Here is a 144,179-nt window from a genome sequence, read left to right as displayed (position 1 = left end):
CCTTATTGGTCAATAACGTCTAGCCAAAGGTTGACTGAACAGGGGTAGGAAAGCATCTGGAAAATCACTTTCAGAGTTGCTATTAGATACAGAAAAAGACCAGTGTCACACAAACCATGGACTTATTTATGGTATCATCATATCATACATTTTAATGTGGGCGAATCTGCGAATATCTAAATCTGTGGATTGGGCCCACAATTACAGAAAGGAGATATTTCTCCAAATTGGACACCCCCAGCTTTGCAGAAAAATCTGAAAAATCTAAAAAATTCATTGTGGGGGTTTAAATCCCCCCAAAACAAAAGTGTTGTATGTGCATGTACAGACAGTGCACCTACCTCCTCCTCTGTTGGTGGACCTGGTGGCACAGGCCAGGAGCAGCAACAACAGCAATGGTAGAGGGGGCAGGGAACCTTGGCTGGCTTGGCCAGCACAGTTGGTGCCCTCTGCTGCCAGTCCCAGCTCTGCTTCTGGCTTCCACTGCCAGGCACTGAGCATGGCTCCAGGCCTCAGCCACTGGGCCCGCCTTACTCTCCAGATTTGCTGTGATGGTTAAGCTGGTGTGGGTGAGATGGGGAGGCCTATGCTGTCACCACTGCTGGTGAGGCTGTGAAGCTAGGGTGGGGGTGGGATGAGGGGCGCAGCTGCCCTGGGGAAGCAGCTGGCAAGTGGGGGATCTTCGGCCACCCTGGTGAAGAGTTGGGCGAATGGGGATGGCACTACTGAGGCAGCAAACCAACAAATGGGTTGCTGGACAAACAGATGTGGGAGTCTCTGATGCTGCCATCAGAATGGGCAGTTGTGTAAGCAGCTAGGTTGGCAGGGGAGCTGCCACTGAAGTGAGTAGATTGGCAAGAATTGGGGGAAGGAAGGCAGAGCAGAGAGGGTGGGGGAGCGAAATGCGAAATGTGGGGCATTAGGTAGGCAGAGCTCCAAGAGTGGGGTGGGGAGCAGAATTCCAAAGATGAGGGATAGGTAGGCAGAGCAGCAAGGGGCAATGAATGGAGTTGGGGATGTTGGGGTAGGCAGATCAACAAAGGTGGTGTGGTATGTAAAGATGCCAAAGATGGGGGTAGGTAGCCAAAGCTGTGGGGAGGGATGAGTGGATTGCCAAGGATGGGGGTAGGTAGGTAGAGTAGTGTGTGTGTGGGTAAACAGGCAGAACAGTGAGGCATGGTAAGTAGAGTGCCAAGTATGGGCGATAGGTAAGAGCAGTGGGCAGGTGAATAGAGTGCCAAGGATGGGGGTAGAAGAAGAAGAAGAGTTGGTTTTTATATGCCAACTTTCTCTGCCACTTCAGGAAGAATCAAACTGGCTTACAATCACCTCCCCTTCCCCTCCAAAAACAGACACCCTGTGAAGTAGGTAGGGCTGAGAAAATGTGACTTGCCCAAGGTCACCCAGCTGGCTTCATGTGTAGGAGTGGGGAAACCAACCTGGTTCACAAGATTAGCGTCCGCCACTCATGTGGAGGAGTGGGGAATCAAACCCGGTTCTCCAGATCAGAGTGCACTGCTCCAAACCACTGCTCTTAACCACTACACCATGCTGGTAGGTAGGCAGAGCAGCAAAGGTATGGGGGGGTGGGATGGCAGAGCTCCGAGGATGGGGGGATAGGTAGGCAGAGCAGCAAGAGCTGGGACTCACAATGACTTGCAAGGAGAATTTCCTTCTGCCCCACTATTTCCTCTTTCCCATCCTTGAAGGCCTCCTTTCCGGCTTCTCCTCTCCTTCCTATCCACCAGCCAACTGAGATCCCCTCCTGCAAGTCTTTGTGGGTCTCCTGCTTGTTCAATTGAAAACTGGCATTGGCTGGGATTGTCCATGAGTGTAATGGTGTTTCTCTGACTCTATGGTGCATTTGCATTGGGAAAAGAGTAGAAATCAGTTTAGTTTTACACCCAAAGTAACCATGACAACTATGTTAGGACTGTACCTCCTTGGTGCCAATCAGCCAATTAGAGTGCCTAGGGCTGAGTTACTGTAACCTGGCAACTGATAAGCATTTTCTGGCTAATGCTCTGAGGTGGGTCTGAAACCTAGGCGACAACAGAACAGATGGTGAGAGCTCTATGAGCTCCCGCCTTTTCTTTCTGTGCACTCTGAACATGCTGAAACACACTCTGTACCCTGATTTTTTATTTCTCAAAACTCCTTCCGGCTAGATGGGAAAGGCTTTTTGTACATGCTCAGATGCACCCATCCCAAGGGGACAGAAAACAACAAGAGTTGCTGACCCTGAGATCACCTCTTGCATAGTCAAAAAGGAGAAAAATCTGTAATGGATATTGACTTTTTCATGTGAAATGGGTGGCAGTATACTGATGGGGCCCTGACCGGGATAGCCCAGGCTAGCCTGACCTTGCTAAGCAGGGTCGACCCTGTCAAGTATCTGGATGGGAGACCTCCAAGGAATACCAGGGTCATGATGCAGAGACAGGGAATGGCAAACCATCTCTGAATGTCTCTTGCCTTGAAAACCCCACCGGGGTTCCCGTAAATCAGATGTGACTTGGCAACAAAAAAATAAATAAATACTGATAGGAGGCCATGGCTGCAGAGAATCTCTCCTTGCTTTGAGTTTGGTTTTAGTGCAAACTAGCAGCACAGGAACCATCATGCTAAAAACATTGCATGGGGATAGATCTTTTCCTTGTGTGTGACATCTGTGTGGATCACCCAGGGCTGATGTCAAGGCTCAACACAGTGGGATACCTGCTGAGGCCCATGGCCTGGTAGAGGGTCCCCTGCCAATAGGAAACACTTGGTTCCTAGAAGGAACAGATTTTTCCCAAGAGGCCCATTTCAATCTGGGAAAGATGTGCATAGGAAGTGGAGCACTATACTTTCATACTCCTTTTAGCCCTGCATAGCTGAAAGGACTGTAAAAATGTCATGCTCTGCTCCCTCCTCCAGGAAGGGTATATATGTGTACGCATGCATGAACATGTGCACATGCATGGAGCAGGATGCTTTGTGGTGGGGAAACTGTATGATCCCCCTCCCCCACAAAAAACTGGAGTCATTACTGCAGGTCCCTATTTGTCAAGAACTATATGGCACTGACACTTATGGGCAACTGCACTGAATCAGCAACACATCAGAGTCCCGACACAACCTTTATCCAACACCCGTTCTGGCACTCATCGCCTCTGAACTGATTAAAGGTGGCAGGCCGATTGTCTCTGGGCAAAGTGTACCATTTCCTTCCTCCTTGCACAAATAGGCGCTTTCACACCTCATTGAATTAGTGGCTGTTGCTTGATGGCAGAGCTCCGGAGCCTGAAGAGCCCTTGATGGATTAGATATTGCCAGAGACAATGCTGACAATCAGGTTCTGGGCTTTACTTTATTTCTTATCTCCCCTCGTTTTTTATTTCTTTGCCTTAATGACTAATGTGGCCCTTAACGGTTTCTAAATTCCAGATTGCGCAAGGTGTGTTAAACTGCCCAGGCTTCTATTATTACTGCTTATTATTCACAGCAGAACAAGAACCCAGACAGCAAATTGCTTTGTTGATCCTGTGAAGAGAATCGATTCTCATATTCTTAGTATACCCCGACATATTTGTCACTGGATTGGAGTAATGGGAAGGATCAGACTGGCTGTTAGTAAGATAGGATATTAACCGGTATGGAGGAATCCTTTGGGTTGTCACGCCTCTGCTTAGTGAGCCTGATACAGACTCAAATGAGGAGTCGTCCAGTCCAACCCTTGATACAGGACCAGATGTTACTGAAGAAGTAGCAGCTATGGATTGTCCATATAGCCTGGTTGAACCAGCAACCCCCATCCAGTGAAGAACAGATTGGAGGCAAGCATAGGGTTGCCAACCTCCAGGTACTAGCTGGAGATCTCTTGCTATTACAACAGATCTCCAGCCGAGAGATCAGTTCACCTGGAGAAAATGGCTGCTTTGGCAATTGGAGTCTATGGCATTGAAGTCCCTCCCCTTTCCAAATCCCACCCTCCTCAGGCTCCACCCAAAAACCTCCCACCGGTATTGAAGAGGGATCTGGCAACCCTATCTCTATCACCTGGAGATCAATTGTAATAGCAGGAGAGCTCCAGCTATAACCTGGAAGTTTCAAAGCTTGAAGAGGAACCAAGAACTTCCCTGTGATGATTGAAAATGACCTAAGGACTATACCTATACATTGAATCTTCAGTCTGGTTTGTTCCAGCCTGATTGTTGTAATATACATTGTATGTAGTAGGACAGATTGTTTAGGTTGTTAGTTTCAGTAAGTGAATAGTTGTGATTTTATGTTATATGTTGTAGTGATTTATATAAATATTTGCACTTTGTAATATTCTTTTGCTCCTGTGCTGATTTCCAAACCCTCCAGGTACATGCACAGTGGTATCTTTTTTCTTTCCATTACCTGGAAGTTGGCAACCCTACTGGCAGCTGAACATGTTGTGTTCAACAGCAATGGTCACTAGTCACTCATGAGCTGAGCCTCAGAATCACTGGCCATTTATTCATGGAAGGTTTTGCGTTGGATTTGTCATTCTATAGCTGCACATTTCCCCCATCTGAATTCTCAAAACTCTGCATGGTGGCTTATTGTTGAGTTTTGAGAATATGAATGGGGAAAAAGTGCATCTAAAGAGTGGCAAATCCAATGCAAAACCTTCCATGAGGTTGGCCTCGAGCAGCTGTTGAACAGCTTTGAGCTGCAGCTGTAGTATTTCAGTTTCATTTCCTCCTGACTTACAAACTGCTTTTGCATGTACACAGTAGATGAAATAAATGATCCCCCAGGGTCACTGAGTAATGGTGGGGTTAGGTAATCAAATGATGTGATGGGGGGAATGACGACTTCCATGAAAACATGCATGAGCAAAATAATCTTGCAAGCATGGGTTTAAATGAACACCAAATGGTAAGATTTATTTTTAAAAATACCATATTTATAATCACAGGCAGACTAATTTGCTCACTGTTTATTTATGCAATAGATTGTTGATTAGTGACTGGCAATAATAGTTCTGAGGGGAAAGGAAGAAAGGAGGAACCCCATTGGGCTGTGTGACAATCTGCAAGCCTGAAATCCTGCTGCTTGCACTGTCCTGTATTGTTGTAATATGCAGAAAGTAACTTGGGTTAAGCTGCTCATGAACAGCTAAACGGCTCAGCAAAAAAAACAGTTCTCTGCTTGTGTCCAGTAAGCAGAGTATAAGCCAAATTGGGGTGTTTTCGAACTTCCCTATAAGGCTCAAAATGTGAGCATTCTAAGAAACACTCTTTGCCCTAGGAGGGCAATCCCCAGGAGCTTCTTGGGGTGGGGCTGTGCATTGCATGGTGTCACACGGTGTACAGCCCATTCCTAGGGTTGCCAGGTCCCTCTTCACCACCAACGGTAGATTTTTGTGGTGGAGCCTGAGGAGGGCGGGGTTTGGGGAGGGGAGGGACTTCAATGCCATAGAGTCCAATTGCCAAAGTGGCAATTTTTTCCAGGTGAACTGATCCCTGTCGGCTGGAGATCAGTTGTAATAGCAGGAGATCTCCAGCTAGTACCTGGAGGTTGACAACCCTACCCATTCCTGAAGAGGGTGGGTAGATAGGCAGCGGCCAGGAACGACACAGCTGTGATGGCAGGAATGCTGCAGTCCAAACTAAAACTGACAAAGTTCCGTGCACATTTCCCTTTAAAACGGTGGTGCTTTTCAGTTAATACCACTGGTTAATATGTTTGGAGCAATGCATTTTATAGCAGTTGGAGCTTTTTGAGCTGTTATGCAGGATGGCAAGAGAAAGAACTATGAAATAAAAATAAAATTCAGACCTGTGAGAAGACAGAATATTCCAGCCCAGCTTTTTAAATTATGGTTTTTTAATTATGGCTGATTTTAATGCAAGAGATTTATTTCCATCTCCAGATCTGCTGTAACCAATTTCGCGAATCATGCTTATAGTCTGAACAGCATGCTTTGCACTGTAGAGACAAATGTGTGCCAGACTCCACCGAGTAGATTACAGTGCCATCTTAAACAGAGTTACACCCTTCTATGCCCATTGATTTTAATGGATTTAGAGGGAGTAACCTGTTTAGGACTACTATCTCTATCAGAAGTACATGGTAATAGATTATTAAAGTGGCAACTGAGGAACATGCGACGAGGTAAGCACAGTGACTTGGATGTGAAACATCCATGTATTTGTATTTGCAGAGGGGTTATTCTGTTGTAGTAAAATAATCAAAAGTCCTGTGGCACCATAAATACTAATACCGTTTATTTCAATATGAGTTTGTGTGAGCCAGAGCTTACTTCTCCAGATACGTGAAGAGAAACCCATTTTGGGAACTCTTTTAGGGAAAATTATGGAAGGGAGATGGAAGAGTTGAGGCAGAGAATTACGCCAAACCTTTCTCTGCCTCAAACCCCCTCACTTCTGGAATTTTCCCTAAAAGAATTCCCCAAATCATTTTCTCTTCACATATCTGGAGAAGTAAACTCTGATTAACATGAAAGCTCATACTGAAATAAACTTTAGTCTAGTTGTTATTCTTTAAGGTGCCGGTGGACTCTTGTTTCATGCATTTGTGTACCATAGACATCTGTGTGACATAAGGAACAATACAAAGCAAGTCTGCTTGGAAGTAAGTCCCATATTACTCAGTGGGTCTTACTCCCAGGAAACCATCCTTAGGATTACAGCCATAGTTTCTTCCAAGCCATCTCCCAGGGTTTGGACTTTGTACAGCAGTGGCATTAGCATTTTGAGAGCCAGTACGGTGTAGTCATTAGGAGCAGTGGACTCTAATCTGGAGAACTGGGTTTGGTTCCCTGCTCCTCCACATGAGTGGTGGACTCTAACCTGGTGAACCAGTTTGGTTTTCCCACCCCTACACATGAAGCCACCTGAGTGACCTTGGGCTAGTCACAGTTCTCTCAGAACTCTCTCAGCCTCACCTACCTCACAGGGTGTCTGTTGTGGGGAAAAGAAGGGAATGAGATTGTAAACTAGTTTGAGTCTCCTTAAAAGGTAGAAAAAATTGGCATATAAAAATCAACTCTTCTTCTTCATGCCAGCAACACAGAAAACAGTCATTCCAAGTGACAAAGAACAGGAAAATAAGGAAGCATTTCAGGTTAGCTGCCAGTCTTCTGTTTAAAGGTTCAGACAAGGACAATATTTTATTAAGCAGAAAAGGATGTTCAGACACCTTACTCTTGTCTCCCTGGTTCCTGTCATTGCTGTGCCACAAGAGAGTTCAAAGCACCTTGAGAGCTAGAGAAAATGAGAGAGAAGAAACAGAAAAGGGAAACTGGCCTGGAAAGCAGAAAAGGAGGCGATTATTTGTTAATGGACCAGACTGTGTGCTGGGAACACGGCCGTCCCAACACTACAATTCAGTCAGTGTAACCCACCCACTGGGAACTTCAGCTACAAACTCTTAATGAAACATTACAGAGAATAACAGATCATAAAGCTGTAGTGCGCACACCGATCATTAATGCATAAAGACAGCTGATGCATACGCAAGGAGACGGGCAACAAACACAGCGTGAGGATAGCTTCACTTGTTTAGGCAAGGTGTCACTCTCTCTCCCCATAGTTATCACTAGTGGTAATAATAGGTGTCAAACACTAATCAATTGTGCATAACCAACAGAAGCTACATTTTACTAATTGATCTTTTAATATGCATTCATGTTATTTTTGAACCCATACACACAGATGGCACAAAGACATCTGTCGCAGATCTCTGGTCGCATGCCACATAATATAGTACTTAGCATCACTTTCAGACTTCTAAGTGCTTCACATGCTTTATTTTGTAATCCCTTACAACAGCCCTATAAAGTAGGCCAATATTATTATCCCTCATGTTGAGGATAGGCAGAAGATGAGATAAAGTGACTTTAATAAATTTGTGGCAGAGGAGAGATTTGAACTAGGGATCTCCGGCATCACAGCTCATTAACTTAGCCGCTGAACTACATCAGCTCATACATTTAGATGTCAAATGATGATTGCTCCAGCAATGCAGTCGATTGATAGCCCTTCCGTCGCCCAGTACTGAAAAAGGAGTGGCTGTGATCATTAGGATGGCCGCACACTTCAACAGGATTTGCCCTCCATTACACATATTGCCTTAGCCTATGAGCGAACTTGACAATATGCAGTCTGCCTTTCAATAGACCCCTCTCTGGTATGTGAAGGCTGGACAAAATCCCTGCTGTAATGAACATATTGCCCATGAAGAGGTAGTGAATATAACTAGGCAAGCATCTAAGAAGGGGTGAAGGACAGGAGACTGAGGAATAAAGCTAGTGAGGAGGGAGGCTTTAGCCGGGGAGTGTGCACTAAAATGAAGCCCCAGGTACATAGTCTTGTTGTTTATTTCTGAAGCAAATAAATTAACTAGGCTCTGTAGATAAATCAAAATGAGACAGCAGCCCTGCCCTCAGGCTTACAATCTAAAATACAACAAAGAAATGGAAGGAGAGAGCAGGGAAAAGGTAGAGAGCAATCAGAACACAAGGTGGATTGTTAACAGGCATTAATATCTAGTTGGGGCCAGATTGATCTTCCTACTGGGATGCGAAGGGAGCTATTACCCAGTTGCCCTTACTCTTCTGGCCAATACCAGCGGTGATCAGAGTGCCCTTCTGTAGTTGCAGGGCAATTGACCGTTGGAGCAGAGTTCTTTCTGGCTGGGAGAGGGGAAGCAATCTACCTGCAGCTTCTCCTAAAGTATATTTACCGTAAGCCTTCCCCAGACTCAACGTTAAGAATTATTCTCTGGCTGGAAACTAACTCTTTTTCAAAGGTCGTTTATGCATGGGTACTTTCATTTAAGTTCACCCCCCATCTGACTCAGTTGTTCCTTGGAGTTATGCATGAGTTTTCCATCCATTAGAGATGACCTCGTGACCAGCCCTCACAAATCCCAGGACTTCCTGTCCCTCTATTAATCCGATTCCTCAATCTCCCCTGAGATCAGCCCAGGTGAAATCTCCATGCATACGCCAAAGAATGGGCCAAGGGAGTAGGGGAGGTGTAAATGCCTGCTCTGGTAGTGAGGATGAGTTAGTCTAAATGCTAGGGTTGCCATCCTCCAGATGGTGGCTGGAAATCTCTTGCTATTACAACTAATCTCCAGGTGATAGAGATCAGTTCCCCTGGAGAAAATGGCCACTTTGGCAATTGGACTCTATGGCACTGAAGTCCCTCCCCTTTCCAAAACCCACTCTCCTCAGACTTCACCCACAAAATCTCCAGGTATTTCCCAACCCAGAGCTGGCAACCCTAATAAATGCCCCCACTAAACTACACACACTAAACTACATACACACACACAGTCCATCAAGATCAGTACCATCTACTCTGACTGGCAGCTGGTCTCCAGGGTCTCAGGGAGAGGTCTTTCACATCTCCTATTGCTTGGTTCTTTTAACAGGAAATGCTGGGGACTGAACCTGGGACCTTCTGTATACAAAGCAGAGGCTATTCCATAGAGCCAGAGCCCATATTCAATTGGCTGGGTTTCACAAAGATTAACAGGCAAACAAGAGCCTTGCGCTTCACTTGAAAATGGGACAGGCACCATGACATCTCCTCCCTGGAAAGTGGGGAGAGACCATGTTCGTGATAGGTATGAAAATACCTATAACTGGATCACCAAACATCCCTAGTCTGAGTACTAACCACTGGGCAACACTCCCATCGGTTCCACATACACAGGACTAGAGTGTCATGAGTTTACTGTATCATGTCATTTCCTTTCTTGCTGATTACAGCAATTAATTGTGTGCCCACTGATGTCAGTGTTGGCTCCACTGGAATGTGTGTGTGTGTGTGTGTGTGTGTCACTCATTACAAGACAGTTTCAAAGAATGTTGCTTGGTGGCTGAGCCTGGGAAAGCTTCAAATCCATTATACAAGATTTTTTATTTTATTTTGCTTTATTTCACCCAATACCTTGGGGGTTTAGAGGTTCATCTGTGTGTTACTTCTCCAAATGGAAAAAAACAGAATAAATGCATATTTGAAGTAATAAAAGCCCTTTCGTACCCAAACCGAGTACAAATTAACAATTACTAGTGCTGTCTAATGCCTTTCTGCCCGAACATTTTCATTTAATAGCCGCACTTTTATCTTCAATGCTCCAGTTATTTTTCCCCTCCAAGATATTTATTGTTAGGCTGCTGCTGTTGTTGTTTTCTTTTTCTTTTTTTCCCCCATTTAGCAGCAGGAGGAAAAGATTTCATCCTGTTTGCTGTGCGGGCAGGCAGAGAGCGCAAGAGAGAAAGAGAAAAAACAATTTTACCCTGATGCAGAGGCTGTGTTGCACTGCATCTCTAGCCAAGAACAGGCTCTGGACCCAGTTTGCTTGTAGGTACCCCCAGAGATTGCTTTGTTCTGATGAACAGGGCCTTTGGGCTAAATTGCCATGAAGGTTACCAATGGAGCTAGCAGGTAGAGTCCAGCAGATTCTGGGAGTTCAGCCTGCAGGAGCTTTGCATGCATGATAGTAATTTGAATTGCCTCTGTTTCCTGGTCTTCAGCTACTTTTTTAAAAAGCCATGTAATACACTTTCAGAAGTATCAACCGAAATAACATTAAGCAGTGATCAAAGCTTTTGTGTTCTCCAGAACTCTTCTAAGGGGGGAGGGGTATTTAAGGCTCTGATTTTGACACCTCTTGTCTGAGTCCTTTATAGAATGCCAGATGGATTTGACCAGATAAAGTGGTGATAGTTGGAGCTGATAATCAGGTTGTGTCTTAGGTAGGGTTGCCAACCTCCAGGTGGCGGCTGGAGATCTCCTGCTATTACAACAGATCTCCAGCTGATAGAGATCAGTTCACCTGGAAAAAATGGCTGCTTTGGCAATTGGACTCTATGGAATTGAAGTCCCTCCCCTCTCCAAACCCTTCCCTCTTCAGGCTCTGCCCACAAAATATCCAGGTATTTCCCAACCCGGACCTGGCATCCCTAGCCTTGGGCCTCCTAGGAATAGGGAGGGGCACGACAATGGCAGCTTCCAATTGAAAATATAAAAAACAATAGTTGAGCAAATGTCTCTTTGGCTGCAATCTTAAGAAAACATTTTAGTGTGTATGTGCTGTTGAATAAAACAGGACTTAATTCTGAGTAGACTTGCTTTGGATTGCTCCCTATAATATAGGGTTGCCAACCTCCATGTACTAGCTGGAGATCTCCTGCTATTGTAACTGATCTCCAGCTGATAGGGATAAGTTCACCTGGAGAAAATGGCCACTTTGGCAATTGGACTCTATGGCATTGAAATCCCTCCCCTCCTCAAACCCCACCCTCCTCAGGCTTCGCCCCAAAAACCTCCCACCAGTGGCAAAGAAGGACCTGGCAACTCTACTTTAATACCAAATGGAACACACAGGCTGCTTAAAAGGATGAGAAAGGCTCAACAGAACCACACCCATTCGGGCTGGTTTCTTAGCACCTATGAAAGCAAAACGATGCACATTAGAAGCAGGTCCCATATCCTGATGCCCTCGTATCTGTGTGAATAAAGTATGCAGGCTCTATAGCTAAAAATGCTGCTGGCCTTTAAATGTACACAAATCTAGCTTTTACTCAAAGCATTCTGGCAACCAGCCACAATGCCTGGGCTTTGACATGAAAAATTCTGGCAACCAATCCAAATAATCAGCAGGGCTGGTGGTAACCCAGGTTGACACCAGAATCTTCTGGAATGACAGTGCAATGCACTTCAGGCTCAGTCCTGTGGCTCACACTGCTGGCAAAGACGGCCATAAGATTAGGCACAACATCAGCTGCCCAACGCTGAGTTAAAAAGACTTTGCACCAACTGACATCAGTGGGCTTAAGCATGCCTAACCCTGACTTGGACGGTGGCCAAAAATGACTGTACTTGGGAGCACTGTGTTGATGCTGCCTGCCAAGCCAGGGTATCTGACCTAATTTGACAGCACTGCTGCGCTACCAATGACATGCCAAGGGATGTGATGGAGTGTCCGTGCACAAAGGTTGTACGTTGGTAGAATATGAATGAAGGGAGGGCAGGGGGCGAATTCAGGATTGCTTACTTAATGTACCATCTTATAAACTTTAGGGGTTTCTCACGGCCAGTTATGGTGGCTCTGTTATAATATCTGGAGATCTCTGTTATAATATCTGCTCAATTCCACAGGGGTGAAGCATCCAAATCTGTGCCTTATTGTTTGAATACTGGGCATTATTTGGATTGCCAGTAAGGGGAGAAGGGGCTGCACTTGGCAAATCTGAAATTTATTTATTTATAGTTATTTGTTTATGTGTTTTTATGTCACTTTTCTCCCCAGAGGGACCTAAAGTAGCTTACAAAAAAAACTCCAAATTCCAAACAAACCCAAAACAAATGTACTTCTTAAAAAATTAGATAACATATACAAATGACCACATCACAGGCACTGGTATGTGCATTAGAGCATGATTCCTCAATGAATCACCAGCTCATGGATCTCTGTCAGACTATGAAGGTAAACTGTGGGCATCTGCAGCAGTCCCAATTTGGATCAGTTCATTTTTTTTTTAAATTAAAATTAACTATTAATTTGATCAGGGTCATGAGGGAAGGGGCGGGGAGACTAACTGAAGGCAAGGATGCTAACTGACATTGGGTTCCCTACATCTTTTATTAGAAGTTTCAAGGAGGAAATAAGGTAGACTTTTCAAGGACGTGTCTTTTCCCTTTAAAATGCTAATAACAGAGTGAGGAGCTGAGTTTGATTAGCAATACCTAGCAGGAGTTGAAGGGTTAATTTCCCTTCTCACGAAGTCCCAGTTTAATTTATCACTATGTAGGAGAGACCTTTGTGAGCACTTAGAGCTTCCCAGAGATCTAAGTCTACATACAAGGGGCTGGAACACAGACCTATCAATCATCCGCTTTCAAAAACAGCAGGAGGGGAGAAACAACCGAGATGCCTCAGACACTTCCCAAAGCATGAAACCATGATATATGAAAAAATAAGGTGTGAAGCGCTCCTTAAGTTGGCGCCTTTGAGAACCATGCTACTGTTGTCTTCTCATCAACATTTCCCCCCTTTGCCACTAGGTGGCAAAATGAAGTAAGACACTAATGAAAGTCCCTTGGTGTAGCCAGCGCTGTATTACAGGTGGAACGATTTGGGGGAAATTCTGTTCACCTTTTATATGTCTTAAAAGCCATGGGGAAAATACATTTCATAAACATGAACAGAGAGAGACAGGATAGTCTCAAGATTTCTTGATGTCCGCTAGGGAAAGCTGAGAAACATGGCCTATCCGAAGTCACTGACACAGGGGTTTTTTATGGTCCTCGCTATCATATTCTTTCCCCCCACCCCAAGAGCCCATTTACAGAGTATGGCCATCACGTGATGACTGCTAGAATTGCTCCATATGGTGGCTCTGATCATGCACACATGAACACTTATGAAGCTGCCTGATACTGAATCAGACCACTGATCCATCAGGGTCAATACTGTCTGTTCAGACTGGCAGTGGCTCTCCAGGGTCTCAGGCAGCAGTCTCCCTCATCCACCTATTACCTGATTCTTATTTAACTGGAGATGCCAGGGATTGAACTTGGGGCCTTCTACATGCCAAGCAGATGCTGTTCCACTGAGCCATGGCTTCTCCCCATGTGATAAGAACATAAACATAAGAAAGGCCCTGCTGGATCAGACCAAGGCCCATCAAGTCCAGCAGTCTGTTCACACCGTGGCCAACCAGGTGCCTCTAGGAAGCCCCCAAACAAGACAACTGCAGCAGCACCATCCTGCCTGCACCCAAAATAATAGGCATGCTCCTCTGATACTAGAGAGAATAGGTATGCAGCATGACTAGTATCCATTCTAACTAACAACCATGAATACCCCTTTCCTCCATGAATAGATCCACTCCCCTCATAAAGCCCTCCAAGATATGCAGCGGCTCTGGCTCATTATATAGTGGAGCTGGTATACTGATGCTAACACAAGCCTTCCACTTTGAATGTTTCTGGTGGTCGAACAATACCAGCCTGCATATATTACGAATGGATTACCACATAACAACCTTCAGCACCTGACTGAATCCGATTAGCATCAGAATCCTTTCCAGCAGCGTGTTAACAAGAGATGTAACAACACGGGTACAGTACAGTGGTTAAGAGATGGGCAGCAAACGGTGACACTAAGCTGATCTGAGGCTCAGCTCGTGACTGATTGTAGCTATGAAAATGGCACATTTGCCTGCCGAACATGAGTGCTATGAAGTGCTCAGCATGCAAGTTTACAATGCTGTCCTAGTATGTTCTACCTTTTGTTTATTCAGAGAGCCAGTGTGGTGTAGTGGTTAAGAGTGGTGGTTTGGAGTGGTGGACTCTGATCTGGAGAACCGGGTTTGATTCCCCACCCCTCCACATGAGCGGCGGAGGCTAATCTGGTGAACTGGACTTGTTTCCCCACTCCTACACACGAAGCCAGCTAGGTGACCTTGGGCAAGTTACAGCTCTGTTAGAGCTCTCTCAGCCCCACCTACCTCACAGGGTGTCTGTTGTGGAGAGGGGAAGGTGATTGTAAGCCGGTTTGAGTCTCCCTTAAGTGGTAGAGAAAGTTGGCATATAAAAACCAATTCTTCTTCTTATACTGCATGGAAACTTGTGCTGTGTACAGGATAGGGTACCTTGGTAATATGTTCTTGTGTAAGAGTATTCTGACATAGTCGCATGCATTCGATCCTGGCTCAATCCTGGCTGAAACAGGGAATAAAGGAGGCTAAAGCGACCATGCGTTTTTGCCCAATCTCCATAAAGAAAAGTTGGGCAAGTGATTTCCTTGGACTGTCCTGAGAAGTAGGCCTGGGCTTCTAACCACTCTTCTGATTTTAGCCCCTCGAAGGCCCAGTGTAATCATGATACTGGACATGCACAAGAAGCTTACCCATATGGGGGTTACATGTTGCTGTTGTCATGTTTACACTGGATCACTAGTTCCTGCACATGTGACATTAACAAGAAAGTGCAATGAATACCAGAGCCAAGGATTCATGACATGCTAACGCTGCATATATAGGAACCAGCAGCCTGATTTAAATGTCACAGCAACCACACCTAACTCCCTACGGGTAAGTTTCTTTGACATGTCTAGAGTTTAAATCAGGCCCAAGGGATCAATAGTTTGGCCTTACTAGAACCTCTCCTTGTAGCTGTCACCTAGCTGTGCTAGTGAAGAATTACATACCTCGTTTGTGACTTTGAGGACAATACCACAAAGGCAGGAAACATGAGTGAATTCAAAAAAAGAAATATGCTTTTAAAAACCCCTGCTGGGGCTAATATATTGCTCTCACAGAAGGGCAGATCTGAGAGTTCTAATGGTTAAATCTGTGCTATACAGAGACCCCTTACTGACAATCTAGAAAAGCTATTCAGCTTTCCTGACGGGGATGGTATTGAAACCGTGCATGAATAGCTATTGCTGCTCCTCCGACAACTGACATCTCTGAATCAAACATCAACAGCAAGCGGTTGTGTGAGTGTCTTCTAACTGAGCATTCACTCCCATCACAAATAGCAAACACTTGCTGAGCTGCAAATCCATTTCTGATCTTTCAGTGAAAGAAAGCTATTCTTGGGAGAGGATGAAGGGGGTTGGGGGAGAAAGGAAAGGCAATATTTGTCTTTCTTTTATGAAAAAAATCTTCCTATGCAAATGTCAGGCACATGCTTCAACCTGCCAAAGTCTTCGCCAACAACGGCCTTTGCAGCTTGGGAGCAGATCCAAGATACCTGCCTGAAAGGCAGGGGAACCCGGAGATTATGCGGCAGCTATTTTCCTAGTAGTTGTGTAGTGATGGTTTTGTAAGGATGACTGGAGATAAGGGGTAAAAAAAATGAAGGATAGAAGAGTTGTAAGCATAAGACAAGAATGAATTAGCAAGAGCAAAATGTAATGGATTGGGAGACCTCAAGTTGGCTTTTGATGGATGCAATTGTCATGGATGTAATTGTCCATGATTAAAAACCTCCTAATGAGGGGATACATTCGAAGAACAGCATTTAAGACTAGACATGATACGAAGCCTCCTAGGTTTCATAATCTATGTCATACTGAGGGAGCTTTCTTGCAGAATTCATGATAGGAATGGATATGAAACTAATCTGTTCCCAGTGAACTGCACTTTGGGGTTGCCAGCCCTACAGAACCAAAAGGGAATTAAAAGCCTTGTAGATGTCTTGAACTGTGACCTGAACATGAACTCAAAGGATGTTGTGCCAGAGAGCTAGGAAGTGGGGGATGGACTTGAAGCACCATCTGCAGAGGAACCAGGTGTGGATAGTGAAAAATAAACTTAACCAGTTGATTTCCAGAAACCCATGAGCCAGAGTCCAGTGAACCCAGAATCAGCCCAAGGATCTTAGTGGCCTAGGCAAAGAACTTTGCTACCCCTCCACACTGTGGGGAAGGCACTACCTGTACCACAGGAGATGCACCCCCATTTGTGAAACTGTCACTGAGGCTGAGGTTAGGGTTGGACTTGGCAACCCTAGCTGAGGTTGTGGTAGGGTTGCCAGCTCTGGGTTGGGAAATACCTGGAGATTTTGGGGGTGGAGCCTGAGGAAGGCAGGGTTTGTGGAGGAGAGGGATTTCAATGGAGTATAATGCCATAGAGTCCACCTTCTAAAGTGGCCATTTTTTCCAGGTAAACGGATCAGTTGTAATAGCAGGAGATCTCCAGCCACTACCTGGAGACTGGAAACCCTCAGTTGTGGATCTGACTTGCTATGGTGTCATGCATCCAAACAAGGTCAGTCCAGGAAGTAAAAATGGTCCTGGTATAGGGCCCCCAACCGCTGGACTGCCCATACCCACACCCCCTGGCAGATGGGGAGAAGAAAGAGGGCCTGTTGGGGATGGGGATATAAATTTCTGTTTGGTTTTGGAACTTGCAACTTGTCTGATCACTAGGTGCTGTTAGGGTTGCCAGCCTCCAAGTACTATCTGGAGATCTCCTGCTATTACAACTGATCTCCAGCCGATAGAGGTCAGTTCACCTGGAGAAAGTGGATGCTTTGGCAATTGGACTCTATGGCATTGAAGTCCCTCCCCTCCCAAACCATGCCCTCCTCAGGCTCTGCCTCAAAAATTTCCCACCAGTTGCAAAGAGGAACCTGGCAACCTTAGGTGCTGTGGGTCATGGTTGCGCCATTGCCTTTCTGTCTGTTGACTTTGATGGACCAAGGGTCTGATTCAGTATAAGGCAGCTTCATGTGTTCATGTGAAACTTCTTACAGTGAGGGATGGTGACAATGTGACATAGTGGTCATAAGAAGAGGCTTTTGGATTCAGGATGTGATGACAGTGTTCTTAAACACTATTTATGGGGTAACTGAGTAGAATCAAATGCCATGCATTTACAGCTGCTTTAGGAGATACCTACTTGAGCTCATTGGTGTATACCTCTTGTACTATCAGCTAGGGCTGTTGAATTAAAAAAAAATTCGGTATAGTTCGGATTCGGCTGAATTCGGCCCGTTTAGATTCGGGATATGCCGAAGTCCGAACTCCCCCGCTTCGGGTCCATGCAATTCGGCGGGAATTCAAAGTTCGGGGAAAAAATTCGGCCGAATAAAGCAATTAAAAACACAACCAGGCCTTTCCGCGGCTCTGGGGGGGCATTTTTGGGGGTAGAGGTCCCAAACTTTCAGAGGAGCTTCAAAGGACCCTTCTTGCCAGACCCCCCAAGTTTTGTAAAGATTGGGTCAGGGGGGGCTGAGATATGGGCCCCGAAAGGGGTCCCCCCACCCTTAATGTGGATCTCTGGGCAGAGCTTGCCTCCCACACAAAGCTCCCAGCCCCGACAAACAGCTGATGAGAGCAAGGGCAGGGCAGGTGCTAAGAACTTTGCAAAGCAATACAACTGCAAAGCAACACCTTTGCAAACATGCAAAGGGCGGGGCAGGTGTGAAGAATTTTGCAAAACATTACAACTGCAAAGCAACACAAGCACGCAATGCAACAGTGCAAAGCAACACAATACAACTGCAAAGCAACACAAGCACGCAATGCAACAGTGCAAAGCAACACAAGCACCTTTGCAACAGTGCAAAGCAACACCTGACACCTGGGAGTTTGCAAACCATGGAAAGGGACAGAGGCAGCTAGCTATGCATAATGAGCAGGAGGGGGTGGAATTTCTCCTTTTGCATTGGACTTGGGACCAGGCAGATGCATTCTTTAAGTCACCATTTGAAAACCAGTTTTGAGCAAGCATCAAAATAACCTAACTGATCTTATGAATGAGGGAAAACCTGAAGACATAAAAATGAAGCCCCCCCTCAAACCAGGGAGAGAGAGACTGGAGGTGGAACACACACCCCAGGCAGAACCGGCAAAAGCCCCCTTTGGCTTCCCCCCCCCCACCCACAGAAACTGCTCCCTCCCCACACACACACAGACTCTGCTTTCCCCCCCCCACACACACAGAGAGAAAAGAAAAATTACAGATTAAAGCCCCCAAAGGGGTCTTACTGTGGCTGTCTTCTGTTCCATCAGGAGCGGCTGGGAGACTGGGTAATCCAATATGATTCCATTTGTATCCAATATGAGATCCATATGTATGCATCTCTCGAGGGTGATCCATTCATCCCAATAGGGAAAAGGGGAAAGCCTATATCTTGGGGGGCCCTGACCCAATGTTTACAAAACTTGGGTGGTCTCTTATGAAGCCTTGTCTGAAGCTCCGCTGAAAGTTTGGGATCGGCACACCCAAAAATGCGCCCCCTGCAGCCACGGAAAGAGAAAAGGGGGGGAGCCAATATTTCTGCCCCCACTGAACCCATCTTTACAAAACTTGGGTGGTCTCTTAAGAAGGATTGTCTGAAGCTATGATAAAAGTTTGGGGTTTGTACCCCAAAAAAGCGCCCCCTGCAGCCATGGAAATGGAAAAGGGGGAGAGGAAAAAGGGGTGGAGCCCATATCTCGGGACCCCCTGACCCAATGTTTACAAAACTTGGGGGGTCTCTTAAGAAGCCTTGTCTGATGCTCCGCTGAAAGTTTGGGGTCGGCACACCCAAAAATGCGCCCCCTGCAGCCGTGGAAAGAAAAAGGGGGGAGCCCATATCTCGGGACCCCCTGACCCAATGTTTACAAAACTTGGGTGGTCTCTTAAGAAGGCTTGTCTGAATATCCCCTGAAAGTTTGGGGTTTGTACCCCAAAAAATGCGCCCCCTGCAGCCACGGAAAGGAGCGAATGTGCACAAGCACCCCCGCACACACAGAGGAAGATTTCCCTCTCTCTCTCTCTCTCTCTTACCGGCTGGGCCGCACATCAGCTGATTCCTCCAGTACTCAATCCTGACTGATTGGCTAGAAGAAGACCCAGCTTGGCCACCGATTGGCTGGGGGAGGAGAATGCTGCTTACTGAAGGTTATGCTGCTTACTGACGGCCGAATTTGCCGGATTTATTCATGAACTCCCGAACTCGCTGAATTCGGCCCCCCCCCCGGTTGCCCGCCATTTTTGAGTTCGGTTCGTCCCAAACTAAAAACCACTGAATCAAGGGAAATTCGGCTGATTTTCAGTTCGGGCCGAACCGAATCAACAGCCCTACTATCAGCAACTATTATCAGGAAAAAATGAGATGCTTGAATAAATGAAAGTTTTCCAATAGTGTAGTTCTTGACTGTGTTCTGGTGATCAGTCGAGACAACTGATGACTGATACAAATGTGGTCCCCATTCTGGGAACCATGAATAATATATAATGAAAGAACAGTCACTATTCAGTTCCCCTCTTTTGCCTTATCTTATTTGTCAGTGTTTTTTTTTCTAGCATCCAACTGGGTAACTACTGTAAACATTAGCTTTGCTCAGTTGCCTTTTGTAACAACCCATTGAAATTCCTCGGGATATAACAATGGCAAGTAGGATTAGACAAAGAGGATTAGACAAAATAAAGGTTTATTAGTGGCTATTTAGGAGCCCCGTGGCACAGAATGGTAAGCTGCAGTACTGCAGTCCAAGGTCTGCTCACGACCTGAGTTCGATCCCAATGGAAGTTGGTTTCAGGTAGCCAGCTCAAGGTTGACTCAGCCTTCTATCCGAGGTCAGTAAAATGAGTACCCAGCTTGCTGGGGGTAAAGTGTAGATGACGGGGGAAGGCGCTGGCAAACCACCCCGTAAACAAAGTCTGCCTAATAAAAGTTGGGATGTGACGTCACCCCATGGGTCAGGAATGCACAGGGGATCTTTACCTTTAGTGGCTATTTACCATGATGGCAAAATGGGAACCTCTATGTACAAGAGCACCATACCTCTGAATGTCAGTTGCTGGGGGTGGGGGCAGCAACATGGAGACGCTTGGGCCCTCATGCCCCACTTGTGGGCTTTTCAGTGTCCTCTCGTTGGCCACTGTGGGAAATAGGATGATGGAACAGCATTATTCTGATAGAGCTTCACCTGATTCCTAGTATGAGAGTCAGAGTGAGGTAGTGGTTAAAGTGTTGTGATCTGGGAACCCCAGCTTTGAATTCTCACTCTGCCATGGATGCTTGCTGGGTGACCTTGGGCCAGTCACACACTCTCCGCCTAACCTACCTCACAGGGTTGTTGTGAGGATAAAACAGAAGAGAGGAGAATGATGTCAGCCACGTTGGGTCCCGATTGGGGAGAATGGTGGGATATAAATAAAGCAAATAAATACATTTTTATGTTCTTTCTATTGCATACAGATGTTCCCTACTCTAAACCCCCATGCAATGAAGATGGGACATTACAGAGCTATAACTAGCAGATCCCATCTTTAGCACATAGTTTTTCATAGAAGGGAGGAGATAGTGGCTCAGTTTCACCTTGCCTGCCTGACTTCTTGAGCATGAGATGCTGTCCATCCTTACTGATGGCATACTATTGAACAACTACATGAATGTGAGTCACGTATCCTCTAGAATTAACTTGCAGCTATCAAAAAAAAAATCTAAATGTCTGTAAAGCCTGGGGAGAGACGGGCGTGAAATAAGCCTTCAAATACAAAGAAAAGAAAGCACCCAATTTGCATTTTTGCATTAGTTAGCCGGAGTCACTCAGTGTGTGTGCTTTTCCTCTCCCAGCAGGAACACAATCCAGATTCTCTTTGATCAGATCCCTTAGATTGTCAATACAGCCCAGCATCAAGGTATCAGTGCCGAGGGAATTGTGGCACAGAGGAACACCTGTGCTTGAATAAATATTGCTTCACAGACCCCCCGCAAGGTCTCATATTCCCTCACAGTCAAGTTGGTGCAAAAATCTGTTATGCCTCCTGTTGTGTCCTGGCACCTGTCACAAACTGCAGATTTCGCCTCTGGCATTAAAGATTGTGGGTTGGATCCAGAGGGATTTTTTTCACTCAGCTTCACCCAAATTCGCCTTATTATCTCCTATCACACATGACTTTTGTACATGCAGGACTCATTGTCCCCAGGATAGCCTGTTTGGTGGTTAAAGGGAACCTCATCCTCTTTTTTGCCAATAGATCTAACCCAGTGGTTGGATCTAACCCAGTGATTGCAAGCATGTGACGTCCCTAAAGATGCTACCCTGGAATCTCCCATCCTGCCATCAACAGGGGATGATAAGCCAGTTTTGTATCTAGTGAGAAAAGGGTTCTTAATGGGGTGAAGAGCAAGCCAACTGCCACATCTAAAGGAAATGGCAGCAGGCTGCACTTCAAATTGCTTCCTGAAGAATTTATGATGCAAGAATAACAAATATGCATACTATTTATGGTATTCAGGTTTCAAAATCTCTAGCATTGTTTTCTGATACAGTTACGAAGTAAAGCAAGCAGCAGACTGATTCACACATACATGTAATGCCTTTGATATCTCTTCCCGAGATATAATGTCCTCTCCCTCAAGAAAAGGAGGAATAGTGCACGTTGGGTCACTGCACTAACCTCCATGTTACACTTTATTTTAGGTACATGGGGCTGGAAGTGTTCCTGGCTAGTTCCCCAACACAAAAGTTGATGGTGCTCAGAAAAGTGTGTGAACCAAGCCACTGTATTCAGCAGAAGGATTTTACTCTTGTGGAGGGTCTTGATAATTATCTTTGTTCAGATCAGGGAAAAGTTTTCTTCCTGGTCAAAGTGGTTAATTAGCCAGAAGATTCTGCCCTCCTTTCTGATTACTAGTTTGTGACTTTGTCAGGCTCCACTCCCAAAATCTCCAGGTATTTCCTAAACCAGAGCTGGCAACCCTAGTGTGTAGGGTCAGTTTTGATCACCAAAAACACACGTGTAGAGACAGGCTAAACATTCTCCTTCCTTGCCCCATGATCCTGGTCTGATTTGGGATCCCATACAAGGAAGGTGGACTCTATGACATTAGTCCCTGCTGAGGTTCCTCCGCTCCTTAAACTCCGCCATTGTCAGGCTCCACTCCCAAAATCTCCAGGTATTTCCTAACCCGAAGCTGGCAACCCTAGTGTGTAGGGTCAGTTTGATCACCAAAAACACATGTGTAGAGACAGGCTAAACATTCTCCCTTCCTGCCCCATGATCCTGATCTGATTTGGGATCCCATACAGCTTCTACTGCCCTTAAAAACACCGCGGAGATCCTTTCCTGGGCCTCCCAGAGACAGAGTCCTTGGCTGAAGAGAGTAATTGGCTGTGAATCCAGCCTGCAAAAGGCAAATGTCCTTGAGGCATGATTTGTTCTTGGAACAGCGGGCTCGTGTTTCATCCAGGGGTGGGGTAAGCCTTGCCACTACATAAATGGTTCTTCTTGACCTGCCACCTTGAACTGTTAATTGTGAGTGGGAAACAGAGTGAAATTCCAGCTTAAGATCTGCATGAACCACCAAGTAATATTAATGTAATGGTACTGTGGGAAGGATCCGCCCCCTAGACTTGTCCCTGGGGTACATCAAATGCCTGCAGCCATGGCTAGGCACAGGTGAAAAGTGATGAAGTGCAATCAGCATCTAGGCTGGAAGCAAATGGACTCTGTCGAGAAAGCAGAGATGTTGTCTCAGTTAATAAGATAACAATTTAATATGTTTCCTTCCCCCTCCCCCTTCTCCTTACTCCTCGTTTTAAAAAGACTAGCAAATGTTCAGAGTTGCCTTTAAGTAATTTAGTGGAAAGGGTGCTATGATTTCAAATTCCCATCTGCCCTGCTTCCCATCCAGCGATGTTTCTTGTCACCAGCTAACAGCATTTAAAATATTTACAGCCCTGCCTTTGCCCTGGGGAAGGATCCGAATAAATCATCTTTGCCAACGATAAATCAAAAATTAATCTCCCGAAAGCGCGATGCCTGTCCGATCTCTCAAATAACAAGCAGCAGAATTTATCAAGTAAATTGGTGCCGGTGTCTCTCTGGTGCCACTGTGGGGTGTAATGGATTGGGCAGAGGGGCAGGCGGCACAGCCAAACCAAGGTGCTTAGTCGGTAAGAGAAAAATGGCCAGGCATGGAAATTAGCATCATTAAAACGCCACCTTACATCTCTGCCAACGTAACCTTCATTCATCTCCCTCATTTCACACAGTCGTTTTTCACCATTCTCCATTCCCATTCCCAATACCTCCTTTATGAAATATTCGTCTTTGCTTTGGTTTAAAGGGCAGCTGCTTAGCAAACAAAATCCTTCTCTCCCACACATTCTGGCAATTTTCAATATGAATGAGGGATAAGAGGGATTATTCCAGTTGAACTGAATTTGTTTTGAAATTCTTTCAGTCAGGCCACCTCAATGTACTGTGGGACATGTAGTTCCAGTGTCATTTCCCCTTTCAAAGTCTTAAGACCTGGCAAACTAATACTGCCATTATGTACTATGGAAACTCAGCAGTGTGTCTAAAATGAAAAAAAAAAAAGTAACTTGGCAAAAGAAAAACATGCACAACTCCCACTTAAAAAGCACTTTACTCCATAGAAAATGTTGTATTTACAATAACTAACATTTTTCCTATTGGATAGGCATTTTGAAAGATTATTCGAACTAGTTTTATTTAAAAGGTAAACAGGTATAATTTAATATTTTAGTTGATGTAAACATTGGTGGCCCTGCTGAGTTTGAGATTTTTTTTTCCATAGAGCCTAGGCTGCTGTAAAATAGAGAAAAGATGCATATAATCATGGGAATAAGGTATTAAGAACTGTAATACAGTTGTAAATAGGGTTGCCAACTGCCAGGTAGTAGCAGGAGATCTGCTAATTCAACTGATCTCCAGCCGATAGAGATCAGATCACCTGGAGAAAAATGGCTGCTTTGGCAATTGAACTCTATGGCATTGAAGCCTCTCCCCTCCCCGAACCCTGCCCTCTTCAGGCTCCGCCCCCAAATCTTCCGACGGTTGCGAAGAGGGACCTGGCAACCCTAGTTGTAAAGGCTATTTAGGTGTGGATTTTTTAAAACTAACTTCTATGCTGCACTCTCGCCAGAGGCTTTCAGAGCAGCTTACCAAAATAATCAAAACAATATCAAAACAATTAAATATGCCACAATTTATTTTTTATTCATTTATACCTTGCCTTTCTCCCCAATGGAGACCCAAAGTAGCATACATTGTTCTCAGTTTTATCCTCACACCAACCCTGTGAGGTAGCATAGGCTAAGAGTATATGACTGGCCCAAGGTCACCCAGCAAGCTTTCATGGAAGAGTGGGAAAAAACTGGGTTTTCCTAGTCCGACACTCTAACCACTACACCTGGCTTGACTTGCAGTGCAATCCTATTCACAGTTAGATTAATCCCACTGAAGTCAATGGGTTTAGACTGGAGCAATTCTACATCAAATTGCACTGTTAATGTAAATGTTCACAAGGAGGCAAATGCAGGTATTTGGAATGTACATATGCAGCTTAATGACTCCTGTTTATCCCACTAGATTTCCTGTTGATGAAATACAAAGAACACTTTCAAGCCTTGCTTTTATTTATTAAAACTTAATTATATATCACTTCATTTCTTTATTTATGCTTACAGACCAATTGGTCTTAAGCAAATGTAGGAGAAAACAACACATATAATTATAAATGATATAGTTACATTAAGAGACCATTTTATATCAAATGAAACAGAATGCCTCTTATTTCTACTTTTACAGAAGGAAAACTGAAACTTGAGGCCACAGCAGGTGTGGTTAGAGATGCCAGGTTCCCACGAGGGGAGGGTGAACTCCCACCACCAGCTCCTGTTGCTCACCCCTACTCCAGTGGCTGGCAGGAGGGGAAAAAATTAGAATCACATGTGGTGTTTCAGCGTGATGTCACTTCCAGGGGAAAAATGTGGTGTCACTCCAGTTTAGAAATCACCTGAAACTCTTTGGTTTTCCCTGGAAGTGACATAACACAGTTGTGCCAATGTTGCCCCCCATGTGCCCACTCCTCCAGACTCCCTCCAGTTGCCAGCTGGTGGCAGACAACTCTAGATGTGATAGAGATCACAGGACTCCAGCACTCTTTTCTGAATATTGGAAATTGAGGTCTTCCTTTGCAGTTAGGGTTGCCAGCCTCTAGATACTGCAAGTAATAAACAAAACAGCAACTCTTTATGCTGCAATAAACACATAAGAAAACAACCAGTATCTGGTAAAGTGATGGACAATGCCAAAACTTCTTAATTGGCCACAAGAAAAAGTCCCAGAAAGTAGCTAGGAATGTTTTCTTTCTCTTCCAAGAGGTAAGGCGATGGAATAGTCCAACAGAAGCCCGGTTCTCTTTCTGTTTCGGCTTGAAACATAGCCTTCCTCAGGGGCCACTACATGAATAAATTAAACATAATGCAGTACATCGGCATGAAGAATAATCACAAAGAATTAAAGAAAAAGACAATGTTACAAATACTCACATGCTAGCTGTAAATTACAATGCTTCCGCGTTGGCAAAGTTGCCTTGTTACCGCCCCACTTAAGTATACAAAAGTCACATGAAAAGGTGTGACTCAGCTAGAATGATTTAAAGTGACAACGCACCAATATGTTAGAGCAATCATACATTGATGCAAAGGTACATTGATAGAGAATATACAAAGAAACAACAATGCATGTCAACAGATAATGACAAATGATTACAAATAACAAGATAAGTCTAGCGCAGTATTTAGACCTTTAGGAGATAGAGTGTCAAAAAATTGGATGTATTTAGATTCTTGTCGTTTTAAGACAAGATCAAGATCAGTTCTGTCATAGTTGTGTGCGCTCACAAAGCGCCATAAAACAAAAAAAGAAAGATCTTCATCAGAATGGTTATGTTCCATAAAATGTGATGTCAGGGGTGCCTCAACCACGTGATTTCTTAATCTAGATCTGTGCTCGCTAATGCGGTATTTAATAGGTCTCAATGTTTTTCCAATGTACCAAAGTTGGCACGTACAAACCACGCAATAGATCAGACAGCGGGAGTCACAATTGTTAAAGCTATGTATGGAAAAGACTTTCCCTGTGGTTGGATTGGTGATCTCTTTCACCGTTAGCATATATTTGCAGCTTAAACAAGAGCCGCATTTGTAGTTGCCTGCTGGTAAATTTGAGCTGGCACTGCTTGATTGTGAGGTGTGTACTAACATATCTCTAAGCAATCTAGTTCGTTTATATGCCATTCGAGGTGGTAAAGAGCATCCTGGCAAATGCTGTACTAAATGCCAATGTTTGTGAATAATTCGGCGAATCAGAGGGGACATAGATGTGTATTGCAATACACAGGTGAGCCGCGATTCCTTTTGTGTGCAGGAGTCTGTAAGTAATTCTGTTCTAGATTTCTGGTGAGCTCTAATCTTTGCACGTTCTATCACGTGATTTGGGTAACCCCGATGTTGAAGAGCCTGTGTGAACGCACTCATAGAGACCTTGTAATCTGCCCCATCAGATGAATTTATTTTAAGCCTGAGAAGCTGGCTGTAAGGAAGGTTATCCTTTAGATGAAGGGGATGGAAGGAGTCATAGTGTAACAACGAGTTACATGCCATGGGTTTGGAGTAAGGGCGAACGCCCAAAGTGCCGTCTGGTCTCTTAAATACACTGACATCCAAAAAAGGGATGGCTGTATCATCATGTGCACCACTAAGAGTAACATTAGGGTCCTGTGAATTAATCCGTTGCTGAAAAGCATGGAAATTATTTACATCAGACATGATACAAAATAAATCATCTATATACCTAACGTAAAAAATCATGTTATTGTTGAATGGATTGTTGTTTAGAATGTGCGCATGCTCAAATGCTATCATGTATATGTTAGCAATAGATGGCGCGCATGCACTGCCCATGGCGACTCCGTGAGTCTGCATGTAAAACGTATTGTCATGTACGAAATAATTCTTTTCAGTCACTATATCTAACAAATTTAGTAAGAATTGAGTAGGAGGTTGTAGAGATGGACGGGTGTCAAGGAGTGTCGCAACAATGGTGCGAACCTCGTCCGTTGGAACATTTGTGTAAAGAGCATTGACATCTAGGGTGCATAATACAGAATTTAAAGGGACCTGCACCTGTTCAATTTTTGTAATAAAATGTCTGGTGTCTTTAATATAGGAGCTCGTATTGATGCTGAAAGCATGCAGAAAGGACTCTAAGTATTGGGCTAGTGGTTCCAAAACAGAAGCCACGCCTGCTACTATAGGTCTCCCAGGTGGTGGACGCGTGGGTTTGTGGATTTTAGGAAGGACACAGAATCTTGGAATTTTAGGAAACTCATTGTATAGGAAGTCTGCTGTTGATTTAGATATTTGGTCACATGCCAAAGCTTCATTAATAACTGTCCGGATGATGAATTGAATTTCATCCGTAGGGTCATGAGATAGTTTCTTGTAGAAGTGTGTATTGTCAAGCTGTCTGCGGAATTGCGGCTCACCTGTGTATTGCAATACACATCTATGTCCCCTCTGATTCGCCGAATAATTCACAAACATTGGCATTTAGTACAGCATTTGCCAGGATGCTCTTTACCACCTCGAATGGCATATAAACGAACTAGATTGCTTAGAGATATGTTAGTACACACCTCACAATCAAGCAGTGCCAGCTCAAATTTACCAACAGGCAACTACAAATGCGGCTCTTGTTTAAGCTGCAAATATATGCTAACGGTGAAAGAGATCACCAATCCAACCACAGGGAAAGTCTTTTCCATACGTAGCTTTAACAATTGTGACTCCCGCTGTCTGATCTATTGCGTGGTTTGTACGTGCCAACTTTGGTACATTGGAAAAACATTGAGACCTATTAAATACCGCATTAGCGAGCACAGATCTAGATTAAGAAATCACGTGGTTGAGGCACCCCTGACATCACATTTTATGGAACATAACCATTCTGATGAAGATCTTTCTTTTTTTGTTTTATGGCGCTTTGTGAGCGCACACAACTATGACAGAACTGATCTTGATCTTGTCTTAAAACGACAAGAATCTAAATACATCCAATTTTTTGACACTCTATCTCCTAAAGGTCTAAATACTGCGCTAGACTTATCTTGTTATTTGTAATCATTTGTCATTATCTGTTGACATGCATTGTTGTTTCTTTGTATATTCTCTATCAATGTATCTTTGCATCAATGTATGCTTGCTCTAACATATTGGTGCATTGTCACTTTAAATCATTCTAGCTGAGTCACACCTTTTCATGTGACTTTTGTATACTTAAGTGGAGCGGTAACAAGGCAACTTTGCCAACGCGGAAGCATTGTAATTTACAGCTAGCGTGTGAGTATTTGTAACATTGTCTTTTTCTTTAATTCTTTGTGATTATTCTTCATGCCGATGTACTGCATTATGTTCAATTTATTCATGTAGTGGCCCCTGAGGAAGGCTATGTTTCAAGCCGAAACAGAAAGAGAACCGGGCTTCTGTTGGACTATTCCATCACCTTACCTCTTGGAAGAGAAAGAAAACATTCCTAGCTACTTTCTGGGACTTTTTCTTGTGGCCAATTAAGAAGTTTTGGCATTGTCCATCACTTTACCAGATACTGGTTGTTTTCTTATGTGTTTATTGCAGCATAAAGAGTTGCTGTTTTGTTTATTTCTTGCAGTTGTTGCTGTTCTTTAGTTTGCTAACCACCCACAGCACGCTAATTTTGGTTTACCTAAACCTCTAGATACTAGCTGGAAATCTCCCGCTATTGCAACTGATCTCCAGCAGATAGAGATCATTTCCCCTGGAGAAAATGGCTGCTTTGGCAATTGGACTCTATGGCACTGAAGTCCCTTCCCTCCTCAAGCCCCACCCTCCTCAAGCTCCGCCCCAAAAACCTCCTGCCAGTTGCAAAGAAGGACCTGGCAACCCTATTTGCAGTATGTGTTCTTTATCATGTATATTTCTAAATCTCCCATGGTGGGCTAGGAGAGAGCCTGGAGCACTAGTAAATACTTGATAAATGGTTCGTGCAAGTTAAAGGCCAACAGGAACCATTATGATCAACACATTTACCTTTCATTAGCAGTACATCTGCCAATTTCTGCATCAAACTCTGCATTAGATGGACCCTAATCAAAACCTGCATCCAATCACTCTCAAGCTACCATAGGAATCTGGGTCCATCAGCTCACAGTGATGGGTGGGGGCAGCTCTTGTCTAGTATTTGCCTTAACAATCATCCCTGCCTTGAACCAGGGCTATTTGTCTTTCAACTGATTCACTCACACCGAGCAACCCTTGATTGCCTGACCCTGCTGTGTCAGTCAGAGTAGGCCAGTTTATAAGCCTTGTAACCTCAAATGTGTCTCTTTTAGCTGATCAAGCCATTTGATTGAGCCAGCCTTTCTCAGTGTTGTCTGGGATACTATTAGTAAAAGAATGAGTATATTCCAGATTTATAGGCAAAAATGGGTTGTTTGCCAAGGGTCTCCTAGGCCTACATATCTCCAGGCAAGGGGCCCACTGTCCCAAAGTATTTGTCCATTTCTGGCTCAAATGACTGGCTTAAGAAATGGCAGTCAGTGAACTCTTAAAACAAGTCATTAGTCTGTTCAGAGAATTGGAACATTCCTTCCAATTTTACTACTTGCACCTTTCCCTGCTCTTTTTTGTAATATTGATTCTTGCTTGACATTCAGTATTTGCAGCAGGTCATCCTTAACCATTCTAATTTATCTTGCAATCAGTGAGCACTTCCATGCTCGCAACTCTATAGAATCCAATTGTTGAGCTGAATGAACTACAACAATATTAGACAAACTCATTGTCATAACTCCTCAATATGCAGATGTAAATTATGCACCTATTGCTATTAGCTATAACTGTCATACACCCACCCTGGGTCTATGTGTGTTTGAAAGCATGTAGCTTGTTTCTGTGCATGTAAAGTATGTTCCTCTTCTTTGTGCCACTGCCCAAAATTAAAATCCAGCCTCCCGTGTTACCAGTGACCTGGGGAACAGTAGTAAAGGCTGCTCCTGAGCAAGTACAAAGGTCAGAGTTTTCCAGTTCCTTCAGCTCTTTTCTTGTATGTGCATATTTAGCATAAGTGAGTAGCTAAAGTCACTCAGGAATGGGTTTGAAATAGGATTACCAACTAGGGTTGCCAGGTCACTTGGATTGGATTCCCTTAGGAGCGGGAATCACACGCGCACCATGATTACATCACTTCCGGGTGCACTGGAAGTGATGTAATCATGGCACACACAGCTGTGCGCACGTGCAATCCCCACCCCAACTCTGCCACAGAACTCTCTCACCAAAGGAGAGGGGGGACCTGGCAACCCTATTGCCAACCTCCAGATGGTGGCTGGATATCTCCTAGGATTACAACTGACCTCCAGTTGACAGAGATCAGTTCACCTGGAGAAAATGGCTGTGTTGGAAGGTGGACTGTATGGCATTATACCCCACTGATGTCCCTCCTCTCCCCAAACCTCACCTTCCTCAGGCTTTCCCCCCCTCCAAATCTCCAGGTATTTCCTAACCCAGACCTGGAAACCCTAGTTTGAAACACAATTTATCTCTTAAACAGGAATCTTTATTGCTATAGGTTAAGCTAGAGCACAAGGCAGGGAAAATGACCACCATACCTATCTGTTTACAGATCTAAGGAAAGCATAACACTAAGCTAAACTGAACAATACAGAAGATTTACCTCTGGCATCCTCCATTGGATGTCCATGGAGCAAATGCAAATTCAGACCCCCAGTTTTTCATGCAGGGGAATCCAACTTCTGTAGATGAACAATGTTACCTGATGTTTCCAACCTTAGCCCTTCCTGCCTTAGCTGGTGGGAAGCCGTCTCTGAGCCAATCTAGATTTAGGGAACTCGCTTCCGTGTGGGAGGGTGAACCCTGATCTCCCAATGAACCCAGGGTGCACATCCCATACATCTCAATATCCATATCATGTTTTACAACAGCTATCCATCTTGCCCTTCCTGGAAGGTAGAGCAAATGGTTATCTCTTTGCAGAAGCGCACTTCTGCTCTTGCTGACTTCTTGGTGCATTTTAAGACTCTCTTCCCTGGGAACGCAAATGGATGTCAGGATCCTAAGGAACCTCCTGATGAGCTTCAAAGCACCTTATATCTCTGAATCATGACAATAGCAAGCTGTTATTCAGAGCTTCTGTTAACTTCCAGCATGGCCTGCTCATGAACAGTCAATGTTAATCAAGGCAAAAGATCACATCTCCTTTGGATGTCAACTCACATCCACCTGAAGGGGAGTCATGCAATTCATTTCCATAGTGAGTATGGGGGTATATGCAAAGAAACAGTGTGATCCTAAACAGAGTTAGGTCAGTTGTATATGTCTGAGGGTGTTTTGCCATTTAATTGAGGTTGTTGGGCCCTATTCAGCCATTGTAGTTTTGGGAGTGGCTGCAGAGGACAGCATCCAGTTTGGTGCTGGGTTCTGAAACAATAAACTGAGTGGTGTTGAGTGGTGAGACAAGTTGAAACTAAACTCTTATCCCTCCCAGATCTAGCAAAATCTTCCTATGTGCATTGAAATCAGTGGGCTCAGATGGTTATAACTTTGCATAGGACAGCACACTGTATAAAAAAGGAAACCACTCAGCCAAACTAGGTGGGCAGCATGTCAACTAACATTTATACATGGTAGGATTCCAAAGTTCACAGGTTTGGTTTCCTAAAAGTGGGCCTGTGTGGCAGCACTAAAACACCTGAAGGCTAGCATTTGATAGTTAGCAATCAGGATTACTTTTAGCATGAGGCAGACTGGGTGGCTGCCTGAAAAGTCAGATCGTCCCATTAAAGGATGGCAAAAGGTGATTTTTAAAACAGTGATATTTTGTTTATTCAGGAGAGGCATTACTTGGCATTTCTTCCCCAGATGACAAAATGTCTTGGGCCTGCCTGCCTGAGATGCACAGAGTATAGCAAGTATGGACCCTAACCTCGCCATGAAACTGTGCCAGGGTTGGAGTCCTTGGGGAGTACTGTGAAGTTCAGCAATCTCCTGTCTAAATAGGAGAATTGACTGAGCTGGGACAGATTCAGAGATAAGGTAGCGGTATGCCATTATGTGATAGCACTGGGAACATGGCAAAAAATGGCATGCTTCAAAAGAATCTGCCAGGTTTGATTGTTAAAGTTGAATGGAGCTGTTAAGCTTATTTATTTTATACAATTTGCTAAATAAGTATATGTGGGAGTATGTGTTGATGCGGATTTTTTCCCTCGTCACTCTGTAAGTGAAGAGTTTTTCTTTACTACCCCAATCCTTCCCTCCTCTATAATATTTTTATGGCCTATCTATTTATTAGTCCAGCCATAAGCTCGCTTTCTCTCTCGCTCTCGCTCTCTTTACCCATAATGCCTGCAGCCTCCCTTTGACACAAACTGAAATTCACATAACTAAATCAGTTGTAATTCATATCCTTAATTTGGCTGACGCTGGGTTGTGTGTGAACACACTTATTGCAGATTAAGAGCATCCTGTTTTGATTTAGTTTAATAGTCTGAAGGAATTGCTTGTAATTAACTTAAAAGGGATTCTTCACTGAAGCTGCTGGGTTTCGGCAGTCTTTGTGGTTTTCTCTGGCAGTATAGCCCTGAAAATGTTAAGATGCTGTTTAATACCCTGACAAAGAACCTTCTCTTCCCTATGTGCAGGCTAATGAATGTGGGTTTGTTTGGATATGGATACCCATGAAATACAGGCCTATAATGCCTATATATATATATATATCCAGAAAATCTTAAAGCTTTATTCAGAATAGTGTTGGCAAGAAGGCATCAATATTCTGATTTGTTGAAGTATGCTGTTAGCATTGGTTAAAAGTTTATTTAAGCATTTATTTATAGAGTTGCCAACCTCCAGGTACTAGCTGGAGATCTGCTGTTACAACTGATCTCCAGCTGACAGAGATCAGTTCACCTGGAGAAAATGGCTGAGTGGCAATTGGACTCTATGGCATTGAAGTCCCTTCCCTCCCCAAGCCCTGCCCTCCTCAGGCTCCGTCCCAAAGACTTCCCGCTGGTGGCAAAGAGGGGCCTGGCAACCCTGTTTATTTAAAAGAGGAACAAGGCACCATTAGCAGTTATTTTATTATTTTGTTATTATGTTTATAACCCAACTTTCTTGCCAAGACTTGGCAGATTACACAGTGTAGGGCCATCAATCAATAGGGTGAGACATCTAATAACCAACTGAATAGGAATATGGAAATCTGGAAATCTGAAAGAAGCACAGAATGTTTGACATGATTCAGCACTGGGATACAATGCAAGACCATTCTTTTTAACTTTTTAACGGGTTCCTTCCTTCCTGCCATTCTTTTGACTGTAGGTTGGGTCTTGTGTGGCCAAACAGCTGCTTCTTGGATTTTGGACTTGGAGTTCTTTCTGGTCCCTGTACCTTCAGTCTGACCAGATAACATCTGGGTCATAGGACTAAAGCCTGAATAAGTGTGCTAGGATAGTTATTAGGGTTTTTTCCCCCAATTTTTCTTTCCTGTTTTACACTGCTTCTAAATTTGCATACTTTTGCACATTTCTTTTTATAAACCATATTAATTAATCATATTCCTATGGTGTTATTTGGGTTTTGGGGCTTCAATCCAAACCCAGTACCTTGGCCTATTTTGGCTACAGCTACCAGAAACTGTGGAATGCAAATGTCCTTGCTTGCAGGGTTGACTTCTTAAGTAACACCCGGTAGGGCTGGATACTTGGTACCTCAGTGTCTCAGCTGAGGGTTAGCTTAGAAGGGCTGGTAGTGGCTCATTACCCTGGGAGTTAGGATTCACTCCCCAATATTATGCGTTTTGATCTTGACCTTCACCCAAATCCTTCTTGTGGGACAAGCAGGCTTTGACACCTATCATAAGGACCTACACACTTACACCAAAAAGAACATTATGAAACCCCTTGGTGCAGTTTAAGGAGAAGGCTCGTGGTGGTGGTAACAAATCAAATCTATAACATGCTACTCAAGATTTTTTTAGTTTTTATATAGCTCCCACCCAAGTCTTCACAGCCTAGGGTTGCCAGGTCCCTCTTTGCCACTGGTGGGAGGTTTTTGGGGTGGAGTCTGAGGAGGGCAGGGTTTGGCAAGGGGAGGGACTTCAATGCCATAGAGTCCAATTGCCAAAGCGGCCATTTTCTCCAGGTGAACTGATCTCTATTGGCTGGGGATCAATTGTAATAGCAGGAGATCTCCAGCTAGTACCTGGAGGTTGAACAAATGAATGAATAAATTTATTTACGGCAAAAGCCAGAATAAAACAACCTGGAGGTTGGCAACCCTAATACTGCCTCCTACTTTAATCTGGGGATTACCAGGTATTGGATGTTTAAGAAATACTGGGATAAAGATTAATCCAAGGCAGAACACAGTCTGTACAGCTCAATACCTTACTCTCGGGTTCAGACCTTGACATCTGTAGCTGAAGGTAGGGGCAATAGTAGGTAGATTCTCTTCCCCTGAGATTCTGGTTCAACATAAACTGTCAGTCAGAGCTGACAGTGCTGGGGCTGAGTATTGCAAGATTGGTTTTTATTCATCGGGCTGCTCACAGGTAGAAGAAGGGTCAGTAATAAATAATGGATGCGTTCAATTAAGCATGTCGTGCTGGGCTCGGGTAGCAGAAGTTGTAGGCACATTGTTAGTAGACCTGCTTTCACTTAATTATAATTAGGAGGGTTCATCTCCACTTTGCTCTAGCCAGGCTTGGCTTAAGTGAGGTAGTTGTTGTCAGTCAGTACAGTTTTTTAGGACTGTCTGCCAGGCTCGGTCTCCAAGATATTGCCTGTAACAAGCTGTATTTCTGAGAAATGGGGAAGGGGGTGGTGTCACAGAGAACAGAGCTTGGTTCAGGAGGGACTGATGGTGGGGCAAGTATATTTTTGACATGCCTATATTGTAAAAAAAAATCAAATCAACAGTGATAATTCTAGAAATTTGGTTGTCGGGCACTGATGGAGGGGAAATGGGTTTAACTATTTTCCCTGCACCATTTTCATGATCTCTGTTGCCCTCCCTATTTTCTGTCTAAGGGGAAATAGTCCATGGTGTGCCTCTTTATTTTTTCTGAGTAGCCCCAAAGAGATGATTAAGGTTGCAAAATGACGTAGGGGAAAGTGTTAGATCCTTGTCCCCCTTGGCTTGCAGAGTCAATTCATATCTTCTGCCAGCTGCTACTTGCGGGTTTAACCTCCCCAACCCCCCCAAAAAACCCCGAACAAACAACCAAGGGATTTATTCACAGATCTCCCATTGTTATGTCTAGTTAAGCCCTAAGATTTTCAGGATAATGTTTAAGCCTTCAATCCATTGCTAGAAAACAAAATCTTGCAGTACATCAATGGTCCTCTCCTGTTTCCAGTCCCTTTCACTATAATGCCTTCATTAAGAGAAAATACTGTGCTTCCTTCTGATAATCAGGGCCAAATCATACATTAAATGGGAGATAAGATATTTCAATCCTTTCTTTAATTTTTAAAAGCAGCTAGTGTATAATTTGTATTAGGGCCATGGTGCTGGCAATGGAGAAGGTAGGCATTTGATCTTTCCTCCTCATTCTGATTTCTCAATAGAAATCATTCCCTTAGATCTGCCCTAGTGAATGTGTGTTTGTGGTGGTGGTGGGTGGGGGGAGACTGGATCCTATACTGTAATGAAAGGCATCTAATCATAGTGTTAGAGTGTGACAGCATACAAGGACTTTTCTAGAAATTATACTTTTTTAAAATAAAATTTTATTTTAAAACTAAAACAATCAAACATATAAACATTTAAACATAAACAATCATAATATTACAGTATTTGTGGAGCTTACTATTTAAAGTTGCATTTCAATAATTAACTTCTTTGAACTACATTACTCTTTGTTCTCAATGTATTTTCATATCTAATAACATATTTATTATTAAACATATTGTGAGTGTGTGTTAAGTGCCATCAAGTCGCTTCCGACTCATGGCGATTTAATTCTAGTCTTAATTTTTATTTATGTAGTTAAAATCATTCCATTTTTCCTGAAATTCTGACATTGATCTATTATGTATAAGAGATGTTAGTTCTGCCATAGCTGTATAGTCTGTTAGCTTATTCATCCATTCAATCAAATCTGGGTATTTCTCTGCTTTCCACTTTGCTGCAAATATCACTCTTGCTGCCTTCACCATGAACTTTGCAAACTTTAATTTTAATATCTTTTGCATTTCATCATGTATCATTATCCAATATTTTCTTGCTCTCTTGCCACCATATATGATAAAATGTTGCATCTGTGTTATGATATTTCCAACATTTCCCATTAAAGTCTGTTGGTATTTGCTATATCCTTAGGTGTGATTTACCATCTGAAAATAATTTTATTCCAGTTCTCTTTTAATATTTGACATTGTGTAAACTTGATTTCTTTACAGCCCATTCCTGAGGGAAAGGGCTGAGCCAGTGGCTGGAGGCAGTGCGACTGCACCGCCTCCAAAGGAGGATTCAGCCCCCTCCCCTGAAGCAAAAATGCTGTCCTCACCCTTGAGCCCCGTGGAACTGCTCCATAGGGTTCCATGGGGATACGCTACCTAAATAGGTGGTGTACATCGAGGTGAGGGCAAAGGGGGCCTGCAAGGGCTTAGGAGGTCGCCCCAGGACCACCCCAGGACTGCCCCTTGGGAAGACAGTGCACCAAAGTACACTGTCAGGATGTTGGCAGGAGGCTGAGCTGGCAACCCATGGCAGCATGAGGAAGGCAGTATGAGAAGCTCGACGCTGGCATCCGTGCCAGTTTTGCTGGTGCAAGGGGCACAGGCACAAGGGGCACAGAGCCAGTGCGGGCCCCTGCGCTCCTCTTAAGGACTTTCAGTTCTCAAGGTCAGGAATGGGCTGTTAGTCCAAAGATTCTCTCTCTGACTCATTTTTATGTTTTCTTCAAAATTTCGCACCCATTTCGTCATACAGTCTTTGATATGCTCTGTTTTAATATCATATTATAATAACAATTTGTACATTTCCCCTAATAAATGTCTTAAGTCTGCAGTAATTAGTTGTTCAAAAGAAATCTTCTTTCGTAAGTGCTCACCTTCTTTTGTTATTTGCTCTCTCAGTATTGAAGCCATTTGATGATATAATACGGGATATTCTTTTCTTCATCTTTAACTGTTTGCCAGGGGAATCACTAAGGCTTAATTCAACCCCTGCTTAAAAGTATTCCTTTGCTGTTGCAGTGATGCAAGGCTACTTTTAGGGCTTCCTACATAGAACTAGGCAAAGAGTGTGGAACTTATGAATACATATATTTGCTTGTATGTGGTGTACATCATTCACACATATATGAAAGCATAAATGTCTGCATGGCTCATTTAAACTCACTACTATTTGATTTGAAGAAATTCAGGGGATAAAATGAGTGCCCCAGCCCCCTGAATACCCATTCACTACTCAGAATGAGGGAAGATATTAGGACAAAATGTAAAACCTGGCAATGCTTCTTATACTGGATACCTCAACAACCAGATCTCAAAGCTATAAAATTAGCATAGGGAGAGATTTTACTTCAGAGGGCTTCCTTATTTTGTTAAGATGTCCTTCACTGAACCTCTTCTTTATGAGAAATTTTTTTTTTCTGAGTATAAAATGTGTGCACAGCTAGGCCCTTTCCATAGCATTCACAGAGTCTCGTCAGCATGAAGGTGTATGAGACAATGCTAATTATTCCAGATGGGCCCATCTCTTTGATGAGGTTAGTTACCGTGTGGATTGAGAAACCGTTTTCGCAATGTGGTAGCCATCTCTAAGCTCACTGCAGCAACTACGTGGATTGCTAGACATATGTGGCATATAGTTTTATTGTGCCCTCACTACCATCCATTCCCATTTGATTGTGAGGGCATAGTAAATTACTTATTAATACTTCCACAACCATTGCTTTCCCTCAGACTAATGACTCTGATACCTATTTTTAAGCAGGCTGAACAGGCCTTTTTGCAATGAAACCGAGATAACTTTTCCTTAGGACCACAAGGGAGGTATCTGAGCACTATACCACTCTATGGACTGAAATGGTGACACAAAGTTGGGCACTCTGGATAAAGCAAGAGGTGAAGTTGCATGGAAATGAAACATATGATGAACAGCTTAATGCAATGACAAGATTTTAGGATGCTTCAGATCCTCATCCTGGATACCTTTTATGTAGATCCTAATAACATTCAAACCAGCGTTCTGTGGCCAGTGCCATCCTTATGGATTACTGTATATACTCGCATATAAGCCGAGTTTTTCAGCCCAAAAAAAGGGCTGAAAAAGCCGAACTCGGCTTATACGCGGGTCAATACGGTAGAGGGGGGAGGGGAGAGGAGGGAGGAGGGAGGAGGGAGGGGGGAACTTACCTCCATCACCGCTGCCGCCGGGCCCAGGCGCCTTCCTTCGGCCGGCAGGGGCCTCCTGCCAGCCCAGGAAGGCCGCGCCGCCGCCGCCGCCACCTATTCGCCACCTCTCCAGGTAAGTAGGGGGTTCAGGGGCTTTTCCCCCTCCCCCCCTTGGATGGCACTGGGGTCAGGGTGGGTTGGGGTGGGTTGGGAGGGCCCAGAGGCCGGCGGGAGGGCGACCTGGGGCAGGGCCCTGCGCTCTAAAATGGCGGCCGCCATTTTAGAGCGCAGCATTGCCGGTAAAGGGAATTTCTTATTGACCCTTGGCTTATACGCGGGTCAATAAGAAATTCCCTTTTCTGGCCTCAAATTTGGGGGGTCGACTTATACTCGGGTCGGCTTATACCCGAGTATATACGGTATGTTGTTTAGGGAACTGATCTCCCAAAGAAAGAGTGACTAGAAGAAGGAGTAATAAATAAAAGGAAAAGAAAGTAGGATGAAATAGACTTACAAGTTCCTGAGCTTGTCAGAAAGCAAGGAGCTGAAATTGGTGTCTACCTTATGTGCAGCAAGGATCCTGAGGCTGCAGCACAATTACTCTTCAGAATACACTGATGTTTACCCTGTAGCAATTTTCTATAATTACTCTGACAGTACCTGACAGCCCCGTATCATCAGCAGAAGGAGCACAGTCAGAGCTGCCTGATGTGTTGCTGTTTCTGTGCCTTGCTTGTTACTTTATTTCCCTTCCGAAAAGGTCTTTCCCCAAATTTCCAATTGCTTTCATGCTTTTTGTCTGAGCGGAGATTTTGATTTTTATGAGTTTCTTTTAGTATGTGGATTTAGGATTAGGCTCCAATTTTCTGAAGATTTCAGCATCCCCTAAAGGGGCTGGATTTTCCAGCTCTCATTGCTCATATGGTATGGAATGTAATTATCACACAGATGCGGGAGACATCTTACTCCAGCCCTTCTCAAAACCATTTAGCAAGACAGTCAGTCAAGTATCTAGTCTCCAGTAATTATTTATGTGGAGTGTGCAAGAAGCAGAAAAGGTATGAGCAGTTCCATTCATCCCTATGTCATCCACTTGCATTTTCCAGCATAGGTTTAAGTACTTTGATGCATATGGAGCTGACACAGAAGACCCGGGTAACGCAGATGATATTGGACAGACTGAAAAGCTTTGGTTCAAATCCTCACTGGGCCACAAAGTTCGCTATTGAAAACCCATGTGGTTAAGTGCTTAGACTGTAGAACTGGGATCTGGAACAGCCAAGTTTGAATCACCACCACTCTGCCATGGAAACTTGCTGGGTGACCTTGGGCCAATCACAAGGTAGCCTCAGTGAGGTAGCCTCAGTACCTCACAGGGTGGTTGTGAAGAAAAAATGGAGGAGAAAGGAATGATGTGAGACACTTTGGGTCCCCACTGGAGAGAAAGGCGGGGTATAAATACTGCAAATATATAGATAATAAATAAGATGTCTCCCTGATTTTATGCATAGATCCCTCATGTGTACTTTTTGTATGTGCATATATTTTTTTCATGAGATGTGTTCAATATGCATAGGGGCAGGAAAAGAACTAGCAGACATCACCCTACTTCCCCTTCTGTGCATGTTGATTTTACATCAATGGAATGTATATACAGTCTCTCAGCTTAACCCAGCTCACAGGGTTACTGTGAAGATAAAATGGGAGAGTCCCAAGTATACCATTTGAGCTCCTTGGAGAAAGGGAAGAATACAAAGTACCTTTTAAAAAAGGCAGACAGCTACTGATGTATTTTTCTTCTATGAATTAGTGCTCACATTATCATATGGCAGTGAATTGCAAAGGTTCCTTTGAATTATGCATTAAACGTTTGTTACTATAGTGAGAGACTTGAACATGCAAAATATACAGAGTTATGCCTTTCTAATCCTTTGACTTCAATGAATTTGGATGGGTATAATTCTGCTTAGGATGGCATTATTAGGATATGACTTTCTAGTCATAAAGGAGGGGCTGTCTGTGGCTCAGTGGCAGAACATCTGCTTGGCATGCAGATGATTCCAGGTTCAGTCCCCAGCATCTCCCGCTAAAAGGATCAGGTGATGTGAAAGGCCTCTACCTGAGACCCTGGAGAGCCACTATCAGTTAGAGTAGACAATAATGACCTTGATAGTTCAATAGTCTCACTCAGTATAAAGCAGGCTCGTGTGTTAGTCTCAAGGACATTGTCTAGCTTTTTGAATCCAGGTCCCAGATTGATTTCTGAACAGTCATGGCTACTCTGATGAAGTCCACTGTCAGAGCTGGTCTCAGTCAGCTTAGCTCTACTGGTGTTCATAGGTCTAGGTCAGTAGAGAGCAGCTAAACATCTGCCCCTGTTTCCCACTCCATTCCCAATTTTAAATGCATTGAATCTGAGCATGTGCACTTCACTGCACAATGACATGCCTATTTGTTATGCCCGTGAAATGTCATCTACAGTAGTTTTAGAAGAATGCATTCTATATTCAGTAGCACTAATGCCTCTGCTAAAAGGAAACTTAAGTGGGCTGGGTAATTAGAGCTTCATGCAGTGCAGGTAGGCCGCCTAAATGAGGGGTGGGCAGAGACAGCCCCTGGAATGCAGCTGTCTTCATTAGGCTCACCTTCATTTCCACATCTTTCTCCCACATGGGAACTGAAGTGCAAATGCATTGCCTGACCTAGCCTCAGCCTCTATCTCCAAAGTGGTTGAGAGATGACATTTTAACTTTTCTCCTTTTTTCTCCAGAACTACTTTGCCCTGATCTGTGAATGAGGTTTCTCTTCCGTACATTCCCTTCTTCTATTACTCATCAGCCATCATCTCTGCCCTTTCCCAAATAACATGGTGTTGTTTCCACAGGATCAACTGGATGTTCTATTACTTTGGACAACTCTCTGGGTGTTGGTGTGAATTTTGACAGTCTTATCATCTTTGTGAGCTCAGTTAACTGGTTTGGGAATCTGTGGTCTTCCCCCCACCAGTCATATAACAACTTTTAAACTATAGTGATACTTAAAATGGAGAGTCAGTATAGTGGTATTTTAAAAAGAATGGTGGGTTTTCACATAGATGCCGGGGTGGGAGGGGGAGAGTGACAGGTTTGAACCTCATCCACTTGCTTGGTAACCTTCAGCCAGTCATTATCAGCCCCAGCCTTCCTTGGTTCTGAATATATAGGGAAAACCTCATGTACTGAGCATTTGGGAGGAATTATATGGTAGTAACAAAATAAATTGTTTAAAATTGGTTCTTGTAGGTTATCCGGGCTGTGTGACCGTGGTCTTGGTATTTTCTTTCCTGACGTTTCGCCAGCAGCTGTGGCAGGCATCTTCAGAGGAGTAACACTGTCCTTCAGTGTTACTCCTCTGAAGATGCCTGCCACAGCTGCTGGTGAAACATCAGGAAAGAAAATACCAAGACCACAGTCACACAGCCCGGATAACCTACAAGAACCGATGAACTCTGACCATGAAAGCCTTCGACAATGTTTAAAATTGCTTTATTTTTTTTTAAAAAAAATTGACCAATTTTTTCTTTTGATGGTTGGGTTTAGGAAGGAAGGAAGGAAGGAAGGAAGGAAGGAAGGAAGGAAGGAAGGAAGGAAGGAAGGAAGGAAGGAAGGAAGGAAGGAAGGAAGGAAGGAAGGAAGGGTTGTTAGTTGCAGCAGAGGACTCAAAATCTCTCCACAGCACAACACAGCTTTTGCCCATGTACTGTTAGGGTTGCCAGCTCTGGGTTGGGAAATAATTGGAGATATTGGGAGTGGAGTCTGGGAAGGGTGGGGTTTGAGGAGGGGAGGGACCTCAGCAGGGTATAATGCTATAGTGTCCACCCTCCAAAGCAGGCATTTTCTCCAAGGGAACTGATCTTTGTCGTCTGAAGATCAGTTGTATTAACAGGAGATCTCCAGACACCACCTGGAGACCGGCAACCCTATTTATTGTGGATAAGCAATATGTCTTTCTCAGAACCCAGACACACCTCAAAATACTGTTGCTTTGAAAATGCACCTCCCCAATCATTACTTGCATTGCACAGTTTATTTCCCTCTGTGTCCATGTCATTTTTCCTGCCTTGTAAAGTTTTTCATTTCACTTTCTTCCCCCTTGATATTTACAGTCTGACTACATCTGAGCAACATTCATCTGTGCACACAAATAGCATGAGATGCTCAACAGTGCTTGTCATTTCATGTGTGGAAAGTAAACAACCTCAGTTTTGCATCTGGTATGCCCTGTGGGAGTGGAGAAAGACTTGTATGCATAGAAAGATGATCTATGTTACGGTAATTAAATACAATGCAGAAAACTCTGTGGACACATGCAGGTGAAACTTGTTTCACTTGAGAGAGGGGGTTTCTGACTATACCAGAAAATAATAATAATCATACAAAATATCAAGCACAAGTAGAACCAGCTCCTCCTATCAAAGCAGTATTCCTACAATTTCAGCTCTTTGTTTCTTTTAACAGCATCTTCCTTTTCCATCTCTATTCCATCCTGTAGGCTTAGATTGGAGAGAGAGGCTTAGTTGGTAGGGATATGCACCAAAGAAACATTTGAATACAGTGCAGAAGAGCATCTTGAACAGCAGGAAGAATCCACTTTGAATACATCACAACACATGGGGAGCACAGTGCACCCCCTTTTCTCCTTATTAGCCGTTCAACCTTACTGAGGAGCTCTTGCAAGTTTCCAGGGATTCTGGAGCATATTATGTTGAAGTCATGTGTCACTTTGGCCACATGGGTCAGACTTCAACATCGTGTTGTGTGAACTGACAGTGCATTCCAGAACACTCACAACATTCCCTGTAACTGTGCAGTGCACAGTAGTGGTGGTCAAGCTGTCCCTTAAGGGAAGTTTGATCATCTTTTCCATTAGAAACCTCCAATAAGCTTTCAAAGAATGCCAAGACTCTGCAGATCAGAGTCTAAAAATCATGGGACTGCATGAAACTGTGTCACAGTGATCTGTCCTTTTAAACTGGTAGTACACAAGCCCTTCTTAATTTTTCCAACAATAACAAAGAAAATCTCCTCATTCACAGCTTTAATTCTGGATATCCCCACAAACAGCATTTCATCTCTTTTGTGCTCAAAGAATTTATTAGTGAATAATTTTAGGGGCTGGGGGACTCACTGATACCTAAATGAATTCAAATTAAATGAAAATGTTAATTTAAAACTGAAGTAAACACAAATGTGGGGACTTCTTGTTGGTCTTATTGGGAGGAGTGCTAAGTGTGAACCACAAAGACACATATGATTTCACTTGCATATGTGCCAATTAGCTTAAATTAATAAGCTAAATAAATTAGTAATACATTTAATACATAGCATCTCTCCCAGGAGACATATTCATTCTCTCAGGACATGTTGGACACTTGCCTTATGTCATGTGTGTTTACTTTCCACACATAACATATCAAGAACTTTGTGCCATGTGTGTGAACATATAAATGCTGTCAATACAGACTAAAGAACAGAAGAAAGTCATTTGAAAACTGAATGTATATTCTAACCAATATAGGTCTGGCTGCATTTATTTATACACCTCTTCAGAGTCCTGCTCAAGGCAGTTTACATTTTTTAAAAGTCACAGTATAAAAACAATCCATTAAAAAAGCCATTGTTCATAACTGGCATTAAAACTATCCATAAAGCAGAAGCAGGCATTAAAAAGCTGGTAAAATAAACCCCCTAATTAAAAACCTGGGTTAAAAGATGTGTTTTGGCCTGGCACCTAAAAGAAAGTAAAGCAGGTGCCAGGCAAGTCTCCAGTCACCACTAGGGGTGTGCATTTGGATATACCTGAGCTGAAAATATACTGCAAAATACCTTATTGGTATGTTTCAGGTATATTCTGATCCAAAATATATCCGGGAATTTTTTGGGATACTGAAAATATGGTCCCAATGTATCCCAGAAATATTTGGGATTAACCAGGAAGATCAAGAACTAGCATTTGCAGGCTTCCAGGACTTTTTCCTCTCCCCCCTCCCCTTTTCTTTGTTTGTCTTGTCTCTCCTGGGGTTTCTACAGCTTGCCAGGCTGCTTCTGTCTGTTTGTCAGTTTCAAGAGGTTTTTTTCCCCCTTTGCCAGAGTTGTTTGGGTCCCCCCTCCCCTTGCTTGGATTTGTTCTGCTGTGATTCTCCAGTATGACATCACTTCTGTTAGGCTTGAACAACTGCCACAGTGGCACTGGGATCTGCTGGGCATCTGTACACTATCATTGGATCTGTTAAGCTTGCACCCCCCTCACCTTCAATTTCCATTGTGAGATTCTCTGGTTTGACTTTGACCCGATTGTACTTGCACTGCCACAGTGGCGCTGGGCTTCTGCATGCTGCCATTGGTTCTGCTGGGCATGCAAAAGGGCCACTCCACCTTCAGTTTCCACTGCAGGGATTCTCTGGTTTGGCATGATGGCTGTTGGGCTTGCACTGCCAGAGTGGCACTGGGTTCTGCTGGGCGTCTGCACATTGCCCTTGGTTCTACTGGGCTTGCTGAAGTGGCCCCCTCTGTGCTTAAGATGGTTCTTCTGGGCTTTTGTGGATTGCCTTTGGTTTTGCCGGGCTTGCAAAATTGCCTCCATGCTTAATACTGTTGTGCTGGACTTTTGTGGATCGCCCTTGGTTCTTTAAAAAAATAGCAGGGATCCTCTTGTTTGGCATTGGTTCTCTTGGGATTGCACTGCCACTTTGGACCAGGGTTCTGCTGGGCTTCTCTGTTATACATGTGTTCTGTTGGCATTTCAAAAGTGCCCCCTCTTGATTTTGTTCTGCTAGGATTCTCTGGTTTGACATTGGTTCTGTTGGGCTTGCCACATTGGCTTGTGGTTCTGCTGGGACTCCTGGGTTCTGGCTTGGATCTTTTGAGCTTGTGTTGGTTCATGACATGGGAGACATTGACCAGTGGTTGCTGCAGGCATGCCTCTTTGTTTTGCCCTGGAGGAAAAAAAGGCTGCCCCCCCATTGGAAACCATGGAGGATGGATGGAGGCACCTTCTTTGGGGACCTGTAGAATTGGACCCCCAATCCAATATTCTTCAAACTTCTGTGGTCAGGCACCATCAGCTCTGCGGCACATTTGGTGCCTCTATCTTACATAACAGTCCCCCATATCCATGGATAACTTCCCCATAGGCTATAACGGAGCTGAATAATTTTGAATTGAATAAAACCTGAATCCAAATGCCATACTGGTATTGGAATTTGGGGATATCAGGAATACCAAAAATGTTTTTCTTAAATATACCTGAATCTGAAAAAACCCCACATTTTTTAATGCACACCCCTAATCATCACCTCCTTCACCTCTGAAGACAAGGGCATAGAGAGCAGGACTTAGCAGATAGGTCTTAACTGGCAGGCTGGACCGCATGGGAGGAAATGGTCATTCAGGTACATTTATTTACATTATAAAGGGAATAGCAAAAAGTTCTTCTAATATCAAGGGTGAAAGGCAGCCTGCAGCATAAATATTTTGTGCTTGTGATGTTCAGGGACATGTTCAAGCATCATAACCACAAAGCCATGAAACTAATATTCAGAAAGGATTGGTGCTTATTTTCTGTTCATTCAGAATATCTAAAGGAAGAGCATAAAATTAAAAGTTATGCAGACAACGTTGTACTAATTTGTCAAAACCCTGAACAAACTCTTCCACAGGTATATCATCATATAACGGAATTCACAAAGTATTCTGGTTACAAATTGAACAAAACAAAGACAAAAATCTTGACCTTTAATACTACAACTAACGAAGACAATCATATTAAATGAATCACCGGATGCCAAATAACAAAGGATTCAATTAAATACTTGGGAGTTAGAATATCTTCACGGAACAAGACACTTTTAAAGCTGAATTATTTGAAAACTTGGGGAGAAATAGAGAAAGACATGAATTTATGGTCTAAGATGAATATTTCATGGTTAGGAAGGATTTCGGTGGTGAAGATGAACGTACTTCCGAGATTAAATTTTTTATTTCAATTTCTTCCGATTGAAATACCGGACAAAACAATAGAAAATTGGCAAAAGCAAATTAACCGGTTTGTGTGGAATGCGAAAAAGCCGAGAATCAGATTCAAAGTTTTACAAGATGAAAAGAAGAGAGGAGAGCTGGCATTACCCAATCTCAAATTATACTACCATGCTGCTTGCTTAACTTGGATTGCAGAATGGATAAAATATCCAAGAAATAGACATCTTATTTTAGAACGAACGGATTTAGGACAAGGATTCCACAAAGTTTTGTGGGACCCTACAACGATAATCAAAAAGGATAAAATATCAGAAGACTGCGATATTAAGCAAGCGATATTGAAAGTATGGAAAAAGTGCAAAAAAAGGATAAGTCCTTTCGCACCATTTATAATGTCTCTGATTGAAGCCTACCACGACAATGTTAGATTGAAACCGGGTGTCCACTTTACCTACAAAGATATGATAGAACCCACAGGAGAAATTAAAAGTCAAGTTAAACTTCAAGAAAATTTTCAAAAATTGAACTGGCTGACCTACTCTCAACTGACATCTAATTTACAAAAAGATTGTATCCTCAGCCATTTCGAGAACTGACAGAATTCGAACAGATCATATGATTCTCATTTATTAGGAAAAATCTACAAACTCCTTTTGAAATATGATACAGAAGAAGAACAAGTCAAAATTAACATGATAAAGTGGATGCAAAACTTTGGTGAAATGATTAATATGGAATCCTGGGAAAAACTATGTACCTCTGAACTTAAATATACTGTGTCTCAAGAAGTAAAAGAAAATTGGTATAAAACATTTTATAGATGGTACTTGACTCTAAATATGATTTCTCAGATGTCCTCTACCGGGAAAAAAGGTGTCTGCTGGAAATGTCAAGATACAGATGGTTCTTATTTTCATGTCTGGTGGACTTGCCCCAAACTGCAGACGTATTGGAAAAAGATCCACCGGGAACTTCAGATGATAATGAAAACGAAGATAACATTTGACCCCAAATACTATCTTCTTAGTATGGTACCACAAAACATCCCTTTGAAATTTCATGATGTTTTCAAGTACGCTACAACAGCTGCCAGAACGGTTCTAGCAAGAACTTGGAAACAAATGCACACACCAGAAATAGAGGAATGGAAAGAAAAAATGTTGGACTATGCTACCATGGCTAAAATGACTTTTGTTTTAAACCCAAAGTCTAACGAATCTATAGAACAATTTGATGAAAAATGGGAGTCATTTTACACTTACATGAATTCCAGTTACATAAACTAAGAAGATCAGCATGACCGTTTACTAAAAAATTACAAAGGTTTTATATGTTATATTATATATTACATACTACGTTATCTTTTTAAAGGGAAACTGAATGTCAAGTAAACGATCTTAACATTGTAAAATGTATATTCTTGTTTTGACATAGTGCTTTACAAATGATTAATATTTTGAACACAATGAGTTAATTTTTAATGGAAATTGTTATATTATATTGTTGTTTCCTTTTTTTTTTAACTTAATGTCTTACCCTTTCCCTATTTTTTCCTTCTGTATCCCCCAATTATATATATATAAAAAAATTAAAAAAAAAAAAAGAATATCTAAAGGAAAAGTCCTCACTGCACTGAATGCATGCAGGTCTTGGAAAGAGGTTTCTAGGGCCAATTCACAAACTACATGTCAGCAAAACTGGATTTGCTACTTTGAAAGGAAGCTACTGCCAATCTGACCTTTTCGATGAGTGTGTCTGTATGCTACATGAGTTTGTGACTTTTCCATTTTAAATTGTATGAAAATCCCTGCAGGGGTACAGGTCAGAAGAATGTTGTATTATTTATTGTTCTTTTTTAAATCTCAGTTCCATATGCTAGATACTGGACATAGTAGCTTTATTAAAAATAATAATCTGATGTTATATTTATTTGATTGCTGATTTTACTAGCTGGGTTGTAAAATTATACAAATTGTTGTTTAATTTTTTTTCTGTAAGCTACCTTGAAAGTATCTCTGAAAGATTTTTAAAAATAAATAGATACAATAAATACTTTTGATAGAAAGATAACCTTGCTCCATTATCCATCCATCTACCAATGAATCATTGCTTATTGAGAAATATAAATTCAATGTAGTTGCTTCAGCTCAGTCTCCACATCATACAGATGATGAATTGAGGACTATTCCAAGATCACCTCAGTGGTTCATGGAACAGTAGAAATTGGGCTCATACTGCTGGATCACCCTGCTTCTCAAGGCCACTTTCACAGTACCAAATGTCTTCAGAGCCAGCATACTGGTGGATGAAAAATCATGAAAGCCACACAAGATTGTCAAGAGTGACAACCACATATACACTGTTTAGCTGTGTGTACACAGGGAGGGAAGCCATGACCTTAGACTAGGAATGAAGACTTTGGCCCCCAAGGATCGTGGTTTCCTGTGACAGACACTTATTTGACAGGTGCAGCTTCTCCCAGATTGGAAATACGATGCCATGGTGGCATCTGTTGAATTTTGCCTAACATACATAGCAAGAGACAAAAAGCAAAATAATTGCATCTTGGCAAGTAAGTTGGTGAGGGGATGGTCATGAACAAGATTCCTGAATGCATGTAAACCCTCTAAAGGCATTACATTCTGTTCTGTTCTCACACACTAGGAGCCCAGAAAATGTACCGGCATGGAAAATCCACATGTTGCCCAATTTACATGAGATGTCATCTGTACATATCTGATTCCACTACATGTGGCTGGTAGATTCCTAGTTCACGGGAATGGAATTAAAAGGAATGTCTGCGGAAGGCTAGAGGCGCTAAACACTTTTTCAAATGTAGGTCAGGGGAGCAGCTCTTCCCCATATGTGTTCATTCTCCCACCAGAGAAGTCTGGAAAAGGCTGTTATCTTTGGGGAATTTGGCACCCTGACTTTAGTGATTTATTTGCACTCTATTTATCTCTGCTGAAGTACATTTAAAAGAACTACATATGCTATTAATAAATTTTATTTATTAATTTTTCTCTCTGAATACCTATGCCTAATGAAGAGTTTGCAGTTACAAATGGCTCAATAAGACATAGAATCTTACTCTATTTTCTTAGTGTTCAAGAGGAAAGTGGGATTAAGGAGCTCAGGGACTTTGAGTTCCTTGTATTCAGATACAAAGGAATAGAGAGATCTTGATAGCTACTCTCTCTGGCAAGTTGGTCACATGGTGTAGCGAGATACAAAGCAATCAGATGCACAAGATGTGATGGGGCGTTCACCAGCTAAAGTTACCCGGAGGCTTTTCCCCATCAACTTGTTCCAAATTTGGGTGTAGCTTGTTTGCCGCAGAAATGGGAGAAACAAATGCAAACCGAAGGGGCTTCATGTCTGACATTGTTAACACAAGCACAGAAAGTTTACAACTGAACTCAGGCCTAGAGATCAAACTGGCAACTAGCTTAAGGCTATTCCATTCATTCCCTTTGATGTACAACATATTACTCAAGCTAAGTAGGGCCCCGGCTTCATCACTGCTAGTCAATGAAACCTAAAGTGACATAGCAAGGAACTGTCGGGTGAACTGCAGGCTAAACTGTTTCGGCTGGGATGGGCCAGACCCCCACAGCTGCTCCCAGAAACAAAATATGTAGGGAGTGAAGGGGAACTTTGGAGAAAACAAGTTAATTGCAGCTATTAAAACTTATTGTGATCTACTTACTAAACCCTGGAGCATGTGATGTCACATGCCTGAAGACATCTAATTGCTTCATTAGATCATGGGTTTATCTGAGTGGAAGTACCACTTTCATCCAGCTCAGTATTTGCAGAATCAAATGTTTGATTTGGTGAAAGGCTTCTCTCTACCCACTTTTCGTGCAGTCTGGTTACTGTTTTGTATGTGTGTTAAGCTTTCGACTTATGGCAATCCTATGAATGAATGTCCTCCAAAATGTCCCATCATTAGCTGTCCTGCTCTGGTCTTGCAAACTGAGGGCAGTGGCTTCCTTAACAGAGTCAATCCATCATATTGGGCCTTCCTCTTTTCCTGCTGCCTTCATCTTTTCCTAACATGATTGTCTTTTCCATTGACTCTTGTCTTCTGAGAATGTAACCAAAGTACGATAGACTCAGTTTAGTCATTTTAGCTTGTAGGGAGAGTTCAGGTTTGATTTGATCTGGAACCCACTTATTTGGCTTGTTGGTGGTCCATAGTACCTGTAAAACTCTCCTCCAACACCACATTTCAAATGAACCAACTTTCTTCTTGTCTAGCTCCTTCATGGCTGCCCTTAGTCTCAACCTTCTTCTGATTTCTTGGGTGAAGTCTCCCTTTTGGTTAATAATGGGGCCAAGGAACAGAAAATCTTGAACCATTTCAATTTCTTCATTGTCAACCTTACAATCATAGTATCATAGAATTGGAAGGGACCACCAGGATCATCTAGTCCAACCCCTTGCACAGCACAGGAAATTCACAACTACCTCACCCACAAACACCCAGTGACCCTTACTCCATGGCCAGAAGATGGTCAAGATGCCCTCCCTCTCATGAACTGCCTAAGGTCATAGAATCAGCATTGCTGACAGATGGCTATCTAACCTCTGCTTAAAACCTCCAGGGAAGGAGCACTTACCACCTCCCGAGGAAGCCTGTTCCACTGAGGAACTGCTCTAACTGTTAGAAAATTCTTCCTAATGTCTAGACGGAAACTCTTTTGATTTAATTTCAACCCGTTGGTTCTGGTCCGACCTTCTGGGGCAACAGAAAACAACTCGGCACCCTCCTCTATATGACAGCCCTTCAAGTACTTGAAGATGATTATCATATCCCCTCTCAGTCCTCTCCTCTTCAGGCGAAACATACCCAGCTCCTCCAACCTTTCCTCATAGGACTTGGTCTCCAGACCCCTCACCATCTTTGTTGCCCTCCTCTGGACACGTTCTACCTTGTCTACATCCTTCTTAAATTGTGTTGCCCAAAACTGAACCTAGTACTCTAGGTGAGGTCTAACCAGAGCAAAGTGATACCATCACTTCACGTGATCTGGACACTATACTTCTGCTGATGCAGCCCAAGATTGCATTTGCCTTTTTAGCTACCACATCACACTGCTGACTCATGTTCAGTGTTTGGTCTACTAAGACCCCAAGATTCTTTTCGCACACACTACTGCTAAGACAAGTCTCCCCCATCCTATAATTATGCATTTGATATTTCCTACCTAAATGCAGAACTTTACATTTATCTCTGTTGAAATGCATTTTATTGGTATTAGCCCAATTCTCCAGCCTGTCAAGATCATCCTGTATCCTGGCTCTGTCTTCTGCCGTATTTGCTACCCCTCCCAATTTAGTATCATCTGCAAATTTAATAAGCATCCCCTCTATTCCTTCATCCAAATCATTTCTAAAGATATTGAACAACACAGGGCCCAGCACAGATCCCTGAGGAACTCCACTAGCCACTTCTCTCTAAGTGGATGAGGAACCATTAACAAGCACTCTTCTGGTGCGATCTGTCAACCAGTTACAGATCCACCTAACAGTAATAGGATCTAAATCACATATTCCAAATTTGTCAACAATAATACCGTATTATGTAACCTTATCTAAAGCCTTACTGAAATCTAGATAAACTATGTCTACAGCATTCCCCTGATCCAGCAAGGTAGTAACTTTCTCAAAAAAGGAGATAAGATTAGTCTGACATGACTTGTTCTTAAGAAACCCATGCTGGCTCTTAGTAATCAGATCCATCCTTTCTAAATGCTCAAGAACTGACTGTTTGATGATTTGTTCAAAAACGTTTCCTGGTATAGAAGTCAAGTTGATGGGTCCGTAGTTACCCGGATCCTCCTTTTCCCCCTTCTTGAAGATGGGGGCAACATTTGCTTGTTTCCAGTCTTCTGGCACCTCATCTGTTCTCCAAGAATTCTCAAAAATAATGGACAGAGGCTCAGAAATTACATCTGCAAGTTCTTTAAGTATCCTTGGATGCAGTTCATCTGGCCCTGAGGACCTCATTTCATTTAAAGAAACTAGGTGTTTGTGCACTACCCCAATGCCAATCCTATGCTAAAATCTCTTAACAGTCATTCCAAGATTCTCATGTACAGCAGAAGGCTAAACATGATAATTTATACTACCTGCCCATTACATAGTTATTGTCACAGGGTTAGGTAAGGAACTATAAACATTACAACTAAGCAGGAGTTGGCTTCATTACATTACAGCCTGTGGTTGGAGAACTGATGGAGGTGCCATGTCAATGGTATCTCTGTAGTGAGTGTAACATATCCAGTTCTTAGATTTCATGCTCATTTTTTATAGTAATCAGAAATGGGTGGTTGTGCTTAATTCAATTCTCCATCCCCCTTAAAGTCATAATTACACAATGCCAGCCTTCCCAACACAGGGTAATGTTTCCTGAAAAGTAAAAGAAGCTTAGAAACCCCTTCCTCTGCCCCAGCAAGCAAAAAAAAAAAACAGTTGGAGAAATACTGTTTAGAGCTAGAATATACAATGAACTTACTATAGGGATGCCTCCCAAAATGGAATCCCTGTGATGAGTTCTTTACACATTCACTCACAGCAGTGATATACGTAATGGCGTACTGCATAGTAATTTCCTAGCAACCCAGGAATGAGAGCCTAGAGACTTGAAATTTGATGGCAGACATCCATGCTGTAAATGTTACAGTTGGAAGTTGGAGATGCCATTTTCAGTGTAACATGCTCCAGTTCTTAGACTTTCTGACTGTTGGATAACAGTCACAAATGGATGCATTTCCGTAACCTACTCCCCCATTCCACAAAAATCACATTTATAGAATATCAACAGCCCTCACAACACAGCGGTAATGTGTTCTACAGGTTAATTAATCCTTGGAGAAAAATTATTTCGATCCCATCTGCCTCTAATCATGTGTATCGAGGAAACCTGGCTATGTCTGTGTAGAATTATGATTTATCTTCTACACTACATGCAAAATTGCCACCACTCAGTGCAATCCAGTCGTCTGTCAGCAGAAGGCAGTGAACATTAGGATCTCCCTACACACACTTTTGCCTCCCACAAGTGGTCTCTTCTGATCCTGGGAGAGTTGATTCCCAGCATTATGGGACTTGGGTGGACAAGGAAGAGGGAGAAGTTGCCCTTCTTGCCTCTTCTGGCAGTTGCAGCTGCACTGAAGGAAAAGGAGATTATTTTGCTTCCTTTCATTCCTCACTGCAGCCCATTACTCCATGTGAGTCCTGACTCCTGTGACCCCAGGAATCAACTGCCCCAGGGTCAGAAAGGACTGTTGTGGGAGAGGAAATCAAAGAAGGTCAGCAGTCCTTGCAGATGGCTAGACCCAGCTCTGCCCAAGTTCAGTTGCCCAAGTTGCAGGCCTTGGTGCCAGAGTCCATGTTCCTGTTACGGTAAGTAGTTTATCATCATGGGTGAGAAGTTGTTTTAGGTTAGCCGGCTGTCTGTAAGCAAGAAAGGGACGCCCCCCTTGCAACAAACCAAGGTGCCAACTTTGCCCTCATATAGATTCTAGGAACATCATCTCTGGACCCACCAATGTCAGCCATACTATCTCAGGTTCATACTCCTGCTCATCTTCTAATGTGATTTATGCCATCACATGCCAGCAATGCCTTTCCACAATCTACATTGGACAAACAGGTCAGTCTCTTAGACAAAGATTAAATGGACATAAGTCTGACATCAGAAACCACAATATTCAAAAACCAGTGGGAGAACATTTCAACCTTCCAGGACATTCTGTTGCAGATTTAAGAGTAGCAGTTCTCTTACAAAGGAATTTCAAAGGGAGATTGGAAAGAGAAACTGCTGAATTACAGTTGATATTCAAACTAAAGACAATGCATTTACCTGGGCTGAATAAAGACCTTGCATTCATGGCTCATTACCAATGCTGATTTCTCCACACCCATCTCTCCCCTGGACATCACAGACTCTTCTGCATACCACACCTAATCCCATCACGCCTGCTATTCACATTTACATACTGTTAACATTTACATACTAATGCTTATCTGAATTCACTCTCCTCTACTTAAAGACAGATGGATTCACATTCTAGCTGTATCTGAAGAAGTGAGCTGTGGCTCACGAAAGCTCATACCCTGCCAGAAAATATTTTTGTTAGTCTTTAAGGTGCTACGGGACTCTTGCTCTTTTCTACAACAATAGTATAATTAGCATAAATTATTGCATATTGTAAAAAGAAAACAATGAGATACAGCTCTCACTCTCTCTGCCTCTTTCTCCTCATGAAGGTGTCACTGGTTTAAAATACTTGCACTCTTATTTAAGGGTGATTTGCTGAAAGAGCAAAGGGAGATGAGCAGCTCATTCCATGGCAGCGCAGCCCGGGGACGCCAGCACAGCCCCGTGCCAGTGTCCTGGCAACGCACTTCTATGTGCTGTTCTCCCAGGGGGTGTTCCTGGGGCATTCTTGGTCCGGTCCAGGGGAGGAGCCGCCTTTAGGAAGCCCCCTAAGCTCTTTCAGGCCAGGAACGCCCCCTTTGCCCTTACCTCGAGATACACCACCCAATGGAGCAGTTCCATGGGGTCAAAGGTAAGGGCAGGATTTTGGCTCCATTGGGGGGTGGCTCCAGCCAATTTGTAACCTCACAGATTGGGTGGGCCATATGTCCAATTACAAACAGAACAACTTTACAAAATTTGAAAAGATCAAATCCTTTTCCTTCCAAAGAAATACAAATATAACCTCATTAGAATGAGTAATTCCAGCACTTTGGATTTCCCCAGCACTCCATTTACTGTGTTGTTGACATCAGTGGAGGGATCTGTTCTTACTGGATTGTATCCTACCACTATGCTCTGCAAAGTCTGAAGCCCTAAGCAACCTGCCTCCAACTTGTGTGCCTTTGGTGCGGGAGGATGAGCCAGTGAGGAAGGCTTCAGATCTTGCTGGATGCAGAAGTAGGGTATAAGCCACCATCCTGTTTGGCTTGCACATTTAATCAGGATTTAATCAAAAGGGCCTGATTATTCTTGTAAGCCACCTGAGTATAGGATACAAATGCTTTAAAGGAGGGAGGGAGGCTGGTGGCAGTGGACTATCCCAGGATTAATGAAAAGTCAGAGTTTCCCATTTCTACTCTCTTGGAAATAACTCATGGTCTAGAATATCTAGAATTGCTACAGATACTACATTTGCTTGGGGATTCCTTCAAATGGGAACTCATAGAGACTCATCTAGATACTACATTTTCCATGGGGTCTCATTCCTATGACCTCCATTGGTGTGAGCTGGTGGAGGGAAACACACTATGTGATGGCTTCAATACTATGGTGAACATCCATCTAGACCCACTTTGAGGGAAGGAGAAACAACACTAGTAGAGCAGCCTCGTTCCATCATAACACATATAAATTTTTTGTTTAATTTAGACAGACCAAATGTTGACTTCCTTCATGATGTGGAGTCTGGGTAGTGGAGTCTGGGTAGGGATGTCCTATGTGCTTGGTCTACCTATGTGCTTGGTTGAAAGCAGCATCGCTGGGGGAAAATAGATTCTACCAAAAAAAGGAATGCTAATGGTTCTTAAGGACTATAAATATTCCTCAATGGGCTTTAATTATTAGGAATGCCCAAGCACCCACTGCAGTGAAAATCAGACCTATGTGAAGTGGATAACAATACCAACAATACAGCTATATTCTAGTCCAGTCGCACCTTAGAGACAAAATATTTTGGGGGTTCCAAGGTGTTTCCAAAGGTTGTACTTACATGGGATGCTTCCCTATGGAGGAGAGAGTGTTGGAGAATTAAAAAGGTAAAGGTCCCCTGTGCAAGCACTGGGTCATTCCTGACCCATGGGGTGATGTCACATCCTGACGTTTACTAGGCAGACTTTGTTTGCGGGGTGGTTTGCCAGTGCCTTCCCCAGTCATCTTCCCTTTACCCCCAGCAAGCCGGGTCCTCATTTTACCAACCTTGGAAGGATGGAAGGCTGTGAGTCAACCTTGAGCCGGCTACCTGAAACCAACTTCCGTTGGGATCGAACTCAGGTCGTGAGCAGAGCTTGGACTGCAGTACTGCAGCCTACCACTCTGCGCCACGGGGCTCCTGTTGGAGACTTAGTAGTTTTGTGGAGGGTTTTCTTTCTGTTATTTGCAAATATACAAGTAAGTTACAGGCAAAGAAGCACTCCTGCAAGGCAGCAGGTCCACTATCCCGCTTCAGTTTCCTAGCACAAGCAAAAGAGATCTAGCAACACAACATACTTCCGCCTGCTCACAAGCAGAATCTTCATTCTCTGTCTCTTCCAGCATTTACATTACTATTTCTTCACACAGAGACACACATCTGTCCCCTACCCTCAGCTGGGAGAAGGGCCACCCTTTTCAAATTGTGATGGGTGCTGGATAGAGCCACTTCTTAACCATTAAGACCTGCTGTGGTAATATCTACAATCCTTAAGAGACATTTTCATTCCTTTTGCCATGGGCTCTGATTTCCCCCAGGCATGCCACTTTAGAACAAGCCCACAGGATAGACCAATTCACAGCACCCCATCCTCCAGAGCTTCCAACATCCAGTGCTCTAATCCAGGAAGCAGGGAAAGAGAACAATAACCCAGCAAATATCATAGTCATTTTCTTCTACCAGCATCACTATAGCATTATACATTTTACTACTGGCTGGGAGAGCTGAGAGAACAACTTGGGTTTTTATGCAATGTTGCGTTGCCAACCAGTTTGCATAATTAAGCTCTCTGACAGGCAACCCCATAGTTTAGTAAGTGGAATAGTTATTTCACAGCACCACTCCTGGAGCTGGTGTGCATATTTCAACTGAGAAAAACATTGTGGAAAAAAATGTAGCTGTAGTTGCAGGAAGTGATCTTGCCGCAGGCATTGCAACATCGTGGGCTGATAAGGCTGGCCATAAGAAACTGTCAAGCCAGTGGAAACGTGCATAAGTAGCAGCATTGCCTATTACACACAACACCGCTAAAACAAGAACACTCAATTTGTAGTTCCCTGTTTTGTAGTTTTTTAGCTTTGAAAAATAATTTCTGAAGGCTAGAATTTTAAAAACAAAACAATGATTGTCTGGATAGTTATATATTCCAAAGGTACCCCCAGGGCAGCTTCTAGTGATTTTATGTGGACAATTGGGCACATATCCAGGAATGTGCATTGTGTCCTGGGTGAAAGTCAAGTATTTTTTTTCCTCCCAGGAGTCTCGCTGAGACTCAAGGCGGATTACAAAATATTTTTTAAAAATCAGACAGCATAAGACATCTAATAAACAATGAAATAGAACTAGAAGTACATAATCAGAAAACAATGCCTCTAGACAGAGAACTGTCTAAGGCATGACATACCATAAGCAATGCAGAATGTGGATTACAAAGAGTAGAAGACAGTGCAGTAAAAGCAAGACGACAGAATAAACATCATGATAGACTACAATCCTACTTCCTTATAAAAACACCCTCCTGGACTGTATACTACAATTCTCATTCTGTTCCTGTTGCATGAATGGGCATTTGACAATCTTACCCTGTTTACAAGGTGGCACCCTCAGAAGGCTTTGGACAAAGGAGCAAAGATGTCGTGGCAGAGAATCACGAGAGAGGTGGCTTTGTAAGTATGTGGGTCCAAAGGGATTTGTAGGTGTTAACCAATACCTTGAATTGATCCTGGTCACTGATCAGTAACTCAAGGAATAAGAATGATACCCTCTGACTCTCCTAATTGTGGGAAGCCAGGCTTCATGATGAATACCCAGTTGGTAGTCATCTCTATCAGAGATGACTTTCTATCAGAGCAACATCATGTGAACTGATGAAACTGATTGGACCAAAAAGTCACTTTTAATCCATGAAATTCAAGCCCTAGGAACTGCTTCACACATGCATATGCTTCTCTTGATGACTGCACCATAAAGGGATAGTTTATCTGTGTGAATGAGTGGTCCCAGATATGACAGATGGAGCATATATTCTTAAAAGCAATTGTTTTTAGTGGAGTCAATTCAGATATTCAACCGTCATTCATCAATTGATGTAAACACAAGCGTGAGCAGTCCCAAGAAAGGATTCTTTCTCTCACCTTCCATTTCAGTCTCTTCATATAGAGTCAGAGTGAGGGAATTAAACATGGTGTGGGACAGTTTCCAGGTGCAATAGACAGTCCATGTGAAAGTGAAGGATGCCTTATTACATATCAGACTTAGCAAATGAAGATGAACCTTTATCACCTCAGGGGAAATAAATATATTTATGTCAAACTATAAGGCTAATGAAGCCTATCCAGGACTGTTAATGTTATGGTTTGGTCCCCCCCTCCCCCAACATCTTCTGAATACAAGGAACACATTTAAAAAAAAATACTTTGAAGGAAAAGCTGTTCCTGCAGTTTCTGCCTAAGGACGTGACTATTTGTGCATCATTACAAAAACCAGACAAGCGCTTGCATTTAATTTTTAATTGACAGTCGAAAGACAATGCCAAATGATTAGTTACTGTTAATTAAGGAATTAAAAGGCTTTGTTTTTAAGTGTAGATAGGCACATATTTGTTGCATTTGGCTTGAGTAGCAGGAACATGGGAGAAAATGAAGCTATATAAAGCTATATAAAGCAAACCATAAGGATCTCCTTTCTCAGGTCAGAACTGCGATTTCAGCAGAGATCCAAGTCTCCACTGAACAGATGTGAAATGCTATAGGTGAAGCTGGGGATACTTAACCCTTCCCTACTTTTCAGTGCCTTTTCCACTGCCAAAGATTAAGCTGTCTCCTCCCACTCCCCAATTCTCCTTCAGATTTCATCTTTCCCCATGCCAGTTTGCAGCTATTGGGCAGAAAGTCAGGTTCTCAAGCCTTGGTGTTTCTAAATCATGTTGTTCCAACTTCCACCCTCACGCAGGGTATAATTGGGTCCGGGATTTTGTTGAGATAGTATGTGATTAAAATGAAGTATTTAACCACATCCAATTAGAGAACATAATTCTATCTAAATCAGAAGACCCTTGGGAAATGAACAACAGAAAGGCTATTCTGAGAAGAATATGTTCCTGAGAAGGAATATGTCTCATTCTTCTGGGCCACAGTCAATCTACAGTTTAGAGATTTTAATGCAATTTCCACAAGGCAGATTATCCCTCTTTTCCATAATGCAATGATCATGTCAGTTTCTGGATAAAGCAGCGCTGCGTCATCCATTTTGATCTCATCTAGTCACTCCTATGTCCTGTATTGACTCGTGCTGAATGCATAACTGAAAAATCTATTTTGCAGACCACAAAAGAAAATTCAGCACCACACCATTGTGATTAAAGGAGGATGGTGGCTTCTTCTTTTGAAATCGATGGGTTGTATCCTTGCCTACTGGCAACCCGACTTGAGGCCCCAGGCAAGGACTTGGCCTGAACTTCCTTCTAGTTCATCTATCATTTTTTCAGTTCTGAGAAGTGTTGTCCACAGTTTTGATAGATCCAAGTCTCCTTATTCTGGAAGATAATCTGAAGCCACACAATGTCTCTGAAGAAATGACAGTTACTCATAATTAGTATTCACAAAGGACAAGCTGTTATATTCCCATGTCAATGGCTGAGACACTGATTTGAGTCATGTACATAATAACCAAGTGCTTATTATTTCTTAACAACCCACTTTATTCTATCCTCAATCATGTATGCAAAATGACTTCAGAAGCAGTTTTTCACTAGGGAAAAATAATGGGAAATTCTGTGATGAAGAACTAGGGTGCTATGTCCAGATTCCAGTTTTCCTCACAGAAAGTTTGTGTTAGAATCAATATACTTTCAACATCCCCACCAGAATTAACCAGATTGGATCCTGTATTCTTTTGTAAACAACACAGACACACATTTAAGGTTGCCAACCTCCAAGTGGAGCCTGGAAATCTCTCAGAATTACTAGACATCTCTGGATTAGAAGATTGGTTCCACTAGAGAAAATGGCTGTTTTGGAGGGTGGGTTTTATGGCATTCTATGCTGCTGATGTCCTGCCCCAAACTCTGCCCTCCTCGGGTTCCACCCCCAAATCTCCAGGAATTTTGCAACCTGTAGTACATAAATTTGCAAACTGAATCCATGTCAGTCCCATGTAGAAGTGGCATCTGTACACATTTCATGTGTAAATGAATATGCAGATTGATTGCAAGCAGCCAGTCACTCATAAAGAATAATGGCTCCATTGGGAATACTCATCCTCATCCACATTCAATGAGTTCAATGGGGTCTGGATGAGTATTGAAATGCAGAGGGATGTGCAAAAATTGTGCACGTTAGAGTTGCCAGTTGGCCTAGAGAAAAATGTCCTGTCCCTTTAATAGAGGCTTGGTGGGATGTTATTTGCCTCAATGTTATTTGCCTCAATGCCATGAGATGCTTCAACTGCCCAATGCCACACATTAAATCTCTGTTAAAGGGACCAGGACATTTTTCTATGGGCCAGTTAGCAATCCTCGTGTGCACAGATTCCTGTAGAAAAAGGTAATTAGATATCAGAGGTTCGGGGATGCAATGTCCCTGTTTATTATCATTTAGCAGTTTGGTAAAGGGGCTCTGTCCTCCTTTGTAGCTGGTCACCTCAGCATAAGGTTGCCAACCTCCCAGTGGGGCCTGGAGATCTCCTGGAATTACAGTTGATCTCTAGACTACAGAGATCAGTTCCCCTGGACAAAATGGCAGCTTTGGAGGGTCTGTCTATTCCCATACCCCACCCTCCTCAGGCCCCACTGTTAAAATCTCCAGGAATTTCCCAGCCCAGAGTTGGCAACTCTATCTCAGTGGTATGTGACTCATGACTTTTTAACATGCAGGCCAGTCTTATTCATTGTAACATTCCTTAACTGTACTCTTTTGCAGATTAGTGTGGTCCCTTATCCCATACAGCACTGTATATTTCCTTCTCATAGAACAGCAAAACACTAGAGAAAGGGGCAGGCTCTGGGAGATGGGAAGGATGAGCACATTCCATAGCAGATCAGGTACCTATACCTTTAAGACATTGTATGGAAGAGGGAATGCTAGTTTTGTAGCTGCAGCTTCTCTTATGGTGGCCAGGTCCCTCTTTGCCACCGGTGGGAAGTTTTTGGGGCGGAGCCTTAGGAGGGAGGGGTTTGGGGAGCGGAGGGACTTCAATGCCATAGAGTCCAATTGCCAAAGTGGCCATTTTCTCCAGGTGAACTGATCTCTATCAGCTGGAGATCATTTGTAATAGCAGGAGATCTCCAGCAACCACTTGGAGGTTGGCAACCCTACTTCCCATGCAAAAGTCAGAAAAGTTGCTCATGTTCAAATCTCCTTTTTACCCAATTATTGAAGGTACAGGAGGCTGGTCTACTATTGACCATCCTTCCTATTCACCAGATCCTGTCCCCTTCTCCAGTGTTTTGTGATTCTTGGAGATGGAAAGAAACTAGGCTAGATGGACCAGGGGACTGCTTTTCTGTTCCTAGATGCCATTTCACACACGCAGCCCTTAAGCCTCCCTCTCCCCAGTGAAGGTGTCAGTGTCCATTAATAAAACTCTGAGCTCCCACTGCACTCCATATATATTGTTGGTGAGCACAAGCTTGAGCTAATTAGCAAAGTTAATTAGTGCTGTGCTGCAAAGCACAGAATAGGAGGGAAAGGACATGCATCTGAGAAAGAATGAGAGAGGGGAAGACTGGAAGATAAAAGGCCTTTAAAAATAGGAGCTGGCTTGTTCTCCCTTATTTATGTGCGACACAGAATTGAATATCAGCAGCCAGAGACAGGCTCCCTACCTGGGGATCTGACGCAGACCTTCGGGGGAAACATCTATTACACAGACAAATCCTTTTGCACTCTCCCGTCTCCGTCAAAGAAATGAGCATTCCTGCTGGGAAACCAGAATACTTCATTCCTCTCCATATTAACCAGCATGCACACTCAGGATGCTCTTTTCTGGGATAATTGCTAAAATTATAAGCAACAGGGCATAAAGCTTGCTGGAAAAGATACTCCTTGGAAGCTTCTTCCTAATTGGGGCAGGAGGATGGAGGAGCTGTTGTGCTCGCTTGTTAGTATGTTAAAGGCACTCTGCATTTCTCAGAGGGAAGATCTTTCTTATTGCTGCACAAATTCCTAGATTGAGTTCTGGCACTGAAATAAGGAGCTAGAGACTCACCAGGGACTCTCTTGTCAGGGAACCCCTACCCTTTGCTCCTTTTTTATTTCCTACTATGTTAGCACCACATGTGTAAAGCAAAGAAGTTGGCAGGGGAACCAGTACAAATTAGCAGGCACACAAGTTAAAATACCTGCAGGTTAAAATCTATGTGTGATGGATATTGACAATTCATTCTACCCAATTCACAGGACCTTCCAAATCATATCCACTGCTCCTGGTTCAGTTATGTTGGCATGTGATCAGTGCTTTATGTAACAGGTAACCCACCCCAAAATAAGTATTAGCAAGAATGTGAGGCACTTTAAAGAGATATTGTCGAAGGCTTTCACGGTCAGAGTTCATTGGTTCTTGTGGGTTATCCGGGCTGTGTAACCGTGGTCTTGGTATTTTCTTTCCTGATTAGCACATTACCTTGGATATTTTTTGCAGGACAATGATTCAGCTCAACCCAACCCCTTTCTGACTATATATTACTCTTCCTACACACTTGACACTGAGAGACACTGTCCTTCAGTGTTACTCTGAAGATGCCTGCCACAGCTGCTGGCGAAACGTCAGGAAAGAAAATACCAAGACCACGGTTACACAGCCCGGATAACCTACAAGAACCACTTTAAAGAGGTTTATGCCACAAACACACACAGACACCCTGTTTAGGTAGAAGAAGCACTACTTTCCTCCTTGAAATCTTTAACTGGTGCAAGATGGAGCAGAGAAAACCTTTTCCTGTACAAAGGTGCCGTGAAGAGGGAAAGCTCTATTAACTAAATATGTGCCTGTGTCATGCAACTGCTGAAGTCTCAGCAATCTTATCAGAAAGAAGGTAGCTAGCAGTCCTGTTTATCAACTCCTAACCCAGAGAAGATACCTGTGCTTTTATACTGTGAACAAATAGATCTTTGACAGACTCAGATTCTGCAGTTGCAAGAGAAGCTATATCTCCTGGCTGTTAATCGAGTCCCTGTGACAAAGTGAAGGGGGTGAAGTGTTTCTTTGGTAGCTTGTGTTTCTGTGGTAACACATCAGTGGTCCATTGGGCTCCAAGATGGAGAGTGGGCTGTTCACTCGAGGGTCTTTGTGGAGGCACTGAATCCAAAATACCCCTGATAGATTAACATGTAGTTAGCACTCAGGGAGGCTTCCTTCTCAGAGCTGAGAGTAGCTCAAACGATGTCTGGTTGCTACCTAGAGGAGCTGAAAGTACCCATTTTGATGCTGAGGTAAGTACACGAGGCTTTCTTGTGTAGGTTTCAGTGAGCAGGAGGGTCATATGGGATGCAGAGCTGCTTCATCTAAAATTGCTCACACTCCCTTATTCATAAATATAAAAACAGAGAACATTTTATTTTCAAACACTAAAAGCATGAGATGCTGAGGGATAGTTAACCCATACAAGAGCCCATTGGTGTGGTGGTTAGAATAGACTAGAAAGATCTGAGTTCAAATCCTTGCTCAGCCATAAAGCCCACTGGATGACCTGTGGACCAGTTATGCTCTCAGCTTTACCTACCCTACTTCACAGGGATGTTGTAAAGACAGAGTGGGAAGCCATGTATGCTGTCTTGTGGGTTTTGTCAGGGAAAGGCTGGGTAATAGGTGCAAAGCCAGTTTATTTGCTTCTCATTATTGTAGAAGTAGAATCAAAACTGCAAGAAAAATTGTTAATGTGAATCAGAGCCAGCACGGTGTAGTGGTTAAGAGTGGTGGATGCTAATCTGGCCAACTGGATTTGTTTCCCCACTCCTACATATGAAGCCAGCTGGGTGACTTTGGGCTAGTCACAACCCTCTCAGCCCCACCTGCCTCACAGGGTGTCTGTTGTGGGGAAGGGAAGGTGATTGTAAGCCGGTTTGATTCTTCCTTAAGTGGTAGAGAAAGTCGGCATATAAAAACCAACTCTTCTGATATGGAGAAAGCCAGAAAATGAGAAAAGGCTCAGAGAAAGACACAACAAAACATAGCATCAAACTAGAAAAGGTGTAATGAATACGGTAGCTTGATTCTGGCAAGCAATCATTGATCATAAATATGTCTCATACATGAAACAATTATTGGCAGAGGTTAGGCACAAGAAATAAAGTTAAGATCCTAGAAAATAAATTCCGTGATATAAAAAGAATAAAAGGAGATGCTCCATTTCACTGCCTAGTTTCTTTTCTAATTGCAAACCCTTTGGGCACTTGCAAGCAACTTAAAGTGGTGCTGCTTCCATGACTCATTTTAAAGACTTATTCATTAGATGAGTGCAGCATTTGCTGTGGCAGAATAGCCCCTGCAGGCATCTCCACTCTACCAAAGGTAAGTGAAGTTTACAGCTGGCGCAGGTAGCAAGTTTCTAGCCCTTAGTGAAGAGTTCACCACTCCAGCCTTATTCTACCTCCCCCAAAAAGAACCAGAGTCCTGTTAATACTTCCTTCAAGAGAGGCTTATAAGGATATCCCAAAATACAGCAAAGACCTAAACACAGTTATACTATCCTAAATGCATTGGAATAAATGGATTTAGATGAGTATAACTCTGATTAGGATCAAAGAGTCTGTTAGTCCGTCAGGAACCTAAACCGTGTTTTTTTTTTTAAATTATGGATATTTTCAGTCTCCTTAAAGACTCTTCCTCATATTAAGTTCTCCATACCTTCCTTGATCTTAGAGAAGTATGGACTAAGTTTAAGTTTTTACATGGGAGCAGAATAACCACAATAACACCAAATTTGTAAAAAAAGAAAAATGTAATTAGACTTGTAATTAAAGTCATTTATTACAGAAAAAGAGAATAAATTGTGAGCAAAAGAAAAATAAAATGAGTAATATACCTAGTTGTCTCTAAAATTCAGTCCTCTGTGATAGTGAATTAAGAGGTTGGCCGACTATCACAATTGTTAGATTTCACTTTCCTCCATTTGTCATGTTCTTGAAGGGACTTTTCTTTCTTCAGCTGAACCATATTGTTGCCTCTAGCAGAAAAGCAGCAAAATATCCTATCTCCTTATCCATCCATTCTCTGAGAACTCTCTCAAGATCCTTAGCCTGCCAGCAAAGGAATCCTCCCTCCCTTAAGAGCCAGCATGGTGTAGTGGTTAAGAGTGGTGGACTCTGATCTGGAGAATTAGGTTCAACTCGCAGTCGTCCACATGAGCGGCAGACACTAATCTGGTGAACTGGGTTTGTATCCCCACTCCTACACAAGAAGCCAGCTGGGTGACCTTGGGCTAGTCACAGTTTTATTAAGAGCTCTCTCAGTCCCACCTATCTCACAGAGTGCCTGTTGTGGGAGGGGAAAGGAAGGTGGTTGTAAGCCGGTTTGATTCTGCCTTAAGGCAGCATGGCACTGTGGTTAAGACACATGAAGCCAGCTGGGTGACCTTGGACTAGTCACACTCTCTCAGACCCACCTACCTCACTGTCTGTTGTGGGGAGGGGAAGGGAAGGTGATTGTAAGCCGGTTTGATTCTTCCTTAAGTGGTAGAGAAAGTTGGCATATAAAAACCAACTCTTCTCCTTCTTAAGTGGTAGAGAAAGTTGGCATATAAAAACCAACTCTTCTTCTTAAGTGGTAGAGAAAGTTGGCATGTAAAAACCAACTCTTCTCCTTCTTCTTAAGTGGTAGAGAAAGTTGGCATATAAAAACCAACTCTCCTCCTCCTCCTTCTTAAGTGATAGAGAAAGTTGGCATATAAAAACCAACTCTTCTTCTTCTTAAGTACCATCAGATGATTTTCCTCCTACCTGTGGAAAATTACTAGTCTCTTGGCTCTGGGAGACTTCTATTATGTTCATAGCTGATACAACTATCCCGATGCTACAGCAAAACTTTGTTCTGTTGCCTATCCCCCTCATACAGACTGAAAGCTACATGGAAAAACAGGTTTGACAACCCTCCATCTAGCTGAGAAGGCTATACTGGACCAGCCTCTGAGCCAGGGTTACCAGTTCCAGCTTGGAAAATTCCTGGAGCTTTGGAGGAGGTGCCTAGGGAGGGCAGAGTATGGGAAGGGGAGGAAGCTTAGTTTAGCTGTGATGCCATAGAGTCCACCCACCAAAGCTACCGTTTTCTTCAGAGGAACAGATGTCTAGAGTCCGGAGATCAGCCATAATTCAGGGGAACTCCAGCCCTAATGTAAGCATTGGCAACATGCAAATTAAACATTTATCTTCCAAAGTAGTAATTTTTATACTTTCGCTTGTATCCAACGGAGTATTTCTGTAGACTTCCTCGTCTCGCTTCCCCACCCTGTTGCAGCCTCAAAAGCCCCCTGAACTGCTGTTCCTGGGAAGCTGGAAGAGGAAGGTGAGAAAGCGGATGCTGTCAGGAACACTCTGTTGGCTCAGAGCCACTACCTGTTGGATGATGTGCTGCTTCATAACACTTGCTCAGACACACTGTGATACACGTCTCAAATTACGAAAGTGAAATGTGTGTAAACTCTTGGAAGCAACTGTAAAACAAATACATCTGGTTCAGCTATATAGAGCACAGCGATGTGTCTTTTAAATAGTATTGCCAAAACGGTAGGTGACAAATACACACTGTATTTTATTGTTGTATTTTAGATTGTATGCCAGTTGTGTGGAGACAGAGATTTTTTTTTAAAAAGGGTATAGCTCACAAACCCTCTTTCCCTTCCTTAGGGAAAAACCGTTTGCCTTTAGATGGGTGCAGAGTACACTGTATAAAAAGAAGGTCTTTACTTCTTCCTTCCTTCTAAGAGATCAAACACATATTTTGCCTCAGGCCCATGCCTCCTCTGTGAAGCTTATAGGAAGTTTGCCTTTCACCCTCTAGGCAGTAATAACATGAAGCTTTCCTGAAATGTTTTTAGCCAGAGTTTGACAGGTTTTTAAAGGTGGGGAACAGCAAGCCTAATGCATTCGTTTTGGATGAAGAATTTCTCAAAAGTGGGGCCCTGAGGCAGTCAGTACATGACCATCTTGTAATTAAAAAATCCCAGCCTTCTCAACTTAAATGCCGCAATGCTTCCAATGAACAATTTACTTCCCACCTCTCCTCAGCTTGACTGGCAAAGGAAGCATTCAGATCGGTACCTTTGTCCCCAAAATGCTCTATCAGCATATGCTTCTTTGAATGGAATTAAGCTTTTGCTGGTTTACTGTGGCAGCACTTCTGCAAACAAGCATCCAAAGGGAGAGCTGGGAACCTGCCAAGCCTGCATCTCCGACCATTTCAACTTCACAATAATTGCCTGATTTTCTGCTATTACCTTTGGAGCCTTTAGAACATCCCTTGGCAAATGGGAGGCATCATGGCAACTCCAGGCTGTAAATGAAAGATAAGCAGAAATGTTAACAAATCCTTGTAGGGGGTGGTTTCTTAGCTGTTGTAAAACAGGTGTAGATGCACAGGAGGGGTCGATACAATGGAGATTATTTACTTTGGCTTTAGACTGTGTTGTTGAAGAATTCTGAACTGCTTTCAGGTCTACACAACCATAGAGTTTTGCAGTTCATACCTTTAGTGACCTTAGCCACCTTGGGTGTGAGCCATAGGCCCAGAGGCTTGCCTCCAAGAGCTGGGAGGAAGATCCACTATCAAAGGGGCATGGTGGAGAGAGACCTGTTCTGTATTCAGAAGCTCCCTCCCCACCAGGGATCATCTGTCTCTATCACATTTTTGTATTGTTTGTTTATATTGTAAGGCTGGTTGGGGATAAAAGTGGGATACAAGTAATTGCATAAATAAATCAAAACCAAAAGCTGAGATTACGCAGTACCTCTGCATAAGATTGCCCTGTAGATCTTTTAAATTACTGGAGAAGAGCACCATATCTCCCAGAGTCATAAACAGATCATTAAAGGGAACCTTTTTTTTTTTGACTGTCAAGTCACAGCTGACTTATGGTGACTTGAGGGTTTTCAAGGAAACATGGCTTGTCTCTATGTAGCAACTCTGGCATTCCTTGGTGGTCTCCTATCCAAATACTGACCAGGGCCAACCCTCCTTGTCTTCTGAGGTCTGATGAGATCTGGCTAGCCTGGGGTATCCAGGTCAAGGCAAAAGAGAACCACTTGCCTGCTTTTTAATGCCTGCACAGTCAGTGACATCTGTTCACGAAACGCTATCAGTTTTTGCAATCCATAGTAGATAGAACACTGCCTCCCAATCCCACAGAGGTGATCTAGAAGGATACCGTTGGCATTGAAAGCTGATGGTATTTAAAGCTGCTGAGAGCTCCAGGACAATTAAACAGGGTCACACTCCCCCTGTGCATGTCATCCACCAAGGTGACCAAGCCTTTTTCAGTCCCATAACCAGGACTAAAACCAGATTGGAATTAATCTAAACAATCCACTTCATTCAGGAATTATTGAAGTTGGCCAGCCACCACTCAGTCAATCACCTTGCTGAAGAACGGTACATTCAACTTTCCTGGGTTTGCAGTAGTTTGTTTATTTTTTGGGGGGGAGAGTGGACACCCCACTGCCTGTTTCAAGGCAGGAGCAACCACCCTATCGCTCAGAGAAGCATTTACTGTCTTCTGGGCCCAGTCCACCACCCGTCCCCAAGCAGATTTAAGTAGGCAGGAGGGGCAAGGGTAATACAAAGAGGTGGTAGGTCTCAGATTTCCCAGAATCCTGTCCACATCCTCAGACTGCACAAGCTGCAAGGTATCACACACAACTGGACAAATAGGCACCCTGGAACCAACCAAACCTGTTGATGCTCCTGGGATTGTAGGGTCCAAGCTGGAACAGTTGCAACAGATTTTATCCAAAGTGCATAGCAAAATTATTGCATCAGTCTGCAGAGCAGTCTACCTCCTCCTGCTGGCCAGAACCTCAGACCACCCAGAAGACTTCTGAAGGTAGGGTTGCCAACCTCTAAATGGTGGCTGGAGATCTCCTGATATTACAACTGATTGCCGGCAGATAGAGATAAGTTCCCCTGCAGAAAATGGCCGCTTTGGCAATTGGACTCTGTGGCATTGAAGTCCCTCCCCTCTCTAAACTCTGCCCCCCAAACCTCCAGGTATTTCCCAACCAGGAGCAACCCTATCTGCAGGTTTACACTGTGTGGATGCAATGGTGGCAAAGAAATATTGCTTCTTTGCTGCTATCCCCACCACTTAGTAGGCTTTCACATGAGCTCTAGCTGGGCCCCCACCTTCAGATCACCTTTCTGCCCAGAACAAACCACCAGATCAAGAATGGGACCTGCACAGTGTGTGTGTGGGGGGCCCTTTAACAATTAGAGGCAACAGCAACAGATGGCTGGGAGGAAGTGGCAGCTGACAGAAAGCAGTCTAATTGGGTGAGAAAGCCATCTAATCATACAGGGAGACACAACTGAATTCATGCAGGTGCATCTGAACAGCTCAGTGAACAACTGTCTCCCTGACTGCAACCAGTGAGCAGGATGTGAGCCAACCCAGCAGTTGTTCACACCTAGCCAGTTAGGACCTCCTCAGCGCCCTTAGAAAATGGAACTGAAAACATGTATTTATTTATTTCTGCTGTGCATTTTTATCCTTTCTTTCTTCCTAGGATCTCAAGAGGGTGTACATAATTCTTCCCTCATTATATCCTCACAACAAAGTGTATTTGTGTGTGAGAAAGAGAAAGAGGATGAATATGAGGGGCCAAGATCATCCAGCAATCAGTGGTTGATGAGCGGTGATAGATTTTTATATATGGAGGTTAGTCAAAATTCATAGCAAAGTTCAAAGGCCCACCATTGCGTGTAATCAAGATTCATTTGCACAACAGCACCTACATTTAAAACATTTATTGTAGCTACTTTATTTTTATACTGTACAAAGCTAGACAAAACAGTCATCGTTTTAAAGCAAAATTTCTCTCATGAGGAAGAAGACGAGAGGCACTGGATTCTGCACTGGAGAGTACCTCAAAAACTGTGATCAGGTACCCAGAGCACCTCCTTTCCCTATCAATTAGGGTTACCAACCTCCAGGTGGTGGCTGGAGATCTGGTATTACAACTGCTCTCCAGCCGACAGAGATCAGTTCACCTGGAGAAAATGGCTGCTTTGGCATTATACCCCATTGAAGTCCCTCCTCTCCCCAAACCCCACCCTCTTCAGGCTCCACCACCCAAATCTCCAGGTATTTCCCAACACAGAGCAGGCAACCCTACCAGCAATTGTTTTTTGTGGATAGCAGTTCCTAAGAAAGGCCCAACTAAATAAGCAGGGTTGTCAGTCTCCAGGTGTGGCCTGGTGATCTCCTGGAATTACAACTGATCTCCTGGAGAGATCAGAATTCAGTTCCTTTGGAGAAAATGGCTGCCTTGGAGGGTGGACTCTATGGCATCACATCCCTGCTGAGCTTCCTTTCCTCCCTAAACCATGTCCTCCCCTTATTCTACCCCCAAATCTGTTAACAATTTCTCAACCTGGAGTTGTCAACCATATATGTCAAATCATGCCTTGCTTACTAAAATGGTCCTCATTCACAGAATAATTTGTTATAGTTAGTCAGTATGGAATTATTATTTATTTAATCATCCATTCATTCCTTGGTGGGCTTTTTCATTTTCCTTAATACAAAAAGGAAGAAAGGAGGAAGAGAAGGAAGAAAAAAAGAAAGAAACCCGCAGATGAATCAATAACAACAGTGGTCTCTGCATCTAGGAAAAGTAGAAGCTGGGGTGCGGGGGAAGGTATGAAGGAAGATGTAACATGTCAAGAGATGAATAGGGGGGGATGTGGGTAAAGTGGGTTCTAGTCCCTGAAAGTATCTGCCATAATAGAAGTGCAGTCCTAAAAGTCATACCCTTCTAAGCCCATTAATGCTGTAAATCTGTTAGTCTTTAAGATGTCACAAGATCCCATTGTTTAAACCATGCCAATCGGATAGGAACCATTGAATTGGCATTCAGCTTCCAGCCTAGGCACCACAGCCCCCAACAGGAATTCTATCCCTGCTCTGTAGCTGGTACACATACAACCCAATTTATGCACCCAAATGCATTTAGAACAAACTCTGAATAACGGCTGGGTATCTCTAGCAACTGCCCTATTAACACTGATGGCTCAGTTTAACGCAGTTCCTTCTGTCAGTCCTGTTCAGCAGAACCTGATTTTGATGGGTTTTTTTTAAAGTTATCTGCCCTGTGCAGAAAACCAGGTTCCTAGTGGAGACATGTCACTCCTAGAATAATTAAAAATCCTCCTAATGACAGACCCTATTGATTATCCAAAGGGTGTCTGATGGAAGTGGAAAAGCCCAGGGAGCTGTAATCCTAGCTCCTGCTGTGCTGATTTCGATCCAAATTGCATCCTATGTCTTTTCATTACTGTTTATCTTCAACCTCATTTGACAAGCTCCCTTTTGAAGTGGTTGGTGCTGCAGGGCCTTGGGTATTTTCCACTGGCTCTTTGGGGAAAACGCTTTGAGATTAAAACCATATGTAGAACAACAAAAGCAAAATGTCCAAATGGTGTGTGTGTGTAAGCCCAGCCTGTGGTTGCAATAGCCTCTGGGAGCTCAATATTAGCAATTCATTTGACTTCAGCTTAAGTCCTCCTTAGACAACTCGGGACAGTCATCCAGGTCAAGAATGCAGGAAGTCTCTAGATTTCCACACCCTTTTGTGTTGCAGGAACAACAGCCCATACAGTTTGCGCTTAACAAGGATCTATTTATTTACAAAAAAACTACTTGGAATATCCACAACAAAACTTAAGCCTGGTGCAATCAACAACAAAAGGCTTCTCTTATTCCTGCATATCATAGCTTCTCATGAAAATAAGATAAAAAACAGCAACTGGCTACTCCGGTTTGTACTGAGTATCTTGCCAGTTCACAATTCTGTAAAGCTGCTGTGAAGCACTGCTGGAAAATGAAATAAAGCAGAATATTTCCATTTCCCAATAACCTGGCATAGTCACGATATGGTTAAAATGGTGAGAAATGGTAAGCTGCCTGGGCAATCTGAAGTACAGAACCCACACTGTACCCCTTCTCTAGAATGTGGGTTGGAAACTAGATTGATGGAAGACTTGTATTATGCTGTAATGACAGATAGTTAGGCAATTCCCCAAAGTGGAATGCTAGCAGGATGCATTGCTACAGCCAGCTACCACCATCACCCCCCCCACACACACACACACGCTTGCTTGCTTGCTTCAGGGAGCGTCTTGTCTTGCAGGGGACCATTAGTTGATGCAAGTGAGTTACTGGTTGGATTAATAGCTCAAACGCCGCCCTTGAAGCATGAGGCTGAGTGAAAATGCATTGCTGCTCTCTTCAAAGCATGTGTCTTGCAGCATCCCTGCAAGCATGTGCTTCTCTGGCATGACTGGAGCACAGCTAGGCCAGTTCCTTTGCTTCTGGAACATGCAGCTCACTTGAACAAAGTTAGTAAACGCACAGTTTCCTTATATGGCCACTGACCTGGAAATTGATTGGGTCTCCTGCAAATGAAAATTCCTCAGGTATACGCAATCTTGATAAAAAACCCAGGGATATGAAGTGCTGCAGAGAGAGGAGGAGGGAAAGAGAAAGAAAGAGAATATTTGTCTAGAGAATGTTGTAAGGGTCACTGATGAGAAACTCAATTTAGTCCCCATCTTAATCAAGAGTAATAAATATTAATACTAACTGCTTACAAGGCTCCATTAGCCTCCGAAGCACTTCACAGTGCTGATTGTGCTGATTAGCCCTCAGCACAATAGCTTTACAAAGCAAGTGAACAGGATGAAACTGATCTCTGTTCTGCTAGGAAAAGCAGCCTGAAGTATGTAGACCTTCAAGACACTCTGATCCTGTTGGTGGCAGTAAGCATTTAGGCTAGATGCCACCAGAGTAGATCAGAAGTGGACTTTGTTTCCAAATATCCAGCCTCCGTATTGGAGGTGGGGACTGAACTCCCATTGATCCTACTCTACTCTTCTGACCACAACACACATCTTCTAGGACTTGGTAGAGGAAAATCAAGGCTGCAGTCCTAAGCATGCTTACGCTGAACTTGGTAGTATTTCCAAATTAAAATGGTTAGGATCAGGTTATAAGGTGTGTCCAAAGCAATCAAGTGTTCTCCAGGTATTCTCAGGTCAAGGAGCTGATGGGTATTTCCTTTGGAGAAGGTGGCGCTAGAAAAGTGTGATATGTTTGTAATAGTCAGTATGTTTACAAATCTACTGGCTGAGCAGGCAAACCGAGGAAAAAGAAGCGAGTGCGCTGACTTATTAGTTGCCCAGAAACAACCAGTTCAACTCCCCAAACCCTAAGCCTGTCTTACAAACTCTAAATTGCTTTTCTGGATCCAGGTGCATCAGAACCCCTCTGGAGCTGTTATTTCTTGTTTGGGTTGTTTTTCATTGTTCTACTGTGCTCTTGCTTGTTATATCAGAAGTACCTACAGAGAAAGAGAAACATGGGAACAAGAGAGACCCTGGTAGGATTCACATCAGTGGATATTGTGCTTTTGTAACTGTTTGCCTCCTGGATTTTCCTTTCTGAACGGGATTTATATGCTATCCTTCAGTTCCCATATATGATGGAGGAACAATGCTTGTTGATAATGGTTGTGTTTGGGGCCAAATTCAGTCATTTGCTAAATATATCTTTGCACGATTACTACATATAAGATGCTGTCTCATCTCCTTTTACTGGAGCCATTAAGTTCTGTTATGCAAAGTACCTTGATTTCAAGTTCTGCAGCCATATTATAATTACACCATCTAGGACAGCTTCATACTTGGAGAGGTGATCCACTCCTAGCAGGGAATTCAACCACAAGGCATGCAAAGACAAAAAAGACCATTTTGCCAATCGGACTACCTTCATTTTAGATATTTCACATTTAGGTAAGTGTAGCCACTTAACACTGAGTTGTAAATAAGGATATCTGGATCCTATTGATTTGTCTGGAAGTCTACAGTTCCATTTGCTTTCATTTCTGCTCCTTTACTCTTTTGTACTCTACATCATCCTTACTTATTTTGGAACCTCCAGTACATGCAAAGCTATTATTGAGTCACCATAATCCTTTAATACTATAGTTTAGTTTGGCATCTTAGGAAATGTAGTCCTAAATGTGATGTGCTTATGAGCAATTTTTTTCCATCATGTTGCGTTACGGGTTGGCACTCAATCTTAGAACAGTTGCAGTGTTTTGTTACAATAAACGTACTTAAAGAATTCATGTCACCTGGCCCACTGGCTGAGAGACAGGTGATGAGTCACTCAGTAGGTGCAGTATTCCTCTGGAGATTTCTGAATTATGAAACCACTAAATCTATGGACACTGATTGTGCTCAGCTCGGTGATTGCAGCTTCTCTCTGGAATATTAACCTCTGACCATATGTGTAGTGTGAAGTGAGCAGGGCAACTAAGGAGGATTGGAGCTGGCTAGAAGGAAACCCCAGAGGGTAGTGAATAGGGTTACTAGTTCTGGGTTGGGAAATACCTGGAGATTTTGGGGGTGGATCCTGAGGAGGGCAGAGTTAGGGGAGGGACTTCAGTGGGGTATAATACCATAGTGCCTACCTTCCAGAGCAGACATTTTCTCCAGGTGAACTGATCTCTGTTGCCTGGAGATCAGTTGTAATAACAGGAGATCTCCAGCTGCCACCTGGAGGTTGGCAAACCTAGTAGTGAAGCTTTTAAGTGTTACAGGAACACAAGTGAATGACACCTGGAAGAGACTGCTGGAAACGATGCCTGAGGAAAAGGCTTAAAATCTGTGAGTGAGGGATAATCAAATCATGCATATGCACCACCGTTGCAGACAAGTTTATCATGCTTGTGCAGCAGATATCACATTTTCTGGATATAGGCACTGAAAAAAATGCTTTAAAATTATAAGGACTTTGGATCTGACGTGTGCCTGGAGTTCTGTGCTGGAAAATCAGTTCTCAGATGTGTGGGGGCCCTGTCTGGATTGAGACCATGCTACATAAGGGGCTTAATCCATTCCCTTGAGCTGTTTTTCTGACCTGAAATTGCCTTGGGGGCTGCTGTTTGCCTCACTGGGGATTTCTTACACCTACTGATGGCTATAAGTAAATTCCTCCACCAGGACAAATCAGGTCAGGAAAAGGGTGTGTCGGGGGACTTAAACACCTTCCCCTTGTTTGCCATGTTCCCAGTCCAAATAAAATTCCCAGCACAGAACTCCATGACTACGTCTGTTGATAGTCCACATGTCCACCAAACAGACTTTGTGGCTTGCCCCTCACAGTTGTGGGACTGGGTATTTTACAGTCAGTGAATCCAGAGAGTTAGAGGTGGGGGAGTGTGAAGTTTGGAAGTATACCTTAAGAGGAGTGAGGGGCCTAAAGGACAAGCTTTTTTTGCCACTATGATTTTAGAGTCAAGTTATCCCAGGGACCTAGCTTTGGTAGCAGTTTTGATAACATTAGTACCTTTTGAGCAAAGAAGATGTGGATTGGAAACAGAGACCTTTTCTATCCCCAGGGAACCAAGAGCAACCTTTCTTTAGGCCAACCTGATAGTGACTTGGGTTTCAAGCTAGGTATTGGGATCCTGCAGAACACGTTTGGGGAATTGTGTGCCAGAATCCTTGCTTTTGGATGCTAGCAGGTGGCTCTATATTGGTTGTAGTCTGTTCTCCAAGCTCTGACTGCTGATATCTAAAGAAGGTGATATTTTACTGTACTTATTCAGTTCCTCTTTCCTGCCTCTGCCTATCAACTCAAGTTATCCAATCGATACACTCTTGTGGCCGGAAATGGCTAATTAACACTAAAAGTAGAGGCAGCAAGCAGAAAATCTCCCTAGAGAAATTACACAGTGGCAAAGATAAGGTCTAAGGACTCTCGGTGCTTTGAGATAACGTCTTTTTCTTCTTTTATTGGGCATGTGTGTAGCAGCTGATAGAAGCAGGTACATAATGTTTTGTCGGAGAAATGGAGCCTTGAGGCTCAGAGGAAGGCATGGTCTCATCAGAATGTAAAATTGCTGGGGAATTTCCCACTGTTTTGAATGGCTTTAGGGTTGCACCCTTATTTTCTGAACCTAGGCCCTAAATGGTTCCTACAGTTGTGAAAACTCTGCTGATGCATTTCCTTATGTTATTGCATATGCACATACATATCAAGTATCACAAGGAAATATGGTGGCTGGGCATAGGAAACTTGCATATGTGGATGTTGTGTGTGTGGGGGGCACTTAATAGCTTCTGAATGCCATTTTTGGAAGTAGGACTTAATCTATAATTTAATAGATTAATCCTGTTCCATGCATTGTTTATCTTCACAGTGAAGTCTGATGTTCTTAGGATCCCTCAGTCTGACTAGTAAATAGGCTGTGGTAGACTGTGGGATAAATCTCCTCCAGGTGATGAGGCAGATAAATGTTTATAAGTGGAAAGAGTTTGTCTTTTTCTTTCAAGCCATTGATGCCCTGCAAATGGCTAACATTCAACATGTATCAGCCAAACACTTGAGAAAAGCTTACCTAGGCTAAAAAATAGTAATGATGTTGTATTTGGGAATTGGAATTTACCTCATTTATACCCTGCCATTCTCCCCAATGCAGCTTACATTGTTCTTCTCACCTTCATTTCATCTGCCAAACAACCCCGTGATGTAGTTTAGGCTGAGAGTGTATGACCCAGCCCAAAGTCACTTAGCAAGTTTCCATGGCAGAGTGGGGATTCTAACCCGAGTCTCCTAGATTCTAGTCTGACATGCTAACCACTCCACCATGTTGACCTTGGCATGGCCAGAGGCACCTGCATTTGGGTATGAGCCAAAGGGTTCTTGGTGGGCCACCCTGGTCAATATCAGCCCAGCCCAGGAAGTTTTGTGTACACTTTTTTAAATTTACGCTGTATTTTGTTCATTTACATATCATATTTAAATTACATTGAGATTTTTGAAAGCTGTTTTGGGTCCTCTTTGGGGAGAAATGTGGGATAAGGGATACTCTAAATAAATAAATTCATGAGATGTCATAGGTAGCTAAGTAAGAACCCAGAGAAAGAAGCTTTATCATGGAAAGTGGTATGCTCTGGTGCAGACTGTTCTGCCTTTTCCATATGAAGGGAACGCCTGGAAGTATGCACCTATTATTTGCTACAGCGTTAGGGAAGTATAAAGCAGGTTCCTAAGTCAGACAGTGTGGCTTCGGAGCCTCTCTCTGTAGCTCAGTCCAATTTCTTATATATTCTCAGACTTATATATGAATCAGGGTACAGCTTTTCTGCATGTGAAAATTCACCCCTGGAATATGAGAAGAAATTTAAAGGAGAAAATACCTCTGGACATAGGCAGAGTTCATTTCTCTCTCAACTGCACAACCATGAGCTAGTCCACACCCTTGGGATTGTGGAGTTTCCCATCTTTGGGAACTTCCAAGTCAAAGAGTGTGGCTTTCAGCAGCCCTGAATCCCAACTAGGGTTGCCAACCTCCAGGTTCTAGCTGAAGACCTATAATACCGCTATTATAATTAATCTCCAGCCGATAAGAGATCAGTTCACCTTGAGAAAATGGCCGCTTTGACAATTGGACTCTATGGCATCGAAGTCCTTCCCCTTCCTAAACCCCACCCTCCTCAGGCTCCACCCCAAAAACCTCCTGCTGGTAGCAAAGAGGAACCTGCCAACCCTAGTCCCAACACCTGTCTCTTCAGAAACTGGCCTCTCACCTGTCCATGTCATTTTAAGTTTACACCTAACAACATGAATTGTGAATGTAAAAACATGCCATGGAAATCAGGTATGTACTCATCAGAGAGCTGAGACAGGCAGGCTGAATGTACCCTCCACAACAATGTTAAGTGTATTGCTCTGTAATGTGTGAGACGGCCTTAAGCCAGCCTGCAGAGAAGAACTCTCACTCATCCAGGAAGGGCCTCGCTTGTCTCCCAGGCAACCAGTTTATAATACTATCTCCAAGCAGTTGCAAAGGAGGAAGATAAGGCTCATGTTCTAAAGCAATCAGATGGTGTCCAGCTACCCATCAGCTGTAACTGAATATCTCTTCTATTAAATCTAAACTGAGGAGTAGGGAGGGATAATTTCTTTCTTCAGCAGGGTTATGAAATGGTCAGTTTAGTAAGTTTAAAGTTAACAAGGTTCCAGTATCCATGTGCATAGATCTTATGCCAGTCCTCAGAATGCAGTCCATTCCTCTCAGTGTCCGTGAGTGCTTGGTTATGCACTGTATAAGGCATGACTATCCAATTATCTATGACCAATGGGACTGTGAGTGCCTTGGCAAAGAAAATCCACACGTACCATAGACAAGGTGTCAGTCAGTTTTGCAGATACTAAATAGTCCATGACACTGGTACCTTAGTTATAAGGGTTTTCTCAAAACAGCAGGTGCTTGGAAGTGCTGATCCAAGGGCATACAAGCTCTGTACTTAGTCATATTCCGGGGGCCCGTCTTTTTGACCTGATTTTTCATCACTGCTGCTGTTCTTGGAAGAATGTCCAGCGACAGTCATCGAGATGGGACAGGGGAGGGGCAGGGGATCTATATATGTGTTGCTTCTGTTGTTTATTTTTAGCTTTTGTTTTATTTTTAGTGTATTTTTGATATTTATAAACAGAATTCATATGACCACCTTGAACAGATTTTTTTAAAAATTGAGACATTGTATAGAAATGCTTTAAATAAATAAAATAGACTCTTTTCTGCCCATTTTCAGATAGAGGATGTACACAACTGGCTTTTTTCACAGTAAATGAATAATTGCTGTTCTGTGGTTGCTTAAGATACGGAAGTTGTTCTCTAAGACATTATTTCTTTTGAAAGGAGATGATATTTTACAGGCATCTGAAGGCTGTGTGATAGAGCCACCTCTGTCCATCTTCATTCCTTTTGTTTCCCTGTTGTTTCCAATCAAATAGGTGTTAATGTTTTGAAGCATTGCACAAACATGAAAAATGATAGTGAGTAAAAAAAATATAGTGAGTACACACCATGAACAAAGGTCGTGCCACTTTTGACTCTCTGAAAAACTGATGTCTGTCTCCAGTAACAGTGTTGTGTATTCTCTTCCACTGTGGACTGTGCAAGTCTTCCCCAGATTATGGTGCCATTGTTAATGCAATTGTCCCATGGACTAGGTTGTCCAAATACCACAGGAACCTGCTGGATTCTGCCTATAATGTGAATAGTGACAATAGTGACAAGCAACCTGTTCCTTGCTGGTGCATGATTGGTGACAAACAGCACAGCTCCTCTTTTACATCCAAATCACACGTTAGTTGTGACTTTTACTCTTCTACATTTTGGCAAGTGCCAGCAAGATTAGCCCCTCTGCCCACTCCACAGCCAGCTAAATTCTCCATTCTGTATACCCTTTTCTCCTTTCTGTTCTGAAGGCTGTTTCCCCTTTCTCTGTTATATATTTGAATGTGTGTTATGTTTCACTTAAGTGGCGGGTTGTGCTGAATCTGCTCTTCTGTTGTTGCGACTAGTTTTATTTTGTGTGTGTTTTTACTGAATAGAGTATGATCTTGTCTATTAATCCTACTAAGTTATAAGATTAACAGCCAGTATCTTACATCCCTTCTGTTATTTTTAAAGAGATGAGAAACAGTACAGCTATCTTTCCACAGCAATCCATTGCCCCATCTCCAGTCTACTAAAAATGGAATGTCTTTTGCAGTATTGCCTTTGAAATGGAAACTGAAGAACTGTTGCAAAAGGCACAATGGGGTTAGAACATCTATTCAGTGCTCATTTGAAGGGAATCTAGAAAGTTATCTTGGAATTGGAGCTGGAGTTTTCAGCCACCTCTCATAGTTAAGCCCGTCAATTCAAGCCTACCTTGGCATGCAAACAAATATGGTTTGCGTGACTTGTCAACTTATAATGAAGCTTTAAATCTTTCAGCTTGGTTTAAACTGCATCAATTAATGAGATGAGTAACTAATGGGACCAACACAGTCACACACATACCTGCTTTACTGCATGCCATTTAAAACACTTATATCCTTGATTCACATCTGGTCATGCGCAAGATGTGTGAATTGGCCCTCAGCACTGCTTGGCCTCTTCTGCAGTACACACCGTGTTCTTCTGTTCCTCATAGGAACTGTTTCCTTATTATCGGAGATGGGATTCTGTATCTTGTACTTTGAGAGCAACCACAATGGTCTGATGTGCCAGAAATGTTACAGTATTGAGGTGCAAAATCTCTCCTCTCTACAGAGGAGAGATGTTTTGTAATGATACTACAAAAGGAGGCCTACTTAGACCCTGCTTTGCTCTTCCTTAGTATAATTAGGGTTGCCAGGTCCTTCTTCGCAACCGGCTGGATATTTTGGGGGCAGAGCCTGAAGAGGGCGGGGTTTGGGGAGGGGAGGGGCTTCAATGCCATAGAGTTCAATTGCCAAAGCGGCCATTTTCTCCAGGTGAACTGATCTCTATCGGCTGGAGATCAGTTGAATTAGCAGATCTCCTGCTACTACCTGGCAGTTGGCAACCCTAAGCATAATAGGTCTGCATATTGGGCTTCACTGCTCTGTGGTTTCGCAGACGCTGAGTGTTGCATCTGTGTATCTGTCAAGTTGAGGACCAATCAGAAGTCTGAATGTTCATTGCCGACTTTGACTTCTTTGGCTCCATGGAAAGGGAGGATCAGATAAAGGTGCCAGAGTTGCAAAGCTATCACGTACCCAGACTGCTGCAATTATTGCTGCAAGATAGAGGATGTATTTCTGACCCAACAGCTCTGCAAAATCCCCATTTACACTTTCTCTCTCTCTCTCTCTCTCTCTCTCTCTCTCTCTCTCTCTCTCTCTCTCTCTCTCTCTCTCTCTCTCTCTCTCTCTCTCTCTCTCTCTCTCTCTCTGTGTGTATGTATATATATATATATATATATATATATATATATATATATATATATATATATATATATATATATATATAATTCTTTCTGTTTATAACTTGAAGCATCTGAGGACCCAAATGCAACTTGCCCAGCCGAACCTAAATTGTCAGGGTAGGACTGTTACTGATAAAAACACTTCGCAGAGCTATAATCGGTGGGCTTCTGAGTGCAGAAGCCTGTTTATTCATGGATGATGGTTGTGCTTGTCTGTCAGAGGGAAAGTTCATTTTCCTCAGATTAGTAAATAAGGCTATTAAAGAGCAAGACAGATCATGAGTTTTATTCTGGGTTAGATCCTTAGCCAGTATAACTCAGAATGATAGTGCGGAAATCCATGGAGATGCACTCACAAGCATCTAAATGAGGATCCGGCTTAGATCATTTCTTTGCGGGCTTGACTTTTGCCCAAGTCACCAGACCCAGTGCACAAACTGTAGCTTGCCCTTTACAGTAATGATGATGGGTAATGAAGAAACAACACCAATTAGCAATCAATTACTTGACCAACATAAAAGCCAGGCAAGTTAAACCGCTCCATTTTGCAAGTGTATATAGGTAATTTAAAACAAAACAAAATGCCAAAGCCATCCAATTTACTTTATAGTTTTTCTGGAATCCAATTAGTAAATGAGTGTAATTAGTCAAACTTTCTTAAAAATGCCACATATTTATAGAGTCTACAGGTCATACATTGAGTTCAGCATTGCAATCAGCCTGACCAACCACATGTAAAAAAAGGCAAAAACAGGTCAAAGCACTGTGGCTTCACCCACAGAAGCATTTAAAAGGATGACCTTTGTCTGAAATAATATACATCACCCCCTGATGTCAAACAGAAGGCTGACTAAATATAACACATTTCTGCAATCGGCCTGGAGCTCATCTTATCTTCAGTCTATCCCAATTTGAAACTGAAATGGGGTCACACTTGCAGGGTTGTTGTTGTGTTTTTAATTGTACAGTTGCTACAAATGTTACCATGTGCGGGTGTATACTACAGGCCTACCGTTTGTGTCTGTTCAATTCTGTGATGCAGCCTTAACCATCAGAGAGAGTTATGAGGCCCAGGTCATTCAAAAAAGCCCTTGGAAGAGCTAGAAATTACAACAATCTCCGAGGCGCTAAGTCTTAGTTACAATGTCACAACTTCCTTTTGCTTCCAAGTAAGTTGCAGGAAGGAAGGGGGAAAATACCTGTTTGCAATGAGACATGAGTCTTGTCATTTTCAGAGGGTAGATGATACACAGTCAGAGTGAACAAATATAGGCTGTTCTGGGGAATTGTGCTCACAGCAATACCCAGGAGGAGTCATCAGAACTGCAAACTGTAAAAATATTAAATAAAAATGTTGATTCAAACAGAGCTAAGCCTTTGAAAGCCTGTGAATTTGTACCTGTAGCAGGATTGAAAACAGGGAACGTGTGTTTGGATATCATCAGAAACATTACAGATTCCAGGGGCAAATAGCATGGAGCAGGTCAGCCCTGATATCAGCTGGTTCATGAAAGAGAGAGCTCAATGACAGTGTGTTTTTCAGCTTATCATCTCATGATTTTAAATGTTTGCAACTGATTATTTGAGAGCTTTCTCCTAGGCAAAATTAGCCACCCAGTGGTGTAGAGAAGGGCAGCCCATTCCTGAGCCCATTCCTGGTACCACGAAGAAAGTTTCAGTGAGTGATCTTAGTGGTTGAAGAGTGAGATGGCAGAAGTGGGGGAAGATAAAACATGAGCTCGTAGGTCATTTCTTGGAGCTCATTATGTTTAATCTGTCCTACATAAAATTTAGAAATGAGGTTGCATTTTCATTCAACATGTAACGATTGCTGTAATATAGAGACATACCCTTATAAGGAACCTGGAGGATGGAAGTATACAGAGGATCTTTATGGCTAGGGGAAGAGCTGCAGGCAGGTATGAGTTAGAGAACATAAAGAGAAGCCAGGGAAATATTGTGTTTGGCAATAAACAATTACATTTATTTTTCCTTTGGTTTGTTCCTCTTACAACTGAACCCCTACCTTATCACACAACATGTTTGGAAAAAGTATTTTGAATAAATAATTGAGTGAACTTCATCGGGGTAGGTTAGTGTGGGTGAATAGTTGGGGTATTATTGGTTAGTTGTTAAAAATCTTTTGGAAAATGTTAATAAAATATAAGCAATAAAAGAATATTGTTATGTCAATAAACATAGTTCAGTGTATTTCCATGTAGCCTATAGACTTATTTTGTTATTCCACAAACAGAATTTCCCCCTTTGATATTAACAATACTTGTTTTTAATGTTAAATGGTAACACATTGAAAACATTCCAAATAAGTGAAAAACACATTACAAGGGTTTTTCTTTTTTTGTAGTAAATATCTCCCTCTGATGAAAAACTAGGTCATCAGAATGGAAGATATGGGTTGTTGGGTTTTAATTGGTTGGGAAGTTCAGTAAAATAGGGAGTAGGGAACTCCTCAAATCCCTAGGGGATACCTACATCCCTGTTAAGTCAAAAGGCAGCACTTTTATTTTATTTTTGCCGACAAGTCACAGCCAATGAATGGTGACCCCATAGGGCAGGACTGGAGTCTTCAACATGGTGGTGCTCAAAGGTTCCCACAGGCTCAAAGGATTTTCAAGGCAAGAAATGTTCAGAGATGGTTTGCCATTGCCTGCAACTTCCTTGGTGGTCTCTTATCCAACTACTAAACAGGACTGACCCTGCTTAGCAGCCACGATCTGATGGCATCAGACTAGCCTGGGCTATCCAGGTTACTATAGGCATAATAATTCAAGAACAGGAAGTTTTGATTCTGATTTAATGGTAGCCAGAAAGAAACATCAGCTTCTCTGTAGCTGAGAAATGCAGATATCTCAGTTAAATACATATACTGAGCAGTAATTGGGCAGACACTCTAAAGCAGGCCTCTCCAACAAGTAGCTCATGAGCTACTGGTAGCTAGCTGCTGCAGAGTAGCTTGCACATCCCGAAGGCCAAAGGGAAAGTCTCTGAGAAAATGTGATTTATTTTAGACTTTATTTTTTAAAGCTTTTATTTCATAGGGATTTTCTGTGTCCTCCTTAGCTGCATTTCGGGTGTTCCATGTTCTGTTTCTAGCACAAAACAAAACCTGATAATATGACCCCCCCGGAGGGAGGAGGCTTTTTCATCACACAGAAACGTATCTGTGTGTGTTAAGTGCCATCAAGTTGCTTCCAACTTGTGGCAACCCTGTAAATCAATGCCCTCCAAAATGTCCTATCCTTAACAGCCTTGAGGGCCCTGGCTTCCTTTATAGAGTCAATCCATCTCTTGTTGGGTCTTCCTCTTTTCCTGTTGACTTCAACGTTTCCTAGCATTATTGTCTTTTCCAGTGACTCTTGTCATCTCATAATGTGACCAAAGTACGAAAGCCTCAGTTTAGTCATTTGAGCTTCTAGAGTCAGTTCAGGCTTGATTTGATCTATAACCCACTGATTTGGGTTTTTTTTTTAGCAGTTCATGGTATCCATAACACTCTCCTCCAACACCACATTTCAAAGGAATCTACTTTCTTCCTATCAGTATCTCTGTACTTGAGAAATGCAGATCATCTCAGTTAAATACATATATAGAGCAGTGATTTGGCAGACACCCTAAAGCAGGCCTCTCTAACAGGTAGTTCATGAGCTACTGGTGGGAAGCTGCTGCAGAAATAGTTCTCATTAAAGAAAAAATTGGCTACCCCTGATCTAAAAGAACCCCACCAGCAGTGAGACCAACTTTTGTGTAAAAAGTCAGTATGATCATTTGAGTAGGCTGATATCACAAACCTTTGTGGCATATGGCCAGACATAACACAGTTTCCACACAGGGATACATACCACTTTGGCACAACATCCAGCCTGGTGCTGATAAGCTCAAAAGCTTGCTTACTACTTTGTAACTTTTTAGTTAGTCCTAATAATTATGCTATTATTGCTTCTAGACTTTTTTCCCCCTAATGGACTGCTACCCGCAATTTTTGTCTGCAGTGATTTCCTAAAACGGTAATTACCGTATACTTGGAGATAGAGGAACAATGAATGTCAGAGAATACATATTCATCCAAGATTCCTCCCCTGGGAATTGTTGCCCAGAATCAACAAATGGATGGGCAGTAATTAAGGGTTGAGGAGCCATTACCTGGCAAGGAAAAAAGACATTGAGGGGTGTAGCAAGCACATTATGTAGAAAACAGAGAGGCTTTGATCTGTGGAAGGAACAGTTCAAACAAAGGGTCAATTGTTTAGGTGTGTATGGTTTAGCTGATACTTCTGGCCTGCCAGAAACAAGGTTAAGGAAGAGCAAAGGGGCCATTTTCTTGATACAGAAATCATGGCTACTCTTTTGTTAAGATCAAAGTGCAGAATATTTTTTTGCTATTGCAGCTCATTCCCAATTTTAAAGCTCAACAAATATGGCATTGAGAAAGGCCGTCAATGACTCTTGGAGGCTGTGAAGCAGCAGCTGACCCCAGACCACCAGGACCTCTTTGTGTTTGTGTAACTTGTACTCTCGCATGGTGTGTGCATCCAATATCTCACTAAAAATTCATTACAGTTAATATATTTGTACTGCTTGTACAACATATTTCCTGATGATACAACTCTCAAGTGGAGGACCTACAAAGGATTGTGTGAGAAGGAAAAATCCCATTTTTCCCGTCACTTTTCTCCTGCTCACTTCTGCTTCCCCTGCCCCTCAATAGGCATTCCCTTCCCTTCTCTGCCCTCCATCACCAATCCACATATTCATTGTGGGTGGGTCTTCCTACTCCTTGTCCTGACCAGTTCTGTCTTCAGAGTCCCATGCTGAACCCACAATAGTGGCCAAAATCTGGTCAAGGTTTTTTTCCCCCAGTGTGTGCACAAGTATAGATGTCATATAACTAAGGTTTCTGAGGGTTTTCAATTAAAAAAAAAAATGTTTACAATTGTAGACCTGGGGGCCCCTTTGCATTTGCAGAACCCTAAGTGATAGTTGTGTTTGTCCCCTGTTCTGTGATTTTATGTGACAATAAAGAAAGGGGCCTTTATAATTAGATAAAGCAAAATAGGTGTGAGACACAGTGGGAATTCATTATCACTAGACAGAGGAAAGGAAAACGAGCTTACAAAGGTTTTCTGAGTAACTGTTATGTAATACAGCATTAATCAATGTGCATTCCTGTAAATAAATATTCTGCTGTTAAACTAAATCAACACATCTATCGTTTAAGCCCTGTTACAGAAACACCTGCCTGCTGAAACCAGATCATTCTTCTTCTTCTGGAAGGCAGTTTTCTGAGCTAGATTTAGCACCTGAGTGTTACATTATAGGCATATCATACAGGCAGAGCCGGTTAAGTTCTTTGCATTTCCCCCTGCTCTCTTGTTCTAATCTTTATATGTACAAAGACACTTGGTATGTGTGTGTGTGTGTGTGTGTGTGTGTGTGTGTGTGAGGGGGGGCACCTGGCAGAATCCCAGCTTCTTGTTGTACCTAATCTTCATGTATTCAAGGTCCTATCTGCATAAAGTCCCAACATGCACAAGCTCCAAATGTGCAGTTGGTACTACGGTTGCCAACCTTGGGGAGGGGAGGGACATTCCAGATGACAGAGATCAGTCCCCCCTGGAGAAAATGGCTGTTTTGGGGGGGTGGACTTAATATCATTATGCCCCACTGAGGTCATTCCCCTCCCCAAATCCCAGGCTCCATTCCAGGAATCTGCAAACATGGAATTGGCAGCTCTACTCAGTATTCCTAAAAATATGAGTGTTTTTATGTTTTGTATGTATTTTAACTGCCCTTACTTGGATGGCCCAGGCTAGCCTTGACAGATCTCAGAAGCTAAGCTGGGTTAGTTAGTACTCGGAAAGGAAACCACCAAGGAATACCAGGGTTGTTATGCAGAGGAAGGCAATGGCAACCCACCTCTCTTGCCTGGAAAACCCTACTGGGTTGACATAAGTCAGCTGTGACTTTATACAACTCTGCTTTTTAATTGTTTTCTTTTTTTCTTTTATAATAATTTTTATTATATTTTTCAAATAAAAAAAGCACAAAAGAAAAAAGAAATATAGAAAACTACATAATACATATATATAAAAAATTAAACAAATCCAAAATACTTTCTTAACAATCTTACTACATTTGTTCTACCATTTTCATTCCCACCACCCTCCACAAGTGTCCCCTTATTCCCACCCACCACCGTGTTAGACTTCCAGAGAAGTATCTAAGCAGTTTGTTAATACAATATTTTAACAATAATTAAAACTACCAAAAATTGTATCTACAACTCGTTCACTATATTAATAAAATTCATTTTTGCCAGCTTGTCCCAATATGTGATTATTTTCTTGACATGTTTGGGAGGGGGGCTGCTTTTAATGGTTTTTAAATGTAACTTTATTATGTATATTTTAAATTGTTACCTGCCTCAAAAGGAGGGATACAAATTCTGTAAACAAACAAACTAGAGGCAAATAAGGACAGCTCCTGCCCACTTACGTGTGTTGTATCAGAAGAGAGCTGTTTTTCATGCTTCTTGTCTTTTAAATTTTTTTAACATCCAGTCTGATGAAGAGTTCTAGTGAACTCAAAAGCTTGCATAATATATTGTGTCCATTTGGTTGATTCTAATGAAAGGCACCACATGAATTTTGGTTCTGGTTTTGGCTTTTGAATGGACCAATATGGCTGTACAACCTTTCCGATATCAGAGGGAACCAGTTGCAAAGGAGGAACAGGGCAATTGTGTAACAGGGGATTTTGGAGATGCAGCCTACATTGCCACTGGGGGGCGGGGAAGGGGTGAACCTGCAGAAATCACCTCTACTACACAGTTGCCCTGTTGTTGCTTTGGTGCTGGTTATTCTTTTGTGTGTTTTTACAAGTTTAATAGCAAAATGAAAATGGTGGTGGTCCCAGCAACACAGCATCATTAAGGTCAGGGTATAATCTACTGATGGGTCCCACTCCACTAAGGTCATAAAGGGAAGAAGAAGAAGAGATTTTTTTTATATGCCAATTTTCTCTACCTTTTTAAGGAGAATCAAACCAGCTTACAATCTCCTTCCCTTCCTCTCCCCACAGCAGAAACCTTGTGAGGTAGGTGGGGCTGAGAGAGCTCGAAGAGAACAGTGACTAGTCCAAGGTCACCTAGCTGCCTTCATGAGTAGGAGTGGGGAAACCTGGTTCACCAGATTAGAGTCCGCCGCTCTTAACCACTTCATGCTGGCTGTCGAAAGAAAGAGAAAGAAACTTTCCCACTTTAAAAAAAATTCTAACCTGCTTTTCAGCTGACAGCATGCCCCCAAGGCAGTTTTCAAAAATAAAACCATGCATCCATTTTGATATTTGAAAGACATAAATATACAGCTCCAAACTGATGGCTTCCTCTTGATTGCTTGGAACTCCTCTTTGATTTAGAAGCTGCATTCTGCATTAATAAAATACTTCCAATGCACAACCCATGCATATTTGCTCAGAAGGAAGTCCAACTTTATTCATTCATAGGATCTATTCACACAGTATTACGCTGTATTCTTAAACCTATTTATTCGGGAGTAAATCCCATTGATCTTAAAGGGAATTACTTCTATTTACGATCATACTGCAGGTCAAGGAAAGCTGTCAACCCACCTTTGCAGTGAACTTCTTTAGCAAAAGACCTTTCCAACCCAGGGCAGCAGATGAACCCTGAGAACTCCTTACAGGTGCCTTGTGGCTGTGGCTGGATCACCTTGTGCTGTGGTATTGAATGCTTACAGGAACAGAAGAAAGTTCAGGCAGCATCTATCCTGGGGCTGGAAATACCTCTGGGAAGCTATTTTTGCCTTTTCAGTTGCTCCAGTCTGTCAGAATAGGAACAGAGAGGAAACTCTGCAGAACAGATTGTACTTCATTACATTTTTCTTAGTCTAGGAAAATGACTAAGAGAGTACTAGATAGAGGTTATATAATTATGTATGGTGTGAAGTGCATGAATAGAGAGAAATGATTCTCTCTGAAAACACTTGAACTCAAGTCACTCAGTGAATTTATTGGCAGTGCATAAAGAATAACCATAAAAAGTGTTTTTGTCAAGCAATGCACAATCATGGAATCATAGTTGGAAGGAGCCATATTATAGGCCATCTAGTCCAACCCCCTGCTTAATGCAGGATCAGCCTAGAGCATCCCTGACAAGTGCTTGTCCAGCCTCTGCTTAAAGACTGCCAGTGAGGGGGAGCTCACCACCTCCCTAGGGAGCTGATTCCACTGTCGAACAACTCTTACTGTAAAAAACATTTTCCTAATATCCAGCTGGCACCTTTCCACCTGCAATTTAAACCCATTATTGTGAGTCCTATCCTCTGCTGCCAACAGGAATAGCTCCCTGCCCTCCTTTAAATGATAGCCCTTCAAATACTTAAAGAGAGCAGTCATGTCCCCCCTCAACCTCCTCTTCTCCAGACTAAACATTCCCAACTCCCTCAGCCTTTCCTCATAGGGCTTGGTCTCCAAGCCCGTGATCATCCTGGTCACTCTCCTCTGCACCTGCTCGATTCTGTCCACATCCTGTTTGAAGTGGGGCCTCCAGAACTGCTTTCTTTGTCACTGTATCACACTAGCTGCTCATATTTAACTTACATACCTCAAGATTTATTTAACTTATTTATTTAAAGTATTTTCATGCTGCCTTTCCCCCCAATAAGGGTCTACACAGCAGTGGACATAAAAACATTTAAACAAGTAAAATACACCCGTTCTTGTGGGTTATCCGGACTGTGTGACCGTGGTCTTGGTATTTTCTTTCCTGACATTTCACCAGCAGCTGTGGCAGACATCTTCAGAGGTGTAACACTGAAGGACAGGGTCTCTCAGTGTCCCTTCCACCAAGGAGTTCAGGATGGCCTATGCGGTTCTCCCCTCTTTGATTTAATCCTCACAACAATTGCGTGAGGAGGGTTAGACTGAGAAAGATTGATCCAGGGTCATCCAATGAGCTTTTTATAGCTGAGTGGGGATTTGGACCTGGTTTTTTTGCAGTCACAGTCCAACAATTGAACCATTTCACCATACTGGCTCTATACGTATGTTTCGTACAATATATGACTATGCTTCAGGTGCATAATGTGTACTGTTGGCCAGATTACTAATTCTACACACCAAAAGATTATTATTATAATAAACTATCAAACAAGGCCTATGTGCTTCTTACACACACCAAAGGGGTACTGGTAAGTCCCTTTGCTTCAAAACAAGGGCATGTGTTTATGTTATCTTGATGAGGATATAATAGTTCCTGTGAGGAATTTTTAAAAAGTCACCACAAATGCTCTCTCAGGCCATTGGGTTTTTTTGTTTGTTTGTAATTTAATCTTGATCCGGGCCTTCAGACCTTGCCAAGTTTCCCCCCCCACACACACACACACCAATACATCCCAAAGCCTGTGTCCAAGTCTCACAGCAATTATGTGGTGCCTGGTCCTATATGTGTACAGATATGCTGGGTATTAGGAACACTGTGGCATACCACCATGTTATAGCAACTGTCAAAAACGGTCATGGTTGTGAAGGCACAAAGGGCTGGAGGCAAAACCATTAGAGCTGTGAGGCCCTGTAATGATGGGGGCCGTATAAATAGCAGAGATCAGGCTTAAAGGATTAGAATGGATGTGTTAATGGGTCACACACCAGGGCAAACACTAATCTGGTATTATAGGCACCCCCTGAGCAATTACTGGAGGTACTCAACCAGCCATCTGATTGCAGTCTCCTACTCACCCAGCCCTTCCAACGCTCCCAGTCAGTTGTCACGCTCTGCGGCTTTTGTCAGCGCGTGTCACCAGCAACAGCAGCGGTGGTTTCAACGCGACATTTTCCCTGGCTTTCCAGCCTTGCTTCGAACTCTAACCCCCGAAAGAGACAAAATTTACATTTCCAATTCACAGGCAATCCAGTCCATTAGGTTTAACAAGTGAATGAACTTCCTATGTAACCTACAGCAAGCATCAGCTCGGTGGCTATTCATTTTAACTGATTGCCTCATTCGCTACATCTAGAAGCCCCGGCGTGGCCATGGCAACTGGTTTTGCTTAAATGCAGCTGAACAGTGGAGTTAATTTTAGACTGGAGGAGGAGGAGGTTGGGAAACTGAGGGGAAGCTACAGGGTTGCCTTCCCCTCTCTAAAGGAGCAGGTATTGTCTGCCAGTTTGTTCACAGATGGCCGTACACAGGCAGAAAGATATGATGCCAGAGACATGCATGCATATTATAGATGATTGCTGCAGGCGTATACAGCCATAAATAGGGTTACCCGGTCCCTCCTGGCCACTGGCAGAGGATGGGAAGGGGGTAGGATTGCCCGATCCAGGTTGGGAAACTCCTGGAGATTTGGGAATGGTGCCTGGGGAATGCCACAGAGTCTACCCTCCAAAACATCCATTTTCTTCAGGGAAAAATGATCTCTGTAGTCTGGAGATGAGCTGTGTTCGAGGGAATCCCCAGGCCCCACCTGGAGGCTGGCATCCCTAGCCATAAATATTGGGACAACATATGAATGAGGCAGGCCTCAAGCCAGAAAGGCCCTTTACATGAATACAACAGTACATGCAGGAGAGTTTTCTATGGTCATGAGCAAAGCCTCACCCCACAACATTGCTTTGGATCAGAAAAAAGCTTTCACACTTTTATGACCAACTGAAAACCAACATGGGGCTACAGCAGTCTCCTCCACTAAGGTTGCCAACTCTGGTCTGAGAAATTCTTGGAGATATGAAGGAGGTACCTGGGGAGGTAGCTCAGTACGGATGTGATGCCATAGAGTCCAGCTTCCCAAGCTACCATTTTCTCTAGGGGAACTGTCTGATTTGTGTAGTCTGCAGATCAGGCAATTGAGGGAAAACTCAACCCCACTTGGAGGCTGCCAGCCCTACTCCCCACACATTTAAAGAAACATAAAATTAAGGAGGAAAAGGGGACAAAGGCTGTCTAGGGGCGAAAATGCATGGCCGCTGCATCCTCCTTTAATCCCTGTTTTAGCCAGGATCGAATGCGCATTAGGCGAAACGCATGCGTTCGATCGAGGCTGAATCCTGGCTGAAACAGAGATTAAAAGAAGATAAAGTGACCGTGCGTTTTCACCCAAAGAATCCAGTCTCTCTTACTTTAACTCTTTGCTTAATTGGAAGACGCAGTAAATTCAGTTGCCATGATTTCAAGGGAAGAAAACATTTAGGGCACTTTCACACAGTCCAAATAATGCACTTTCAATCCACTTTCAATGCACTTTGAAGGTGGATTTTACTGTGTGAACTGGCAAAATCCACTTGCAAATGATCGTTAAGGTGCACTGAAATTGGATTGAAAGTGCATTATTTGGGCTGTGTGAAAGCTTTTAGTATCTCAGTGATTATGGATTCCTAGCGAGGCTTCTAGCTGTTTGCGAAGCTCTCCAATTTAAGTTTAGCAGCTACAACCAATGGGCATTCTGTTGGCTTTCTTTTCCCTTGCATAAGAGCTCAATGAGGTAGGTGGGGCTGTCTGCTTTTTTGGTACCCCAGAGCAACTTGACCCCTAGAAATTTTGTCCTCCTAGTCTCCCCCCCACACACACACACTTCAGCAGCCTTTCTAATGATATGTGATTGATGGAGGTGACAGCTTCTGTTCAGGAATTCAGAATGAAATCCAAGTATGTGGATGGATATCCAGTCCACACAGGCATCCCTGTATTCACCATTTGAAACAGCCATATAGGAGTAGTTCAAGTACTCCTATATGAAACACAGTTTTCTATGGGCATGCAGTTTTCTAAATGTAAAGATACATTTGTGCCAAACTGAATTGTAGGAAAAGTCCCCTTGCTAGTGCCCCCTTCTGTGAGGTTGCTCCCCCCCCTCAATCATTCCTTCTGCATTGAGGCACCTCAGTAGGGTTGCCAGGTCCCTCTCCACCACCAGCGAGAGATTTTGGGACAGAGCCTGAGGAGGGCGGGGTTTGGGGAGGGACTTCAATGCCATAGAGTCCAATTGCCAATGGGGGCATTTTCTCCAAGTGAACTGATCTCTATCATCTGGACATCAGTTGTAATAGCAGGAGATCTCCAGCTAGTGCCTGGAGGTTGGCAACCCTACGCCTCAGAAATGGGGAAGGTAGGATGCTGCCTCTTCTGGTTCCTCCTTTCCTCCCCTGCAGCAGCACTTAGCCACCCTCTCTGGCATTGTGCGGCTTCCTTCTTCCCCAGCCTGTCAAGCCTGTCTTTTATTTCTTTCCCTGGTCTTACTCCTGCCTCTTCTGTCCTTGAGGAGTCAATCGTCCAACCTTCCCCATTCACCCAATAGCCCCTGCACCTGGGTCTGGCCCAGCCTTGCCAGTTTCCCTGGTCTTGGTGTCGCTCTTCAATCATCTGCTGGCTGACTCCTGTAGATTCTCTTTTCTGCCTTGGGTGGCAGCCTGTTCCTTGGAGCCTTTCCCTTCCTCCAGCGGCCATGGGCCAGGTTAGTATCCCAGCTCCAGGGATTTGGTGGGGGTTGGGGTTTGAGTCTGGGCACAGACTCGCATCTGGACACCCTTCCAAATGATATTACAAAGAGGTATGGGAAAATAAAGCTTTTGGGTCATCAGACATATGACAAATGAAGAAAAATTACCACTGATGGCGCCTCTCATCACCAAAATTAAAATAATGGATTGTGGGTTGCTTGCTGACCCAGCACCTACTGGGGAGTGGTTGGAAATGGATACAACAGGAAATCCCCCAACCCCCAGAATACACAGACAAGGACACGATGTTGGGATGTAAAAGGCCACAACTTTATCGGTTACCTCTGAGAGAGCATTGGCACAGCATAGGGGCCAGATCCAGGCCATCAGCCGACCTGCCTGCCAACCGATGATATACCTCCTACTCCTAGCTCACCTGCTGGAGAGTAGCCTGGGAGGGCATTTTCTATATCAGTAAATAGGGTTCTGAAAAAAACAAAGCATACACGCTTTGGGGGCTAGACTCAAAATGTGTGTTAAGTGGTGTCAAGTCGCTTCCGACTCATGGCAACCGTATGAATGAAAGTCCTCCAAAATGTCCTATCTTTGACAGCCTTGCTCAGATCTTGCAAATTGAAGGCTGTGGCTTCCTTTATTGAGTCAATCCATCTCTTGTTGGGTCTTCCTCTTTTCCTGCTGCCCTCAACTTTTCCTAGCATGACTGTCTTTTCCAGTGACTCTTGTCGTCTCATGACGTGACCAAAATACGATAACGACTCAAAATAAGGTTTTGAAATAAGTTGACCACACTTAGAATGGCAATTAAATAAATAAAATTAAACAACATGTTCTGCAATTAAAATTCACTGTTTGTGACACCTCTTTACCCACCTTTATGCATGTTTGCATAAAAGCTTCAGAACAGATACAAACAGCATCCTCCTCAGCAAGTACATCTGAAGATGTTAAATCCAGTAACTACTGGCTTTCTTAGATTGAGTTTTCTGTCCTTTTCTTTTTTTTAAATGAATGCAGAGAAACCTATTGAGATTGATTAGCCAACATTGTGATTTGTAATTTTGCTTAATGCTATTTAAGAAAGGCATTGACCGCTCATTCAAGAGAATTTGGGTGGATGCCAAGACTCTGCATAATGAATTCAGATGATTAATCTCATTAGTTTTCATCCTCCTACTTCTGTTGCTACCGGTTTGCATCTCTGAAGGCACAGCACAGATGCAAACTAACAAAACTGCTTGATACTGACTGGGCTGCATCTGATATCTCAGAGACCTTCCTTCCCCTGCTGTCAGATAGCAGCGTGACTCAGCGCTCAATGGTAGGTGAACAGAACAATGGTGAGATTATTTGAGAGTCTGGATGTGTAGTTCAAAGGCTGCTGGCAGCTGAAACGCATAGAACTTCTTATAAATTTTATTACCTGGCAATGAATGGGTGTGCATGTGGGTGGATGGGTACTGTGTAAATTGGGGCCACATAGCAGTAACACTTTAAAATGCAGGAGCCCCCCTAGACCATTCCCATTAACAAAGGTTATAACAATATGATAGACAGCTTTGTAGTCACAGCACGAAGTGTGGGTGGCACAGGGACAATGGAGATCAACAGTCGTCATGGATGAATATCATCATAGCCTGTGAGTCACAGAGCCTTTGGAAAGACAGTAAGACAAGCTCATATGTGCAAGTGGCAGGAATTAGAAGGGAAAAAGAGCACAATGGTAGTGGTAGTGAGTCTTCCATCTTTTTTTTTTAAATGTTCCACAGCAGCTTCTCTCTCTCTGTGCAAGGGAGGAAAAGGACCGTGTTTCCTCTGGATGGGAAAGCAATAGCACTAGCACCCTTTCTTACCCTCCCTTCCTCCTCCTCGTTCATGTGTGCATACATGTACCCTGGCTAATGGAAAGGAGCATGCTGTTGCCTCTTTTCCCCTGCATCAAAGCTATTCTTTACCTCTTCCTAGGAAAACAGAGGTAACTGTGTGTTTTTTTCTCCGTAGGGCATGTTGCCCTGACCTGGATAGCCCACGCTAGCCCAATCTTGTCTGATCTTGGAAGCTAAGGAGGGGCAGCCCTGTTTGGTATTTGGATGGGAGACCACTAGGGTTGGCAGCTCCGGGTTGGGAAATACCTGGAGATTTGGGAGGCAGAGCCTGAGGAGAGTGGAGTTTGAGGAGGGGAGGGACTTCAATGCCATAGAGTCCAATTGCCAAAGCAGCCATTTTCTCCAGGTGAACTGATCTCTATCTGCTGGAGATCCGTTGTAATAACAGGAGATCTCCAGCTAGTACCTGGAGGTTGGCAACCCTAGAGACCACTGAGGAAGTTGCTACACGGGTTGCTACATGGGCCAGGCAATGGCAAACCACATCTGATTGCCTTGTGCCTTGAAAACCCTGTGGGTTTCTGGCTGTGAGATGAGGGCACTTTACACACCCACAGGGCATGGTACAGTTTGGTTCAGTGGTTTGCTTTGTGAAAACAGCAGATGAACTTTTTTCCCTGCCTAAGCACTGTAAACCTGCTCTGAAATACTGTAAATTTTTGTACACCATTTTTTTTTACTGGCTCCACCTACCAAGTTGCCATTTTGTGATTGGTAGTTCCCAAGGCCTTTGAAAAAACATTAATGACCAGATACATAGTTCATCCTTCCATGCCATAAAACAATTTGCTTCAAGAAAGGTACCAAGAAGAAAACAGCTGCCACTTTACTTAGTTTTTTTTCATCGAAGGCAACTGTGGGGCTAGGTTTATGTGCTGTCCCTCACACTAAAGCTAATTTAACAGAGCGCTGACTCCCCCAACTCTGTTGCAAAAACCCTTTGGCTTTTCCATTTTGTTTTAAATTTCTCTGCCAAAGGGAAGCAACACACAATTTAACTGAACATATGGAAAGAAAAGGAAGCTTTCATCCCCCATAGTCTGCTGCTAGGGATGCCAGCCTTCAGGTGGGACCTGGGGAATCCCTGGAATTAAAGCTCATCTCCGGACTACAGATTTCAGTTCCCCTGGAGAAAACGGATGCTTTTGACTCTGTGGCATTGTAACCCACTGAGGTCCTTGTCCTCCCCAGGCTCAACCCCCAAATCTCCAGGAGATTCCCAGCCTGGATCTGGCAACCCTGTCTGCTGCTGTTGCATGTGCTGTTGATGCTGCAGGTGGAAGGGACACACCAACACCCAGGCTCAGTTCTCAAGTGAGGCATGGTAAGGTGGTGGCCTCAAGTGGCCGTTTGTGTGGGGTGGTAGCCTCTGCCCTCTGCTGCCTTACTTTGGTTGCCTTGAGTGGAGACCAGGGGGCTGAGAGGTGGGGGGGAAGGTAGATGGGCCGAGGCAGGGGCAGGAGGTGTGGCATGGAGAGAAACCAGGCAGCCGTGGTGAAGGTGGCTGTAGTGTTTCGAATGGCCACCCGTGGAGCAAAAAGTCTCATCTCATATATTCTAATATTCACACTTTTGGAGCATCATTGGCCACTGTGGGGCTCTCCCGAACATCAGTGTTGCATCAAGCAATCCTGAAGTACCTGCCAGTAGCCTTCAAACTACACATCCAGACTCTCAAATAACCTTACAGTTGCTCTGTTCACCTACCTCTGAGCACTGAGTCATGATGCTATCTGACAGCGCAGAAAGGAAGGAAGGTCTCTGAGATATCAGATGCAGTCCAGTCAGTATCAAGCAGTTTTGTTAGTTTCCATCTCTGCAGCGGGGAGTGCAAAGTTTTATATTTCTATGGAGGCCTCAAGTCCTCAGATTTTCACATCCAGCAACTCTCTTTTGCAGTCTGGTTCTTGGAACTAGCCTTCCCAAGATGGTTGATATGAAATGGAAGGAGAAAAGAGAAAAAGAAAGAAGGTGGCAAAACAACAACAGGAACTGTGGAAAAGGAGTTAGGGAATCATTGTTTCAGTCCTCTTTGGCAGGGATAAACGATGAAAACATTGTTTCATAGAATCATAGAGTTGGAAGGGACCACCAGGGTCATCTAGTCCAACCCCTGCACAATGCAGGAAATTCACAACCACCTCCCCCACACACACCACAGTGACCCCTATTTCATGCCCAGAAGATGGCCAAGATGCCCTCCCTCTCATGAACTGCCTAAGGTCATAGAATCAGCATTGCTGACAGATGGCCATCTAGCCTCTGCTTAAAAACCTCCAGGGAAGGAGCACTTACCACCTCTCGAGGAAGTCTGTTCCACCGAGGAACCACTCTAACTGTTGGAAAATTCTTCCTAATGTCTAGACGGAAACTCTTCTGATTTAATTTCAACCCGTTGGTTCTGGTCCGACCTTCTGGGGCAACAGTAAACAGCTCTGCACCATCCTCCATATGACAGCCCTTCAAGTACTTGAAGATGGTTATCATATCATGGTCAGGCTGGCCCTGTTGAGCTGCAGCACCATTCTAGAGCCTTCTTGGAAGCCTGTCTTCAGCACTGGGGGCAGGTTAAGCACACTTCAGCCCAAGCTGCAATGTGGACATAACTATACCATATACCAGAACTCTCCTCTGTAACGGTCGAACTGGTCAGAGGCCACTGTACTCTCACAGTAGGAGCTTCATAAGTGCTACAGCTGACACCCCCTAGATAAAGCATGAAACAGTCACAGTCTTCCCTGGCATCTGCTTGCAGTGTTATATACATGTCATCCATGGGAAGATGCTTCTGGGGATTGATTTCCTGGGAGTCTCCAAAGGGTTGCTGGTTCTTGAGGCATTGGTGAGAACAAGCTGAAATGGCAAGGAAGGCTTTCCCCACACAGACACGATGTGACAGTCTTGTCATATTAGGGGCACTTCATTTGTATGTTGTCGTGTCATATCCCATTAGTATTTGTGGTCAGCCGTAGGAGGAGAGACTGACTAATGTAAAACAGCTCTTGGAACATTGCAGTGAGAAAATAGAGACTGATGCTAGCACGAGTCTTGGATATCCCAGAGAGATTTGCTACCTGGATAGCAAGAGCAGCCCAAATTGCTGCTGTTCCATAGCTTTCACTGTGCCTCAAGGTTTCAAAAGCAATGATAATTAGCTTTGTGAGTGGTTAACACATGTTGCATCTCAATAATCTTTACAATTCTATAGGTCAGCAACAACAGGGGTGGAGTGGCTTACTTTTGGCCAGTAAATGAATTCATGGCCGGGGAGAAGTCTGAATCAGGGACATTTTAGCTGCAGTGCTCCAATTCAGATTTGGGGCCACAGCTCAAGAGGATAGGGGGCTTAACCTTCTCCCCACTGAATGGGGGGCTCCCTTCATGCTAGGGTTGCCAACCACCAGGCAGTAGCTGGAGATCTCCTGCTATTACCACTGATCTCCAGCCAATAGAGGTCAGTTCACCTGGAGAAAATGGCCGCTTTGGCAATTAAACTCTATGGCATTGAACTCCCTCCCCTACTCAGGCTCCGCCCCAAAAATCTCCCACCTATGGTGAAGAGGGACCTGGCTATTTCAAAATCTCATGCTATTTAAAAAACTGTGGAAGAGCCAGTTAAGGGTCTCCCAAAGTCATGTGTGGTTTGGCCCTTACACACTAGCTACAAAGGCCTCATAGTTTATTGATTGTTTACATTTTTATGTCACCTTTCTTCCAAGGCACTTAGGACAAAGTACACTGATCCCCCTTTATCCACACAGCATCCTTATGAGGTAGGTTAGACTTAGAGAGTGTGACTGGGCCCAGGTCCCCTAGTGGGTTTCATGGATGAATGGAGATTTGAATTTAGCCCCTAGACAGATACTAATCACTACACCACACTTGTATAACATTAACAGTGCAGTCCTAAGCAGAATTGTACCCTTCTAAATCTATAGAAATCAATGGGTTTAGAAGGATGTAACTCTGTTTAGGATTGCACTTTTGGTCTAGAAAGCAACATTTGAAAATGGAGGATGGTCACATTCAATTTACAGATGCAGGGAAAACATTATCTATTAAATATGCAGAAGTTCAGGATACAAAATTTGGGCAGCAGTTCATTAGGGTATGTAGTAGGGCTGTTGATTCGGTTCGGCCCGAACTGAAAATCAGCCGAATTTCCCCTGATTCTGTGGTTTTTAGTTCGGGAGGAACCGAACTCAAAACTGGCGGGCAACCGGGGAGCCGAATTCAGCGAGTTCGGGAGTTCGCGAATAAATCCGGCAAATTCGGGGCCGTCAGTAAGCAGCATAACCGTCAGTAAGCAGCATTCTCCTCCCCCGGCCAATCGGTGGCCAAGCTGGGTCTTCTTCTGGCCAATCAGTCAGGATTGAGTACTGGAGGAATCAGCTGATGTGCGGCCCGGCCAGGGAGAGAGAGAGAGAGAGCGAAATCCTCGTGTGTGTGTGTGTGGGGTGCTTGTGCACATTCGCTCCTTTCTGTGGCTGCAGGGGGCGTATTTTTTGGGGTACAGACACAAAACTTTCAGTGGCGCTTCAGATGAAGCTTCTTAAGATACCCCCCAAGTTTTGTAAACATTGGGTCAGGGGGTCCCGAGATATGGGCTCCCCCCTTTTTCTTCCCATGGCTGCAGGGGGCGCATTTTTGGGGGTACAAACCCCAAACTTTCAGTGGAGCTTCACATGAAGCTTCTTAAGATACCCCCCAAGTTTTTTAAACATTGGGTCAGGGGGTCTCGAGATATGGGCTCTCCCCCTTTTCCCTCCCCCTTTTTCCATTTATGTGGCTGCAGGGGGCGCTTTTTGGGGGATATAGCCCCCAAACTTTCAGCATAGCTTCAGACAATCATTCTTAAGATACCACCCAAGTTTTGTAAAGATGGGTTCAGTGGGGGCAGAAATATCGCCTCCCCCCCTTTTCTCTTTCCGTGGCTGCAGGGGGCGCATTTTTGGGGGTGCAGATCCCAAACTTTGAGCGGAGTTTCAGACAAGTGTTCTTAAGAGACCACCCAAGTTTTGTGAACATTGGGTCAGGGGGTCCCGAGATATGGGCTTTCCCTTTCCCCCTTTCCCCTTTCCCCTATTGGGATGAATGGATCAGCCGATCCTGTGCATCTCCAGAGCAAAACGTCCCGTGCCTAATTGGAATCATCTTGGATTACAAGTCCTCCCCAGCCCCTCCTGATGGAACAGAAGACAGCCACAGTAAGACCCCTTTGGGGGCTTTAATCTATAATTTTTCTCCTGTGTATGTGTGTGTGTGTGTGTGGGGAAAGCAGAGTCTCTGTGTGTGGGGGGAGGGAGCAGTTTCTGTGGGTGGGGGGGAAGCCAAAGGGGGCTTTCGTCGCTTCTGCCTGGGGTGTGTGTTCCCCCTCGAGTCTCTCGCTCCCTGGTTTGAGGGGGGAGGTTTCAGTTGTGTGTCTTCTGGTTTTCCCTGTTGCAAAGGTGTTGTTTTACTTTGCAGTTGCTTTGCAAACTTTTCAGCTGTTGTCGGGGCTGGGAGCTTTGTGCGTGGGCGGCAAGCTCTGCTGAGAGATGCACATTAAGGGTGGAGGGACCCCTTTCAGGGCCCATATCTCAGCCCCCCCTGACCCAATCTTTACAAAACTTGGGGAGTCTTTCAATAAACGTCCTTTGAAGCTCTGCTGAAAGTTTGGGACCTCTAAGCCCAAAAATGCCCCCCCAGAGCCGCGGAAAGGCGCTATTGTGTTTTTAATGGCTTTATTCGGCCGATTTTTTCCCTCAAACTTTGAATTCCCACCGAATTGAACGGACCCGAAGTGGGGGAGTTCGGACTTCGGCATATCCCGAATCTAAACGGGCCGAATTCGGCCAAATCCGAACTATACCGAATTTTTTAAAATTCAACAGCCCTAGTATGTAGCAGGCTGGCAAATGGTTGATGAGGTTTTCGGAAATGCCTAATATTGGAAGGGAAGTGATGACCTGATTTGTACTTTACAGACCTTAGAAGGGCAGGTGAATGATTTAAAATGCTTGATTTCAGCTGCCCTTGTATTTATGCTTTGGGAAAGAACTTTCTGCTTCTCTGACTGTTCAGAGAGCATCACTGTCTGATAGTTCTCATTCTGCAGCGTGCCACTCAATTGCATCCTCTGGCAAAGCATCTCAACTTACACATCACCTGCAGACAACATCATGTTAGTTTCACATAATTACATGCGACAAACTTCAGTATTAGTTTCTATAAATATTTATTAAGCAATGACACGGCGAAGACAAAGGAGCAAAGCTTTCAAGCTGCAAAAAAAGAAGCAGAAGCAGATGAAGAGTATCTCTGAATACTGGATTTTTTAAAGTGTGAATCAGGTGTCCCTGCAGAAATATAATCAGCTACTAGAAGAAGTTGGTTTCAGAGGGTAGCCGTGAATCTAGCAGTCGAACAGAAAGGTTCAAATCCAGTAACATCTTAGAGACCAACAAGATTCTCAGGGTATGAGTTTTTGAGAGTCAAAGCTCCCTTCATCAGACAGATGAAATAGGAGCACCTTTCTAGCCCATCTCAGATGTGGTATCAATCTCGATGGGATCAGGAGGCCATGCATAGGTTTCAGCGACATCCTAGTCAGTGTAACTTGCGCTGATGTGAATCATTCCATTTGTTTTGGTTGATGGTGCTTGAGATGAATGGGTCAAGTGTTCTTTTCTAGAGCTTTTTCCATGGATATGTTAAAGCATGTCATGTTTCATATAAGTTTCTCCCTCTTCCCTGTCCCATGGCTGGCGGGGGGGGGGAGGAGCCAAAGTGCTGATCCCAATGAGCTTAACTGAGTGGTGGAAACATCTTTTGCAAGCAGGCCAAAGAAGGAATCACAGGCATAAGTGTTTGATTCTTGACAGCAACTGACAGGGACAGCCTTCCCTTCCCTTAGTAATGTATCATGTCAGTTTTGATGGGACAAAATCATTTTAAACCCCCCACCCCCCAAAAGCCAGTCAGGTCAGAGAGAAAGGAAAGCTTGCCACACTCCTTTCTGATGTAAAAGGTTTGTCTCATCAGGTACAATTTTCCCATGAAAGAACCTTAAAAAATTAATACCCATCTAAAAATGAAGATTATGCAATTTAAGTTCATTAGGATACAGTTTATACTATCTAATTTCACCATGTCTGAATCCGCCCTTGGTATGCTTAGGAAGGCATCTCATTTCTTGACTCATAGAAACTGGCTATGTCTAATAAGTGTGTAAGTAGTTAAAGCGTTTCAGGAATTTCTTAAGCCATTTCTGTGGGCTATTCTTCCCTTTCCTTTTTTAATGCTTTCATAGCAAGGCCTTAAAATCTATCCTAAAGAAATCAGCAGCTTTTGAATCTATTATTGCTGTGTCTCATCTTTAGTACATGAAGAAAAGGACACATGAAACTATTGGTCTGTATTGTCTACTCAGACTGGCAGAAGTTCTTCAGAGTCACAGACTGTGGCTGTTCACATCACCTGCTACCTAATCCTTATAACAGGAGATGCCGGGGATTGCACCTGGGACCATCTGCATGCCAAACAGATACTCTGCCACTGAGCAACAGCCCCCCCCCCCCAATAATCAAATTTTCAATAAATAAAAGTTGAATCAGGAAGAAAATTTGCTATCAGTATTGCAACAATTCATTTAAAAATAATACATAGAATGAGATGTTCAGTATTTGTTCGGTGATTATTTGTTCCCTTTGTAACTGATGCAGTTCAATGGCTTATACTGAAATCTCACGAGTAATGATAAGCAATGTGATTATAAGTAATTATAAGGAATGTAATTATAAGCAATGTGATTATAAGCCATGATTGTAAGCAATACAAATGATTATAAGCAATGAATAGCAAAAGGTAGGGAGTAGCTAGGAAGCATAGGACCCCATTTCCAAAAACAAACCCCAAAGAAATTTAGGAAACTTGACCAAGATTGGACTTCGGAGCTTAGGTATTTGTCAAAGAGGACAAATACATAAAACAGGTTTGAGTTATGATCAATTAGCCACTTAGCCACAAATATGTCTGGTATTTTGTGGCCAAGTGCTGCTGATTGACCATAACTCATCCTAACCCCAGCACATTATACCTTCACTCTGGAAACTGACCTGTTACTTCAAAGTGGAGATTTCTGGCTGAACTCAGAAAGGCCACATTTCAGTCCTCGGTGTGCTTGTCAGAGAGTGTCGTATAATTACAGGCTACTATCTAAAGAGCTACAGATGTTTGGCTTTCTTCTGTGCAAGGCACAGACATTAGCATAGAATAGAATGATCAGAATATGTAAATGTGGTTCAGTGACACCTTGGGGGGAAAAACATTTTGTTCTGTAAATGCGTTTTGTTTAAATGTGAACACAGATTGCTTCTTTGGGAATGATGTACTAGCCCCTGACCCAGGATTTGTAATCTTTTGCATTAAAGGAAGAGTTCTGGCTTCAGGGCTGGGTTTGGAACCCAGATGGCTTTAGTTGCAATGGTGGACAATCTTCATTTAAAGGCGGATAGGGGACGATTATTCCTGTCAATATTGTTAGACTGATGAGCAGCCTTTGATACAGTTGATCATGCCATTCTAATCCATTTGTTGGAATGTAGATTGGCATTTGGGGAACAGCTGTTTGGCAGTCTTTTTGTGTCAAACACAGAGATTCCACTGGAGGAGCAGAATCAACTGGGTGGGATTTTTTTTTCCTGTGGAGTGCCTCCAGGTTCTGTTCTGTCCCCCATGCTCTTCAATATCTATATGAAACCACTCAATGAGATTATCCACAGCTTTGGGGTTGGGTGTTATCAATATGCAGATGACACCCAGCACTGTTTCATTATCTGTGCCTCTAGGTTTGTCTGCCTTGGCTCTGAACCAGTGCTTTGAGATTGTGGGCAGGTAGCTAAAGCAGCACGCGTTGAATCTGAATCCAAAGAAGAGTAAGGTGATGCTGGTTGGGAGGGCTGATGTGCTGGATTGTATCCACTTGTCTTGGATGAAGTAGAATTGGTTTACGCAGAGAAGGTTAAGAGACTGAAGGTGCTCATGGACTCAGCCTTACTGTGTGAAAAGTAGGTTGGCACCGTGGCAAACAGCGCCTTCTTTCAGCTGCATCTAATTCACCAACTCTCACCTTTCTAGAAGCAGCTGATCTGGCCATGTTGATCCCCTCCCTAAATCCCTCCCTCCTCAGACTCTTCCCCAAAAACTTCCCGCTGGTGCCAAAGAGGGACCTGGCAACCCTATTCTGTGCACAGAGCTTCTAAGGTGCCCTCAAAACAGCATTCAGAATTCCTATCCGCCCTATTAACAAGACTGCTATTATCCAAATGCCAAATGAAGAAGAGTAAGAGTGGAAGTACGGTAACTAAATTAATCTTTCTGCTTCTGAAGGAACTTGTAGCAAAGATGCTGGAGCATTCCATTTGGTGCATGAGAGACATTTCATCAAGTGTTAGATTTTGTAGTTTTCAATCGGATGCTTCCATTTTTGGCTTCTTTCTTCCAGAAGGTCAAAAAAGCCACTGGACACCAGAACCATTTGAAATCATAGCATCCAACACAGGAAGCTTACAAGACAAGGCCTGAATATCATGGCCTTAGACACCACCCCACACAGACTTTTTAAAAACATCCAGCCAAATAAAGAGTTCTTAAGAACTTGAAAACGTGCATATTTGTGTTAAGTGTTGTGGTGACCCTATGAAATCATGACCTCCAAAATGTCCTAACATTAAATGCCTTGCTCAGATCTTACAAACTGAGAGTCATTTATTGAGTCAATCTGTCTCATATTGGGTCTTCCTCTTTTCCTGCTGCCTTCACCTTTTCCTTGCATTATTGTCTTTTTCATTGTCTTCTCATGATGAGATCTCTGGCTAATGGGGTAGTAAGGGGACTGGTGGTAGTGCCACCCTGGTATGTGTGGATTCAAACTTCAGCTCTTTTGTTTTTGCCTTGAACAAACCATCACCCATAAGAAGGACTTTGGCCACAAAGTCCTTTGACACTTCCCTCGCTCTGAGGCCAGACAGCAGCCCTTGAGGGGCTGAGATACCAGGGAAGGTTCAGTAGGAAACCCTTCTCCCACAAAGTAATTACTTGGCTTTTGTCCTTGTAAATACTTTAAGTGGCAATAACCCTAGAGTAAGCTTTAGGGCTGCCAACCTCCTGGTACTAGCTGGAGATCTCCTGCTATTACAACTGATCTCCAGCTGATAAGAGATCAGTTCACCTGGAGAAAATGGCTGCTTTGGCCATTGGACTCTATGGCATTGAAGTCTCTCCCCTCCCCAAACCCTGCCCTCCTCAGGCTCCACCCCAAAAACCTCCCACCGGTGGCGAAGAGGGACCTGACAACCCTAGTAAGCTTCCTTGTGTGAACATAAGAACATAAGAAAGGTCATGCTGGATCAGGCCAAGGTCCATCAAGTCCAGCAGTCTGTTCACACAGTGGCTAACCAGGTGTCTCTAGGAAGCCCAGAAACAAGACAACTGCAGAAGCATTATCCTGCCTGTGTTCCAAAGCACTTAATATAATAGGCATGTTCCTCTGATCCTGGAGAGAATAGGTATGCATCATGACTAGTATACATTTTTACTAGTAGCTGTGGATAGCCCTCTCCTCCATGAATATGTCCACTCCTCTCTTAAAGCCTTCCAAGTTGGCAACCATCACCACGTCCTGGGGCAAGGAGTTCCACAATGTGAGGTTTCTACTGAGCCAGACTATTTTGTAGTGAAAAATAAAGCAAAGGAGCCGGTAGTATAAATGGGCTGCCAATGGGGCATTGATTAACTGGCACTTTTCAGCCACTGACATGGTAATCCACTAATTGCTTCATCTCGCTTACAGGCACAATGCCAGAATGGGCGTTGCTAAAGCTTCTAAGCATATGCCGTCTATCCAAAGCAAATGTGGTGATTATTTATTAAGGCAAAAGAATTATGCTGCTTCAGTGCCGTAAGTAACAGTAACACAAAGAAGTAACGCACAGACTGAATCATGGCTGTTTTCATGTACCTATAAACTGAGAGCGCTGAGGCACAAGTAAGATGGTAGCAGCCCCAGTAGAAGAGGAGGCTGCAGTTCCCCAAACTATGCTACCTGACGCCACTGCCTCATCTTACCTCTTTATAGAGATGCCCCTGCATGGATATAGAGTAAAAAGGTGGAAAGGTAGGGTTGAATTTTCACTTTATTTACAAAAAATCACTGATAATAATTTCCCATTATTAATCTAGAAAACTAGTTTCTTGTCCAGAACAATGGCAAAAAACAGCCAAATGAGAATCAGGTCTCACAGTCTATTCTCAACCAATAAATCTCCAAATTGTTTATTCGTGTGTTTTCCATGGACATCCAAGGATTAGCAAAAACACAAAAATAACCCAGAGTACTTTCAGTGAAAATTAGAATACATGATCTTTTACTGGATAAAAAGACAGGCACAGAAAAGCTTTCAGAAAGATTCCCTTGCAAAGAATTTCAAATGGGATAGTATGTAACAAGTGCTTGCAATCTGTGAAAGAAAAAAGGGAACATCTCTCCAGGAGAATTATTTCTTGCAATGCCTTTATTTAGACCTAAGGCTCTAGATCAGTGGTCTTCAACCTTTGTAGAAATGTGAACCCATATTTAATCTGAGGCCGCAGCGAGGGACTTGTTGAGCTGCAGGAAATGGCAGGAAATGACTCATCAAAGTCTTGTGACAGGAAGATGAGGAGGCAGAAGCTCTGACCCCGCCTATGCTACAAAAGAATCTTGTCCACTGCTGAGTATCCTCATCTCATTGTCCTTATTCTCCTCTCAGTGTGTGTGCAAAAAAACAGGAGGTCTGGTGCCTTTGCTCTCTACTCATGTCCAGTAGCAGCAGCCCTTACAAAAAGCTGCAAAAAAGGCAGCTCTGCGGGGGCTCAGAACCCAGCAGATGGGGCTGCGTGACCACCTGAGAATCTTGACCAGACCACTGTTCTAGATGAGAACACTTTCAAAAAACCCTGGAAGCCAGCTCTGGGTTGGGAAATACCTGGAGATTTTGGGTGTGGAGCCTGAGGAGGGAGGGGTTTGGGGAGGGGAGGTACTTCAATGGGGCATAATGCCATAGAGTCCATCTTCCAAAATGGCCATTTTCTCCAGCTGAAATTATCTCTGTCTCCTGGAGATCAGTTATAATAGTAGGGGATCTCCACCCATCTCCTGGAGGTTGGCAACTCTATCTGCATGTAATACCACAGTGGCTTACATTATTTTGAGCAGTCATTTGGAAAAATGACCAATGAATACATAAATAAATTTCTCGGAACCCTAACAATTAAATCAATACAGCCCAAATTTGCCAAAGCATCTTCAGGCTAGACTTTGAAGATCTCTTCTTGCTGAATTCTTCCTCTGCCTCTCCGCCTCTTACTCACAACAGGTTAAAACACTCTGGTCCCTGCATGGAAGCCTTTATAAAGTGTTTACCCATGTTGACACTCTGTGTGGTGTGTGTAACATTTACAGTTTCCAGGAGGGTAGTGAAGCGGGTCATGCCTTCGAGTGACTATACTCTTAGAATGGACCACTTCCTGAGAAGTGATATGTTATCTTATTCAGATAGTCACCTACTAAGCAGGACTCAACGACTTTACCTACTTTTTAAAAGCAAGTCTTTTTTATTGATGTACTTCTAGTAAATATGTGTAAATGCAAGTTACACAGTCTTTACATTCAGTTACAATGTATGCAGTAACAATGTATTCAGTTACAATGTATGCAGTAAAGCAAGTAAGTCTTACATACTATTCAGTTTTAAAATCCAACTCTTCAAATATAACAAGTCAAATAAGTCTGATTTAGTTAAAAGTATCTAATTCACATTCTAGAATAATAATTCAAAGCCATACATACCAACACCTTCTTCTGAGACACTCTGAATGAGGTCTGAAAAACTAGCCTTTCTGTGCCTGTATTTATACTGTTTCAAACCCCTCAATACTGCTGATTCTGAGAAAATTTGGGCTGAGTAGTCCTCCTCAGTGATACTGCTCAGTCCTCCTCCATAGTACTGCTCAGTCCTCCTCCATTGCCTAATAGGGGCTTCCTTTTCTTTTAGTCTATTTTACTAAACTATAAACTATCAGTTTTGAGCTTTGTGATAACTCTATATACTCAATTTTAACATCATTCTCATCTCCAGCATAATACGCTTTCATTACATTCATTTATGGATCAATAACATCATGTTTACATGCTTAAATCATAAAACGCAATTATTGCTTATATTGCATAATGTCATCATTAGCATTGAATAGCCTTGTAGTGTGGAGGGTGGAGAGCATCTCTATTTATGATGTCATTGGAAGGGCAGGAAGACAGTCTATAGCTGAAAAAATATGAAAAGGGCTCTGCTCTTCTCCATTGAAATGGCTGGAGAAGGTCAGGAAAAAATAGGAAAAGCTTAGCAAGTCAGTCAGCTCTGACCCTGATATATTCAGAAACATAAGCCTCTGGTTTAATATTTCCAGGCTTTCCTTCCTTCTTAAAAGTAACTAAAACTTCTACTATATGGTTTACAGTTTGTATGTGTAGTTTTAGTTTTATACTGAATTATTCTGCATATGTACAACACAATATCATAGTTCATGTGCTGTAAGATGTCAGACTGTGACAGTAGCAGTGTCAATCTGTTGCAGCAAAACATTATTTAAACTTTAACATTTAAAAACTGTTATCCTATGTGCAGGCCAATCGCTATGTGGCATCTGTATGTTAATGGGCTGTTGCATACATAGCTGGCTCATTACCGGGGAGTGGGGATGTTTAACATTAGAAAAAGTCAGATCCTGAGATTAATGTAAAACAAGGATCACTAAACTTAGCCTACAGACTGTTTCTGATTCAAGTGAATAACTTGTGTGTGTGTTAAGTGCTGAATACCTTGGGGACATGCAAAATAAAAACAACATATGATGCTTCTTACTACTGAGTAAAACATCTCCCCACAATCTTATTTATTTAAAACATGTATAGCTCACTTTTCTCCCAAAGGATGCAAAACTTCTGAGATTAGGAGGAAGGATTGGGTAACTGGATGCTATACTGAGCTTCTGTATTCCTATGCAGAAGATGAAATGTTGGCAGCTGCTTTTCTCACCCTTCATGGCTGTGACATGATAGATTCCATCTTTCAAAACAGCACTGTTGTCTTTGATACCTAAGAATGGATTTCCATGGCAGAGGTCATAATTTCTGGCATTCGGAGATCTGAATCTGCTTCCAGTTCATTTTCAAAATGTGATGCTATAAATACTGCTATAAAAGGATCAGTGTTTTTGGAGGACTGACTGCTACCAATACATTTTCTACTAGGACTGCCAATAGAGGACCTGCTCAGGTGCTTTGAGGGGCCTTTTTGTGGTGGTCTCCTGTGACCTCTGCTTGTTCTTGGAGCAGTTCCACACCATAGATCTCAATGGGCTATCTATTGCACTGAATTGTCAAGCAAGGACATGCTAGATGAGTATAGTGAACTGCAACTTCAATTCTATACATGTGATGAATCTCTCTAACGCTAGCTTTGGGATCCTATTAAAGCATTCTAGTAACATCAGACTTTTCTTTTCATGTCAGATCACCAGAACTCAAGGGATGACTTGGATTACTCCTCATTGCTTCTTGTTTCTTCAGGAAAGGACCCACCTCTCTTACTGTCCTGTATGAGCACATTGGGTTTGGTAGTTAATACTGCAGGGGGTCTGCCTGCCTTCAGGAAGTAGCTAGGCTAACTCTTATATCAGTCCTTGGCTTTTTGGATGGTTGGGAATCTCCCCCTTTGCTCCATTCTCTTGCTAGTCTTTGTATTTCCTCCTCACTCCTTTCTCATGCTCCTTTGAGTGCTCAGCCCTTAGGAATCCTCATCCTACTCCCTGCTGCCACACCGTGGTCCTATAGCTTCTGTATCTCTTTCCAGGTTGACCTGCAGCCAGATGGCACACTAAGGCAGGGGTTGGCAAACTTATTAGCCAAAAGAGCCAAATATCAACAGTAAAACAATTGAGATTTCTTTTGAGAGCCAAATTTCTTAAACTTAAACTATATAGGTAGGTACACTGTTTATTAACTTAATAAACTTTAATTAAAGTTTTAAGTCTTAATTAAACCATAGGTACACTGAATAAAACTTGATATCATACTTAATAATGATCTTTTTTATTGATAAAAATTAAATTGTAAGTCCCTGCCATTTCCCCCTCCCCGTCCGGAGTCCTCGTCTGGAGGCCTGGTCTACAGCCATAAAAGCCTATTGGTAGACCTGGCCTCCGGCTGAGTCCCATTGGGAGGCCAGACCTCTGAAGGGGGATTTTTCCCCCTCCTCGGAGTACAGCTCTATCTCTATCGACAAGAAAGCCAGTGGGTAGACATGGCCTCTGAGGAGGGAAAAAAGTAAGTAAGGCATCCATAAAATTAAATCATGACAATGACTGACAAACACTGTACATTTTCCCCATCTGCATTCTCAAAATTCTGCAAGGGGGCTTATTGTTGTGCATCTGAGTGGCAAATCCAAGGCAAAACCTCCCATTCACAAATGGCCAATAACCCCCATGCAGTTTTGAGAATCTGGATGGGGAAAACGTGCATCTGAGTGGCAAATCCAATGCAAAACCTCCCATTCACAAATGGCCAATAACCCCCATGCAGAGTTTTGAGAATCTGGATGGGGAAAATGTGCATCTGAGTGGCAAATCCAAGACCTCCTCCTCCTCACTGCCGCCTGGGCTCCTTCCTACCTTCCCTCAAGACCCGACCCAGGACTGCCCCGGGCGGACACTGACAGGCCCCGCGCCCCACTTACCTCCGAGCCCGGGGCACAGGTGGCGCAGTGCGGCAAGAGCACGGCATGGGCGGAGCCAAGCAGCGATGCCGGGCCGAGCAGGGAGGGGGTCCCGACAGTCCCTGACAGGAGGGCCGTCCGGAAAGGCATTCTCCCGGCCAGCATGGCAGGGCTGAGAGGCGAGGCCAGGAGCGACCCGGGGCAGAGCAACACCCCAGTGGGCCGGTGCGCAGACGCCGACGGCTCCAGCACCAGGTGGCCCTTACAACAAGGGAGAGGGGAGCCAAAGCGGGGCTGCCTAGAGGAGGCCCCGGGGGGAGGTAGCTCTCGGGCCGACCGGCCGGCAGGAAGACAGGCCCTGACGGACACCAGACGGCCCCCCGACCAGACCACCCGCCAGAGAGGAAAGGGGCGGGGCTGGAAACCGGGAGGGCCCTCGGAAGTTCGGGGAAGGTGGAAGGGGCGGGAAGCGCTTCAAACCCCCACTGGCCAGCTGGATGGGACTGGAAAGAGCCGCACTCAAGGGCTCTAAGGGATCCCGTGCACTAAGGGATCCCAGTTCTGGGTGCTTTTGGCTAGGGTTGCCAGTCTCCAGGTGGAGATCTCCTGGAATTACAAGTGGTCTCTAGGTTACAGGGCTCAGTTCCCCTGGATAAAATGGCTGCCTTGGAAGGTGGGCTCTATGGCATTATACCCCTCTGAGGTCCTTCCCCAAACCCCACCCTCCCCAGGCTCCTTCTCCAAAATCTCCAAGTAATTACTAACCCAGAGCTGGCAACCCTACTTCTGGCAGCAGCCAAGCCACAAAGAAGTCACATTAGCAAGGGGAAGAGGGATTGCTCTTACATGCCCTGGTTATAGAATATCCTCCCCACAAATACTTATGGCCTGACCTTATTATCTTTTAGGCTGGTATATTTATTTATGAAACTTTTATTCTCCCCTGCATGTAATGGAAACCTTTGATGCACCCACTTGCTCTTATTGGCATTGTTTGTTTGAATGGATTATCCACATTTCCCCCTGAAATTCTGAAATGGATCTATTATGTATAACAAATGTTAGTTTTGAAGTGCTTTTTTGTTGGGGTGGGGGAAGGATTCTCTGTTGGGGTGGATCTCAAAGGAGAGCCACTTCTCATGTGTTCAAACAAAGTAGGCAAACGTTTCTCAAGCTGTGTTACGTCTGCACTTCACCCCTACCTTGAAGGAGCATTTTACCCACCTACATGTTTGGAAATAATCGATGCTTAAATGCTGCCAAATGAGCTCTTGTTCATTTTGATATGCTTCAGAGCTGACCACGGCACTAAATTAGCATCTAGTTAAACGTCCCTGGGGCAGGAGATGATCAATCAGCTGGGAAGGAGTATTGTGCAGCCATATATCAGTTAGAGCGTGTCAAAAGGAAAAGTGGAATGAAAACGAATAGGGATTTCTTAATCAGTTTGTATGTAACGTTTATATTCTTGATGCCCTTGACAAATCAGCAAGAGTATGTCTCGCACCCCAAGTCATTTTGCCCAGTTCAGATTTCGGATAGTTGCCCTGTGCCATTTCCTTATCTCCTAAGACAAAGTATTACAAAGGTTTCACTATCTCCCTCCCCACACCCCGCTTCCATCCTGTGCTTGTTCAGCTGTCATTGCTCATGCTTCACCTTTCCTGTATGCCTCCATTATCCTTTGTTGTTACTATTGAGCGAGTATCTTCCCCATTTGCCTTGGGGAAAAAAATATAGCACTCCAAAAAGACACGATCTAGCCAGACATGCAACTTATTGTGCAGCCAACATATGCTGCTGCCCGATTCAATATGGGTCAAGGCTCCTGTGCCTTTTAATGGAACTGTAGAAGGGGGACTCGTAGCTGATGCCATTTCTTTTGCTCTAATGCAACAGTAACGAGAAAAGGTGTACTTTGTGAAATTCACAATGGTCCACGCTGTAAGCCCCCAGCCCCCATCCCACACTGTATCTGGCAACCCACCCTGCACTGGATGATCTAAATGGCTGTCCCCTTTTAGAGGGCTGCTAGAGATTTTGAGGACTCCAAAATAACTCTCTTAGCTCTCAGCCACTCTGAAGGGACCAATTTTGCATACATCTGCTACTGGGACTTGGGAAAATCCTTGCTCAGAAAATTGGCATTGTCAGTGATGGATATTCTGTTCAGAGAAAGAGAGAGAGGCTTAACCCATCCTATCAGGAGGCTATCAAAAGTATTCTTATTTCCATTTCCATGGCTATTTAAAAACAAATAACAGAACATGGGAAACAATCTAAAATGTGGCATCCAAATTAACTCATCATGTGTGTATCAATACATTTTAAATATTGCGTGTGTGTGTATGTGTACAGTGCCTTCAAGTCGCAGCTGACTTACTGCAACCCCTTGTGGGGTTTTCATGGCAAGAGACAAACAGAGGTGGTTTGCCAGTGCCTGCCTCTGCAGAGCAACCCTGTTATTCCTTGGTGGTCTCCCATCCAAATACTAACCAGCTTCTGAGATCTGATGAGATCGGGCTACACCATGCTCCCTTCCTTCCCATTTTAAATATTAGAAACTAGCAGAACATTCAGTACTGCCATATTGTCTCTGTTTATGCCTGTGTTTTCTATTCAAAGTTATTTAACCATTTTAATTTACATTTATTTCTGTACGAAGCTCATTTATTAACTTCTGTTATGAAATGCTCAAAGGGTTGAAGCCATTGGTAATGTCTTACCTTCCCCTCCTGTGGTAGCCCCAAACCCTCCCTAAAATGCTCCTAGGGAACAGGAAACTGCATGGGGATGAATTGGGGGTCTAGAGCAGGAGAGACATCAATGAAAAAAAATCTCCTGTTTCCTTTAGCAGAAATTAACCACTGGGGGTCCAACCCATCAGCAATAAACCCACCAAACTCTAGTAACAATTAAAAAAAAACCCACAAAGGCTGCAATCTTACTTATACTTAGGAGGCCAATGTACCCTACAGCAGCAGTGCTATCACTAAGCAAGTCCTGACCTAAGTATCACTCAATAGATTTTGCCTCAGAGAGGAAGCTCCCAATATCCCAATAGATCTCAGAACTGGGGAGGTTCTGATGGGCAGGGCCATTCCTGCAGACAAACTGGGTCCAGAGCATTCAAGGATTTACAGGCAATGTCCGGTACATAAAATTAGGCCTTAAAGCTGATAAACAAGAGTTAGGGTTGCCAGTTCCGGGTTGGGAAATATCTGGAGATGTTGGGGGTGGAGTCTGAGGAGGGTAGGGTTTGGAGAAGGGAGGGACTTCGCCGCCGTAGAGTCCAATTGCCAAATCTGCCATTTTCTCCAGGGAAACTGATTTATATCACCTGGAGATCAGTTGTAATAGCAGGAAATCTCCAGCCACCACCTGGAGGTTGGCAACCCTGGCAAGAGTTGTTCACATACAAACTGCCAGGAAGTGGTCAGCAGAAACCTGTACAATCTGAAGTCCTTGAGGAAGGCCCATACAACCATATGCGTAAGCAGAAGTCAGGCATGTTATATAAGCTTACCAATCAGAATTCTCAATGATAGTACCTGTATTCAATATCTGTAGTGGCCACTAGAAAAAGATGTTGAAATCCTCCATTCATAGTGCTTTGAGGCAGATATCTGTTGTATCACAAGTGTCTTTGATTTGCTTGCCAGGCTAAATGCACTACCCCCCACCCTCCCCGCCTTGTTACATGGAAAATTTCATAAGATCCCATTTACAAATAGAGTTTGCCCTTGTGGGAATGGTGAAATAGAATCACTTGCTCATGTCATTTTAACTGCTCTTTTTATGCTTGTAGCTGATCCCAATTCATTGATCCACTGTTTGTAAACCAGGAATGGCTTTCTGATGAAATTAGGACATCCTACCTTATGACTATACAAAATCCAAAAATAATTGAGTCAGTTGCAATGTTTTTACAGTTAGCAATCAGATATCGCGCATGGTATTTACATTTATTTCTGTACGAAGCTCATTTATTAACTTCTGTTATGAAATGCTCAAAGGGTTGAAGCCATTGGTAATGTCTTACCTTCCCCTCCTGTGGTAGCCCCAAACCCTCCCTAAAATGCTCCTAGGGAACAGGAAACTGCATGGGGATGAATTGGGGGTCTAGAGCAGGAGAGACATCAATGAAAAAAAATCTCCTGTTTCCTTTAGCAGAAATTAACCACTGGGGGTCCAACCCATCAGCAATAAACCCACCAAACTCTAGTAACAATTAAAAAAAAACCCACAAAGGCTGCAATCTTACTTATACTTAGGAGGCCAATGTACCCTACAGCAGCAGTGCTATCACTAAGCAAGTCCTGACCTAAGTATCACTCAATAGATTTTGCCTCAGAGAGGAAGCTCCCAATATCCCAATAGATCTCAGAACTGGGGAGGTTCTGATGGGCAGGGCCATTCCTGCAGACAAACTGGGTCCAGAGCATTCAAGGATTTACAGGCAATGTCCGGTACATAAAATTAGGCCTTAAAGCTGATAAACAAGAGTTAGGGTTGCCAGTTCCGGGTTGGGAAATATCTGGAGATGTTGGGGGTGGAGTCTGAGGAGGGTAGGGTTTGGAGAAGGGAGGGACTTCGCCGCCGTAGAGTCCAATTGCCAAATCTGCCATTTTCTCCAGGGAAACTGATTTATATCACCTGGAGATCAGTTGTAATAGCAGGAAATCTCCAGCCACCACCTGGAGGTTGGCAACCCTGGCAAGAGTTGTTCACATACAAACTGCCAGGAAGTGGTCAGCAGAAACCTGTACAATCTGAAGTCCTTGAGGAAGGCCCATACAACCATATGCGTAAGCAGAAGTCAGGCATGTTATATAAGCTTACCAATCAGAATTCTCAATGATAGTACCTGTATTCAATATCTGTAGTGGCCACTAGAAAAAGATGTTGAAATCCTCCATTCATAGTGCTTTGAGGCAGATATCTGTTGTATCACAAGTGTCTTTGATTTGCTTGCCAGGCTAAATGCACTACCCCCCCACCCTCCCCGCCTTGTTACATGGAAAATTTCATAAGATCCCATTTACAAATAGAGTTTGCCCTTGTGGGAATGGTGAAATAGAATCACTTGCTCATGTCATTTTAACTGCTCTTTTTATGCTTGTAGCTGATCCCAATTCATTGATCCACTGTTTGTAAACCAGGAATGGCTTTCTGATGAAATTAGGACATCCTACCTTATGACTATACAAAATCCAAAAATAATTGAGTCAGTTGCAATGTTTTTACAGTTAGCAATCAGATATCGCGCATGGTATTTACATTTATTTCTGTACGAAGCTCATTTATTAACTTCTGTTATGAAATGCTCAAAGGGTTGAAGCCATTGGTAATGTCTTACCTTCCCCTCCTGTGGTAGCCCCAAACCCTCCCTAAAATGCTCCCAGGGAACAGGGAACTGCATGGGGATGAATTGGGGGTCTAGAGCAGGAGGGGCATCAATAAAAAAAATCCCGTTTCCATTAGCAGAAATTAACCACTGGGTCCAACCCATCAGCAATAAACCCACCAAACTGTAGTATTCCTTAATGGCTGATTTGGGATTGTTTTATCCAATTTTATCTATTTGTACTCGGATATATCCTACCGTAATCTATGTTCCTCTTTTTTATATGCCAATAAAGGCATGTGTGTGTGCGTGTGTACACATACGCACTATGACTATGACTATATCAGCCATATTCAAAGTCACAATTTAAAGTATAAACACCTCCCCACATTAATTAAAATTAAGATGACCAAAACTTCATGTTAGAAGTGACTGCTATAGGTATACCCCACATTTCAGTTGACAAGGTTGTATCCTATTAGCTATTTCCAAAAGTACAAAAGCCCTGCCACTGGCAGAGGAAGGGGGGGATTTTCACCAATTCCCCTGATGCTCCTGAAGACCATCCATATCACATTCAGTGCTGTCCCTAAACTGCATGGACAAGATTTGGTGGGTGGGCATGGCGGCTATAATAGAGAGGGGAGTTCTGCTTCATGGGCAGATTGCTTGGTACAACCCATAATTTCCCCCACAAAATTGCAGGTATAAAAGCAGAGGGAGCTGCCTGTTTTGACAATCTATCTTTTTGTGTTCCACATCCAGCATAAATAGATTACACAGAAACATTGTAATGCATACCTTATTAATGAAAAAAGCAAAGGATTGCCTGTCAGTGTATCCTTTCATCTGACATGGCGACTGTTAAGTGCTCCCCACACCAAGCCATGTTAATTATGTACTATATGTGCTTGGATAATTACACCGCAGCTTTGAACCCATGAGAGAGCGAGAGAGAAAGAGGGAGTCATTCTTTTGTGTGCCTTATAACAGAAAAACATTCAGTGTCCATAAAAGGCAAAGTGCTCCTTACTCCTCACAGCACAGGGGAAACAGTATGAAGTCCCCAAAACTGTAACAAACTGAAACACGCAGCAACCTTCCTTCCTTCTCTAAGTTGTGGCCTGTTTTTGAACAATATGTGAATGACCTGGTGGTTCATCCATCATGAGAACTACCTGTCCTTGTACAGGAAAGAAAATTATGATCCTTCCTCTTCCCTTTGTCTTCAGTTCTGTGTGGCTGTGGGTGAAAACACAAGTGTAGAATCAGGGGAGCCAGTGTTAAGCGATTCAACAGTGTTACCATGAAGCAACATGCCTTATTTAAATGGGTAGCAAATTGTAGAATACATTGGACAGAAACCCCTTTTATTTAACCTTAGATCAGTCTTTGTCTCTCCCAAAGGAGAAACATCTGCTCTGTTCTTCCAACTTCAGCAGGTTAGTTAAGACCCAGCTTTTTCAGAAGATGTGCAGATAACATTGTATTGAGGTGATGGCTGTCATTTGAAACATTATTCCCTGCTGCGGCTTTAGCAGGTGTCCTGCTTGACTTATTGTTTTTCACATGGTTTTTAACAACATGTGTTATGTATGTACATGGAATGTATTTTGTAACCCATCTTGAGTCCACTGTGGGGACCATAATGCATGTGTAAAGCTTATTAATAATGAGAAGAATTGCAATGACCACTGAATTCCACCTATTTCTACATTCAAAAGCTCACTGTGATGGAATTCTCCATTTCAATCTACTCAAAGAAGTGAACCCAACCAAACATTTAATTAAAATCCAAACAAACTGTATGCAACACGAGAAATCAGCCTAGCAACATGAAAGCAAGCAAGATCAAAATAAGGAGTAGGAACTTCAGAAATCAGCAAACCAGAGCAATGCAAGCCAGTACCTCTGTAGTGTTCTTTTGGGGTTCCAGATTGATTTGTGGCTCCTGGACATTTATTTATTTGGGTACTTTTTATCCCACTTTTCTCATAGAATCTTAGAGTTGGAAGGTGCCATAAAGGCCATCTAGTCCAACCCCCTGCTCAATGTAGGATCAGCCTAGAACATCCCTGACAAGTGATTGTCCAGCCCCTGCTTGACAACTGCCAGTGAGGGGGAGCTCACCACCTCCCTACGCAGACGATTCCACTTTTGAACTACTCTCACTTAAAAAAAAATGTTTCCTAATATCCAGGCGGTACCTGTCCACCTGTAATTTAAACCCATTATTGTGAGTCTATCCTCTGCTGCCAATAGGAACAGCTCCCTTCCCTCCTCTAAATGACAGCCCTTCAAATACTTAAAGAGAGCAATCACGTCCCCCCTCAACCTCCTCTTCTCCAGACTAAACATACCCAACTTTCTCAGCCTTTCCTCATAGGCCTTGGTCTCCAGGCCCCTGATCATCCTCGTCACTCTCTTCTGCACTCACTCGATTCTGACCACATCCTTTTTGAAGTGAGACCTCCAGAACTGCACACAATACTCTAGGTGGGGCCTGACCAATGGGATGTACTCTACTCAGTGTGGACTCAAAGTTGCTGACAATATGAGAAAAACCCTGGAAAACCAGTCCTTCCCCTGTTAAAGCCTAACTTACCCTGCTGGAAACTTTTAAATTTAATTTATGTCATTTATTTGCCTCCCTTTCTTCCTTAATATACCATGCAGAATTACATCAGAGTTACATCCATTGAAGCCAACGGACTTAGAATTAAAGTCTGCCTTTCTCACTGAGACTCAAGTTGTATTACAAAATTTAGCACTGCAATAGAAACTGTATAAGACACGCCTTAAGAAATACAAAAATGGATTACAGAAATGGAAAAACAATGCAGTAAAACAAGAAATGCATACAATAAATGGTGGCATAAACTACAGCCATCATAAACTTATCCCCTTATTAAAGCATCCTCCTGAACAACTCCATTTTTACTGCAGCCCTATTTTTGTTATTAAAAATGCCCTCATGAACAATTCTGTTTGACGCATTCTGTGGATTGATAGAATAATGGGAGCCTTCTTGACCTCCGCAGGCAGGCCATTGCACAAAGTGGGAGCTACAAAGCATGCTCAGATATGGGCAACTGCTGATCTTACCCATTTGTAGGGTGGGACTTCCAGAAGACTTTGCTCAGACGAGCTCAGCTGTTGCAGTGGGGCTTATCAGGAAAGGTGGTCCTTTGTGAATCCTAGGCCATGAAGGGGTTTGTAGGTGATAGTCAGTACCTTGAACTGAAGAACTCACTGGTAATCAGTGAAGCAACAGCAGAACAGATGTAATATACACACTTCCTGATAATGGAGCTGCAATGTTCTGTACTAGCTGGAGTGTCTGGGTTGTCTTTGAGGGAACACCCATGTAGAGTACGTTACAATAGTCTAGTCTTGAGGTTACTCAATCCACATGGCCAGATTTGCCTGGCCAAGGAAGGAAGCCATTTTCCAAGCTAAATTAAGATGGGTGTAACTCTGCTTAGGATGGTACTGATAGAGGCTCAAGGTGGGTAAAAACATGATAAAACCATAATTTGCGCTAAACATTTAAAAAGGTAGTATTAACAATAATGTCTTCATTCATTGTGTCTCCTGCTATGCCCCCAACAACCGAAGCAGTGCCATATACCTTTTAAACAGCTCAGTTTTGCAGCTTTTTCTAAATGTTCAAAGCAAGGGAACTTTCTTCATATCTTTGGGAAGGTTATTCCATAAAATAAGGGGGCTTCAAATGTAAAAGGATGGGAATGAGATGCAGCCATTCACACTTGCCTGCAGGAAGGAAAAGAATGGGAAAATTGATTTTAGTAACAGTTTGAGAAACTTTGGGACACTTATACCACATACTAGATTTTGCCCAGAGATAGTAGAAGCAACAAATATAAAACATACACTCTTCCTAGCAATTTATCTTCACTAATGCTACTCCAACATGCAGTACAAAGTTAGAAAAAAGAACAGAATCTCGGTCAGCAAAACATAAGCACACTGTTTACACAAAATCACCATCTGTCTCAAGAAAACAGGGTCCACAAACTGGGCTCCAGTTATCCAGAGACTCGTTCCCTTATTTTCAATGTGCTACAGCTTCTGGTTAACATATTGATTATAAAGGGAAGCAATTTAAGAGGTTAATATTAGAAGCAAAAGGAAACTCTGCCTATAAATTCCCCACAGGATCTTCTTCAGCAGATGTTAGAAGTATTAAATACTCATTAAATATATGATATTCAATCAATATCAATGTTTTACCACATATTCCATATGGGCTGCAACCCTATGTCTACTTACCTGAGATTAAGTTACCTCAAGAAAGCTGTGACTGGAAATATGGCAAACAAAATAGGGAAAGCTTAGAAGTGTAATGCAGAAGTTTCTTGGTTATCTTTTTAAATGATCCTTCATAGAAAGCCTAGTTTTGTGGTACTCCCAGCAACAAAAGTTAAACCTACAAAAATAGCAGTAGAAGCAGGAGCTAACAGCAATACCAACAGCCATTTCAACATTGACCATGGCAACTGTGCTTCCACCCACTAATCACAGTACTTCATATTAATGATACCACCATGTTATATGCACACAGAAGTCACCAACCAACATAGAAATGGAGAATATTTCTGTCACCTGCACACAGCAATCAAACATAATTTTGTTAGGCCCATTAACACTTAAGAACATAAGAACACAAGAAAAGCCATGCTGGATCAAACCAAGGGCCATCAAGTCCAGCAGTCAGTTCACACAGTGGTCAACCAGGTGCCTCTAGGAAGCCCAACAACAAGACGACTGCAGCAGCATTATCCTACTTGTGTTCCTAATATAAAAGCAATGCTCCTCTGATACTGGAGAGAATAGGTATGCATCATGACTAGTGTCCATTTTGACTAGTAGCTATGGATATTGTTACCCGAAATGCTCTTTAATTGGGGAATTAGCTGAGCAGATCGGTAACTTTAATATTTATAAAGCGAGATCAACCAACTATACCAGAGCCCATTAACTGTGACCTTAAGAATAAAGACAGACAAGGGATTTCCGAATTAAGAGAGTTTATGTTGTTTCTTTCATTCAGTTGTGCAACACAAACATACACAGAGCTAAGAATTCAAAAGGTAGTAGAATACAGACAGATGCCCATTTGGCAGGGATCGTTGGTGGGGTAATATTTACCGTTCTTGAAGAGGAGATGTCCAAGTTCCCATAGACTAAGATAGCAGAAAATAAGAGCAAAGGCGGGGGCAAGGGGCTCCCGTAGACTTGACCAGCAAGGTGGGAGGAAGTGTGGTCAGGCTGCGCAAAAACCAGACCAACAGAGTAACGGCGAGTATGCCAGAAAAGACCTAAGGTTACATTATGGCCTGGGGTCACTCCAGATATACTGTTTTTCTGGGGGCGGGGTGAGGGGATTTACCCCTCCTAGGTTCCCAGGTGACAAAAGGTGACAAAAGGATTAATCTTCGGCTGCCGGGGTGGGGTAGTGAGAATTTGGAAATCTATTCTGATTCCAATGGCTTTTGCAACCCTGGAGGAACCGGGAGATCTCTGCTGAAGTGATTAACGTTCTCAGACAAAAGGCGCGATCTCTGCTAACGTCTGGGGATCGCTGCTGCATAGCTGGAGGAACGACTCATCGCTGATATCAGGATCGCTGCTGATTGCCCATTAAGCTGCTGATGTTGCAATGGGAGAGGGGGGTGTTGGCACTGACTAAGTGACTGTCTGCTTTCCATGACATGGCTGCGGCTGGAACAGAGTTTGCACAGGAACATGGAGTCTCTCAGGTTCACTGGAGGTTGCCCTTGCTTCTGCTTCCTAGCTGCCGGCTGCACGGAGCACACAGGAGCGGCCGTGTCAGTTTCTACGGAGCGCGCAGCGGCTGTCCCAGTAGCATTTGGGGCGGGGGCACGGCTAGAACAGTAGTCGTGTGCCTGCAAATCGGGTTGCCATGTCCAGTCTGGGGGTTTTAGGCGGCCCGTATGCTTACAATATCCTTATCCTCCATGAACATGTCCACTCCCCTCTTAAAATCTTCCAAGTTGGCAGCCATCACCACATCCTGGGGCAGGGAGTTCCACAATTTAACTGTGTGTTGTGTGAAGAAATACTTCCTTTTATCTATTTTGAATCTCTCACCTTCAGCAGATGACCCCGTGTTCTGGTATTATGAGAGAGGGAGAAAAGCGTCTCTTTATCCACTGTCTCCATACCATGCATAATTTTATAGACCTCTACCACATCTCCCCTTAACCGCCATTTTAAAGCTAAACAGCCCTAAGCATTTTAACTGCTCCTCATAGGGCAGTTGCTCTAGTCCCCTGATAATTTTGACTGCTCTTTTCTGCGCCTTCTCAAGCTCTGCAATACCCTTGTTAGGTGTGGTGACCAGAACTGTACACAGTATTCCAAGTGTGGTTTCACCATAGGTTTGTACAAGGGCAGTATGAAAACAGGGTTTTATTCCATTTTCTTTGTCTAATTATGGCCAGCATGGAATTTGCCTTTTTCACAGCAGCCACACACTGGGTTGACATCTTCATCGAGCTATCCACTACCACCCCAAGATCCCTAACTTGGTCTGTCACTGCCAGCACAGAACCCATCAGTTTATACATGAAGTTGGGATTTTTTGCCTCAATATGCATCACTTTACACTTGCTCAGATTGAATTTAATTTGCCATTTTAATGCCCACTCCTCCAGTTTGGAGAGATCCTTTTGGAGCTCTTCACAGTTCATTTTTTGTTTTAACCACCCTAAATAATTTGTTATCATCTGCAAATTTAGCCATCTCGCTGTTCACTCCCAGCTCCAGATCATTGATGAATAGGTTGAAAAGCACTGGTCCTAACACAGATATATCACCAGACTTTACAGGAGCAAATCAAGCCAGACAATCCTATTGTAATAACCTATTTAATCAAAGGTTTTGTATGGTCCATTTTCTCTGGCATCTCCCAGTTATTTCATGGCAAACTATAGACTCTCTGATCCATTGTAAATCAAGCCACAAGAACATAAAAAGCTGTAAGCAAAGCCTCAATAAAAGTTAAAACAGCTGTTGTCACATTACATGGCATAAGAGAGTTTGGGGCGATGGCATAGCTGGGTTGGTTTGCAACGCATCTGGAAGAACAATGAGCAGAGCTGCTATTCATAGGGGTTTGTGAATGCAAAAGAAGAAACCTCTTGGAAAATAGTTCTGTCTTGCTTCCTCAACGTGTTTTGTAATGAAGTTTGCAAGCCATTTTGAATACTTCAATGATTCTGCCTTCTCACTTCTCATAGTGTGTCTCTATGGATTAGATGCCTGAATACTGAAAGCCAGACCCAGAAAAAAGACATTTAGGAATGCAAGATAGGATTCTGCCCTGACCTGGATGTCCCAGGCTAACCTGATCTTGTCAGACCTCAGAAGCTAAGCAGGGTCAGCCTTGGTTAATGTTTGGATGGGACCGCCTTGGACCGCCAAGGAATTCCAGGGTTGCTACGCAGACAATGGCAAACCACCTCTTGAAAACCCCACAGGTCGCCGTAAGTCAGCTGTGACTGGATGGGACTTTCCACAACGATCAGATTCTGCCCTGACAGTCCTTTCTGTTTCCAGGTCTCTCCTATAGAGTGTCTATCTGCACCCCTTCTCCTACAACATTGCCATTATCATACCAGGCTACTATGGACATTCAGTTAGGAGACAATAATCCTGTCATAGGTAATCTACATCCTCACCCAGCATCATCCAGACGTGGCTTCTATGTGTTTGTTCCCTGAATAAACAGGAAACTAGGTATGTTTTTCAAGCCCATGTTACAGAAGTGACAAGGTTGACATGCCATGAAATGGGATTAAGAGAACCTGCCTTTTTGGTAATATGTGATAGACACAATTCATATAGTTTTCAGGCCTTTGCTTTCGTGGCCTCTGATCAATTTTTTTTTTTAATGATGACAGATGGAAACAAAATAATAAGGCACTAAAGGTGACAAAAATCTGTATTAGTTAGGATTGCCAGGTCCCTCTTTGCCACCAGCAGGAGATTTTTGGGGTGGAGCCTGTGAAGGGCGGAGTTGGGGAGGGGTGGGACTTCAATGCCATAAAGTCCAATTGCGAAAGTGGCCATTTTCTCTAGGGGAAATGATCTCTATCGGCTGGAGATCAGTTGTAATAGCAGGAGATCTCCAGCTCGTACCTGGAGGTTGGCAACCCTAGTATTAGTTAACAAAAAAGTATGTGTTTTAACAGATCCCATCTCTTATTTGCAGCACTCTAAGATGAAAGTTGGTGTCACGTTTTGGTTCAACATGGATATGCCTACATCATTCACCAGGCATGTGAAACTGAGAAAATGCCCCCACCCCGCAACCCAGAGCTTGAGGCCCAGACCAAATGCCCCTTTCCTCCCCCAACCCTCCAATCTGGCTCTGCTTGTAGCAATAGTCCCAGTTGCTTGAAAATTGGGGAGATACTATGTATAACAATGCAAAAGGAGGGTGTTCTTTTCTAATGGGAATAGCTGTGTTGTGGAGAAAAAATCTTGTTTGCACCTTGAAACATGTTTGCGTTCAAGCACATTGTCCAAAGAAATAAATATACATACATTTACATGTTCTTTAAATCATAACACATTGCAGTGGGATAGCAGATATTAATGTACTGTTGTTTTTCTTTTCAAAGGACTGCATAAGCGCTTATCCTTTCAAGAACAAAAAAAATCCTTAAAGCTTAAAGTTAAAACCATGCTTCTAAACTGCTACAGGCATTGAAGATGAGAGTTTTTGCATATCGTAGACTCTTTTCAATAGGTTCCTGCAGCAATTGAAGCTAGGGTTGCCAGGTCCCTCTTCATCACCAGCAGGAGGTTTTTGGGGCGGAGCCTGAGGAGGGTGGGGTTTGGGGAGGGGAGGAACTTCAATGCCATAGAGTCCAATGGGCAAAGCAGCCATTTTCTCCAGGTGAACTGATCTCTGTCAGCTGGAGATTAGTTGTAATAGTGGGAGATCTCCAGCTAGTACCTGGAGGTTGGCAGCACTAATCGAAGCTCAACATTCATTGGTTGTCCTTCTAGAACATCTGGGCTTAGTTCATGCTGCAAACCGTTGCAAAATCAGAGTGGGACAGAAAAAAAACAAAACCAAACGTGCACCAGGAGCTCTCCAAGGCCAGATCTAAATCTTGGGGGTGGGGGACATTTAATGTGTGTGTGTACCTCACTTAGAACTCCGGAGGCACTGGGGGAAGTATTGTGCTCTAACCATGTGAAGCTAAAGACAAGTGTGTCTGGTGCCTTCCTGCAGGCTGTTTACGCAGCTCTGATTGATTCCTTGCAACCTGTAATTATTTTAGCGGCATTTGTTTTCATGCTGCGTGTGCATTTCACTCTCAGTCAGCTGAATGCTTCTTTCTGTGCTGTTAAAGCCACTTTGGTTATGGAGGGGAGTGAGAGAGCCACCCATCCTCTTTGTATGCCTCAGCAGGCAGCAGGCGCTCGTTCCCCAAGGAACAAATTTTAGAGGGAGTAGATGTTATTTTGTCGATGCTTGCCTCTTGTTCCCTCCTGCCAAATTGTTCCTCTCTGTCTTGTCCATTCTCTCTGTTTCAATTGCCAGTGCTTTTTTCATTTGATTTCTTCCCCATTTTATTCCTTCCCCCCCCTAGATTGCATATCCACCCAGCCATGACAGACTAGCATATGATTGGCTATCATGAGGAGCCAGTGCTAATGTCAATAAGGCATGTAAGCACCAGTTCTTGCCAGACACCTTGGTAACAAGTTATGCCTTTTGTGACATGTCTCATCCCCAAGCACCCCAGTCTGCCTTCATCCTAGCTAGCTATTGTCGTCCAATCCATTATTCAAGTAAATAATCAGCCCGAACTGGTATGATTCCCATATGGTCTTCATACACAAATACTTTCATGTTTTGGTCAGAAGACCCTAGAAGTGCTACTATTTTTTTATTTAGAAAATTCATATGCCACCTCTCCAGAGACCCGCTGGACATGCTTCCCTCCTTTGGTAGGTACTAATTTTGGATGGGTAAGCAGAGTTATCTCCTACACTGATATCCACTTCTGAGTATCTTTGGTTGCTCTAGGGAAGTGGTAGGATTTATGAGGCCCTCTTCCCTTTAGCGTGTTTTTGGGCAAACATGAGTTCAACAGTGTGTCCCCCAACAAAGACTTCTTAACGGGCTGAATACAAAATATAAAGACTTCCAGAGTTTCCAAGTGGCTTATCAAGTGCTACATTGGTGCTTACTCCACAGTAGCTACCATCTGTCTACAGCACATATATCCCCACAGGATCCCCATATTGTCTTCATACAAAATGAGCAGAGATTCCTGGTAAACGCAGCTCACTGTGAATTTACTGTGTCCAATCAATGCTCATTTTCACAAGTGAGAGCTGCCACTGCTCCAATCTGGATAGAAACGGTGCTCTTTATCCTAAGCGTAGTGGGATGGGCTGTGGCTACTCAGTGATGTAGGAAAAATACTTTGCATTCAAAATCCAAATGAAACTATCCTGCTCACTAAGTGAGCAAAGATTCCTGGTAAATGCAAAAACCAGGGAATTGTTGGTAGTGATGATTGTCTTTCACATGTAACACAGGAGAGAGGTGCATATAAATCTCACAATTCTGTCCTCAAGGTATTATATATCCCAGTGGCATTGCAACTAGTGGGTTGGGAAGAGCCTTAGAGTATCCAAAAAGCAAAATAACTCATCTTAAATACAAAAGAAGGGTTTATTTATGAAAAAACACATATCAAGGATACAAGAAAACAAACACAAAAATAACAACAGGTGCTTCCCTCCACTTTTCTGTACATACAGGTACAGATATAACTCCCACATCTTTAAAAGTCTAAAAAATGACAATGTAAAATTGGCCCATAAACCCTGCTAGAATCCCATCCTTTGAGCAAGCTGAGGTTTATAAACCTCCATGTTCTATTTCTCTCTCCAACCCTTGGTAACTGCTAGTCAGTTGGACTGTATCCTTGTGCATTTCCCCCCTGGCAAGGCAGGACAGAGATGTATTTGTTTCTTCCCAAACCAGTTTAACTCAGTGTGCCTCAGATAAATCCCCCAGGAGTGCCTGCAGGAAGCATCACAGGGAAGGTGGCTACGTGAGATAACAACCCTGTTACTGCTTTCTTGCTGCTTGTAGTCCATTGAGCCAGAAAAGTCATGCCAGATTTCCTACCTCCTATCCCCATAATGATGGCAAAGGCACTGTTCCAACACTTTGCTCTATGCCAGGCACTCACCAAAGTCAGAGCAGAAGATCAGGCTCAAAGGAGCCAGATACCAGCTGTATTTCAATGACTCCAGAGAGGGGGAGGATTCAGAAGTTTACATTGGAATATATATCTGTATCTGAGATCACAAAAGAGAAATACAGCTCTAAGCCAGTGTGCAAGGACAGATACATTGATTTGTGATAGTATATATTACCTTGCATGTGCGTGCAAACCATATGTACTTTTGATGGGTGCTTTTTTAAAACAGAAACGTGGAATAGGGTTCTCCTAAATAAATACAAAAAGGCCCTTTTCAAATAGCTCAGATCGTTCACACACGATCGGTGTGGGCTGGCTCAGTCTACACTGTATGCAGTTTGGGGGCAGTAGTGCAGATGTCTGACTTTACTACACGCCCAGATCACAGCTCACTGTGAATTTACTGTGTCTAATCGATGCTCATTTTCACAAGTGAATGCTGCCAACGCTCCAGTCTGGGTAGAAACGGTGCTCTTTCTCCTAAGTGTAGTGGGATGGGCTGTGGCTACTCAGTGATGTGGGAAAAATACCTTGCATTCAAAATCCAAATGAAACGATACTGCTGGGAGGCTGGGGAGGAGTAGTGGTGGTCTTGTCGGGCTAGCCTTTTGCTTTTAAAAAGAGTTGTCTGTGTATAGGTAAGCGGGGTGTTTGGATCTTAACACCTCATTTGTGTACTGGCGCTGCTTTTCCTTGGGCCTCTTTGCTAAAGTTTCATCGGGAGTGAAATCTCACCTCTCAGCGAATCCAGGCAGCTTTGAAAAGCAAAGCCATAAATCAGGGTGCTGAGCAGCCCGTTCAGCAATGACAGGCCCACCCGGCATTTCTGCAGGGTCTCAGCCATTTGTAGGGAGCCCTGACAGATGGTGATAAATAGCTCTGGGAAGCGGTGATCCCCCACCCTTGCAAGCAGCCTACCTGGCAGTCATATTCCCCTTTGCTTTGAGAATGCAGCCTTGTTGGGGTGGAGACTCCGAAGAAAGGGCTTGGTAACCAAGGCTGTTTTATTACCTGGAGATAGAATTCTTATCTCACTTTTTTTTTAAAGTAATTTGATAAGAGAGGCTAAGCTTGTAGCTTTAGCTTCTCCATGACAATAAACACAAGAATGGAAATAATAAAGGGGCAGACCCACAAAAGAGTAAGAAGAGATTTTTTTTTGTATGCCAACTTTCTCTACCACTTAAGGAAGAATCAAACCGGCTTACAATCACCTTCCCTTCCCCTCCCCACAACAGATATCCTATGAGGTAGGTGGGGCTGAGAGAGTGTGACTAGCCCAAGGTCACCCATCTGGCTTCATGTGTAGGAGTGGGGAAACAAGTCCAGTTCACCAGATTAGCTTCTGCTGCTCATGTGGACGACTGGGAAATCAAACCCGGTTCTCCAAAGTCCACCACTCCAAACCACTGCTCTTAACCTCTACACTACTCTGGCTCTCCAGCGTTAGGCATAGGAACTTTGTCGAGCCTTTCATTCACTCAGCTCTGGATCCCAGTAGTGGCTGATTAAATATTTGGGTCTCTACAAGACACAACTGGCGGGAAATTTCTAAAACAGCAGTTGACTAGAGCCCAAGTCTGCCTGTTATGAACTGGGAAGGATTCTAGACTCCAGTTATATGGGACCTGATTAGTTCCTCGGTACTGACTGAATGGCTGTCCATGTTCAGAGGCACCCTTGTGTTTATTTATTATTACATCACATTCTAGAACTTGCTACCACATGTGCTCCCTTTCATGTGCATCCTTAGGCACATGTGGACTCTCGAACTTGGGTTTAGATCATTCACCCAGAACCACAACACATTAAAAGGTTAGTGTCAGGGGGAACTTCTTTCCACTTCTGCAGCCTGGCTAGCTTGGAAAATTGACACACTCACCAGTGAGAAGGAATAGAACATGCAGTTTAGGAATCTTTGCCTGGACAGTGGGCAAGCAAAGCCTCTATTAGGCTACTAGTAATCACAAAACAACCAGATCTTTTATAAAACGAAGTTTAGATTTTATTTAAGGAAATATAGGGGTACAGGAATTGAATTTACTGAGTACGTCTACAGGAGATGAGTTTCTAACCAGAGATCTAGGTGTTAAAGCCTTTTCCATTTAAATCTCATTACATTCTAAGGGAATGGGGAGGAGAAGGATGTAAAATTCAGCATCACGCCTCCTCTTTTATGCTGGAATAAATTTTCTTAGTCTTTATGGAGCTTCTGGACGCTGGTTTTATTTTCCTAAACTGAAAGAATATGATCCCATTAAAGATGCATTATTCATGCCTATTTCCATTCTAACAACAGAGAATTTACTTGCATGCAGGACCAGGTACATGGTGGCCCACTGGAAACAGTTATCATCCTGTGGTAGGCTGGACAACATGGGACCGATCAGGCTCACTTGTCATTTTTGAGAAAACCAAGACTACATATGTTTTGGGGAAAAGACATTCATGGTGATTTGTGGGGGAGAGGAAAAAGAGGATCAGTTCTGCACCCCACTAACACTAAGTCCACTGACCACCATTCCTTGGCGGCACTCAAGTGACTTAGGCCTTTTATGCATGGCTGTTTCACTCGCCGTCACTCCTCCGATGACTTCGGGTCTTTGTGTTGATTATGCAATGCTGTTTCCGACCGTCAGAGGTCGCCTCACTCTCCCCCTGTGTTTCCCCGCATTTTCAAATATGAGATAAAACAGGTCTCTGAAAACGCATGCAATATAATATGTGTGTCCACTCATCCTCCTACATCTCTGATTCCCTTTCCTTGCTGTTTCCCCAAAATTGTTCAGTGCTGCATTGAATAAGCAAAGATAGTTCCACATGGTCTCAATGCCCATTTTATGGCTTTCAGCTTTTCCAGCTGACTGCACTACCTTAAACAGCACATCACAAACCTACCTGTCAGATAGTTAATCTTCATCAAATCCCAGACCCACCGTAGAAAACTGCAGATATTTTTTAAAGGCTGTAATCGAAAATAAGGAACATAACTAACATTTTTATTAATCTATAGAACATAGAAGAATGAACCCATTTTGGAATCCTTAAGAAAACCCACAGCATTTCCTAATGTTAATTTTAAGGTTAATCGGAGTATATATACATAATGATTATTAATATAAGAACAGGGTATTATATTTAGGTCTTGTTCATTCAAGTGTTGCTCAGGTCTAATTAATTAATTGTGGAATTCAGTGCCAGTGGATGTAGTGATGGCCACTAGGATATATGGTAGCATGGATGGTTTTAACGGGGGAATTGGACAATTTCATGAAAGGTAAGTCCAACAGTGGCTATTAGTAATGTGTCCATTGGTCTGATCTGTTATGTTCTCTTACGTGTTTCATTGTAAAAGCTTCAGACAGGGCGATCAGAGTTCCTTTTTGCTGAACCTTTCCACAGCATCATATATGTAAAGGTCACCTGTCACCTTGCATCTTTTCCCCTCTTTTGATTTGCTGGCGTTGCTTGGTGTAGCCCTATTTTTCTTTCTCTTTTGGATGTTCTCTTATGGCCATCACATAAGTACATTTGAAAACAGAGATTTCCTTCTGGGTTTATGAGATTTTGGCTCAGCTCAGATGTCATGAACAAACCGGAATTTGTTTGTGGTGGGCACAAATCTAGTTATAATGCCAGGTTCATGTGCTCCTGTTCCCTCCCATGACACAGCATGCCAAGTTTAAAGATGGAACTAGCTCCAATAAATGTTGACATCCAAACGCAGGCATCTTAAATTGAGTTTCCTTTCCCAATAACTGGCTGTTGTGACCACAATCCTATTTATAATCCTGGTTACTGGAAAAGAAACTAACCTCGCTTTGTTAAGGCACCAACATTCAGAAATCACAACATCATGGAGTTACTCGGAGATGCTCTGATTCTTGTATTTCTGTCATTACTACAAGTCAGAATTTCAAGCCAACAATACATACACCTAATCCTCGGGGGGAATCAGGCATAAAGCAAAAACATGAAGCAAATATTCTCTATAGGTTGTGCAAAGGTACTGCAACCTGATCTGTAGTTTCCACTCTCTACCATTCCCTGGTCTCCTGCCAATCAATAGGGCAATGTGCTTACAACCTTGCATATAGCAAGGAACTCAGTTGCACCTATTTGTGTTGAAAAACTGAAATTATGCATACTGCCACTTCACAACAGGAGAAACAGCACTCCCCTGCCTATAGCAGGATTCCTAACAGAAGGAGTTGTGATTCTCCATGTGCTCCGGCATTACCTTCTACAGCATTTAGCAAAAATGTGAACGTGGGATGGAGTGTGTGTGAGTGAAAAATAATAATTGTATTATCATCTGGTGAGAAACTTCAAAAAACTGCCTTGTTCATACACCACACAACCCTTTGCCTTGAACTTGTTGGAAGATTATTTTCCAGGGTGGCAGAATTTTAATGCTTGTAAAATTACATCTTCCTCAGTATAATGACTGCAAATAAAAATCACTTTGCAAAATGTAAGGCTCTTTTATAGCAATCTGCACTGTCTGCAATGCTTCATGCAAACCTAAAATTAGTTGCAAGGTGTATGGCTGTAATTCTGAGATTGTAACATTTAGGCTTGCAAGGTTTTTACCTAGCTATGATGATTGAACAGATAAAATTAAGAAAGAGAGACTATTGCAGAAAGTTCTATGGGTTTGAGGAATGAATTGGTGGTGCTGAATATTAGGAAGGGAGAGAGGGACAGTTACTACAGTGTTGCTAGACACACACCCCCGGGGGGAGAGATTCCCTGCTTTGGGGTCCCTCCCACCCCCCACCCCCGGCGCCATTCAGCCTGCTGGCAGAGGGACTTACCAGTAACAAACTAAGGCCTAGGTCTCTGTCACCGGTAATGCATCAACGTCACTTCTGGCACTCACTGGAATTGACGACATTTCATCATTGCCGACTCTATGGTAGAAGCCATTTTTACCATATTGTGTTTGCCCAAATACCAGAGCTGGAATACCAAATACCCATGTTGCTGGAAACATGATGACTAGGGCTCCTCCTGGCAACTGGCGGGAGCTCTGCAGGGGTGGGTCTGGGGACAGTGATGAGAGTCCCTGGCACTATGACATCACTTCCACGTTGATGCGGAAGTGCCAGATTACACCACAGGATGCTCCACCACTCTCCCCCCAAAATGCTATCGTTTCCATAGAGTTTGAGGGAGGGAGAATGCTAGATCATCCCTGGTATGATTCAGTACTTCCACATCGATGTGGGGCCCTTGGGAATTTTGTTCCCCTAGTTTCTGTGTCCTTGACAGGCCTGACCATAACTGAAAGGGCCCTCAATGAGTAGGGTTACCAGCCTATGCAACAAGTGAGGACTTGGGGGGGGTGTCCATAGGGAGGTGCTGGTATCACATATGTTGTGATATCTCTTCTGGGGAAAACAAGAAGTGACAGCACATTACACTATGGTAAAACCATGGCGTTTCTGGTGATTCCTAGGCTGATGTGACATCACGTCCTAGTTTTCCCTGGAAGAGATAACTACATTGTTTGCAATGGTGGAATTAAAAAAAAAAAATTCTGCCACCACTCAGAGCAAGGGTGGGCAGCAAGGGTTGCCAGCTGGAGAGAGACCTGGCAATCCTATCACTGAGGCATGTGAGAAACTGCAGAGAAATGTTGGTTTATCTTAATGAAACTTTTGGCTCACCTCAAAACCCTTTATCTTAGTAAGTGCTCCCAAGTTCTCTTCAAATTCCACTTTAGGTTAGGGTTGCTGACAGGCCTGTAGAGAAAAAAAAGTCCTATCCCTTTAATAGAGGTTTAATGTGTAGAAATGGCAGCTGAAGTATGGAGGTAGGTAACATCACCTGGTAAATAAATCCCACAAAGCCTCTATTGATGGGACAGGGCATTGCCCCCCAGACAGTTGGCACTTGGCAATCTCACTTTAGGTAAAATCCTGCAACAGCCTAAGGGATTGTTGAACACCCTTCCCTCTCATGAATTGCTCTTAGTTTTATTGACATTTCCCCAGAAATTTCTCAGCTATTTCACTTAAGGAGGAATCCTCACTCACTTTGGGTTTTACTTTAGATACATTTTGGTAGCAACCCTCCACTCAGTGAATCCAGTGAGGCTATTGTCTAGAGGTAGACTAATTTTTGTCACCTGAATTGCCTTCTAATGGACAAGGCAATGAAAAATCCATTTGTTAACTATATTTTTTTTCCAGCCTGGTAGAAGTTCACATCAGCCTTGAGAAAACTGTTCGCTTTCAGGAGATTACCAATTTTTTCTTGCATTGTATCATTTTGTTGTAGTTATGAATTATTGCAAATATGAGTAATGCTTGTGGGAGAACACAAACTAGAAATGCACAAGACAGACAAATGAAATATTGGCAGAAAAAAATTGGGATCATTTCTGAATAAAGATGAGCACATGAGAGCAGCAGGCAATGGAGGGGAAAGCACAAAAAAGAACGGAAAACCCCACTGAAAAAGAAGGCACAAGGGAAACCAAAACAGAAAGCAAAGCTATATTGCTTTGATTTTTGTAGTGCAGTTGTAACTTAAGCAATGTTACCCCCTGCTCGGAGAAGTCAATAGGTTAGTGTTGCCAGCTCTGGCTTGGGAAATTCCTGGAGATTATTGGGAGAGGTGCTTGGGGAGGGCAGAGTTTGTTGAGGGGAGGGAGCCCAGCAGAGTGTGATGCCATAGATGTGATGGTCCTAAACTGCCATTTCTTCCAGGATAACTGATTTCTGTACTCTGGAGGTTAATTGTAATTCCAGGGGAACTCCAGACCCCGTCTAGAGGTTAGCAACCCTAATGAGTTTAGAAGGGTGTAACTCTATTTAGGATTCTACTGTTAGTGCCTAATGGTTTCTTATATCACAGACTGGATGCCAATATAGCAGGATCCCAGTAACTGTTGTGCTCCCATTTTTCACTATCCACAAGAGTAGACCTCTATATGTATACGGTTGCCAACCTCCAGGTAATAGCTGGAGATCTCCTGCTATTACAACTGATCTCCAGCCGATATAGATCAGATCACCTGGAGAAAATGGCCACTTTGCCAATTGGACTCTATGGCATTGAAGTCCCTCCCCTCCCCAAACCTCACCCTCCTCAGGCTCTGCCCCAAAAACCTTCTGCCGGTGGTGAAGAGGAACCTGGCAACCCTATGTATATAGCAGAAATACAATAGGATTAAGCCCCGCCCTTTAAAACTTAATTCATAGAAAACATTACAGGTTTTTTCCTTGGAAAAATCTATATAAAAGGAAGTTCCATTTATGGTCAGCATCAGGGGATGAGATGGTTTGGCACCTCCCCAAGGCTTATTGTCCAGCACAGGGCCTGCTGCTGCCCAGAGATGCTTGGCTCATCCACTCCTACAACAAAAGGGGAGATCTTCCCAAAGGCACCTCTGACATCACAGGTGCTTCTAGCAGTGATTTCCCATTTCCTGGTATGAGAAGGTCTTGGAGGAGGGAATGGAATGTACGTTTTCCTCCCCCCCCCCTTTAATTCCCATTGGTGCCAGCAGAACTGAAAAGGCAGGCTGGCTGGCTCCCTTTAGCCTTGGCATCACCGATCCCAGAGGGGCAGTTAGGTAGGGTATTTTGTACATGTATGAGTGAGAGACTGTGAAGAGGAGACGAAAGGGAGCAATATGAGGTGATGAAGAGGGGCAATGGTAGGCATATTAGCCAGGATCCCTCTTACTGCAGCAATTCCTACCTGGACTGCATAAAATGAGGTAATAGGGGGTCTTCATTGATTTCATGCTACGTTGCCCCCATTGAGCTTAGTACTCACCAGCAACCAAATCAGACTCCAAAATGGGAGCTCATTTAATCAAATGTTCTGCCATATAAATAATCCCTCACGTTGAAAACTTCCACGATGCTAGGTAGGAGGTTAATCTATAACCATTCCCCTTTTCTATGTGGAGGAACTTTTTTTTTTTTTTACAAAGGACAGTCAGTCCTGAAAGCTCCTACTTGCAAACCAAAGCAGAACAGCCAGATGCATTTTTTACCATCTCAATGGCATATAGTCTGCAGTCTATCCCCTTATAGACACAGGTGTTCATTAGGCTGGGAAATTTATATGTGGCATTTAGGACCTCGTCTTACCATAGGTTTCCCTGATTTGTGCCACTCTGGTGAGCCATACGTCTTGGGAATTGTTCATTCCAAGCTGAAGGAGCAACCCTCCTCCTGTCTTTTCCTTTTCTTCAGCAATTGAGCCGTTGCCTCAGCCATAAGCCAGCCCATCCATCCAGCCTGGACCAATCCCCTTTTCAAGAAGGATGTCCAAAAATCAAGGAGGCAAGTGAGGGGGGGGGGAAACAGAAGAAGAGAAACTCATTCATGTCAGTTGAAGTTCCCAGGAAAATGGTGGCCAGGGAAGGAAAGAGAAGAGTCAAAACTTAATAAGGCATTAAGACAACAAACTCATTAAGAAGTCATTAGTCCCTGTCAAGAGCGGCTTTAATTAACAAATGCCAGGAATTGCAATCTTGCCTTACTGCTGTCGCTGTGCAAAACACCATTGTGGCCACCTGAATGCAGCTAATTAAATGCCATTTAAATCTCCCCAAAAACTGGCAAGGGGCCCTTCCTGCTTTGCCAGCTTCCTCTGCCTGCCTCAGAAGCTGCCTCATTTTTCATTGTTTTCCAGAAATGAATGGGACAGGGGGCCCATCACTTCTTGGAAAACCAGCTTTTAAAGAGTGGTGAAGGACTACTTTTAAACATTGCCTTTGTCTTTTAACTTAAGTCATTTAATTCATCTTCTGAGCCAAATGTATTTTTAATTTGAGTAACTGGAGGCCTTTTGGTTCTAGGATTCGAATGGGGAAAATTCACAAAGGGACCCCATTAGCCAATGTTACGGAAGGATCTTTGGAGAATGCAAACATATATGCTCGTCTGTATCATTAGCTGGTTGTAACTTAAACCCTGCGCATGTCTAGGTGCTTCTCTGCAAGCATTGGATTTTAATCTCCTTAATTCACCTACACACCACCAGGACATGGTTCTAGTAAAATAGCAAATAAATATATTTGCTCAAAGGTAATCAGGGAGTCTGTGGCTGCCAGCAGCTCCCCTCCCTCTAAAAAAAAAAAAAAGGCCCAGCTCAGCTTTTTTTTAAAAAAAGCTCACCTCTGGGCTCCCTGCCAGAATTTTCTGGTTACCATCCAGAAATTTGGGCTGGTTGCTAGAATTTTTTCATGAAAGCCAATTTTTCTTTTTCTTTTGAGAAATCAGGCTAGCAGGGCATTTCCCCTCAATGCACCCAGTTGAATGTTGTGAACTAAGGTGCCAGCCAAGGTATGGAGTTCAGGCCCATGGGACCAGTCTGGAGCATGATGAGTAGATGAAGACCAAAAGGGGTGGAGGCAAACCACGGTGACAACTGTAGCTGTAGGGACTGCCCTCATTCCTGCTTCCCTGTGGTGGTTCTTACATATGCTAGAACAAGAGTTAAGCCAAAATGACCCCACCGACTCCTTTCTCAGCAGTTTTATGAATCATGTGGCAAAGTGTTCCCATATCTTAGGAGTGGTGGTCCAGACAATAGCAGCAATTGTGCTTCCTGATGATGTCTGGTGGGAGTTTTTCATTCTTCTTCCATGCTAGAGAGACAGTAGGAATTATTGCCCTCACTCTGATTTGGCATCAATGGGATGCAGCCAGTCAGATTTGGCTGTGTGATGACGTCACCAAGCCAAATCAAAGTGAAGCAAATGCTTTCTTTCCTCACCAGATCACGCTTCATCATTGATGTAGAGCAGTAGTGGTGAGTGAAGCTGTACAAACAAGTAGTTGTGAAGGGGCAAGACAGAGGAAGTAGAAGGATGCTTGTAATTTGGAATTAGGGTTGGGAAAGTCCCGAAGATTTGAGGGAAGAGCTTTGGGAGGCCAGAGTTTTGGAAGGGGAAGGAGATCAGCAGGGATGTGATGTCATAGAGTCCACCCTCCAAAACTGCCATTTACTCCAAGGAAACCAATCTCTGTCATCTGGAGTTGTAAGTCCAGGACAATTCCAGCCCACATCTGGAGGTTGGCAACTCTGTTTGGATCCAGTGATGTTCTTTGTAGAACATTGAGCTCAGCACTAGCTAGAACCTAAGCACAGGCATGGCACACTGTGCATGCCATCACCACAGAAGCAAGGAGAAGGCTTTTGCTACTAACTCCAAGTGAGATAACTGGATTACCTTGTGGGATAACTTTCCCATCCCAAGATATGACCAGGCACATTGTCATATGTGTGATTGTGTGTGTGTTTTGCAGTCAAGTCACAACTGACTTATGGTGACCCCATAAGATTTTCAAGGCAAGTGACATTCAGAGATGGTTTGCCACTGCCTTCCTCTGTGTCACACCCCTGGTTTTCCTTGGAGTTCTCCCATCCAAATACTTGCCAGGGTCGAGGCAGAGTGTGTGTGACTGGCCCAAGGTCACCCAGCAAGTTTCCATGGCAGAGTGGGGATTCAAACCTGGGTTTCCCAGATCATAGACCCACAACTGCTCCTGCATAGCTTCTGAGATCAGACAAGATCAGGCTAGCCTGGGCGAGGTTGGGTGAGAAGGAAACAAGGGCTTGACTGAACCTTTCTACTCTAGAGAGGTACAGCAGGAGAGAGTTAATGCTCTAAACTTTTTAAAAAAACTTAAAGAAAAATATTTACGAAATATTGCAGAGATGGAGAAGTATGGCGTGGTCATGAGCACCCACTGAGCAGTGATGATGGCACTGACACTATCCAATAGGTGCTCATGACATTCAGGCAACCATATTTCTTACAAAATTCGGAGAAACGAAGTATGCGCGCTCCATCCTTTTTCTGGTGATCCGAGAGTGCTGAAAATGCTTCAGTAGGAGAAATGGTAATGGGTCTGCTGAATGTCATTCCAGTGATGAAAAGGGCTCTTTTTTTCCCCCTCATGAGCTATGGCAAGTTGCCAATGAACATCACCTCTGTGATTGCTGCAGGGAGCATTCCTGTGAGGAATTAACAGCCGAATATTAGTTGCAGGCAAAAACTTAATTAGCAGATTCAACAAAGATTCCAATTAAATAAAACATCAGCAGCAGCACAGTATGCTTGCCTCATGGCTTTTCTGGAGACAGAGGTGGGGGGGACAGCGTCCCTGATCCAGAGTTCTGAAAGGCCTCTGATGAGAGGCCATAATGGCAGCCAGGAAAGAAAGGCTAATGGGATTAGTGAAGCCAGAAGTAGCTACATCCCAAGCCAGGGGTGATGATTAATGGAGAATCTGTTTTGCTTAAGAAGGCAGCAGCTGCAGGGCTGGAGAACAGTGAAACTGGGGAGTTGCTACTACCTTCTCTGTGGGGAAGGATGTGGAACCGCTTTTAAAATCATAGTTTAATAATCACGGGTTGCTGCAAGCATATCCTCTAAAAAGAAGCCTGATTGTAGGCTATCTATGTTAAAAATCCTGACTCTGTCACTGACAGAGAGGAGTGTTTGCTTTGGAGTTCTGCTTTGTAACGTTATCATCCTGAATAAAAGCACCTTTGTGTTGGCTTGATCTGCTGCTAGCTGGAGAAGGAGCTAAGTGACAACCAACATTGGTCGTTTTCAATTTTACAATCAAGTATTTATTTATAGAGACAAAACTTGGAATTTATATTGGTACTGGTTTAGGATACTATAATCTGTTTTCAAAGCAATTTCAATTCAGCAAAGTATGCTGTTGAAATCTAAGCCTTCCGTATCTGGATCTGCATCCCATAATTACCGTTCAGTTTGCTTTACAACACTGAACGAAGTGTACCTATGCCTCCAGTTCTTAGAGCCCCTGGTGTTGAGTTCCAATATGACGGCATCAGACGGTCTAAGAACTAAAGGTAGGTTCACTTTGTTCAGTGTAAAAAACGAATCCTAATGTGATAGTGGACATGTTAGAATAGCCTAGACTAACCCAGAGATTTTAATCTTAGAAAGTTGAGTCTGAATGTCAACCACATTTCATCAAATCTATTAAAAAATATCAAACATTCAGAGTAAGCTCTGATTTTGTTCAGTTCCTGGACCTCATCCATCACTCTCAGATCAGATTTCAATTAAGACCTCTGTTACCCCAACCACCTATTGGCCCTACCACCCCTTCATCTTCCCACAGAATAAAGGGGGTTCAAAATAAGTGATGAATGGCAGAAGCACTTTATTACCACTTAGTAAAGGGCCAATTCACATAATAAACAAATTCAAGAAATATTGTCGAAGGCTTTCACGGTCAGAGTTCATTGGTTCTTGTAGGTTATCCGGGCTGTGTAACCGTGGTCTTGGAATTTTCTTTCCTGACGTTTCGCCAGCAACTGTGGCAGGCATCTTCAGAGTAGTAACACTGAAGGACAGTGTCTCTCAGTGTCAAGGGTGTAGGAAGAGTAATATATAGTCAGAAAGGGGTTGGGTTTGAGCTGAGTATTGTCCTGCAAAAGTAATGTGCTAATCATTGTCCTGTAAGTATCAAGATAATGTGCTAATGAGGGTATGGTATGTTAATATGGAACCATTGTATCCTGAAGTGATCTGTTAATGTGTGTAATCCAAAGGTAATCTGCAAGGCTATTGTTGAATGTTGTCTTTGTTAGTCTGGAGGTTTTCAGAACAGGAAGCCAAGCCTTATAACAGAAAAGAGGAAAGTTTAAGAATGAATAAGGCTTGGCTTCCTGTTCTGAAAACCTCCAGACTAACAAAGACAACATTCAACAATAGCCATGCAGATTACCTTTGGATTACACACATTAACAGATCACTTCAGGATACAATGGTTCCATATTAACATACCATACCCTTATTAGCACATTATCTTGATACTTACAGGACAATGATTAGCACATTACTTTTGCAGGACAATACTCAGCTCAAACCCAACCCCTTTCTGACTATATATTACTCTTCCTACACCCTTGACACTGAGAGACACTGTCCTTCAGTGTTACTACTCTGAAGATGCCTGCCACAGTTGCTGGCGAAACGTCAGGAAAGAAAATTCCAAGACCACGGTTACACAGCCCGGATAACCTACAAGAACCAAATTCAAGAAATGTTGCAAAGACTGCATATTTAAGTTTGGGTATTAGTTGAAGCCCCGTGGCGCAGAGTGTTAAGCTGCAGTACTGCAGTCAAAAGCTTTGCTCACGACCTGAGTTCGATCCCGACGGAAGTTGGTTTCAGGTAGCCGGCTCAAGGTTGACTCAGCCTTCCATCCTTCCGAGGTCGGTCAAATGAGTACCCAGCTTGCTGGGGGTAAAGGGAAGATGACTGGGGAAGGCACTGGCAAACCACCCCGCAAACAAAGTCTGCCTAGAAAACGTCGGGATGTGACGTCTCCCCATGGGTCAGGAATGACCGGGTGCTTGCACAGGGGACCTTTACCTTTTTTTTTTAATTAGTTGAAGAACACAAATACAGCCCAATTCTGTGCAGTTTTACTCAGAAATTCCCGCCATGTTCAGTGGCTCTTACTTCCAGATAAGCATCCATACGGTTGCAACCTTACTGGAAACTGGCTTATACTGAATCAGACCACTGTAAGTTATTTGCATAACTTTGTGGTTGCACGTGGCTCCAAAATTATGCAAATAACTTCCTACTAGGGGGGGTTTAAGCTCAGGAAAAGGGGAGGCAGGAGCTCCCTCTTCCACCCATCCTGCCCTTTGTCAACCAAATCAGCTTCTCAGGCATTTAAAGTGACATTCTTGGAGATGATGTGGGACTGTGATCAAAGCAGTGGTAAACACAGCGACAACTGTATGGTGTAGTTTAGCCCTGAGTAACCATCTGACCTGATGTAAGACAGCAGAATGAAATTAATTTTTAAAATTCAAGATGGGTTACACAATTGCTTTAAAGTACAGGGATCATTCTATATATCCATCAGTCAAAGAGTAGACTCTGGCTTGAACTGAGGTGGCATTTTTAAAAGACCCTTCGGAGCCTTTTACTGTGTATTTGTACAAAGTATTAGCACTATTGCCCTTGCCTACCCAAATATTACCCAGTGCTGTGGTCATGCAGAGAATAATAATAAGCTACACCCCCTCCCTCCAAATTCTTCATCAGGGAAGATGTTTCCCTCAGTATCCAGCAACACTGGCAAATCTACTATAAAACTAATGACGCTTAAGCTTCAGGGCCCCTAATCCCAGAGGGACCCTGAAGCAACTTTTTTTTAATGAGTGAATTTTTCAACAAAATCGATGGAGTTTTTAAAAGTGTTTGTTATTAAAAAATAAGGTTATTTTAGTGATAGAATCATAAGACAATGGATTGAAGTACGTAAAGTTGACAGAATATGCTCTCATACCCATTTCATATGGCCTCAAAATGTCCCTGTAATTGGTCAAATTTCAAAGTTTTCTCGGGGGCTTGCAGCTCCCGAACCCCCAGCTGTATGGGCTCGCTGAGCTCACCAGAATCTATTCATAGCCTACATTTTGGCAGCTGGATCCTCAAGTCCTTTGTTGCTGCATGGCTTAATAGTTCTATAGCTCAGCCCTTAGGCTAGAGCCAATTGGAACCATGAAAAGACATCTGAATTCTCAATTCAGGCTGCACTTGTCTTGCTTGTGCATTTTAACACAAAAAAATCAGATTTGCACCTCTTTATCCTAACTAGCCCCCCTCTGATGACCTTCTGCCTCTCTATTAGAGAATGAACCAATACATCTGCCATAGAACAACCCCACTAAAGAAGATAACAGTGGTTACCCAGACCTCGTTGCTGGTGGGAAGGGGCTCCCTGTATGGCCCATTTTCAAGGACCCCTACCACCACCCTATTCGCCGCCATTTGGACCCCAAGGTCCTTGCAAGGGCAGCAAGTCCCTTTGGACCTTGTTGGATGTTGCCCTATTGTTGCTGGTTGTTAAGGGCCCCCCATAACAGTTTAAGGTTCAGGCTCCCAAAAATGTAGGTCGGGCGCTGTCCAGCAACCATGCATTTCCCGTGTTCTGCACCTGACAGCAACTCCCTGCTTCTCCCAATGATGAATGGTGGGGACAGGACAAATGCAGAGGTACAGTAAAAGTAAAAGCCACGTTTCATAAGGGCTACTTTCCCCTCTGTAGTTTTCTCCCAATCATTGTTCATGTGCAAGGGCCAACTCTAAAAACAGCAAGCCATTATTGTATTGTTAGGGGCAAGCAGTGCTTGGAGGCCTGGGGAACCTCCCGTTCATATGGAAATTAAAGATAAAAACAGTGCAGGGTTTTAAGGTGTGTGTCTGTAAGGGATTGCTATGGCAACATAAACTCTTCTCTCTCTTTCTCTCTCTCTCTCTCTCTCCCCCTCCCTCCCTCCATTTACCCCTCCCTCTTGTTCCAAACTTTTTTATTGAGTAAGTCAAATGACTTGAACACAGGAAATGTAAGAAATAGTATAAAGAACACAGAAAGTAAAATCTTCTCTTGCTTTCTTCTTCCTTCTCTGCCTAGGCCTCGAGGCCCAATGTCTTCATTGCAGTCTTGCTCTTATTTGTGTATTCTCGGCAGATGTATAGCACAGGCAGGTGCAGTGAGACACTGAGCCTTGCCTTGTGTTGTCTTCATCCCATGGGGGAAAAGCATCACAGAAGCCAGAAAGGAGAATGCTGTGTTCTAAGGCCAGGCCTATAAGGAAAATGAAGAAAGGGTTTGCCTGATCGTGCTCTGCTTCCGTTTCAAGGGAT

The sequence above is a fragment of the Euleptes europaea genome, chromosome 2 (assembly GCF_029931775.1).
Source record: "Euleptes europaea isolate rEulEur1 chromosome 2, rEulEur1.hap1, whole genome shotgun sequence".
NCBI classification, from domain to species: Eukaryota; Metazoa; Chordata; class Lepidosauria; order Squamata; family Sphaerodactylidae; genus Euleptes; species Euleptes europaea.
Note: the sequence above shows the minus strand (reverse complement) of the source record.